This window comes from Bombus terrestris, unplaced genomic scaffold (assembly GCF_910591885.1).
Source record: "Bombus terrestris unplaced genomic scaffold, iyBomTerr1.2, whole genome shotgun sequence".
Taxonomy (NCBI): domain Eukaryota; kingdom Metazoa; phylum Arthropoda; class Insecta; order Hymenoptera; family Apidae; genus Bombus; species Bombus terrestris.
This window is the reverse complement of record NW_025963548.1, coordinates 350,597-464,917: the sequence shown is the minus strand read 5'-3', so window position 1 is coordinate 464,917 and position 114,321 is coordinate 350,597. Positions and strand designations below refer to the sequence as shown.

The window sequence follows — 114,321 nt, the reverse complement described above, 5'->3', positions numbered from 1 at the left end:
TTATTAACTGCAGCCGTGAGTTGAAAGATAGAGAGAAAGAGAAAGAAAGAAAAAGAGAAAGGAAGAGATTGTCCAGAAGTATTTTACCCGTTTTAAATTGTAATTTCCATTCACGTTGCTAGATTGAACAACAGGCTTTTAGTAACAGCTGTCATGGACGCAAGTAAATTGATTAAACGAACGTTTTCTTCACGCATTCCCGTACCTTCGTATTCCTGGAGTTTCATCTCGTTATTTTTAATGCGAATACTTACAGCTCGCCAGATTGTCGAATACTTAACCATCGAATAACGATCGTAATTTATTTTTCCACGTAAAAGTGGCTTGGAAAAAATATTCTTTGTCCTCGTTATTGTTGTTTTCTACTATATTACATTCTTAAAGTTTTGAAATTCCACTCAAAACGTACACGAAACTTTTTTCGAAATTAGCAGGTTCTGTTCTTTATGCAATCATATTTCGTCAGTGTTTACGATGTACTTTTGCCAAAATTACGAGACGCTAAGTGGTCTCTCCGCTTTATTATGTATTAATTCATGAAAAATGTGGACACGCGTTATACACAAGCTTTAGATAGTCAGGCCACTGTATATATCCTGTTTAATCCTATCACGGCCGCTATCGCACTTAGCCTCATTTAATGATCCTAAATGTCTTGGGCTTCGATTTACGAGGTGCTAGCTCTGTCTTGTCGCGTATGGATCATCCGGTCGTCGTAACGGGTCATCATCGGGAATAAATACCATTGTAACGTGATATCCAACCTGACCAGCTTGTGATTGAAACCGTGTTATAAAAGGGTTTATAGTCAACCGGCTTTTATTAAATTATTTTTCCTTTTCCAGACGCGTCTCGTCAAATTCGTTTGGCCAAACTGTATCTCGCTTCAAGGTTCACGCGTATACGTACACCACGAATAAAAATATAGAGCGATCATAAAATGAGCGAGAGCTGAGATTTACACGTTTCGATTGCACGTTTCCTTGCAGATGTAAGGATTTTGGTAAGTGTTTTTTTAGAATGCGAGCAATATGAATTCGCGAAGAATGATATCACGATGAATTGGAAAAATACTAGAAACATACAAGAATGTTAGGTGTATTTTGAAAAACAGTTGACGAGTTCCAGGTGGGAATTTTCGTGAGTCTATCTATTAAATTGTTTTCTAATGAAGAACGAATTTCATTCGAGACAAATTTTTATATTGTCTGTGCGTAACACATTATCGTAAATTGTGACTATACCGATAAGAGTCACTTTCGAAAGCTTTGATTTAGCATTCCGTTGATACACTGTTTGACTGCTGTTCCACACGGTTGAAGGTTCTTCCATCTTCGAATGAGATTTCGCGTCAACCGGGAAAGATAGCGGCGTTCGAGCGAATCCCAGCGTGAAATTGTTGGATGATTAAAGTGGCCGAAGATCGGTTTACCGGCTCTCTGTCGAATTAAACGAGACACTTCGAGTTTAAGGGATGATTCAAAGTTTGAACAGTTTCATTACACCTTGTGTTCATCCGTTCTGAATATCTCGAGTGGGTAAAATAGTAGATAAGTGAATTCAATCGACAAAAGTTCAGTTAGTCGGATATTAAATAAAACTTCCTTCCAACAAATAGAGTCCAAGTGAATGAAATCCTGCTTCTACTTCTGCAGTTCTACTTCTTTTCCCAAAATTCTATTTCCAAAAAGTTTATTTATTTAAAAACAGAATAATATTTTCGAGTAATTTCTTTATTGAAAACTCCAACTTTATGACACGTCGTTGAACCACTGGCGATGATATAAATTTTTAAAATCTGGGGCAGACTCTTACGTACGGCCTTAATCGTAGTTAGATCAATTAGTGACCTTGCTTAACGCTTTACGACCCTACTGAATTGTATTTCACCTACTACACTTATCGTAAATTGTCTCAAAGCTGAATGACGTCAGATTAATTGGCCCCCAACGACATGTTTTTTTGGAAAAAGGTGCATTATTGCCAACGTACACATTGCTAAGGCGATAAAATCGGGAGAGAAATTTCGAGAATGTAACGAGTCAACAATGGCTACCTTGGAACGATATCAATTGCGCTCGAGAGGCGATGAATCGTAAATTCGCGTGAACTATCCTTTACAGGCATAAATTTGCTTAAATTCCTTTGCCAAAGAATTGTGTACATGTTCGTGTGTAAACACGAGTTTGCATTGTCTTTCGTGGATCGAGGGACGCCAATAATCAAGTATGCTTTTACTATTATGCAGCTCACAAAAGACCCTTGCCTATAGTGCCTGAAATACTCGAGTGTATTCCTTTTTCCACGACATTCGCGAGAATGCGCTCGCCTGGATTTATGTCGGCGCCTACTTGATTAAATTAACCGCATAAAATGCTCGCACAATTCCTTTGAATATCCTTCAATTGTGTTACATCCTTTAGGACATTTTCGTTCCAACCATTATTTTTATTGCTATGAAATTGGTTAAATATCTTAAGGTGAAATTGTCTCGTGTAACAACAACAAGAGTAGTAATTATTATGAATTTTCTTTTTAGTCTAACTATCGGTTACGCGTTAAATACTAGACCTTTTTAAGATATAAATAGATAGTTTTGAAGTACAGATGTAATTTGTTTGCTTTATTTTTAATTTAATGATAATTATTTTTCGGGTCATTATTATTTCCTTCCTCTACGTTAAGGCTGTCTCTATATAGTCGTCTTTGTCCGGATAATCCTCTCTAAATTCCTATAATCTTAGTGCTTTTGCAACACTAAACTCAAAGGAAACATAGCGACACATCTACTATCGATGCCATTAACAACCAAAGTTTCACTCAAGCTCCTCCTACTCATATTTTCTACGATACTGTACCTATTCGCGTAGGAATTTAGTAACGCACAATTGATACTGTTTTCTACGGAATTAAGAAATTTCAAGGTTCTCTTCTCTGATGAAATTTCCACATTGACTTTGTTAAGGATTATGATGGAATGAAACATTTGGTCAAAGCGAAGAGAAGTATCGTTAGCTGGAAACTCTGCTATCGGAAGCGATACCGGTGGAATTATAAGCATCAAAGCCACTCATTACGGTGGAATTATGCAGGCACGATAGAAAAAGGTATTACCACGAAAATCCACGTGTTCGTTTAACGAGGTCACCCAGCACCGCCGTTAACGTTTTTCACACGGCAGAAATGCACTCCTTTATATTCTCTTTCTTTCCGTGAATCGTGAATTTTTATTGATGGCGGTTTTATATAGCGTACGTGAAGGTATAAGCAGCGAAAATCTCATTAGATCGCTGTTGGTCCATAGTATCCAAGTCGTTTCAAGTTGCTTGTTAAAGTGCGCGCAAGAATGTCGTCATCTCTTTGTTATCCTCTTATACATATACCGTTAGCTCAGCTTGAAAATAGATAAAAATCCATAATTGTTATAAAACTCCGTAAGTGCAATAATTAAAGTTCCGATAATTCTAATTAAATTTTGCCTATTCTCGCCTATTATCGAAAGTGAGAGAGGAATTATTATCAATAAGCGAGACTCTACTACGTGCGCACGTAGTGTACTCTTGATTTTGAATTATTACCGAATAATGTCGTACCTTTGAGAAGCAAATAATAATCAGTTAGAAGATTTCTAACGAACGTCATTAGAATTTTACAGACGATTCGACGAAATAGTATCTTGTGTTGACAGAAATTTTGTCTCGAGGTTTCAATTTTATCTCGGATAATGTATTTTTGAAAAACAAATAATAACCAATCAGAAAATTTCTACTATTAACGTCAATCGAATTTTATAAATCAATTCGACGGGATAGTATTCCGTGTTATCAGAAATTTACAGGAAATTTTTCAATTGTGACTCGACGTACGTAAGTCCGTAGCCAATGGAAACGTTTAGACGCTGAACAACGAGCCGCGATACGCCTCGTGAAATCGCTTACGCGTGTTTAGATTTCGTTGTTTGTGCAATCGGTACACGTAACAGACTTATTGAAGTCAGGCGCTAGAATTTCCTCCATTAGAAGAGCTGATGTGCCTGCCTTATGAAATCCATAATGTTCAATGGGAATGTCTGTCTTTTATGATGATCTTATTGCACTGTTTGAAAGCGGTATGATTAAATCGATAATATGGAAATTCTCATGAAATAGGAAATTCTTATGGCTTTCGAAACAATTTCGATTTAGGATCGCCAGGAGTTCCGCGGCTCGGGTAATTAGAAATTGAGTAACGTGTGCTAGAATTAAGTAATCAGCCAGCGTCTCGGACACAATGCGAGCCTGGTGCAATTAAACACGCCGTAATGAAGAATAAGTCGCGAACGCTATGCTACAGCTAAATTAAATCATCAAGCTGGATATTTCTCCGTATTCCTGCTAACGTCGTTGTGTTTAATCGAGCTGATTTTGCGCAAGAGAGCGTGTAACACATTACAGAAGAAAAATAAATATTTGATGTCGGCGAGATATCGTGGACAATAAAAAAAAAAATACTATCGAGAGAGCGGAAGGCGTTAATAGTAAAAACGTGGAGGAGATATTGCGTGAAAAGGCTTGGAGCTTTTCATAGGATGTTCTTCGTTGCTCAAACACTACCAAACAACTTCTTTATACACTGTGAAACTATCATCTTCCATATTCATCTGATTGTTCAAAGGAAAAATATGAAATAGCTAAACAAATGACGAAATTTATCGAGTACTATTTTTCATGTATATACAAATATCGTTCTAGTTTTTGGAATTAATAAAGGAATAGTAGCGATCAAGAAAGTGTTATTTCTATGAAGAACGAGAAAATCGGAATGTCAATTCCGATTCGGCCATTTTAAAAGGACTTACGTATGTACGACGTCCAGCAGGGAAAGTGCCGCGACTCTTCGCCAGGAATGGCGAGGTCGAGAAAGGCGAAAGGAGAGAAGAAGAGGAACTGTGAGACTCTCTGTGGAATTTTGTAAGAGCCGTACATAATCCATAAACGCGCCTGCCAGGCAGAAGCCGTGCGAAAGGAGGAAAAACGCTCACGCAATGAGGTCCATCCGTGCTCCAGTTCTGGATGAAATTGCAAAGTGGGATTCCATGGCTCAAAGAGGATTCTTTTAAGGGGTATTCTAGTCTACAAATTTGAAAAAATCGAAAATTTATTCTTCATATTTCCAAAGAATAGACATTCAAGAATATGCCCTTAAAAGGATTTTTCAAAATTTCAATTATTTTATAAGTTACAGCCATTTTTGTGACGCGGCATCTGCTCCGGTCCGACTGGAACAAATGAAAAATAGACGGTAGACCCTGCCTGAGTAACTACGTATGAATACTTAATGAATTGTATTTTATCCCTTTTTAATGTATCTTTAATTCTCTAATTCAATTGGAACGATGTTTAGGTTCTGAAACCCAAAATAACAACGAATCGTTAAATTCGTTAAAATGGACTTTTGCTCCGAAGCACACCCAGGCAGGAACGCAGACAATTCAAATTTCCACTTTCCTCGCAGTATATATTTTAAAGCCAATCGCACGGAGATTTTCATCCAATAAACCAATATCTGATCTCTTTTACATGTACTTTTCTAAAAGAAATGAATACTTTAACGCGAGCATAAAAAGCTCTTCGTCTTCGCATTGAAATGATAAAAATATTCCAAGTAATTTAATATTGAAAATTTATATGTTAATTCTAAATAATGTAAGATTAGGATTTAATACGATAATAATTCCCGATCATTTTAATACAACAATTTTAAACAACGTAGAATTCGAATTTCTTTCTCAACTTTTTCACTCTCGAAGCTCATAACGAACTTTTGTCCACGAGAAACACGTAATTGGACGATCTATCAGATCCGGAGAAGTCGCAGCCTGTGAAAGGAGAGAAAAACGCGGGCACGATGATGCACAATGCGGTCTGCTCGGCCAATTATGGGAAGAAGATTTGTCGAGCAGCCGGCTCGCGGTAAAATGTGCGCGTTTACAATGGCCCTGTCTGTTTTACTTTCGCTAATCCCGTTTCTGCGCCACAAGCTTTTGAGCCTAATACAGATTGCTCAACATATGGCTGATGTCTTCATTAACGCGACAACGGATGCGTTTTTTAACGAGCTTCTTATAGCAAGATACGTCGCCTTCTATAATTATGGGACCTGGTAACAATACTGCTACCGACAATTGTATCGACACTTTCCGTTGGTTTCATCCGTTGCGTGTAACTCGATTTTTCTTGTGATATTTTTTAAAATACTGCCATTTTTCTTATACAGAGACGTTGATTAATGTTAATGCGTTAATTAAATTTTTACACCGATCAAAAGACTGAAAAAATAACCGTGTATTACAAACGATGAAAATCATAAAATATAACAGAATTACTTTGCAATCATTCTTTTGAAAGAATGATAAACAAGTTAAATAGACGACTGATCTAAGGATAACAAACCAGTGAAGTTCGGTGACGATGCTATCGCAGAGCAAAAACTATTGCTGAGTGTTGGTCGCCTAGTGAGGTCGCTTGTGGGTGGAAAGGAACGTTGAACGTGAAAAAAAACCCGACCTTCCCATTTTTACCTTGTGCAGTAATAATCATAAGGAACGTCTCGACTTGCATATATTTTATAACAATTAAGGGCCCTAATGGTAAAATATAAATGTTTAGTTTTATAACAGTTCCTTAGGATTATTGTGGTCCAGCTAATTATATTTGCATAGCTAATGGCCGCCTCGACCGGGGAATGGATTCTGAGTCACTGGACGTAACAATAGATAAATATAGAAAATACCTAAAATACAGTAATCATAATATAGTATTTGATGAGCGAAGAAAATCTCTACATTTTTATTCAAGTCTATTTATTCAATTACGTCGATAAACATGTTGATGAGTTGCATAAACAACTATGATCGATAGATAACAAACTTGCACAACATTCTCTCACAGGTTTTGAAAAGAAAAACAAAGAAGAACGGAAGAAATCAAGAAAGTTCCAGGAATATCTCTTTCCTCTTCCTCTTTTCTTCAAATTATATCTTTAGCGGTTCTAATGGTTTCTGGTATCTTGTGAACACACATATACATTCCACGTTGTTCAGCACGCAGGTGCGCATACAAGTCGGAAAGGTTACGCAACAAGTTTGTATTCTACGAAAAATGGAATAGGCACTGCCGTGTATCAGCGCAGCTAATCGAGCAGCTTCAGCCATTCGCAAGAAAAAATTAAAAAAAGAAGGAAAGGGAGATTCTCTGATGAGGGTCGGTTATGTAACTTGGACAAGCATTATACGAAAGAGTCCAGGGAATGCAGGTCGTACTTGCAACTGTGGAACTTGCACGAGAGAAAAAAGCGGTGCAATTTTGATGGGCCCATACGTGCTCAGAAATTGTGTAAATGGCGGGGATTCGATTGCACGAACGTGTTTATCACTTCTATGACTATTACGGTGAAGGAGATCAGCCAGAAGTGATCCAGTCGTTATATCGCCTCACGATTTCCGCTCCAATCGACCGCGAAGGCGTCCAAGATTAATGGACACTATAAATTAAATCTAACGGAGGAAATTGAAATAGTTAAACCATTCTATTTATCGTTTTGAATATATGATTAAGCGGACGTAAACAAATGTGCGTTTCAGTGGCGATTTTCCGTGTTTAGTGAATCTATTTTAGACGTGAGACATGTATCTATATTTCAAGGTATAACTCGAGGAAAATAAATTGATCCTTTAAAGATAGATATAAGATTTTAAAGTTGGCAATAAGAAGTTAAGAAATTAGGAAATTTGTTGCACGTTGCTGAAATGTGACAAAAATTGAGTTGTTGGTAGCTAATGACAGAATGCAAAGTCAACATGACACTTGTTTATTGATTGCACGGAGATGTGTATGTATATATGTTACTTCCACCCCGAGAAAGCGAAGAAGGGGAGAAAGTTACGAGAAAATCATTGGCTTCCCGCGTGCGCCATCGCGTCGTCTATGAAGATACGAAGACAAACAGACATGAGCATCCTGTCCAACTACTTACACCTCACACCAAGTCGAACATAATTTACAGTACGTTCGTCTGTTGATTTATGATTTAAATTACCCGTGAGAGAGTACATTCGAAGACACTTAACGGAAAGAGACGTCCTGTAGCGGAAGTTCGCCATATCTCTTCACCATGAATTTCCCCGTACTTTCAAGAATAAAATGTAAATGACTAATTGAGAAAATGAAACAAGTTCCGAGCACGTGTCTTGAGTAAATAGAATTTCGAAAAAAAATAAAAGTAAAAAGATATTCAAATCTTTGACGATTCTCCTAACGAAGTATGAGATTTTCAATTGTTGGCGTCGATAAAAAAAAAATGGAACTAAATTGCAACTTACAGTTACATGTTGATGTCGCATGACAAACTTCCTTTTATAGAGTTGATGTTGCAATATGAATTTCGACGATTGTTTCAAGTTTATTTGTAGACATTGGCAAAATGAAGTAAGTAGATGCTGTTTAGTGTAGGAAAAAGCAGATATTTAGTGCAGATGGAACAGGAACTGCTAGATAACGTGGAAAGAAATATTCTAAAAAGTTCGAAATGATGAATGATATTTTAGATAAATATTTAAGTATATATGGAAATATATGTATTTTGATATGATAAAAGGTTTGTTGTGTATTACTGCATTATCGTATGAAGAATTTTTTGTCTTCACTACGATGATTAGAAAAATATGTAAAACGTATCCAACATAATTAAACAATTGGAAGCTTATAAAATAATATAAAAATAAATAAGAAGTGATATAGATAGAAACAACATATATAAATACTGCTATCTTTTAAAATACTTGCAGTACAAAATTATGCTGAAACACGATATAATAAAAAATACTTTACTCTTCGATACAAAGGTAAAAATAAAAGAATGTAATTTTGCGTTTATGTACATCACTTTTCACAGCGCATTGTCCTTTTATTTACACCATCAATCGTTTCTTTCACCCAAGCACCAATTATTCACAATTATTGTAACGATATTTAGGAATATCAATGGAACTGCAACAAACAACATATTTGTGTTATATTTAAATTAATTATCAAACGAATTAAAATAATTTGTTTGTAATTACTTCGTGCCACCGTTCGTATGGACCTAATAAGGTTCAAAATTTGTGACTTTACTGTAGGAGGTTCTCCGAAGCCTTGAACATTTTGCCACGACGCCCAACCAACTGTAACAATGTTTAAACAAAAATTAAGTAATATATTCCAATATACAAGTAAAAACATATACATATGATTTATATATTTATCATACTACGCGATATATGTAAATACAATATGTATAAAATCGAGCTATCGCGGGGAGACGCGGTCGTTAGAATACGCGTCAACGGGAGTCGTAAATTCCCGTTACGATTAGAATAATCGACACCACGAATAGTTCGATCCCCGTATTTCGGTTAGGATAATCGGGGTGGTTAATGCGGTATAACACTGGGAGTCAGAGTTATAATAATGTATATTTCCAACACTTTATACAATCACACAAAGTAGTAACGCCGTTGATTAAGATAGAGATAACGAGAGAAGAGTTAGTCTTGGATGAGAGAAGGAGAGCTTTAGGCGCTCTGGGCCCTTGAGAGTTATGGGAACTGTCGGAGTCCTGGATAAGTGAGAGCCGTAGAAGACTCTAGGCCGTGTAGGCACCTTGATGAATGATGAAGGAACTCAGAAAGATACAGGAACGGTGAGAGTTGTAGGAAATGCAGGAACTCTAGGCACCGTGAGAGACGATCAAACTCTAAAGCTTATTCTAATGTGAATACGGAGGAAAGCTTGGTATGGGTGTGCCCTTTGAACGAAGAACGCGGATTCGTTGCTTACATTTTTAGTTAGTAAAGTGAGGGCAATAATCCGCGATGTCGATTGGTTGGGACCAATGTTAGGAAGGAAGAGAGGAGGAAGAAACCTCCTACCAACTTGGGTCCTAGGCGACATTGTTTACAGGGAAACTCAGATTTTTCGTTAGGTATATCTCCGCTTTCTTCGTAATTCTTAAGAGCACATAACAAACCCAAGGACCCTTCTAAAAAACCAGCTGAAAACACTTCTGGAATTAGAAAGTCCTTTCTGGCAAACAGATTGACGTAAACCATGTGTGCGAACAATGCAGTTAGAATTTCGACTTTATGGTGGGTCCTTAGGCCTGTGGAGGGTTCGAAGGACGGCACGTAGACCGTTGGCTGTCACGCCGCGCGGGATGGAATGCAGATGTGTTGCGCGGCGTAACATCCCCCCCCCCCGTTGAGGGGGCACCGATCAAAAATCTGTCGAGATAAAATGAATTAAATCTTCCATCCGCCTCCTTGTTGATTGTTGCTGTCCTGTGAACTGTGGCCGTCCAGAGAATGTAGTGGTCGCCAGGAGGAATTTGATGATACGGCCGAAAGGCCGCTGCGCTGAGGATATTTGTCTGTCCTGGAGTCTGCTTCGCCGCTGCGTCGAAGGACCGTTGACTGCCTTGTAGTCTGGACCGCCGTGGTTCTTGGCATTGCCAAGAAAGTTGCCGCTGAAGTCTACGGACCAAGAAATGTTGTGAAGAGCTCGGCTCGTGCAGTATCGTAGATCACCTCATCCCTGGAGGTGTCGTTATACATCTCGCCGATTTCCCGAAGGTAGATAATATCTGTATGGAGATGCGTTTTTCATTCGCCTTCTTCGATGTTCGTAGTTGTCCTGACGAGGCCGTCGTCGCCAGGGTGAACTCGATGATACGACCGAAAGGCCGTTGCGTAGAGGACACCCGTCTGTCCTGGTGTCTGGTTCGCCGTTGCGTTAAGGGGCCGTTGAAGTTCACGATCCAGGATGTATCGTGAAACAGTTCGGCCCATGCAGTATCGTGGAACACCTCGGCCCATGAGGTGTCCTTGAATAGTTTGCACCAGGAGGTGTCGTTGAATGAAACTCCGGTGATGCATGGTATAGGTTCAAACACGTCGCAGAGTTGTGTGTATGATTGGAGGACTGAGCTCCCCCCGATGATCTGCCCCAATTGTGCTATCTTGTCCCACATGTCGTGGATTGTATCATGGTAAGACCTGGAGTAGGGTTCGCCTTTCTTGTATGGTATCTCTGCAACATCAGACTCGTGAAAGTATTGCATGTCATTTGGACATCCTCGTTGCTGTTTCGGCTGAGGAAGCGTGAAGGAGGTCATGATTGATTGAGGGAAGAGGCTCCCCCCGTTGACCCATCCGGATCGCGCCTTCTCGCTGATGGCTGGTAGTTGTACCGGCGTGGTCCAACAATCCGCAAGAGACAAAATCAGAGATTTGTCCGACGTAGTGATCTGTGGGCTTAGTGGACAAATGTTGAGATCAGCTGGCGCGTTCTGAAAACTACCGACAATTAAATGATTAGTCATAGTGGTAATAACGTGGAGATTATCCCGATTTGGGTTACTCGCAGGCGTGGCTCCTCGCCACCGTGGCGATGGAGAATTCTTCACGTTAGGTTGCGGAGACCGACTCTCCGATATGATGTCCATGTCAGGTGTAACATGTAAAGTGGTGTTCCCCGGCGGAGTATAACTGTTTTTGTCCGGGACGTGATTCAGTTCCTTCTGGTCTTGCAGATCTGGAGCATTCGGCTGATTCGAGACATTTTGTGTAGTTGAACCAGATGGTTGCGATGCTGACGCTGTAAGCGTGGTTGTCCGATCTCGGGTAGTTGACACGTTGCGAGTGTCATGCGGTGAGCTCCGCGTGGTATACGCCGGAATCGGCAATTGAGTTGAAACGGGCCTTCCGTCGGCGGAGTACGACCGTTGTCGTCTTGGATGGAATTGAGTTCCTTTCGGTCCAGAAGATCTCGAATTGATTGATTCAAGGAGTTTTGTGGCGTTGAATCAGATGGTTGCGATGCTGACGCTGCGAACGTGGTTGTCAGATCGCGGGTAGTTGATATGTTGTGAATGTCACGCGGTGAGCTCCGCGTGGTATGCGACGGGATCGACGCTGGAGTTGAAGCGGTGCCTTCCGTCGGATGAGTACGACCGTTGTCGTCTTGGGAGAGAATCAGCTCCTTTTGGTCCAGAGGATCTTGAGTGATTGATTGATTCAAGACGTTGTATAACGTCGAATCAGATGATTGCGATGCTGACGCTGCGAACGTGGTCGTCAGATCGCGGACAGTTGACATGTTGTGAGTATCACGCGCTGAGCTCCGCGTGAAGTGCGACGGGATCGCCATTCGAGTTACTGCGATGGTTTCCGTCGGCGGAGGTTGATCCTTGTCCTGGATGGGATTCACTTCCTTCCGGTCCAGTGGATCGTGAGAGGTTGGCTGATTCAAAGCATTTCGCGGCAATTTGATACCAGTGGCTGATCCATTGTGGGCCGGTCTCGATGACCGGAGTTGTCGTGCTATACGTTGGTTACGTCTTAGCCGATCGCATATATCGTTATACTGTTCTCTGATCTCGAGACCGCGCGTTTGTTCTTCCGGGAGTTTAAGCGACGCGGACTCGCGGCCGACGGCTGATTCGCCGCTTGTCGATTGTGACGGCGTACTTCGTCGTGTATTGATTAATTGTTTGGCTACTCGGCGTTGCAGTCTTTCGTATTCTTCCGCTAGCTCACTGCCGCGCGCGATCTCTCCCTCGTCTAAAGTTACGATCTGGTGTTGTAATGCACGGAGTTCCTCCTCGAAGGTTTCTAGACGTTCTTTAATTTGAAGCAAGTCGATCTCTTCCGGACAGCCTGATTGTTCAATGTCGTCGAGTTTTTTTTTGCGAGGCGTGTAAACTGGGCGATATAGTAGCTCCGGCATCGACGCAAGGCGGCAAGTTCGTTTCCGGTTGCCATTATTTTTTATGTAATTGATAATGAAATCGTTTGAACTTACTTCTGTTGGCGATTGTCCACTTTGTGGCAGGAGGCTGTGTGGTTGCGTTTCAACCACCGAATTATGCCTCTTCAAAGGTGACGACCCTTTACGTTACTGACCTCGCTGGGGTGGTAACGCTTCCGCTGCTGGTTGTGTTGGATTCACGTGGCACTGTATGATAGTGGGTGTCACTGGCGTGCACTTTTCACTTGACACAGTATCCGGCTCGAAGGACCATGTATAAAATCGAGCTATCGCGGGGAGACGCGGTCGTTAGAATACGCGTCAACGGGAGTCGTAAATTCCCGTTACGATTAGAATAATCGACACCACGAATAGTTCGATCCCCGTATTTCGGTTAGGATAATCGGGGTGGTTAATGCGGTATAACACTGGGAGTCAGAGTTATAATAATGTATATTTCCAACACTTTATACAATCACACAAAGTAGTAACGCCGTTGATTAAGATAGAGATAACGAGAGAAGAGTTAGTCTTGGATGAGAGAAGGAGAGCTTTAGGCGCTCTAGGCCCTTGAGAGTTATGGGAACTGTCGGAGTTCTGGATAAGTGAGAGCCGTAGAAGACTCTAGGCCGTGTAGGCACCTTGATGAATGATGAAGGAACTCAGAAAGATACAGGAACGGTGAGAGTTGTAGGAAATGCAGGAACTCTAGGCACCGTGAGAGACGATCAAACTCTAAAGCTTATTCTAATGTGAATACGGAGGAAAGCTTGGTATGGGTGTGCCCTTTGAACGAAGAACGCGGATTCGTTGCTTACATTTTTAGTTAGTAAAGTGGGGGCAATAATCCGCGATGTCGATTGGTTGGGACCAATGTTAGGAAGGAAGAGAGGAGGAAGAAACCTCCTACCAACTTGGGTCCTAGGCGACATTGTTTACAGGGAAACTCAGATTTTTCGTTAGGTATATCTCCGCTTTCTTCGTAATTCTTAAGAGCGCATAACAAACCCATGGACCCTTCTAAAAAAACCAGCTGAAAACACTTCTGGAATTAGAAAGTCCTTTCTAGCAAACAGATTGACGTAAACCATGTGTGCGAACAATGCAGTTAGAATTTCGACTTCATGGTGGGTCCTTAGGCCTGTGGAGGGTTCGAAGGACGGCACGTAGACCGTTGGCTGTCACGCCGCGCGGGATGGAATGCAGATGTGTTGCGCGGCGTAACATCCACCCCCCCCCGTTGAGGGGGCACCGATCAAAAATCTGTCGAGATAAAATGAATTAAATCTTCCATCCGCCTCCTTGTTGATTGTTGCTGTCCTGTGAACTGTGGCCGTCCAGAGAATGTAGTGGTCGCCAGGAGGAATTTGATGATACGATCGAAAGGCCGCTGCGCTGAGGATATTTGTCTGTCCTGGAGTCTGCTTCGCCGCTGCGTCGAAGGACCGTTGACTGCCTTGTAGTCTGGACCGCCGTGGTTCTTGGCATTGCCAAGAAAGTTGCCGCTGAAGTCTACGGACCAAGAAATGTCGTGAAGAGCTCGGCTCGTGCAGTATCGTAGAACACCTCAGCCCTGGAGGTGTCGTTATACATCTCGCCGATTTCCCAAAGGTAGATAATATCTGTATGGAGATGCGTTTTTCATCCGCCTTCTTCGATGTTCGTAGTTGTCCTGACGAGGCCGTCGTCGCCAGGGTGAACTCGATGATACGACCGAAAGGCCGTTGCGTAGAGGACACCCATCTGTCCTGGTGTCTGGTTCGCCGTTGCGTTATGGGGCCGTTGAAGTTCACGATCCAGGATGTATCGTGGAACAGTTCGGCCCATGCAGTATCGTGGAACACCTCGGCCCATGAGGTGTCCTTGAATAGTTTGCCCCAGGAGGTGTCGTTGAATGAAACTCCGGTGATGCATGGTATAGGTTCAAACACGTCGCAGAGTTGTGTGTTTGATTGGAGGACTGAGCTCCCCCCGATGATCTGCCCCAATTGTGCTATCTTGTCCCACATGTCGTGGATTGTATCATGGTAAGACCTGGAGCAGGGTTCGCCTTTCTTGTATGGTATCTCTGCAACATCAGACTCGTGAAAGTATTGCATGTCATTTGGACATCCTCGTTGCTGTTTCGGCTGAGGAAGCGTGGAGGAGGTCATGATTGATTGAGGGACGAGGCTCCCCCCGTTGACCCATCCGGATCGCGCCTTCTCGCTGATGGCTGGTAGTTGTACCGGCGTGGTCCAACAATCCGCAAGAGACAAAATCAGAGATTTGTCCGACGTAGTGATCTGTGGGCTTAGTGGACAAATGTTGAGATCAGCTGGCGCGTTCTGAAAACTACCGATAATTAAATGATTAGTCATAGTGGTAATAACGTGGAGATTATCCCGATTTGGGTTACTCGCAGGCGTGGCTCCTCGCCGCCGTGGCGATGGAGAATTCTTCACGTTAGGTCGCGGAGACCGACTCTCCGATATGATGTCCATGTCAGGTGTAACATGTAAAGTGGTGTTCCCCGGCGGAGTATAACTGTTTTTGTCCGGGACGTGATTCAGTTCCTTCTGGTCTTGCAGATCTGGAGCATTCGGCTGATTCGAGACATTTTGTGTAGTTGAACCAGATGGTTGCGATGCTGACGCTGTGAGCGTGGTTGTCCGATCTCGGGTAGTTGACACGTTGCGAGTGTCATGCGGTGAGCTCCGCGTGGTATACGCCGGAATCGGCAATTGAGTTGAAGCGGTGCCTTCCGTCGGCGGAGTACGACCGTTGTCGTCTTGGATGGAATTCAGTTCCTTTCGGTCCAGAAGATCTCGAATTGATTGATTCAAGGAGTTTTGTGGCGTTGAATCAGATGGTTGCGATGCTGACGCTGCGAACGTGGTTGTCAGATCGCGGGTAGTTGATATGTTGTGAATGTCACGCGGTGAGCTCCGCGTGGTATGCGACGGGATCGACGCTGGAGTTGAAGCGGTGCCTTCCGTCGGATGAGTACGACCGTTGTCGTCTTGGGTGAGAATCAGCTCCTTTTGGTCCAGAGGATCTTGAGTGATTGATTGATTCAAGACGTTGTATAACGTCGAATCAGATGATTGCGATGCTGACGCTGCGAACGTGGTCGTCAGATCGCGGACAGTTGACATGTTGTGAGTATCACGCGCTGAGCTCCGCGTGGTGTGCGACGGGATCGCCATTCGAGTTACTGCGATGGTTTCCGTCGGCGGAGGTTGATCCTTGTCCTGGATGGAATTCACTTCCTTCCGGTCCAGTGGATCGTGAGAGGTTGGCTGATTCAATGCATTTCGCGGCAATTTGATACCAGTGGCTGATCCATTGTGGGCCGGTCTCGATGACCGGGGTTGTCGTGCTATACGTTGGTTACGTCTTAGCCGATCGCATATATCGTTATACTGTTCTCTGATCTCGAGACCGCGCGTTTGTTCTTCCGGGAGTTTAAGCGACGCGGACTCGCGGCCGACGGCTGATTCGCCGCTTGTCGATTGTGACGGCGTACTTCGTCGTGTATTGATTAATTGTTTGGCTACTCGGCGTTGCAGTCTTTCGTATTCTTCCGCTAGCTCACTGCCGCGCGCGATCTCTCCCTCGTCTAAAGTTACGATCTGGTGTTGTAATGCACGGAGTTCCTTCTCGAAGGTTTCTAGACGTTCTTTAATTTGAAGCAAGTCGATCTCTTCCGGACAGCCTGATTGTTCAATGTCGTCGAGTTTTTTTTTGCGAGGCGTGTAAACTGGGCGATATAGTAGGTCCGGCATCGACGCAAGGCGGCAAGTTCGTTTCCGGTTGCCATTATTTTTTATGTAATTGATAATGAAATCGTTTGAACTTACTTCTGTTGGCGATTGTCCACTTTGTGGCAGGAGGCTGTGTGGTTGCGTTTCAACCACCGAATTATGCCTCTTCAAAGGTGACGACCCTTTACGTTACTGACCTCGCTGGGGTGGTAACGCTTCCGCTGCTGGTTGTGTTGGATTCACGTGGCACTGTATGATAGTGGGTGTCACTGGCGTGCACTCTTCACTTGACACAGTATCCGGCTCGAAGGACCATGTATAAAATCGAGCTATCGCGGGGAGACGCGGTCGTTAGAATACGCGTCAACGGGAGTCGTAAATTCCCGTTACGATTAGAATAATCGACACCACGAATAGTTCGATCCCCGTATTTCGGTTAGGATAATCGGGGTGGTTAATGCGGTATAACACTGGGAGTCAGAGTTATAATAATGTATATTTCCAACACTTTATACAATCACACAAAGTAGCAACGCCGTTGATTAAGATAGAGATAACGAGAGAAGAGTTAGTCTTGGATGAGAGAAGGAGAGCTTTAGGCGCTCTAGGCCCTTGAGAGTTATGGGAACTGTCGGAGTTCTGGATAAGTGAGAGCCGTAGAAGACTCTAGGCCGTGTAGGCACCTTGATGAATGATGAAGGAACTCAGAAAGATACAGGAACGGTGAGAGTTGTAGGAAATGCAGGAACTCTAGGCACCGTGAGAGACGATCAAACTCTAAAGCTTATTCTAATGTGAATACGGAGGAAAGCTTGGTATGGGTGTGCCCTTTGAACGAAGAACGCGGATTCGTTGCTTACATTTTTAGTTAGTAAAGTGGGGGCAATAATCCGCGATGTCGATTGGTTGGGACCAATGTTAGGAAGGAAGAGAGGAGAAAGAAACCTCCTACCAACTTGGGTCCTAGGCGACATTGTTTACAGGGAAACTCAGATTTTTCGTTAGGTATATCTCCGCTTTCTTCGTAATTCTTAAGAGCGCATAACAAACCCATGGACCCTTCTAAAAAAACCAGCTGAAAACACTTCTGGAATTAGAAAGTCCTTTCTAGCAAACAGATTGACGTAAACCATGTGTGCGAACAATGCAGTTAGAATTTCGACTTCATGGTGGGTCCTTAGGCCTGTGGAGGGTTCGAAGGACGGCACGTAGACCGTTGGCTGTCACGCCGCGCGGGATGGAATGCAGATGTGTTGCGCGGCGTAACATCCCCCCCCCCCCCCCCCGTTGAGGGGGCACCGATCAAAAATCTGTCGAGATAAAATGAATTAAATCTTCCATCCGCCTCCTTGTTGATTGTTGCTGTCCTGTGAACTGTGGCCGTCCAGAGAATGTAGTGGTCGCCAGGAGGAATTTGATGATACGGCCGAAAGGCCGGTGCGCTGAGGATATTTGTCTGTCCTGGAGTCTGCTTCGCCGCTGCGTCGAAGGACCGTTGACTGCCTTGTAGTCTGGACCGCCGTGGTTCTTGGCATTGCCAAGAAAGTTGCCGCTGAAGTCTACGGACCAAGAAATGTCGTGAAGAGCTCGGCTCGTGCAGTATCGTAGATCACCTCAGCCCTGGAGGTGTCGTTATACATCTCGCCGATTTCCCAAAGGTAGATAATATCTGTATGGAGATGCGTTTTTCATCCGCCTTCTTCGATGTTCGTAGTTGTCCTGACGAGGCCGTCGTCGCCAGGGTGAACTCGATGATACGACCGAAAGGCCGTTGCGTAGAGGACACCCATCTGTCCTGGTGTCTGGTTCGCCGTTGCGTTATGGGGCCGTTGAAGTTCACGATCCAGGATGTATCGTGAAACAGTTCGGCCCATGCAGTATCGTGGAACACCTCGGCCCATGAGGTGTCCTTGAATAGTTTGCCCCAGGAGGTGTCGTTGAATGAAACTCCGGTGATGCATGGTATAGGTTCAAACACGTCGCAGAGTTGTGTGTATGATTGGAGGACTGAGCTCCCCCCGATGATCTGCCCCAATTGTGCTATCTTGTCCCACATGTCGTGGATTGTATCATGGTAAGACCTGGAGTAGGGTTCGCCTTTCTTGTATGGTATCTCTGCAACATCAGACTCGTGAAAGTATTGCATGTCATTTGGACACCCTCGTTGCTGTTTCGGCTGAGGAAGCGTGAAGGAGGTCATGATTGATTGAGGGAAGAGGCTCCCCCCGTTGACCCATCCGGATCGCGCCTTCTCGCTGATGGCTGGTAGTTGTACCGGCGTGGTCCAACAATCCGCAAGAGACAAAATCAGAGATTTGTCCGACGTAGTGATCTGTGGGCTTAGTGGACAAATGTTGAGATCAGCTGGCGCGTTCTGAAAACTACCGACAATTAAATGATTAGTCATAGTGGTAATAACGTGGAGATTATCCCGATTTGGGTTACTCGCAGGCGTGGCTCCTCGCCGCCGTGGCGATGGAGAATTCTTCACGTTAGGTCGCGGAGACCGACTCTCCGATATGATGTCCATGTCAGGTGTAACATGTAAAGTGGTGTTCCCCGGCGGAGTATAACTGTTTTTGTCCGGGACGTGATTCAGTTCCTTCTGGTCTTGCAGATCTGGAGCATTCGGCTGATTCGAGACATTTTGTGTAGTTGAACCAGATGGTTGCGATGCTGACGCTGTAAGCGTGGTTGTCCGATCTCGGGTAGTTGACACGTTGCGAGTGTCATGCGGTGAGCTCCGCGTGGTATACGCCGGAATCGGCAATTGAGTTGAAACGGGCCTTCCGTCGGCGGAGTACGACCGTTGTCGTCTTGGATGGAATTCAGTTCCTTTCGGTCCAGAAGATCTCGAATTGATTGATTCAAGGAGTTTTGTGGCGTTGAATCAGATGGTTGCGATGCTGACGCTGCGAACGTGGTTGTCAGATCGCGGGTAGTTGATATGTTGTGAATGTCACGCGGTGAGCTCCGCGTGGTATGCGACGGGATCGACGCTGGAGTTGAAGCGGTACCTTCCGTCGGATGAGTACGACCGTTGTCGTCTTGGGAGAGAATCAGCTCCTTTTGGTCCAGAGGATCTTGAGTGATTGATTGATTCAAGACGTTGTGTAACGTCGAATCAGATGATTGCGATGCTGACGCTGCGAACGTGGTCGTCAGATCGCGGACAGTTGACATGTTGTGAGTATCACGCGCTGAGCTCCGCGTGAAGTGCGACGGGATCGCCATTCGAGTTACTGCGATGGTTTCCGTCGGCGGAGGTTGATCCTTGTCCTGGATGGGATTCACTTCCTTCCGGTCCAGTGGATCGTGAGAGGTTGGCTGATTCAAAGCATTTCGCGGCAATTTGATACCAGTGGCTGATCCATTGTGGGCCGGTCTCGATGACCGGAGTTGTCGTGCTATACGTTGGTTACGTCTTAGCCGATCGCATATATCGTTATACTGTTCTCTGATCTCGAGACCGCGCGTTTGTTCTTCCGGGAGTTTAAGCGACGCGGACTCGCGGCCGACGGCTGATTCGCCGCTTGTCGATTGTGACGGCGTACTTCGTCGTGTATTGATTAATTGTTTGGCTACTCGGCGTTGCAGTCTTTCGTATTCTTCCGCTAGCTCACTGCCGCGCGCGATCTCTCCCTCGTCTAAAGTTACGATCTGGTGTTGTAATGCACGGAGTTCCTCCTCGAAGGTTTCTAGACGTTCTTTAATTTGAAGCAAGTCGATCTCTTCCGGACAGCCTGATTGTTCAATGTCGTCGAGTTTTTTTTTGCGAGGCGTGTAAACTGGGCGATATAGTAGGTCCGGCATCGACGCAAGGCGGCAAGTTCGTTTCCGGTTGCCATTATTTTTTATGTAATTGATAATGAAATCGTTTGAACTTACTTCTGTTGGCGATTGTCCACTTTGTGGCAGGAGGCTGTGTGGTTGCGTTTCAACCACCGAATGATGCCTCTTCAAAGGTGACGACCCTTTACGTTACTGACCTCGCTGGGGTGGTAACGCTTCCGCTGCTGGTTGTGTTGGATTCACGTGGCACTGTATGATAGTGGGTGTCACTGGCGTGCACTTTTCACTTGACACAGTATCCGGCTCGAAGGACCATGTATAAAATCGAGCTATCGCGGGGAGACGCGGTCGTTAGAATACGCGTCAACGGGAGTCGTAAATTCCCGTTACGATTAGAATAATCGACACCACGAATAGTTCGATCCCCGTATTTCGGTTAGGATAATCGGGGTGGTTAATGCGGTATAACACTGGGAGTCAGAGTTATAATAATGTATATTTCCAACACTTTATACAATCACACAAAGTAGCAACGCCGTTGATTAAGATAGAGATAACGAGAGAAGAGTTAGTCTTGGATGAGAGAAGGAGAGCTTTAGGCGCTCTAGGCCCTTGAGAGTTATGGGAACTGTCGGAGTTCTGGATAAGTGAGAGCCGTAGAAGACTCTAGGCCGTGTAGGCATCTTGATGAATGATGAAGGAACTCAGAAAGATACAGGAACGGTGAGAGTTGTAGGAAATGCAGGAACTCTAGGCACCGTGAGAGACGATCAAACTCTAAAGCTTATTCTAATGTGAATACGGAGGAAAGCTTGGTATGGGTGTGCCCTTTGAACGAAGAACGCGGATTCGTTGCTTACATTTTTAGTTAGTAAAGTGGGGGCAATAATCCGCGATGTCGATTGGTTGGGACCAATGTTAGGAAGGAAGAGAGGAGAAAGAAACCTCCTACCAACTTGGGTCCTAGGCGACATTGTTTACAGGGAAACTCAGATTTTTCGTTAGGTATATCTCCGCTTTCTTCGTAATTCTTAAGAGCGCATAACAAACCCATGGACCCTTCTAAAAAAACCAGCTGAAAACACTTCTGGAATTAGAAAGTCCTTTCTAGCAAACAGATTGACGTAAACCATGTGTGCGAACAATGCAGTTAGAATTTCGACTTCATGGTGGGTCCTTAGGCCTGTGGAGGGTTCGAAGGACGGCACGTAGACCGTTGGCTGTCACGCCGCGCGGGATGGAATGCAGATGTGTTGCGCGGCGTAACATCCCCCCCCCCCCGTTGAGGGGGCACCGATCAAAAATCTGTCGAGATAAAATGAATTAAATCTTCCATCCGCCTCCTTGTTGATTGTTGCTGTCCTGTGAACTGTGGCCGTCCAGAGAATGTAGTGGTCGCCAGGAGGAATTTGATGATACGATCGAAAGGCCGCTGCGCTGAGGATATTTGTCTGTCCTGGAGTCTGCTTCGCCGCTGCGTCGAAGGACCGTTGACTGCCTTGTAGTCTGGACCGCCGTGGTTCTTGGCATTGCCAAGAAAGTTGCCGCTGAAGTCTACGGACCAAGAAATGTCGTGAAGAGCTCGGCTCGTGCAGTATCGTAGATCACCTCAGCCCTGGAGGTGTCGTTATACATCTCGCCGATTTCCCAAAGGTAGATAATATCTGTATGGAGATGCGTTTTTCATCCGCCTTCTTCGATGTTCGTAGTTGTCCTGACGAGGCCGTCGTCGCCAGGGTGAACTCGATGATACGACCGAAAGGCCGTTGCGTAGAGGACACCCGTCTGTCCTGGTGTCTGGTTCGCCGTTGCGTTATGGGGCCGTTGAAGTTCACGATCCAGGATGTATCGTGAAACAGTTCGGCCCATGCAGTATCGTGGAACACCTCGGCCCATGATGTGTCCTTGAATAGTTTGCCCCAGGAGGTGTCGTTGAATGAAACTCCGGTGATGCATGGTATAGGTTCAATCACGTCGCAGAGTTGTGTGTTTGATTGGAGGACTGAGCTCCCCCCGATGATCTGCCCCAATTGTGCTATCTTGTCCCACATGTCGTGGATTGTATCATGGTAAGACCTGGAGCAGGGTTCGTCTTTCTTGTATGGTATCTCTGCAACATCAGACTCGTGAAAGTATTGCATGTCATTTGGACATCCTCGTTGCTGTTTCGGCTGAGGAAGCGTGGAGGAGGTCATGATTGATTGAGGGACGAGGCTCCCCCCGTTGACCCATCCGGATCGCGCCTTCTCGCTGATGGCTGGTAGTTGTACCGGCGTGGTCCAACAATCCGCAAGAGACAAAATCAGAGATTTGTCCGACGTAGTGATCTGTGGGCTTAGTGGACAAATGTTGAGATCAGCTGGCGCGTTCTGAAAACTACCGATAATTAAATGATTAGTCATAGTGGTAATAACGTGGAGATTATCCCGATTTGGGTTACTCGCAGGCGTGGCTCCTCGCCGCCGTGGCGATGGAGAATTCTTCACGTTAGGTCGCGGAGACCGACTCTCCGATATGATGTCCATGTCAGGTGTAACATGTAAAGTGGTGTTCCCCGGCGGAGTATAACTGTTTTTGTCCGGGACGTGATTCAGTTCCTTCTGGTCTTGCAGATCTGGAGCATTCGGCTGATTCGAGACATTTTGTGTAGTTGAACCAGATGGTTGCGATGCTGACGCTGTGAGCGTGGTTGTCCGATCTCGGGTAGTTGACACGTTGCGAGTGTCATGCGGTGAGCTCCGCGTGGTATACGCCGGAATCGGCAATTGAGTTGAAACGGGCCTTCCGTCGGCGGAGTACGACCGTTGTCGTCTTGGATGGAATTCAGTTCCTTTCGGTCCAGGAGATCTCGAATTGATTGATTCAAGGAGTTTTGTGGCGTTGAATCAGATGGTTGCGATGCTGACGCTGCGAACGTGGTTGTCAGATCGCGGGTAGTTGATATGTTGTGAATGTCACGCGGTGAGCTCCGCGTGGTATGCGACGGGATCGACGCTGGAGTTGAAGCGGTGCCTTCCGTCGGATGAGTACGACCGTTGTCGTCTTGGGAGAGAATCAGCTCCTTTTGGTCCAGAGGATCTTGAGTGATTGATTGATTCAAGACGTTGTGTAACGTCGAATCAGATGATTGCGATGCTGACGCTGCGAACGTGGTCGTCAGATCGCGGACAGTTGACATGTTGTGAGTATCACGCGCTGAGCTCCGCGTGAAGTGCGACGGGATCGCCATTCGAGTTACTGCGATGGTTTCCGTCGGCGGAGGTTGATCCTTGTCCTGGATGGGATTCACTTCCTTCCGGTCCAGTGGATCGTGAGAGGTTGGCTGATTCAAAGCATTTCGCGGCAATTTGATACCAGTGGCTGATCCATTGTGGGCCGGTCTCGATGACCGGAGTTGTCGTGCTATACGTTGGTTACGTCTTAGCCGATCGCATATATCGTTATACTGTTCTCTGATCTCGAGATCGCGCGTTTGTTCTTCCGGGAGTTTAAGCGACGCGGACTCGCGGCCGACGGCTGATTCGCCGCTTGTCGATTGTGACGGCGTACTTCGTCGTGTATTGATTAATTGTTTGGCTACTCGGCGTTGCAGTCTTTCGTATTCTTCCGCTAGCTCACTGCCGCGCGCGATCTCTCCCTCGTCTAAAGTTACGATCTGGTGTTGTAATGCACGGAGTTCCTTCTCGAAGGTTTCTAGACGTTCTTTAATTTGAAGCAAGTCGATCTCTTCCGGACAGCCTGATTGTTCAATGTCGTCGAGTTTTTTTTTGCGAGGCGTGTAAACTGGGCGATATAGTAGGTCCGGCATCGACGCAAGGCGGCAAGTTCGTTTCCGGTTGCCATTATTTTTTATGTAATTGATAATGAAATCGTTTGAACTTACTTCTGTTGGCGATTGTCCACTTTGTGGCAGGAGGCTGTGTGGTTGCGTTTCAACCACCGAATGATGCCTCTTCAAAGGTGACGACCCTTTACGTTACTGACCTCGCTGGGGTGGTAACGCTTCCGCTGCTGGTTGTGTTGGATTCACGTGGCACTGTATGATAGTGTGTGTCACTGGCGTGCACTCTTCACTTGACACAGTATCCGGCTCGAAGGACCATGTATAAAATCGAGCTATCGCGGGGAGACGCGGTCGTTAGAATACGCGTCAACGGGAGTCGTAAATTCCCGTTACGATTAGAATAATCGACACCACGAATAGTTCGATCCCCGTATTTCGGTTAGGATAATCGGGGTGGTTAATGCGGTATAACACTGGGAGTCAGAGTTATAATAATGTATATTTCCAACACTTTATACAATCACACAAAGTAGCAACGCCGTTGATTAAGATAGAGATAACGAGAGAAGAGTTAGTCTTGGATGAGAGAAGGAGAGCTTTAGGCGCTCTAGGCCCTTGAGAGTTATGGGAACTGTCGGAGTTCTGGATAAGTGAGAGCCGTAGAAGACTCTAGGCCGTGTAGGCATCTTGATGAATGATGAAGGAACTCGGAAAGATACAGGAACGGTGAGAGTTGTAGGAAATGCAGGAACTCTAGGCACCGTGAGAGACGATCAAACTCTAAAGCTTATTCTAATGTGAATACGGAGGAAAGCTTGGTATGGGTGTGCCCTTTGAACGAAGAACGCGGATTCGTTGCTTACATTTTTAGTTAGTAAAGTGGGGGCAATAATCCGCGATGTCGATTGGTTGGGACCAATGTTAGGAAGGAAGAGAGGAGAAAGAAACCTCCTACCAACTTGGGTCCTAGGCGACATTGTTTACAGGGAAACTCAGATTTTTCGTTAGGTATATCTCCGCTTTCTTCGTAATTCTTAAGAGCGCATAACAAACCCATGGACCCTTCTAAAAAAACCAGCTGAAAACACTTCTGGAATTAGAAAGTCCTTTCTAGCAAACAGATTGACGTAAACCATGTGTGCGAACAATGCAGTTAGAATTTCGACTTCATGGTGGGTCCTTAGGCCTGTGGAGGGTTCGAAGGACGGCACGTAGACCGTTGGCTGTCACGCCGCGCGGGATGGAATGCAGATGTGTTGCGCGGCGTAACATCCACCCCCCCCCCCGTTGAGGGGGCACCGATCAAAAATCTGTCGAGATAAAATGAATTAAATCTTCCATCCGCCTCCTTGTTGATTGTTGCTGTCCTGTGAACTGTGGCCGTCCAGAGAATGTAGTGGTCGCCAGGAGGAATTTGATGATACGGTCGAAAGGCCGCTGCGCTGAGGATATTTGTCTGTCCTGGAGTCTGCTTCGCCGCTGCGTCGAAGGACCGTTGACTGCCTTGTAGTCTGGACCGCCGTGGTTCTTGGCATTGCCAAGAAAGTTGCCGCTGAAGTCTACGGACCAAGAAATGTCGTGAAGAGCTCGGCTCGTGCAGTATCGTAGATCACCTCAGCCCTGGAGGTGTCGTTATACATCTCGCCGATTTCCCAAAGGTAGATAATATCTGTATGGAGATGCGTTTTTCATCCGCCTTCTTCGATGTTCGTAGTTGTCCTGACGAGGCCGTCGTCGCCAGGGTGAACTCGACGATACGACCGAAAGGCCGTTGCGTAGAGGACACCCATCTGTCCTGGTGTCTGGTTCGCCGTTGCGTTATGGGGCCGTTGAAGTTCACGATCCAGGATGTATCGTGAAACAGTTCGGCCCATGCAGTATCGTGGAACACCTCGGCCCATGAGGTGTCCTTGAATAGTTTGCCCCAGGAGGTGTCGTTGAATGAAACTCCGGTGATGCATGGTATAGGTTCAAACACGTCGCAGAGTTGTGTGTATGATTGGAGGACTGAGCTCCCCCCGATGATCTGCCCCAATTGTGCTATCTTGTCCCACATGTCGTGGATTGTATCATGGTAAGACCTGGAGTAGGGTTCGCCTTTCTTGTATGGTATCTCTGCAACATCAGACTCGTGAAAGTATTGCATGTCATTTGGACATCCTCGTTGCTGTTTCGGCTGAGGAAGCGTGAAGGAGGTCATGATTGATTGAGGGAAGAGGCTCCCCCCGTTGACCCATCCGGATCGCGCCTTCTCGCTGATGGCTGGTAGTTGTACCGGCGTGGTCCAACAATCCGCAAGAGACAAAATCAGAGATTTGTCCGACGTAGTGATCTGTGGGCTTAGTGGACAAATGTTGAGATCAGCTGGCGCGTTCTGAAAACTACCGATAATTAAATGATTAGTCATAGTGGTAATAACGTGGAGATTATCCCGATTTGGGTTACTCGCAGGCGTGGCTCCTCGCCGCCGTGGCGATGGAGAATTCTTCACGTTAGGTCGCGGAGACCGACTCTCCGATATGATGTCCATGTCAGGGGTAACATGTGAAGTGGTGTTCCCCGGCGGAGTATAACTGTTTTTGTCCGGGACGTGATTCAGTTCCTTCTGGTCTTGCAGATCTGGAGCATTCGGCTGATTCGAGACATTTTGTGTAGTTGAACCAGATGGTTGCGATGCTGACGCTGTGAGCGTGGTTGTCCGATCTCGGGTAGTTGACACGTTGCGAGTGTCATGCGGTGAGCTCCGCGTGGTATACGCCGGAATCGGCAATTGAGTTGAAACGGGCCTTCCGTCGGCGGAGTACGACCGTTGTCGTCTTGGATGGAATTCAGTTCCTTTCGGTCCAGAAGATCTCGAATTGATTGATTCAAGGAGTTTTGTGGCGTTGAATCAGATGGTTGCGATGCTGACGCTGCGAACGTGGTTGTCAGATCGCGGGTAGTTGATATGTTGTGAATGTCACGCGGTGAGCTCCGCGTGGTATGCGACGGGATCGACGCTGGAGTTGAAGCGGTGCCTTCCGTCGGATGAGTACGACCGTTGTCGTCTTGGGTGAGAATCAGCTCCTTTTGGTCCAGAGGATCTTGAGTGATTGATTGATTCAAGACGTTGTATAACGTCGAATCAGATGATTGCGATGCTGACGCTGCGAACGTGGTCGTCAGATCGCGGACAGTTGACATGTTGTGAGTATCACGCGCTGAGCTCCGCGTGGTGTGCGACGGGATCGCCATTCGAGTTACTGCGATGGTTTCCGTCGGCGGAGGTTGATCCTTGTCCTGGATGGAATTCACTTCCTTCCGGTCCAGTGGATCGTGAGAGGTTGGCTGATTCAAAGCATTTCGCGGCAATTTGATACCAGTGGCTGATCCATTGTGGGCCGGTCTCGATGACCGGAGTTGTCGTGCTATACGTTGGTTACGTCTTAGCCGATCGCATATATCGTTATACTGTTCTCTGATCTCGAGACCGCGCGTTTGTTCTTCCGGGAGTTTAAGCGACGCGGACTCGCGGCCGACGGCTGATTCGCCGCTTGTCGATTGTGACGGCGTACTTCGTCGTGTATTGATTAATTGTTTGGCTACTCGGCGTTGCAGTCTTTCGTATTCTTCCGCTAGCTCACTGCCGCGCGCGATCTCTCCCTCGTCTAATGTTACGATCTGGTGTTGTAATGCACGGAGTTCCTTCTCGAAGGTTTCTAGACGTTCTTTAATTTGAAGCAAGTCGATCTCTTCCGGACAGCCTGATTGTTCAATGTCGTCGAGTTTTTTTTGCGAGGCGTGTAAACTGGGCGATATAGTAGCTCCGGCATCGACGCAAGGCGGCAAGTTCGTTTCCGGTTGCCATTATTTTTTATGTAATTGATAATGAAATCGTTTGAACTTACTTCTGTTGGCGATTGTCCACTTTGTGGCAGGAGGCTGTGTGGTTGCGTTTCAACCACCGAATGATGCCTCTTCAAAGGTGACGACCCTTTACGTTACTGACCTCGCTGGGGTGGTAACGCTTCCGCTGCTGGTTGTGTTGGATTCACGTGGCACTGTATGATAGTGTGTGTCACTGGCGTGCACTTTTCACTTGACACAGTATCCGGCTCGAAGGACCATGTATAAAATCGAGCTATCGCGGGGAGACGCGGTCGTTAGAATACGCGTCAACGGGAGTCGTAAATTCCCGTTACGATTAGAATAATCGACACCACGAATAGTTCGATCCCCGTATTTCGGTTAGGATAATCGGGGTGGTTAATGCGGTATAACACTGGGAGTCAGAGTTATAATAATGTATATTTCCAACACTTTATACAATCACACAAAGTAGTAACGCCGTTGATTAAGATAGAGATAACGAGAGAAGAGTTAGTCTTGGATGAGAGAAGGAGAGCTTTAGGCGCTCTGGGCCCTTGAGAGTTATGGGAACTGTCGGAGTCCTGGATAAGTGAGAGCCGTAGAAGACTCTAGGCCGTGTAGGCACCTTGATGAATGATGAAGGAACTCAGAAAGATACAGGAACGGTGAGAGTTGTAGGAAATGCAGGAACTCTAGGCACCGTGAGAGACGATCAAACTCTAAAGCTTATTCTAATGTGAATACGGAGGAAAGCTTGGTATGGGTGTGCCCTTTGAACGAAGAACGCGGATTCGTTGCTTACATTTTTAGTTAGTAAAGTGAGGGCAATAATCCGCGATGTCGATTGGTTGGGACCAATGTTAGGAAGGAAGAGAGGAGAAAGAAACCTCCTACCAACTTGGGTCCTAGGCGACATTGTTTACAGGGAAACTCAGATTTTTCGTTAGGTATATCTCCGCTTTCTTCGTAATTCTTAAGAGCACATAACAAACCCAAGGACCCTTCTAAAAAACCAGCTGAAAACACTTCTGGAATTAGAAAGTCCTTTCTGGCAAACGGATTGACGTAAACCATGTGTGCGAACAATGCAGTTAGAATTTCGACTTTATGGTGGGTCCTTAGGCCTGTGGAGGGTTCGAAGGACGGCACGTAGACCGTTGGCTGTCACGCCGCGCGGGATGGAATGCAGATGTGTTGCGCGGCGTAACATCCCCCCCCCCCGTTGAGGGGGCACCGATCAAAAATCTGTCGAGATAAAATGAATTAAATCTTCCATCCGCCTCCTTGTTGATTGTTGCTGTCCTGTGAACTGTGGCCGTCCAGAGAATGTAGTGGTCGCCAGGAGGAATTTGATGATACGGCCGAAAGGCCGGTGCGCTGAGGATATTTGTCTGTCCTGGAGTCTGCTTCGCCGCTGCGTCGAAGGACCGTTGACTGCCTTGTAGTCTGGACCGCCGTGGTTCTTGGCATTGCCAAGAAAGTTGCCGCTGAAGTCTACGGACCAAGAAATGTTGTGAAGAGCTCGGCTCGTGCAGTATCGTAGATCACCTCATCCCTGGAGGTGTCGTTATACATCTCGCCGATTTCCCAAAGGTAGATAATATCTGTATGGAGATGCGTTTTTCATCCGCCTTCTTCGATGTTCGTAGTTGTCCTGACGAGGCCGTCGTCGCCAGGGTGAACTCGATGATACGACCGAAAGGCCGTTGCGTAGAGGACACCCGTCTGTCCTGGTGTCTGGTTCGCCGTTGCGTTAAGGGGCCGTTGAAGTTCACGATCCAGGATGTATCGTGAAACAGTTCGGCCCATGCAGTATCGTGGAACACCTCGGCCCATGAGGTGTCCTTGAATAGTTTGCCCCAGGAGGTGTCGTTGAATGAAACTCCGGTGATGCATGGTATAGGTTCAAACACGTCGCAGAGTTGTGTGTTTGATTGGAGGACTGAGCTCCCCCCGATGATCTGCCCCAATTGTGCTATCTTGTCCCACATGTCGTGGATTGTATCATGGTAAGACCTGGAGCAGGGTTCGCCTTTCTTGTATGGTATCTCTGCAACATCAGACTCGTGAAAGTATTGCATGTCATTTGGACACCCTCGTTGCTGTTTCGGCTGAGGAAGCGTGAAGGAGGTCATGATTGATTGAGGGAAGAGGCTCCCCCCGTTGACCCATCCGGATCGCGCCTTCTCGCTGATGGCTGGTAGTTGTACCGGCGTGGTCCAACAATCCGCAAGAGACAAAATCAGAGATTTGTCCGACGTAGTGATCTGTGGGCTTAGTGGACAAATGTTGAGATCAGCTGGCGCGTTCTGAAAACTACCGACAATTAAATGATTAGTCATAGTGGTAATAACGTGGAGATTATCCCGATTTGGGTTACTCGCAGGCGTGGCTCCTCGCCGCCGTGGCGATGGAGAATTCTTCACGTTAGGTTGCGGAGACCGACTCTCCGATATGATGTCCATGTCAGGTGTAACATGTAAAGTGGTGTTCCCCGGCGGAGTATAACTGTTTTTGTCAGGGACGTGATTCAGTTCCTTCTGGTCTTGCAGATCTGGAGCATTCGGCTGATTCGAGACATTTTGTGTAGTTGAACCAGATGGTTGCGATGCTGACGCTGTGAGCGTGGTTGTCCGATCTCGGGTAGTTGACACGTTGCGAGTGTCATGCGGTGAGCTCCGCGTGGTATACGCCGGAATCGGCAATTGAGTTGAAACGGGCCTTCCGTCGGCGGAGTACGACCGTAGTCGTCTTGGATGGAATTCAGTTCCTTTCGGTCCAGAAGATCTCGAATTGATTGATTCAAGGAGTTTTGTGGCGTTGAATCAGATGGTTGCGATGCTGACGCTGCGAACGTGGTTGTCAGATCGCGGGTAGTTGATATGTTGTGAATGTCACGCGGTGAGCTCCGCGTGGTATGCGACGGGATCGACGCTGGAGTTGAAGCGGTGCCTTCCGTCGGATGAGTACGACCGTTGTCGTCTTGGGTGAGAATCAGCTCCTTTTGGTCCAGAGGATCTTGAGTGATTGATTGATTCAAGACGTTGTGTAACGTCGAATCAGATGATTGCGATGCTGACGCTGCGAACGTGGTCGTCAGATCGCGGACAGTTGACATGTTGTGAGTATCACGCGCTGAGCTCCGCGTGAAGTGCGACGGGATCGCCATTCGAGTTACTGCGATGGTTTCCGTCGGCGGAGGTTGATCCTTGTCCTGGATGGAATTCACTTCCTTCCGGTCCAGTGGATCGTGAGAGGTTGGCTGATTCAAAGCATTTCGCGGCAATTTGATACCAGTGGCTGATCCATTGTGGGCCGGTCTCGATGACCGGGGTTGTCGTGCTATACGTTGGTTACGTCTTAGCCGATCGCATATATCGTTATACTGTTCTCTGATCTCGAGACCGCGCGTTTGTTCTTCCGGGAGTTTAAGCGACGCGGACTCGCGGCCGACGGCTGATTCGCCGCTTGTCGATTGTGACGGCGTACTTCGTCGTGTATTGATTAATTGTTTGGCTACTCGGCGTTGCAGTCTTTCGTATTCTTCCGCTAGCTCACTGCCGCGCGCGATCTCTCCCTCGTCTAAAGTTACGATCTGGTGTTGTAATGCACGGAGTTCCTCCTCGAAGGTTTCTAGACGTTCTTTAATTTGAAGCAAGTCGATCTCTTCCGGACAGCCTGATTGTTCAATGTCGTCGAGTTTTTTTTGCGAGGCGTGTAAACTGGGCGATATAGTAGCTCCGGCATCGACGCAAGGCGGCAAGTTCGTTTCCGGTTGCCATTATTTTTTATGTAATTGATAATGAAATCGTTTGAACTTACTTCTGTTGGCGATTGTCCACTTTGTGGCAGGAGGCTGTGTGGTTGCGTTTCAACCACCGAATGATGCCTCTTCAAAGGTGACGACCCTTTACGTTACTGACCTCGCTGGGGTGGTAACGCTTCCGCTGCTGGTTGTGTTGGATTCACGTGGCACTGTATGATAGTGGGTGTCACTGGCGTGCACTTTTCACTTGACACAGTATCCGGCTCGAAGGACCATGTATAAAATCGAGCTATCGCGGGGAGACGCGGTCGTTAGAATACGCGTCAACGGGAGTCGTAAATTCCCGTTACGATTAGAATAATCGACACCACGAATAGTTCGATCCCCGTATTTCGGTTAGGATAATCGGGGTGGTTAATGCGGTATAACACTGGGAGTCAGAGTTATAATAATGTATATTTCCAACACTTTATACAATCACACAAAGTAGCAACGCCGTTGATTAAGATAGAGATAACGAGAGAAGAGTTAGTCTTGGATGAGAGAAGGAGAGCTTTAGGCGCTCTAGGCCCTTGAGAGTTATGGGAACTGTCGGAGTTCTGGATAAGTGAGAGCCGTAGAAGACTCTAGGCCGTGTAGGCACCTTGATGAATGATGAAGGAACTCAGAAAGATACAGGAACGGTGAGAGTTGTAGGAAATGCAGGAACTCTAGGCACCGTGAGAGACGATCAAACTCTAAAGCTTATTCTAATGTGAATACGGAGGAAAGCTTGGTATGGGTGTGCCCTTTGAACGAAGAACGCGGATTCGTTGCTTACATTTTTAGTTAGTAAAGTGAGGGCAATAATCCGCGATGTCGATTGGTTGGGACCAATGTTAGGAAGGAAGAGAGGAGAAAGAAACCTCCTACCAACTTGGGTCCTAGGCGACATTGTTTACAGGGAAACTCAGATTTTTCGTTAGGTATATCTCCGCTTTCTTCGTAATTCTTAAGAGCACATAACAAACTCAAGGACCCTTCTAAAAAACCAGCTGAAAACACTTCTGGAATTAGAAAGTCCTTTCTGGCAAACAGATTGACGTAAACCATGTGTGCGAACAATGCAGTTAGAATTTCGACTTTATGGTGGGTCCTTAGGCCTGTGGAGGGTTCGAAGGACGGCACGTAGACCGTTGGCTGTCACGCCGCGCGGGATGCAATGCAGATGTGTTGCGCGGCGTAACATCCCCCCCCCCGTTGAGGGGGCACCGATCAAAAATCTGTCGAGATAAAATGAATTAAATCTTCCATCCGCCTCCTTGTTGATTGTTGCTGTCCTGTGAACTGTGGCCGTCCAGAGAATGTAGTGGTCGCCAGGAGGAATTTGATGATACGGTCGAAAGGCCGCTGCGCTGAGGATATTTGTCTGTCCTGGAGTCTGCTTCGCCGCTGCGTCGAAGGACCGTTGACTGCCTTGTAGTCTGGACCGCCGTGGTTCTTGGCATTGCCAAGAAAGTTGCCGCTGAAGTCTACGGACCAAGAAATGTTGTGAAGAGCTCGGCTCGTGCAGTATCGTAGATCACCTCATCCCTGGAGGTGTCGTTATACATCTCGCCGATTTCCCAAAGGTAGATAATATCTGTATGGAGATGCGTTTTTCATCCGCCTTCTTCGATGTTCGTAGTTGTCCTGACGAGGCCGTCGTCGCCAGGGTGAACTCGATGATACGACCGAAAGGCCGTTGCGTAGAGGACACCCGTCTGTCCTGGTGTCTGGTTCGCCGTTGCGTTAAGGGGCCGTTGAAGTTCACGATCCAGGATGTATCGTGAAACAGTTCGGCCCATGCAGTATCGTGGAACACCTCGGCCCATGAGGTGTCCTTGAATAGTTTGCCCCAGGAGGTGTCGTTGAATGAAACTCCGGTGATGCATGGTATAGGTTCAAACACGTCGCAGAGTTGTGTGTATGATTGGAGGACTGAGCTCCCCCCGATGATCTGCCCCAATTGTGCTATCTTGTCCCACATGTCGTGGATTGTATCATGGTAAGACCTGGAGTAGGGTTCGCCTTTCTTGTATGGTATCTCTGCAACATCAGACTCGTGAAAGTATTGCATGTCATTTGGACACCCTCGTTGCTGTTTCGGCTGAGGAAGCGTGAAGGAGGTCATGATTGATTGAGGGAAGAGGCTCCCCCCGTTGACCCATCCGGATCGCGCCTTCTCGCTGATGGCTGGTAGTTGTACCGGCGTGGTCCAACAATCCGCAAGAGACAAAATCAGAGATTTGTCCGACGTAGTGATCTGTGGGCTTAGTGGACAAATGTTGAGATCAGCTGGCGCGTTCTGAAAACTACCGACAATTAAATGATTAGTCATAGTGGTAATAACGTGGAGATTATCCCGATTTGGGTTACTCGCAGGCGTGGCTCCTCGCCGCCGTGGCGATGGAGAATTCTTCACGTTAGGTTGCGGAGACCGACTCTCTGATATGATGTCCATGTCAGGTGTAACATGTAAAGTGGTGTTCCCCGGCGGAGTATAACTGTTTTTGTCCGGGACGTGATTCAGTTCCTTCTGGTCTTGCAGATCTGGAGCATTCGGCTGATTCGAGACATTTTGTGTAGTTGAACCAGATGGTTGCGATGCTGACGCTGTAAGCGTGGTTGTCCGATCTCGGGTAGTTGACACGTTGCGAGTGTCATGCGGTGAGCTCCGCGTGGTATACGCCGGAATCGGCAATTGAGTTGAAACGGGCCTTCCGTCGGCGGAGTACGACCGTTGTCGTCTTGGATGGAATTCAGTTCCTTTCGGTCCAGAAGATCTCGAATTGATTGATTCAAGGAGTTTTGTGGCGTTGAATCAGATGGTTGCGATGCTGACGCTGCGAACGTGGTTGTCAGATCGCGGGTAGTTGATATGTTGTGAATGTCACGCGGTGAGCTCCGCGTGGTATGCGACGGGATCGACGCTGGAGTTGAAGCGGTGCCTTCCGTCGGATGAGTACGACCGTTGTCGTCTTGGGAGAGAATCAGCTCCTTTTGGTCCAGAGGATCTTGAGTGATTGATTGATTCAAGACGTTGTATAACGTCGAATCAGATGATTGCGATGCTGACGCTGCGAACGTGGTCGTCAGATCGCGGACAGTTGACATGTTGTGAGTATCACGCGCTGAGCTCCGCGTGGTGTGCGACGGGATCGCCATTCGAGTTACTGCGATGGTTTCCGTCGGCGGAGGTTGATCCTTGTCCTGGATGGGATTCACTTCCTTCCGGTCCAGTGGATCGTGAGAGGTTGGCTGATTCAAAGCATTTCGCGGCAATTTGATACCAGTGGCTGATCCATTGTGGGCCGGTCTCGATGACCGGAGTTGTCGTGCTATACGTTGGTTACGTCTTAGCCGATCGCATATATCGTTATACTGTTCTCTGATCTCGAGACCGCGCGTTTGTTCTTCCGGGAGTTTAAGCGACGCGGACTCGCGGCCGACGGCTGATTCGCCGCTTGTCGATTGTGACGGCGTACTTCGTCGTGTATTGATTAATTGTTTGGCTACTCGGCGTTGCAGTCTTTCGTATTCTTCCGCTAGCTCACTGCCGCGCGCGATCTCTCCCTCGTCTAAAGTTACGATCTGGTGTTGTAATGCACGGAGTTCCTCCTCGAAGGTTTCTAGACGTTCTTTAATTTGAAGCAAGTCGATCTCTTCCGGACAGCCTGATTGTTCAATGTCGTCGAGTTTTTTTTGCGAGGCGTGTAAACTGGGCGATATAGTAGCTCCGGCATCGACGCAAGGCGGCAAGTTCGTTTCCGGTTGCCATTATTTTTTATGTAATTGATAATGAAATCGTTTGAACTTACTTCTGTTGGCGATTGTCCACTTTGTGGCAGGAGGCTGTGTGGTTGCGTTTCAACCACCGAATGATGCCTCTTCAAAGGTGACGACCCTTTACGTTACTGACCTCGCTGGGGTGGTAACGCTTCCGCTGCTGGTTGTGTTGGATTCACGTGGCACTGTATGATAGTGTGTGTCACTGGCGTGCACTTTTCACTTGACACAGTATCCGGCTCGAAGGACCATGTATAAAATCGAGCTATCGCGGGGTGACGCGGTCGTTAGAATACGCGTCAACGGGAGTCGTAAATTCCCGTTACGATTAGAATAATCGACACCACGAATAGTTCGATCCCCGTATTTCGGTTAGGATAATCGGGGTGGTTAATGCGGTATAACACTGGGAGTCAGAGTTATAATAATGTATATTTCCAACACTTTATACAATCACACAAAGTAGTAACGCCGTTGATTAAGATAGAGATAACGAGAGAAGAGTTAGTCTTGGTTGAGAGAAGGAGAGCTTTAGGCGCTCTAGGCCCTTGAGAGTTATGGGAACTGTCGGAGTTCTGGATAAGTGAGAGCCGTAGAAGACTCTAGGCCGTGTAGGCATCTTGATGAATGATGAAGGAACTCAGAAAGATACAGGAACGGTGAGAGTTGTAGGAAATGCAGGAACTCTAGGCACCGTGAGAGACGATCAAACTCTAAAGCTTATTCTAATGTGAATACGGAGGAAAGCTTGGTATGGGTGTGCCCTTTGAACGAAGAACGCGGATTCGTTGCTTACATTTTTAGTTAGTAAAGTGGGGGCAATAATCCGCGATGTCGATTGGTTGGGACCAATGTTAGGAAGGAAGAGAGGAGAAAGAAACCTCCTACCAACTTGGGTCCTAGGCGACATTGTTTACAGGGAAACTCAGATTTTTCGTTAGGTATATCTCCGCTTTCTTCGTAATTCTTAAGAGCGCATAACAAACCCATGGACCCTTCTAAAAAAACCAGCTGAAAACACTTCTGGAATTAGAAAGTCCTTTCTAGCAAACAGATTGACGTAAACCATGTGTGCGAACAATGCAGTTAGAATTTCGACTTCATGGTGGGTCCTTAGGCCTGTGGGGGGTTCGAAGGACGGCACGTAGACCGTTGGCTGTCACGCCGCGCGGGATGGAATGCAGATGTGTTGCGCGGCGTAACATCCCCCCCCCCCCCCCCCGTTGAGGGGGCACCGATCAAAAATCTGTCGAGATAAAATGAATTAAATCTTCCATCCGCCTCCTTGTTGATTGTTGCTGTCCTGTGAACTGTGGCCGTCCAGAGAATGTAGTGGTCGCCAGGAGGAATTTGATGATACGGTCGAAAGGCCGCTGCGCTGAGGATATTTGTCTGTCCTGGAGTCTGCTTCGCCGCTGCGTCGAAGGACCGTTGACTGCCTTGTAGTCTGGACCGCCGTGGTTCTTGGCATTGCCAAGAAAGTTGCCGCTGAAGTCTACGGACCAAGAAATGTCGTGAAGAGCTCGGCTCGTGCAGTATCGTAGATCACCTCAGCTCTGGAGGTGTCGTTATACATCTCGCCGATTTCCCAAAGGTAGATAATATCTGTATGGAGATGCGTTTTTCATCCGCCTTCTTCGATGTTCGTAGTTGTCCTGACGAGGCCGTCGTCGCCAGGTTGAACTCGATGATACGACCGAAAGGCCGTTGCGTAGAGGACACCCATCTGTCCTGGTGTCTGGTTCGCCGTTGCGTTATGGGGCCGTTGAAGTTCACGATCCAGGATGTATCGTGAAACAGTTCGGCCCATGCAGTATCGTGGAACACCTCGGCCCATGAGGTGTCCTTGAATAGTTTGCCCCAGGAGGTGTCGTTGAATGAAACTCCGGTGATGCATGGTATAGGTTCAAACACGTCGCAGAGTTGTGTGTATGATTGGAGGACTGAGCTCCCCCCGATGATCTGCCCCAATTGTGCTATCTTGTCCCACATGTCGTGGATTGTATCATGGTAAGACCTGGAGCAGGGTTCGCCTTTCTTGTATGGTATCTCTGCAACATCAGACTCGTGAAAGTATTGCATGTCATTTGGACATCCTCGTTGCTGTTTCGGCTGAGGAAGCGTGAAGGAGGTCATGATTGATTGAGGGACGAGGCTCCCCCCGTTGACCCATCCGGATCGCGCCTTCTCGCTGATGGCTGGTAGTTGTACCGGCGTGGTCCAACAATCCGCAAGAGACAAAATCAGAGATTTGTCCGACGTAGTGATCTGTGGGCTTAGTGGACAAATGTTGAGATCAGCTGGCGCGTTCTGAAAACTACCGACAATTAAATGATTAGTCATAGTGGTAATAACGTGGAGATTATCCCGATTTGGGTTACTCGCAGGCGTGGCTCCTCGCCGCCGTGGCGATGGAGAATTCTTCACGTTAGGTCGCGGAGACCGACTCTCCGATATGATGTCCATGTCAGGTGTAACATGTAAAGTGGTGTTCCCCGGCGGAGTATAACTGTTTTTGTCCGGGACGTGATTCAGTTCCTTCTGGTCTTGCAGATCTGGAGCATTCGGCTGATTCGAGACATTTTGTGTAGTTGAACCAGATGGTTGCGATGCTGACGCTGTGAGCGTGGTTGTCCGATCTCGGGTAGTTGACACGTTGCGAGTGTCATGCGGTGAGCTCCGCGTGGTATACGCCGGAATCGGCAATTGAGTTGAAACGGGCCTTCCGTCGGCGGAGTACGACCGTTGTCGTCTTGGATGGAATTCAGTTCCTTTCGGTCCAGAAGATCTCGAATTGATTGATTCAAGGAGTTTTGTGGCGTTGAATCAGATGGTTGCGATGCTGACGCTGCGAACGTGGTTGTCAGATCGCGGGTAGTTGATATGTTGTGAATGTCACGCGGTGAGCTCCGCGTGGTATGCGACGGGATCGACGCTGGAGTTGAAGCGGTGCCTTCCGTCGGATGAGTACGACCGTTGTCGTCTTGGGTGAGAATCAGCTCCTTTTGGTCCAGAGGATCTTGAGTGATTGATTGATTCAAGACGTTGTGTAACGTCGAATCAGATGATTGCGATGCTGACGCTGCGAACGTGGTCGTCAGATCGCGGACAGTTGACATGTTGTGAGTATCACGCGCTGAGCTCCGCGTGAAGTGCGACGGGATCGCCATTCGAGTTACTGCGATGGTTTCCGTCGGCGGAGGTTTATCCTTGTCCTGGATGGAATTCACTTCCTTCCGGTCCAGTGGATCGTGAGAGGTTGGCTGATTCAATGCATTTCGCGGCAATTTGATACCAGTGGCTGATCCATTGTGGGCCGGTCTCGATGACCGGGGTTGTCGTGCTATACGTTGGTTACGTCTTAGCCGATCGCATATATCGTTATACTGTTCTCTGATCTCGAGACCGCGCGTTTGTTCTTCCGGGAGTTTAAGCGACGCGGACTCGCGGCCGACGGCTGATTCGCCGCTTGTCGATTGTGACGGCGTACTTCGTCGTGTATTGATTAATTGTTTGGCTACTCGGCGTTGCAGTCTTTCGTATTCTTCCGCTAGCTCACTGCCGCGCGCGATCTCTCCCTCGTCTAAAGTTACGATCTGGTGTTGTAATGCACGGAGTTCCTCCTCGAAGGTTTCTAGACGTTCTTTAATTTGAAGCAAGTCGATCTCTTCCGGACAGCCTGATTGTTCAATGTCGTCGAGTTTTTTTTGCGAGGCGTGTAAACTGGGCGATATAGTAGCTCCGGCATCGACGCAAGGCGGCAAGTTCGTTTCCGGTTGCCATTACTTTTTATGTAATTGATAATGAAATCGTTTGAACTTACTTCTGTTGGCGATTGTCCACTTTGTGGCAGGAGGCTGTGTGGTTGCGTTTCAACCACCGAATGATGCCTCTTCAAAGGTGACGACCCTTTACGTTACTGACCTCGCTGGGGTGGTAACGCTTCCGCTGCTGGTTGTGTTGGATTCACGTGGCACTGTATGATAGTGTGTGTCACTGGCGTGCACTTTTCACTTGACACAGTATCCGGCTCGAAGGACCATGTATAAAATCGAGCTATCGCGGGGAGACGCGGTCGTTAGAATACGCGTCAACGGGAGTCGTAAATTCCCGTTACGATTAGAATAATCGACACCACGAATAGTTCGATCCCCGTATTTCGGTTAGGATAATCGGGGTGGTTAATGCGGTATAACACTGGGAGTCAGAGTTATAATAATGTATATTTCCAACACTTTATACAATCACACAAAGTAGTAACGCCGTTGATTAAGATAGAGATAACGAGAGAAGAGTTAGTCTTGGATGAGAGAAGGAGAGCTTTAGGCGCTCTAGGCCCTTGAGAGTTATGGGAACTGTCAGAGTTCTGGATAAGTGAGAGCCGTAGAAGACTCTAGGCCGTGTAGGCATCTTGATGAATGATGAAGGAACTCAGAAAGATACAGGAACGGTGAGAGTTGTAGGAAATGCAGGAACTCTAGGCACCGTGAGAGACGATCAAACTCTAAAGCTTATTCTAATGTGAATACGGAGGAAAGCTTGGTATGGGTGTGCCCTTTGAACGAAGAACGCGGATTCGTTGCTTACATTTTTAGTTAGTAAAGTGGGGGCAATAATCCGCGATGTCGATTGGTTGGGACCAATGTTAGGAAGGAAGAGAGGAGAAAGAAACCTCCTACCAACTTGGGTCCTAGGCGACATTGTTTACAGGGAAACTCAGATTTTTCGTTAGGTATATCTCCGCTTTCTTCGTAATTCTTAAGAGCGCATAACAAACCCATGGACCCTTCTAAAAAAACCAGCTGAAAACACTTCTGGAATTAGAAAGTCCTTTCTAGCAAACAGATTGACGTAAACCATGTGTGCGAACAATGCAGTTAGAATTTCGACTTCATGGTGGGTCCTTAGGCCTGTGGAGGGTTCGAAGGACGGCACGTAGACCGTTGGCTGTCACGCCGCGCGGGATGGAATGCAGATGTGTTGCGCGGCGTAACATCCACCCCCCCCCGTTGAGGGGGCACCGATCAAAAATCTGTCGAGATAAAATGAATTAAATCTTCCATCCGCCTCCTTGTTGATTGTTGCTGTCCTGTGAACTGTGGCCGTCCAGAGAATGTAGTGGTCGCCAGGAGGAATTTGATGATACGGTCGAAAGGCCGCTGCGCTGAGGATATTTGTCTGTCCTGGAGTCTGCTTCGCCGCTGCGTCGAAGGACCGTTGACTGCCTTGTAGTCTGGACCGCCGTGGTTCTTGGCATTGCCAAGAAAGTTGCCGCTGAAGTCTACGGACCAAGAAATGTCGTGAAGAGCTCGGCTCGTGCAGTATCGTAGATCACCTCAGCTCTGGAGGTGTCGTTATACATCTCGCCGATTTCCCAAAGGTAGATAATATCTGTATGGAGATGCGTTTTTCATCCGCCTTCTTCGATGTTCGTAGTTGTCCTGACGAGGCCGTCGTCGCCAGGTTGAACTCGATGATACGACCGAAAGGCCGTTGCGTAGAGGACACCCATCTGTCCTGGTGTCTGGTTCGCCGTTGCGTTATGGGGCCGTTGAAGTTCACGATCCAGGATGTATCGTGAAACAGTTCGGCCCATGCAGTATCGTGGAACACCTCGGCCCATGAGGTGTCCTTGAATAGTTTGCCCCAGGAGGTGTCGTTGAATGAAACTCCGGTGATGCATGGTATAGGTTCAAACACGTCGCAGAGTTGTGTGTATGATTGGAGGACTGAGCTCCCCCCGATGATCTGCCCCAATTGTGCTATCTTGTCCCACATGTCGTGGATTGTATCATGGTAAGACCTGGAGCAGGGTTCGCCTTTCTTGTATGGTATCTCTGCAACATCAGACTCGTGAAAGTATTGCATGTCATTTGGACATCCTCGTTGCTGTTTCGGCTGAGGAAGCGTGAAGGAGGTCATGATTGATTGAGGGAAGAGGCTCCCCCCGTTGACCCATCCGGATCGCGCCTTCTCGCTGATGGCTGGTAGTTGTACCGGCGTGGTCCAACAATCCGCAAGAGACAAAATCAGAGATTTGTCCGACGTAGTGATCTGTGGGCTTAGTGGACAAATGTTGAGATCAGCTGGCGCGTTCTGAAAACTACCGACAATTAAATGATTAGTCATAGTGGTAATAACGTGGAGATTATCCCGATTTGGGTTACTCGCAGGCGTGGCTCCTCGCCGCCGTGGCGATGGAGAATTCTTCACGTTAGGTCGCGGAGACCGACTCTCCGATATGATGTCCATGTCAGGTGTAACATGTAAAGTGGTGTTCCCCGGCGGAGTATAACTGTTTTTGTCCGGGACGTGATTCAGTTCCTTCTGGTCTTGCAGATCTGGAGCATTCGGCTGATTCGAGACATTTTGTGTAGTTGAACCAGATGGTTGCGATGCTGACGCTGTGAGCGTGGTTGTCCGATCTCGGGTAGTTGACACGTTGCGAGTGTCATGCGGTGAGCTCCGCGTGGTATACGCCGGAATCGGCAATTGAGTTGAAACGGGCCTTCCGTCGGCGGAGTACGACCGTTGTCGTCTTGGATGGAATTCAGTTCCTTTCGGTCCAGAAGATCTCGAATTGATTGATTCAAGGAGTTTTGTGGCGTTGAATCAGATGGTTGCGATGCTGACGCTGCGAACGTGGTTGTCAGATCGCGGGTAGTTGATATGTTGTGAATGTCACGCGGTGAGCTCCGCGTGGTATGCGACGGGATCGACGCTGGAGTTGAAGCGGTGCCTTCCGTCGGATGAGTACGACCGTTGTCGTCTTGGGTGAGAATCAGCTCCTTTTGGTCCAGAGGATCTTGAGTGATTGATTGATTCAAGACGTTGTGTAACGTCGAATCAGATGATTGCGATGCTGACGCTGCGAACGTGGTCGTCAGATCGCGGACAGTTGACATGTTGTGAGTATCACGCGCTGAGCTCCGCGTGAAGTGCGACGGGATCGCCATTCGAGTTACTGCGATGGTTTCCGTCGGCGGAGGTTGATCCTTGTCCTGGATGGAATTCACTTCCTTCCGGTCCAGTGGATCGTGAGAGGTTGGCTGATTCAAAGCATTTCGCGGCAATTTGATACCAGTGGCTGATCCATTGTGGGCCGGTCTCGATGACCGGGGTTGTCGTGCTATACGTTGGTTACGTCTTAGCCGATCGCATATATCGTTATACTGTTCTCTGATCTCGAGACCGCGCGTTTGTTCTTCCGGGAGTTTAAGCGACGCGGACTCGCGGCCGACGGCTGATTCGCCGCTTGTCGATTGTGACGGCGTACTTCGTCGTGTATTGATTAATTGTTTGGCTACTCGGCGTTGCAGTCTTTCGTATTCTTCCGCTAGCTCACTGCCGCGCGCGATCTCTCCCTCGTCTAAAGTTACGATCTGGTGTTGTAATGCACGGAGTTCCTCCTCGAAGGTTTCTAGACGTTCTTTAATTTGAAGCAAGTCGATCTCTTCCGGACAGCCTGATTGTTCAATGTCGTCGAGTTTTTTTTGCGAGGCGTGTAAACTGGGCGATATAGTAGCTCCGGCATCGACGCAAGGCGGCAAGTTCGTTTCCGGTTGCCATTACTTTTTATGTAATTGATAATGAAATCGTTTGAACTTACTTCTGTTGGCGATTGTCCACTTTGTGGCAGGAGGCTGTGTGGTTGCGTTTCAACCACCGAATGATGCCTCTTCAAAGGTGACGACCCTTTACGTTACTGACCTCGCTGGGGTGGTAACGCTTCCGCTGCTGGTTGTGTTGGATTCACGTGGCACTGTATGATAGTGTGTGTCACTGGCGTGCACTTTTCACTTGACACAGTATCCGGCTCGAAGGACCATGTATAAAATCGAGCTATCGCGGGGTGACGCGGTCGTTAGAATACGCGTCAACGGGAGTCGTAAATTCCCGTTACGATTAGAATAATCGACACCACGAATAGTTCGATCCCCGTATTTCGGTTAGGATAATCGGGGTGGTTAATGCGGTATAACACTGGGAGTCAGAGTTATAATAATGTATATTTCCAACACTTTATACAATCACACAAAGTAGTAACGCCGTTGATTAAGATAGAGATAACGAGAGAAGAGTTAGTCTTGGATGAGAGAAGGAGAGCTTTAGGCGCTCTAGGCCCTTGAGAGTTATGGGAACTGTCGGAGTTCTGGATAAGTGAGAGCCGTAGAAGACTCTAGGCCGTGTAGGCATCTTGATGAATGATGAAGGAACTCAGAAAGATACAGGAACGGCGAGAGTTGTAGGAAATGCAGGAACTCTAGGCACCGTGAGAGACGATCAAACTCTAAAGCTTATTCTAATGTGAATACGGAGGAAAGCTTGGTATGGGTGTGCCCTTTGAACGAAGATCGCGGATTCGTTGCTTACATTTTTAGTTAGTAAAGTGGGGGCAATAATCCGCGATGTCGATTGGTTGGGACCAATGTTAGGAAGGAAGAGAGGAGAAAGAAACCTCCTACCAACTTGGGTCCTAGGCGACATTGTTTACAGGGAAACTCAGATTTTTCGTTAGGTATATCTCCGCTTTCTTCGTAATTCTTAAGAGCGCATAACAAACCCATGGACCCTTCTAAAAAAACCAGCTGAAAACACTTCTGGAATTAGAAAGTCCTTTCTAGCAAACAGATTGACGTAAACCATGTGTGCGAACAATGCAGTTAGAATTTCGACTTCATGGTGGGTCCTTAGGCCTGTGGAGGGTTCGAAGGACGGCACGTAGACCGTTGGCTGTCACGCCGCGCGGGATGGAATGCAGATGTGTTGCGCGGCGTAACACCCCCCCCCCCCCGTTGAGGGGGCACCGATCAAAAATCTGTCGAGATAAAATGAATTAAATCTTCCATCCGCCTCCTTGTTGATTGTTGCTGTCCTGTGAACTGTGGCCGTCCAGAGAATGTAGTGGTCGCCAGGAGGAATTTGATGATACGGTCGAAAGGCCGCTGCGCTGAGGATATTTGTCTGTCCTGGAGTCTGCTTCGCCGCTGCGTCGAAGGACCGTTGACTGCCTTGTAGTCTGGACCGCCGTGGTTCTTGGCATTGCCAAGAAAGTTGCCGCTGAAGTCTACGGACCAAGAAATGTCGTGAAGAGCTCGGCTCGTGCAGTATCGTAGATCACCTCAGCTCTGGAGGTGTCGTTATACATCTCGCCGATTTCCCAAAGGTAGATAATATCTGTATGGAGATGCGTTTTTCATCCGCCTTCTTCGATGTTCGTAGTTGTCCTGACGAGGCCGTCGTCGCCAGGTTGAACTCGATGATACGACCGAAAGGCCGTTGCGTAGAGGACACCCATCTGTCCTGGTGTCTGGTTCGCCGTTGCGTTATGGGGCCGTTGAAGTTCACGATCCAGGATGTATCGTGAAACAGTTCGGCCCATGCAGTATCGTGGAACACCTCGGCCCATGAGGTGTCCTTGAATAGTTTGCCCCAGGAGGTGTCGTTGAATGAAACTCCGGTGATGCATGGTATAGGTTCAAACACGTCGCAGAGTTGTGTGTTTGATTGGAGGACTGAGCTCCCCCCGATGATCTGCCCCAATTGTGCTATCTTGTCCCACATGTCGTGGATTGTATCATGGTAAGACCTGGAGCAGGGTTCGCCTTTCTTGTATGGTATCTCTGCAACATCAGACTCGTGAAAGTATTGCATGTCATTTGGACATCCTCGTTGCTGTTTCGGCTGAGGAAGCGTGAAGGAGGTCATGATTGATTGAGGGAAGAGGCTCCCCCCGTTGACCCATCCGGATCGCGCCTTCTCGCTGATGGCTGGTAGTTGTACCGGCGTGGTCCAACAATCCGCAAGAGACAAAATCAGAGATTTGTCCGACGTAGTGATCTGTGGGCTTAGTGGACAAATGTTGAGATCAGCTGGCGCGTTCTGAAAACTACCGACAATTAAATGATTAGTCATAGTGGTAATAACGTGGAGATTATCCCGATTTGGGTTACTCGCAGGCGTGGCTCCTCGCCGCCGTGGCGATGGAGAATTCTTCACGTTAGGTCGCGGAGACCGACTCTCCGATATGATGTCCATGTCAGGTGTAACATGTAAAGTGGTGTTCCCCGGCGGAGTATAACTGTTTTTGTCCGGGACGTGATTCAGTTCCTTCTGGTCTTGCAGATCTGGAGCATTCGGCTGATTCGAGACATTTTGTGTAGTTGAACCAGATGGTTGCGATGCTGACGCTGTGAGCGTGGTTGTCCGATCTCGGGTAGTTGACACGTTGCGAGTGTCCTGCGGTGAGCTCCGCGTGGTATACGCCGGAATCGGCAATTGAGTTGAAACGGGCCTTCCGTCGGCGGAGTACGACCGTTGTCGTCTTGGATGGAATTCAGTTCCTTTCGGTCCAGAAGATCTCGAATTGATTGATTCAAGGAGTTTTGTGGCGTTGAATCAGATGGTTGCGATGCTGACGCTGCGAACGTGGTTGTCAGATCGCGGGTAGTTGACATGTTGTGAATGTCACGCGGTGAGCTCCGCGTGGTATGCGACGGGATCGACGCTGGAGTTGAAGCGGTGCCTTCCGTCGGATGAGTACGACCGTTGTCGTCTTGGGAGAGAATCAGCTCCTTTTGGTCCAGAGGATCTTGAGTGATTGATTGATTCAAGACGTTGTGTAACGTCGAATCAGATGATTGCGATGCTGACGCTGCGAACGTGGTCGTCAGATCGCGGACAGTTGACATGTTGTGAGTATCACGCGCTGAGCTCCGCGTGAAGTGCGACGGGATCGCCATTCGAGTTACTGCGATGGTTTCCGTCGGCGGAGGTTGATCCTTGTCCTGGATGGGATTCACTTCCTTCCGGTCCAGTGGATCGTGAGAGGTTGGCTGATTCAAAGCATTTCGCGGCAATTTGATACCAGTGGCTGATCCATTGTGGGCCGGTCTCGATGACCGGAGTTGTCGTGCTATACGTTGGTTACGTCTTAGCCGATCGCATATATCGTTATACTGTTCTCTGATCTCGAGACCGCGCGTTTGTTCTTCCGGGAGTTTAAGCGACGCGGACTCGCGGCCGACGGCTGATTCGCCGCTTGTCGATTGTGACGGCGTACTTCGTCGTGTATTGATTAATTGTTTGGCTACTCGGCGTTGCAGTCTTTCGTATTCTTCCGCTAGCTCACTGCCGCGCGCGATCTCTCCCTCGTCTAAAGTTACGATCTGGTGTTGTAATGCACGGAGTTCCTCCTCGAAGGTTTCTAGACGTTCTTTAATTTGAAGCAAGTCGATCTCTTCCGGACAGCCTGATTGTTCAATGTCGTCGAGTTTTTTTTGCGAGGCGTGTAAACTGGGCGATATAGTAGCTCCGGCATCGACGCAAGGCGGCAAGTTCGTTTCCGGTTGCCATTACTTTTTATGTAATTGATAATGAAATCGTTTGAACTTACTTCTGTTGGCGATTGTCCACTTTGTGGCAGGAGGCTGTGTGGTTGCGTTTCAACCACCGAATGATGCCTCTTCAAAGGTGACGACCCTTTACGTTACTGACCTCGCTGGGGTGGTAACGCTTCCGCTGCTGGTTGTGTTGGATTCACGTGGCACTGTATGATAGTGTGTGTCACTGGCGTGCACTTTTCACTTGACACAGTATCCGGCTCGAAGGACCATGTATAAAATCGAGCTATCGCGGGGTGACGCGGTCGTTAGAATACGCGTCAACGGGAGTCGTAAATTCCCGTTACGATTAGAATAATCGACACCACGAATAGTTCGATCCCCGTATTTCGGTTAGGATAATCGGGGTGGTTAATGCGGTATAACACTGGGAGTCAGAGTTATAATAATGTATATTTCCAACACTTTATACAATCACACAAAGTAGTAACGCCGTTGATTAAGATAGAGATAACGAGAGAAGAGTTAGTCTTGGATGAGAGAAGGAGAGCTTTAGGCGCTCTAGGCCCTTGAGAGTTATGGGAACTGTCGGAGTTCTGGATAAGTGAGAGCCGTAGAAGACTCTAGGCCGTGTAGGCATCTTGATGAATGATGAAGGAACTCAGAAAGATACAGGAACGGCGAGAGTTGTAGGAAATGCAGGAACTCTAGGCACCGTGAGAGACGATCAAACTCTAAAGCTTATTCTAATGTGAATACGGAGGAAAGCTTGGTATGGGTGTGCCCTTTGAACGAAGAACGCGGATTCGTTGCTTACATTTTTAGTTAGTAAAGTGGGGGCAATAATCCGCGATGTCGATTGGTTGGGACCAATGTTAGGAAGGAAGAGAGGAGAAAGAAACCTCCTACCAACTTGGGTCCTAGGCGACATTGTTTACAGGGAAACTCAGATTTTTCGTTAGGTATATCTCCGCTTTCTTCGTAATTCTTAAGAGCGCATAACAAACCCATGGACCCTTCTAAAAAAACCAGCTGAAAACACTTCTGGAATTAGAAAGTCCTTTCTAGCAAACAGATTGACGTAAACCATGTGTGCGAACAATGCAGTTAGAATTTCGACTTCATGGTGGGTCCTTAGGCCTGTGGAGGGTTCGAAGGACGGCACGTAGACCGTTGGCTGTCACGCCGCGCGGGATGGAATGCAGATGTGTTGCGCGGCGTAACATCCACCCCCCCCCGTTGAGGGGGCACCGATCAAAAATCTGTCGAGATAAAATGAATTAAATCTTCCATCCGCCTCCTTGTTGATTGTTGCTGTCCTGTGAACTGTGGCCGTCCAGAGAATGTAGTGGTCGCCAGGAGGAATTTGATGATACGGTCGAAAGGCCGCTGCGCTGAGGATATTTGTCTGTCCTGGAGTCTGCTTCGCCGCTGCGTCGAAGGACCGTTGACTGCCTTGTAGTCTGGACCGCCGTGGTTCTTGGCATTGCCAAGAAAGTTGCCGCTGAAGTCTACGGACCAAGAAATGTCGTGAAGAGCTCGGCTCGTGCAGTATCGTAGATCACCTCAGCTCTGGAGGTGTCGTTATACATCTCGCCGATTTCCCAAAGGTAGATAATATCTGTATGGAGATGCGTTTTTCATCCGCCTTCTTCGATGTTCGTAGTTGTCCTGACGAGGCCGTCGTCGCCAGGTTGAACTCGATGATACGACCGAAAGGCCGTTGCGTAGAGGACACCCATCTGTCCTGGTGTCTGGTTCGCCGTTGCGTTATGGGGCCGTTGAAGTTCACGATCCAGGATGTATCGTGAAACAGTTCGGCCCATGCAGTATCGTGGAACACCTCGGCCCATGAGGTGTCCTTGAATAGTTTGCCCCAGGAGGTGTCGTTGAATGAAACTCCGGTGATGCATGGTATAGGTTCAAACACGTCGCAGAGTTGTGTGTATGATTGGAGGACTGAGCTCCCCCCGATGATCTGCCCCAATTGTGCTATCTTGTCCCACATGTCGTGGATTGTATCATGGTAAGACCTGGAGTAGGGTTCGCCTTTCTTGTATGGTATCTCTGCAACATCAGACTCGTGAAAGTATTGCATGTCATTTGGACATCCTCGTTGCTGTTTCGGCTGAGGAAGCGTGAAGGAGGTCATGATTGATTGAGGGAAGAGGCTCCCCCCGTTGACCCATCCGGATCGCGCCTTCTCGCTGATGGCTGGTAGTTGTACCGGCGTGGTCCAACAATCCGCAAGAGACAAAATCAGAGATTTGTCCGACGTAGTGATCTGTGGGCTTAGTGGACAAATGTTGAGATCAGCTGGCGCGTTCTGAAAACTACCGACAATTAAATGATTAGTCATAGTGGTAATAACGTGGAGATTATCCCGATTTGGGTTACTCGCAGGCGTGGCTCCTCGCCGCCGTGGCGATGGAGAATTCTTCACGTTAGGTCGCGGAGACCGACTCTCCGATATGATGTCCATGTCAGGTGTAACATGTAAAGTGGTGTTCCCCGGCGGAGTATAACTGTTTTTGTCCGGGACGTGATTCAGTTCCTTCTGGTCTTGCAGATCTGGAGCATTCGGCTGATTCGAGACATTTTGTGTAGTTGAACCAGATGGTTGCGATGCTGACGCTGTGAGCGTGGTTGTCCGATCTCGGGTAGTTGACACGTTGCGAGTGTCATGCGGTGAGCTCCGCGTGGTATACGCCGGAATCGGCAATTGAGTTGAAACGGGCCTTCCGTCGGCGGAGTACGACCGTTGTCGTCTTGGATGGAATTCAGTTCCTTTCGGTCCAGAAGATCTCGAATTGATTGATTCAAGGAGTTTTGTGGCGTTGAATCAGATGGTTGCGATGCTGACGCTGCGAACGTGGTTGTCAGATCGCGGGTAGTTGATATGTTGTGAATGTCACGCGGTGAGCTCCGCGTGGTATGCGACGGGATCGACGCTGGAGTTGAAGCGGTGCCTTCCGTCGGATGAGTACGACCGTTGTCGTCTTGGGTGAGAATCAGCTCCTTTTGGTCCAGAGGATCTTGAGTGATTGATTGATTCAAGACGTTGTGTAACGTCGAATCAGATGATTGCGATGCTGACGCTGCGAACGTGGTCGTCAGATCGCGGACAGTTGACATGTTGTGAGTATCACGCGCTGAGCTCCGCGTGAAGTGCGACGGGATCGCCATTCGAGTTACTGCGATGGTTTCCGTCGGCGGAGGTTGATCCTTGTCCTGGATGGAATTCACTTCCTTCCGGTCCAGTGGATCGTGAGAGGTTGGCTGATTCAAAGCATTTCGCGGCAATTTGATACCAGTGGCTGATCCATTGTGGGCCGGTCTCGATGAACGTGCTATACGTTGGTTACGTCTTAGCCGATCGCATATATCGTTATACTGTTCTCTGATCTCGAGACCGCGCGTTTGTTCTTCCGGGAGTTTAAGCGACGCGGACTCGCGGCCGACGGCTGATTCGCCGCTTGTCGATTGTGACGGCGTACTTCGTCGTGTATTGATTAATTGTTTGGCTACTCGGCGTTGCAGTCTTTCGTATTCTTCCGCTAGCTCACTGCCGCGCGCGATCTCTCCCTCGTCTAAAGTTACGATCTGGTGTTGTAATGCACGGAGTTCCTCCTCGAAGGTTTCTAGACGTTCTTTAATTTGAAGCAAGTCGATCTCTTCCGGACAGCCTGATTGTTCAATGTCGTCGAGTTTTTTTTGCGAGGCGTGTAAACTGGGCGATATAGTAGCTCCGGCATCGACGCAAGGCGGCAAGTTCGTTTCCGGTTGCCATTATTTTTTATGTAATTGATAATGAAATCGTTTGAACTTACTTCTGTTGGCGATTGTCCACTTTGTGGCAGGAGGCTGTGTGGTTGCGTTTCAACCACCGAATGATGCCTCTTCAAAGGTGACGACCCTTTACGTTACTGACCTCGCTGGGGTGGTAACGCTTCCGCTGCTGGTTGTGTTGGATTCACGTGGCACTGTATGATAGTGTGTGTCACTGGCGTGCACTCTTCACTTGACACAGTATCCGGCTCGAAGGACCATGTATAAAATCGAGCTATCGCGGGGAGACGCGGTCGTTAGAATACGCGTCAACGGGAGTCGTAAATTCCCGTTACGATTAGAATAATCGACACCACGAATAGTTCGATCCCCGTATTTCGGTTAGGATAATCGGGGTGGTTAATGCGGTATAACACTGGGAGTCAGAGTTATAATAATGTATATTTCCAACACTTTATACAATCACACAAAGTAGCAACGCCGTTGATTAAGATAGAGATAACGAGAGAAGAGTTAGTCTTGGATGAGAGAAGGAGAGCTTTAGGCGCTCTAGGCCCTTGAGAGTTATGGGAACTGTCGGAGTTCTGGATAAGTGAGAGCCGTAGAAGACTCTAGGCCGTGTAGGCATCTTGATGAATGATGAAGGAACTCGGAAAGATACAGGAACGGTGAGAGTTGTAGGAAATGCAGGAACTCTAGGCACCGTGAGAGACGATCAAACTCTAAAGCTTATTCTAATGTGAATACGGAGGAAAGCTTGGTATGGGTGTGCCCTTTGAACGAAGAACGCGGATTCGTTGCTTACATTTTTAGTTAGTAAAGTGGGGGCAATAATCCGCGATGTCGATTGGTTGGGACCAATGTTAGGAAGGAAGAGAGGAGAAAGAAACCTCCTACCAACTTGGGTCCTAGGCGACATTGTTTACAGGGAAACTCAGATTTTTCGTTAGGTATATCTCCGCTTTCTTCGTAATTCTTAAGAGCGCATAACAAACCCATGGACCCTTCTAAAAAAACCAGCTGAAAACACTTCTGGAATTAGAAAGTCCTTTCTAGCAAACAGATTGACGTAAACCATGTGTGCGAACAATGCAGTTAGAATTTCGACTTCATGGTGGGTCCTTAGGCCTGTGGAGGGTTCGAAGGACGGCACGTAGACCGTTGGCTGTCACGCCGCGCGGGATGGAATGCAGATGTGTTGCGCGGCGTAACACCCCCCCCCCCCCGTTGAGGGGGCACCGATCAAAAATCTGTCGAGATAAAATGAATTAAATCTTCCATCCGCCTCCTTGTTGATTGTTGCTGTCCTGTGAACTGTGGCCGTCCAGAGAATGTAGTGGTCGCCAGGAGGAATTTGATGATACGGTCGAAAGGCCGCTGCGCTGAGGATATTTGTCTGTCCTGGAGTCTGCTTCGCCGCTGCGTCGAAGGACCGTTGACTGCCTTGTAGTCTGGACCGCCGTGGTTCTTGGCATTGCCAAGAAAGTTGCCGCTGAAGTCTACGGACCAAGAAATGTCGTGAAGAGCTCGGCTCGTGCAGTATCGTAGATCACCTCAGCTCTGGAGGTGTCGTTATACATCTCGCCGATTTCCCAAAGGTAGATAATATCTGTATGGAGATGCGTTTTTCATCCGCCTTCTTCGATGTTCGTAGTTGTCCTGACGAGGCCGTCGTCGCCAGGTTGAACTCGATGATACGACCGAAAGGCCGTTGCGTAGAGGACACCCATCTGTCCTGGTGTCTGGTTCGCCGTTGCGTTATGGGGCCGTTGAAGTTCACGATCCAGGATGTATCGTGAAACAGTTCGGCCCATGCAGTATCGTGGAACACCTCGGCCCATGAGGTGTCCTTGAATAGTTTGCCCCAGGAGGTGTCGTTGAATGAAACTCCGGTGATGCATGGTATAGGTTCAAACACGTCGCAGAGTTGTGTGTATGATTGGAGGACTGAGCTCCCCCCGATGATCTGCCCCAATTGTGCTATCTTGTCCCACATGTCGTGGATTGTATCATGGTAAGACCTGGAGTAGGGTTCGCCTTTCTTGTATGGTATCTCTGCAACATCAGACTCGTGAAAGTATTGCATGTCATTTGGACATCCTCGTTGCTGTTTCGGCTGAGGAAGCGTGAAGGAGGTCATGATTGATTGAGGGAAGAGGCTCCCCCCGTTGACCCATCCGGATCGCGCCTTCTCGCTGATGGCTGGTAGTTGTACCGGCGTGGTCCAACAATCCGCAAGAGACAAAATCAGAGATTTGTCCGACGTAGTGATCTGTGGGCTTAGTGGACAAATGTTGAGATCAGCTGGCGCGTTCTGAAAACTACCGACAATTAAATGATTAGTCATAGTGGTAATAACGTGGAGATTATCCCGATTTGGGTTACTCGCAGGCGTGGCTCCTCGCCGCCGTGGCGATGGAGAATTCTTCACGTTAGGTCGCGGAGACCGACTCTCCGATATGATGTCCATGTCAGGTGTAACATGTAAAGTGGTGTTCCCCGGCGGAGTATAACTGTTTTTGTCCGGGACGTGATTCAGTTCCTTCTGGTCTTGCAGATCTGGAGCATTCGGCTGATTCGAGACATTTTGTGTAGTTGAACCAGATGGTTGCGATGCTGACGCTGTGAGCGTGGTTGTCCGATCTCGGGTAGTTGACACGTTGCGAGTGTCATGCGGTGAGCTCCGCGTGGTATACGCCGGAATCGGCAATTGAGTTGAAACGGGCCTTCCGTCGGCGGAGTACGACCGTTGTCGTCTTGGATGGAATTCAGTTCCTTTCGGTCCAGAAGATCTCGAATTGATTGATTCAAGGAGTTTTGTGGCGTTGAATCAGATGGTTGCGATGCTGACGCTGCGAACGTGGTTGTCAGATCGCGGGTAGTTGATATGTTGTGAATGTCACGCGGTGAGCTCCGCGTGGTATGCGACGGGATCGACGCTGGAGTTGAAGCGGTGCCTTCCGTCGGATGAGTACGACCGTTGTCGTCTTGGGTGAGAATCAGCTCCTTTTGGTCCAGAGGATCTTGAGTGATTGATTGATTCAAGACGTTGTGTAACGTCGAATCAGATGATTGCGATGCTGACGCTGCGAACGTGGTCGTCAGATCGCGGACAGTTGACATGTTGTGAGTATCACGCGCTGAGCTCCGCGTGAAGTGCGACGGGATCGCCATTCGAGTTACTGCGATGGTTTCCGTCGGCGGAGGTTGATCCTTGTCCTGGATGGAATTCACTTCCTTCCGGTCCAGTGGATCGTGAGAGGTTGGCTGATTCAAAGCATTTCGCGGCAATTTGATACCAGTGGCTGATCCATTGTGGGCCGGTCTCGATGACCGGGGTTGTCGTGCTATACGTTGGTTACGTCTTAGCCGATCGCATATATCGTTATACTGTTCTCTGATCTCGAGACCGCGCGTTTGTTCTTCCGGGAGTTTAAGCGACGCGGACTCGCGGCCGACGGCTGATTCGCCGCTTGTCGATTGTGACGGCGTACTTCGTCGTGTATTGATTAATTGTTTGGCTACTCGGCGTTGCAGTCTTTCGTATTCTTCCGCTAGCTCACTGCCGCGCGCGATCTCTCCCTCGTCTAAAGTTACGATCTGGTGTTGTAATGCACGGAGTTCCTCCTCGAAGGTTTCTAGACGTTCTTTAATTTGAAGCAAGTCGATCTCTTCCGGACAGCCTGATTGTTCAATGTCGTCGAGTTTTTTTTTGCGAGGCGTGTAAACTGGGCGATATAGTAGGTCCGGCATCGACGCAAGGCGGCAAGTTCGTTTCCGGTTGCCATTATTTTTTATGTAATTGATAATGAAATCGTTTGAACTTACTTCTGTTGGCGATTGTCCACTTTGTGGCAGGAGGCTGTGTGGTTGCGTTTCAACCACCGAATGATGCCTCTTCAAAGGTGACGACCCTTTACGTTACTGACCTCGCTGGGGTGGTAACGCTTCCGCTGCTGGTTGTGTTGGATTCACGTGGCACTGTATGATAGTGGGTGTCACTGGCGTGCACTTTTCACTTGACACAGTATCCGGCTCGAAGGACCATGTATAAAATCGAGCTATCGCGGGGAGACGCGGTCGTTAGAATACGCGTCAACGGGAGTCGTAAATTCCCGTTACGATTAGAATAATCGACACCACGAATAGTTCGATCCCCGTATTTCGGTTAGGATAATCGGGGTGGTTAATGCGGTATAACACTGGGAGTCAGAGTTATAATAATGTATATTTCCAACACTTTATACAATCACACAAAGTAGTAACGCCGTTGATTAAGATAGAGATAACGAGAGAAGAGTTAGTCTTGGATGAGAGAAGGAGAGCTTTAGGCGCTCTAGGCCCTTGAGAGTTATGGGAACTGTCGGAGTTCTGGATAAGTGAGAGCCGTAGAAGACTCTAGGCCGTGTAGGCACCTTGATGAATGATGAAGGAACTCAGAAAGATACAGGAACGGTGAGAGTTGTAGGAAATGCAGGAACTCTAGGCACCGTGAGAGACGATCAAACTCTAAAGCTTATTCTAATGTGAATACGGAGGAAAGCTTGGTATGGGTGTGCCCTTTGAACGAAGAACGCGGATTCGTTGCTTACATTTTTAGTTAGTAAAGTGAGGGCAATAATCCGCGATGTCGATTGGTTGGGACCAATGTTAGGAAGGAAGAGAGGAGAAAGAAACCTCCTACCAACTTGGGTCCTAGGCGACATTGTTTACAGGGAAACTCAGATTTTTCGTTAGGTATATCTCCGCTTTCTTCGTAATTCTTAAGAGCGCATAACAAACCCATGGACCCTTCTAAAAAAACCAGCTGAAAACACTTCTGGAATTAGAAAGTCCTTTCTAGCAAACAGATTGACGTAAACCATGTGTGCGAACAATGCAGTTAGAATTTCGACTTTATGGTGGGTCCTTAGGCCTGTGGAGGGTTCGAAGGACGGCACGTAGACCGTTGGCTGTCACGCCGCGCGGGATGGAATGCAGATGTGTTGCGCGGCGTAACATCCACCCCCCCCCGTTGAGGGGGCACCGATCAAAAATCTGTCGAGATAAAATGAATTAAATCTTCCATCCGCCTCCTTGTTGATTGTTGCTGTCCTGTGAACTGTGGCCGTCCAGAGAATGTAGTGGTCGCCAGGAGGAATTTGATGATACGGTCGAAAGGCCGCTGCGCTGAGGATATTTGTCTGTCCTGGAGTCTGCTTCGCCGCTGCGTCGAAGGACCGTTGACTGCCTTGTAGTCTGGACCGCCGTGGTTCTTGGCATTGCCAAGAAAGTTGCCGCTGAAGTCTACGGACCAAGAAATGTCGTGAAGAGCTCGGCTCGTGCAGTATCGTAGATCACCTCAGCCCTGGAGGTGTCGTTATACATCTCGCCGATTTCCCAAAGGTAGATAATATCTGTATGGAGATGCGTTTTTCATCCGCCTTCTTCGATGTTCGTAGTTGTCCTGACGAGGCCGTCGTCGCCAGGGTGAACTCGATGATACGACCGAAAGGCCGTTGCGTAGAGGACACCCGTCTGTCCTGGTGTCTGGTTCGCCGTTGCGTTATGGGGCCGTTGAAGTTCACGATCCAGGATGTATCGTGAAACAGTTCGGCCCATGCAGTATCGTGGAACACCTCGGCCCATGATGTGTCCTTGAATAGTTTGCCCCAGGAGGTGTCGTTGAATGAAACTCCGGTGATGCATGGTATAGGTTCAAACACGTCGCAGAGTTGTGTGTATGATTGGAGGACTGAGCTCCCCCCGATGATCTGCCCCAATTGTGCTATCTTGTCCCACATGTCGTGGATTGTATCATGGTAAGACCTGGAGTAGGGTTCGCCTTTCTTGTATGGTATCTCTGCAACATCAGACTCGTGAAAGTATTGCATGTCATTTGGACATCCTCGTTGCTGTTTCGGCTGAGGAAGCGTGAAGGAGGTCATGATTGATTGAGGGAAGAGGCTCCCCCCGTTGACCCATCCGGATCGCGCCTTCTCGCTGATGGCTGGTAGTTGTACCGGCGTGGTCCAACAATCCGCAAGAGACAAAATCAGAGATTTGTCCGACGTAGTGATCTGTGGGCTTAGTGGACAAATGTTGAGATCAGCTGGCGCGTTCTGAAAACTACCGACAATTAAATGATTAGTCATAGTGGTAATAACGTGGAGATTATCCCGATTTGGGTTACTCGCAGGCGTGGCTCCTCGCCGCCGTGGCGATGGAGAATTCTTCACGTTAGGTCGCGGAGACCGACTCTCCGATATGATGTCCATGTCAGGTGTAACATGTAAAGTGGTGTTCCCCGGCGGAGTATAACTGTTTTTGTCAGGGACGTGATTCAGTTCCTTCTGGTCTTGCAGATCTGGAGCATTCGGCTGATTCGAGACATTTTGTGTAGTTGAACCAGATGGTTGCGATGCTGACGCTGTGAGCGTGGTTGTCCGATCTCGGGTAGTTGACACGTTGCGAGTGTCATGCGGTGAGCTCCGCGTGGTATACGCCGGAATCGGCAATTGAGTTGAAACGGGCCTTCCGTCGGCGGAGTACGACCGTTGTCGTCTTGGATGGAATTCAGTTCCTTTCGGTCCAGAAGATCTCGAATTGATTGATTCAAGGAGTTTTGTGGCGTTGAATCAGATGGTTGCGATGCTGACGCTGCGAACGTGGTTGTCAGATCGCGGGTAGTTGATATGTTGTGAATGTCACGCGGTGAGCTCCGCGTGGTATGCGACGGGATCGACGCTGGAGTTGAAGCGGTGCCTTCCGTCGGATGAGTACGACCGTTGTCGTCTTGGGTGAGAATCAGCTCCTTTTGGTCCAGAGGATCTTGAGTGATTGATTGATTCAAGACGTTGTGTAACGTCGAATCAGATGATTGCGATGCTGACGCTGCGAACGTGGTCGTCAGATCGCGGACAGTTGACATGTTGTGAGTATCACGCGCTGAGCTCCGCGTGAAGTGCGACGGGATCGCCATTCGAGTTACTGCGATGGTTTCCGTCGGCGGAGGTTGATCCTTGTCCTGGATGGGATTCACTTCCTTCCGGTCCAGTGGATCGTGAGAGGTTGGCTGATTCAATGCATTTCGCGGCAATTTGATACCAGTGGCTGATCCATTGTGGGCCGGTCTCGATGAACGTGCTATACGTTGGTTACGTCTTAGCCGATCGCATATATCGTTATACTGTTCTCTGATCTCGAGACCGCGCGTTTGTTCTTCCGGGAGTTTAAGCGACGCGGACTCGCGGCCGACGGCTGATTCGCCGCTTGTCGATTGTGACGGCGTACTTCGTCGTGTATTGATTAATTGTTTGGCTACTCGGCGTTGCAGTCTTTCGTATTCTTCCGCTAGCTCACTGCCGCGCGCGATCTCTCCCTCGTCTAAAGTTACGATCTGGTGTTGTAATGCACGGAGTTCCTTCTCGAAGGTTTCTAGACGTTCTTTAATTTGAAGCAAGTCGATCTCTTCCGGACAGCCTGATTGTTCAATGTCGTCGAGTTTTTTTTTGCGAGGCGCGTAAACTGGGCGATATAGTAGGTCCGGCATCGACGCAAGGCGGCAAGTTCGTTTCCGGTTGCCATTATTTTTTATGTAATTGATAATGAAATCGTTTGAACTTACTTCTGTTGGCGATTGTCCACTTTGTGGCAGGAGGCTGTGTGGTTGCGTTTCAACCACCGAATGATGCCTCTTCAAAGGTGACGACCCTTTACGTTACTGACCTCGCTGGGGTGGTAACGCTTCCGCTGCTGGTTGTGTTGGATTCACGTGGCACTGTATGATAGTGTGTGTCACTGGCGTGCACTTTTCACTTGACACAGTATCCGGCTCGAAGGACCATGTATAAAATCGAGCTATCGCGGGGAGACGCGGTCGTTAGAATACGCGTCAACGGGAGTCGTAAATTCCCGTTACGATTAGAATAATCGACACCACGAATAGTTCGATCCCCGTATTTCGGTTAGGATAATCGGGGTGGTTAATGCGGTATAACACTGGGAGTCAGAGTTATAATAATGTATATTTCCAACACTTTATACAATCACACAAAGTAGTAACGCCGTTGATTAAGATAGAGATAACGAGAGAAGAGTTAGTCTTGGATGAGAGAAGGAGAGCTTTAGGCGCTCTAGGCCCTTGAGAGTTATGGGAACTGTCGGAGTTCTGGATAAGTGAGAGCCGTAGAAGACTCTAGGCCGTGTAGGCATCTTGATGAATGATGAAGGAACTCGGAAAGATACAGGAACGGTGAGAGTTGTAGGAAATGCAGGAACTCTAGGCACCGTGAGAGACGATCAAACTCTAAAGCTTATTCTAATGTGAATACGGAGGAAAGCTTGGTATGGGTGTGCCCTTTGAACGAAGAACGCGGATTCGTTGCTTACATTTTTAGTTAGTAAAGTGGGGGCAATAATCCGCGATGTCGATTGGTTGGGACCAATGTTAGGAAGGAAGAGAGGAGAAAGAAACCTCCTACCAACTTGGGTCCTAGGCGACATTGTTTACAGGGAAACTCAGATTTTTCGTTAGGTATATCTCCGCTTTCTTCGTAATTCTTAAGAGCGCATAACAAACCCATGGACCCTTCTAAAAAAACCAGCTGAAAACACTTCTGGAATTAGAAAGTCCTTTCTAGCAAACAGATTGACGTAAACCATGTGTGCGAACAATGCAGTTAGAATTTCGACTTCATGGTGGGTCCTTAGGCCTGTGGAGGGTTCGAAGGACGGCACGTAGACCGTTGGCTGTCCCGCCGCGCGGGATGGAATGCAGATGTGTTGCGCGGCGTAACACCCCCCCCCCCCCCGTTGAGGGGGCACCGATCAAAAATCTGTCGAGATAAAATGAATTAAATCTTCCATCCGCCTCCTTGTTGATTGTTGCTGTCCTGTGAACTGTGGCCGTCCAGAGAATGTAGTGGTCGCCAGGAGGAATTTGATGATACGGCCGAAAGGCCGGTGCGCTGAGGATATTTGTCTGTCCTGGAGTCTGCTTCGCCGCTGCGTCGAAGGACCGTTGACTGCCTTGTAGTCTGGACCGCCGTGGTTCTTGCCATTGCCAAGAAAGTTGCCGCTGAAGTCTACGGACCAAGAAATGTCGTGAAGAGCTCGGCTCGTGCAGTATCGTAGAACACCTCAGCCCTGGAGGTGTCGTTATACATCTCGCCGATTTCCCAAAGGTAGATAATATCTGTATGGAGATGCGTTTTTCATCCGCCTTCTTCGATGTTCGTAGTTGTCCTGACGAGGCCGTCGTCGCCAGGGTGAACTCGATGATACGACCGAAAGGCCGTTGCGTAGAGGACACCCGTCTGTCCTGGTGTCTGGTTCGCCGTTGCGTTATGGGGCCGTTGAAGTTCACGATCCAGGATGTATCGTGAAACAGTTCGGCCCATGCAGTATCGTGGAACACCTCGGCCCATGATGTGTCCTTGAATAGTTTGCCCCAGGAGGTGTCGTTGAATGAAACTCCGGTGATGCATGGTATAGGTTCAAACACGTCGCAGAGTTGTGTGTATGATTGGAGGACTGAGCTCCCCCCGATGATCTGCCCCAATTGTGCTATCTTGTCCCACATGTCGTGGATTGTATCATGGTAAGACCTGGAGCAGGGTTCGCCTTTCTTGTATGGTATCTCTGCAACATCAGACTCGTGAAAGTATTGCATGTCATTTGGACATCCTCGTTGCTGTTTCGGCTGAGGAAGCGTGAAGGAGGTCATGATTGATTGAGGGAAGAGGCTCCCCCCGTTGACCCATCCGGATCGCGCCTTCTCGCTGATGGCTGGTAGTTGTACCGGCGTGGTCCAACAATCCGCAAGAGACAAAATCAGAGATTTGTCCGACGTAGTGATCTGTGGGCTTAGTGGACAAATGTTGAGATCAGCTGGCGCGTTCTGAAAACTACCGACAATTAAATGATTAGTCATAGTGGTAATAACGTGGAGATTATCCCGATTTGGGTTACTCGCAGGCGTGGCTCCTCGCCGCCGTGGCGATGGAGAATTCTTCACGTTAGGTCGCGGAGACCGACTCTCCGATATGATGTCCATGTCAGGTGTAACATGTAAAGTGGTGTTCCCCGGCGGAGTATAACTGTTTTTGTCCGGGACGTGATTCAGTTCCTTCTGGTCTTGCAGATCTGGAGCATTCGGCTGATTCGAGACATTTTGTGTAGTTGAACCAGATGGTTGCGATGCTGACGCTGTGAGCGTGGTTGTCCGATCTCGGGTAGTTGACACGTTGCGAGTGTCCTGCGGTGAGCTCCGCGTGGTATACGCCGGAATCGGCAATTGAGTTGAAACGGGCCTTCCGTCGGCGGAGTACGACCGTTGTCGTCTTGGATGGAATTCAGTTCCTTTCGGTCCAGAAGATCTCGAATTGATTGATTCAAGGAGTTTTGTGGCGTTGAATCAGATGGTTGCGATGCTGACGCTGCGAACGTGGTTGTCAGATCGCGGGTAGTTGATATGTTGTGAATGTCACGCGGTGAGCTCCGCGTGGTATGCGACGGGATCGACGCTGGAGTTGAAGCGGTGCCTTCCGTCGGATGAGTACGACCGTTGTCGTCTTGGGTGAGAATCAGCTCCTTTTGGTCCAGAGGATCTTGAGTGATTGATTGATTCAAGACGTTGTGTAACGTCGAATCAGATGATTGCGATGCTGACGCTGCGAACGTGGTCGTCAGATCGCGGACAGTTGACATGTTGTGAGTATCACGCGCTGAGCTCCGCGTGAAGTGCGACGGGATCGCCATTCGAGTTACTGCGATGGTTTCCGTCGGCGGAGGTTGATCCTTGTCCTGGATGGGATTCACTTCCTTCCGGTCCAGTGGATCGTGAGAGGTTGGCTGATTCAAAGCATTTCGCGGCAATTTGATACCAGTGGCTGATCCATTGTGGGCCGGTCTCGATGACCGGAGTTGTCGTGCTATACGTTGGTTACGTCTTAGCCGATCGCATATATCGTTATACTGTTCTCTGATCTCGAGACCGCGCGTTTGTTCTTCCGGGAGTTTAAGCGACGCGGACTCGCGGCCGACGGCTGATTCGCCGCTTGTCGATTGTGACGGCGTACTTCGTCGTGTATTGATTAATTGTTTGGCTACTCGGCGTTGCAGTCTTTCGTATTCTTCCGCTAGCTCACTGCCGCGCGCGATCTCTCCCTCGTCTAAAGTTACGATCTGGTGTTGTAATGCACGGAGTTCCTCCTCGAAGGTTTCTAGACGTTCTTTAATTTGAAGCAAGTCGATCTCTTCCGGACAGCCTGATTGTTCAATGTCGTCGAGTTTTTTTTTGCGAGGCGTGTAAACTGGGCGATATAGTAGCTCCGGCATCGACGCAAGGCGGCAAGTTCGTTTCCGGTTGCCATTATTTTTTATGTAATTGATAATGAAATCGTTTGAACTTACTTCTGTTGGCGATTGTCCACTTTGTGGCAGGAGGCTGTGTGGTTGCGTTTCAACCACCGAATTATGCCTCTTCAAAGGTGACGACCCTTTACGTTACTGACCTCGCTGGGGTGGTAACGCTTCCGCTGCTGGTTGTGTTGGATTCACGTGGCACTGTATGATAGTGGGTGTCACTGGCGTGCACTTTTCACTTGACACAGTATCCGGCTCGAAGGACCATGTATAAAATCGAGCTATCGCGGGGAGACGCGGTCGTTAGAATACGCGTCAACGGGAGTCGTAAATTCCCGTTACGATTAGAATAATCGACACCACGAATAGTTCGATCCCCGTATTTCGGTTAGGATAATCGGGGTGGTTAATGCGGTATAACACTGGGAGTCAGAGTTATAATAATGTATATTTCCAACACTTTATACAATCACACAAAGTAGCAACGCCGTTGATTAAGATAGAGATAACGAGAGAAGAGTTAGTCTTGGATGAGAGAAGGAGAGCTTTAGGCGCTCTAGGCCCTTGAGAGTTATGGGAACTGTCGGAGTTCTGGATAAGTGAGAGCCGTAGAAGACTCTAGGCCGTGTAGGCATCTTGATGAATGATGAAGGAACTCGGAAAGATACAGGAACGGTGAGAGTTGTAGGAAATGCAGGAACTCTAGGCACCGTGAGAGACGATCAAACTCTAAAGCTTATTCTAATGTGAATACGGAGGAAAGCTTGGTATGGGTGTGCCCTTTGAACGAAGAACGCGGATTCGTTGCTTACATTTTTAGTTAGTAAAGTGGGGGCAATAATCCGCGATGTCGATTGGTTGGGACCAATGTTAGGAAGGAAGAGAGGAGAAAGAAACCTCCTACCAACTTGGGTCCTAGGCGACATTGTTTACAGGGAAACTCAGATTTTTCGTTAGGTATATCTCCGCTTTCTTCGTAATTCTTAAGAGCGCATAACAAACCCATGGACCCTTCTAAAAAAACCAGCTGAAAACACTTCTGGAATTAGAAAGTCCTTTCTAGCAAACAGATTGACGTAAACCATGTGTGCGAACAATGCAGTTAGAATTTCGACTTCATGGTGGGTCCTTAGGCCTGTGGAGGGTTCGAAGGACGGCACGTAGACCGTTGGCTGTCACGCCGCGCGGGATGGAATGCAGATGTGTTGCGCGGCGTAACATCCCCCCCCCCCCCGTTGAGGGGGCACCGATCAAAAATCTGTCGAGATAAAATGAATTAAATCTTCCATCCGCCTCCTTGTTGATTGTTGCTGTCCTGTGAACTGTGGCCGTCCAGAGGATGTAGTGGTCGCCAGGAGGAATTTGATGATACGGCCGAAAGGCCGGTGCGCTGAGGATATTTGTCTGTCCTGGAGTCTGCTTCGCCGCTGCGTCGAAGGACCGTTGACTGCCTTGTAGTCTGGACCGCCGTGGTTCTTGGCATTGCCAAGAAAGTTGCCGCTGAAGTCTACGGACCAAGAAATGTCGTGAAGAGCTCGGCTCGTGCAGTATCGTAGATCACCTCAGCCCTGGAGGTGTCGTTATACATCTCGCCGATTTCCCAAAGGTAGATAATATCTGTATGGAGATGCGTTTTTCATCCGCCTTCTTCGATGTTCGTAGTTGTCCTGACGAGGCCGTCGTCGCCAGGGTGAACTCGATGATACGACCGAAAGGCCGTTGCGTAGAGGACACCCGTCTGTCCTGGTGTCTGGTTCGCCGTTGCGTTATGGGGCCGTTGAAGTTCACGATCCAGGATGTATCGTGAAACAGTTCGGCCCATGCAGTATCGTGGAACACCTCGGCCCATGATGTGTCCTTGAATAGTTTGCCCCAGGAGGTGTCGTTGAATGAAACTCCGGTGATGCATGGTATAGGTTCAAACACGTCGCAGAGTTGTGTGTATGATTGGAGGACTGAGCTCCCCCCGATGATCTGCCCCAATTGTGCTATCTTGTCCCACATGTCGTGGATTGTATCATGGTAAGACCTGGAGTAGGGTTCGCCTTTCTTGTATGGTATCTCTGCAACATCAGACTCGTGAAAGTATTGCATGTCATTTGGACATCCTCGTTGCTGTTTCGGCTGAGGAAGCGTGAAGGAGGTCATGATTGATTGAGGGAAGAGGCTCCCCCCGTTGACCCATCCGGATCGCGCCTTCTCGCTGATGGCTGGTAGTTGTACCGGCGTGGTCCAACAATCCGCAAGAGACAAAATCAGAGATTTGTCCGACGTAGTGATCTGTGGGCTTAGTGGACAAATGTTGAGATCAGCTGGCGCGTTCTGAAAACTACCGACAATTAAATGATTAGTCATAGTGGTAATAACGTGGAGATTATCCCGATTTGGGTTACTCGCAGGCGTGGCTCCTCGCCGCCGTGGCGATGGAGAATTCTTCACGTTAGGTTGCGGAGACCGACTCTCCGATATGATGTCCATGTCAGGTGTAACATGTAAAGTGGTGTTCCCCGGCGGAGTATAACTGTTTTTGTCCGGGACGTGATTCAGTTCCTTCTGGTCTTGCAGATCTGGAGCATTCGGCTGATTCGAGACATTTTGTGTAGTTGAACCAGATGGTTGCGATGCTGACGGTGTAAGCGTGGTTGTCCGATCTCGGGTAGTTGACACGTTGCGAGTGTCATGCGGTGAGCTCCGCGTGGTATACGCCGGAATCGGCAATTGAGTTGAAACGGGCCTTCCGTCGGCGGAGTACGACCGTTGTCGTCTTGGATGGAATTCAGTTCCTTTCGGTCCAGAAGATCTCGAATTGATTGATTCAAGGAGTTTTGTGGCGTTGAATCAGATGGTTGCGATGCTGACGCTGCGAACGTGGTTGTCAGATCGCGGGTAGTTGATATGTTGTGAATGTCACGCGGTGAGCTCCGCGTGGTATGCGACGGGATCGACGCTGGAGTTGAAGCGGTGCCTTCCGTCGGATGAGTACGACCGTTGTCGTCTTGGGAGAGAATCAGCTCCTTTTGGTCCAGAGGATCTTGAGTGATTGATTGATTCAAGACGTTGTGTAACGTCGAATCAGATGATTGCGATGCTGACGCTGCGAACGTGGTCGTCAGATCGCGGACAGTTGACATGTTGTGAGTATCACGCGCTGAGCTCCGCGTGAAGTGCGACGGGATCGCCATTCGAGTTACTGCGATGGTTTCCGTCGGCGGAGGTTGATCCTTGTCCTGGATGGGATTCACTTCCTTCCGGTCCAGTGGATCGTGAGACGTTGTCTGATTCAAAGCATTTCGCGGCAATTTGATACCAGTGGCTGATCCATTGTGGGCCGGTCTCGATGACCGGAGTTGTCGTGCTATACGTTGGTTACGTCTTAGCCGATCGCATATATCGTTATACTGTTCTCTGATCTCGAGACCGCGCGTTTGTTCTTCCGGGAGTTTAAGCGACGCGGACTCGCGGCCGACGGCTGATTCGCCGCTTGTCGATTGTGACGGCGTACTTCGTCGTGTATTGATTAATTGTTTGGCTACTCGGCGTTGCAGTCTTTCGTATTCTTCCGCTAGCTCACTGCCGCGCGCGATCTCTCCCTCGTCTAAAGTTACGATCTGGTGTTGTAATGCACGGAGTTCCTTCTCGAAGGTTTCTAGACGTTCTTTAATTTGAAGCAAGTCGATCTCTTCCGGACAGCCTGATTGTTCAATGTCGTCGAGTTTTTTTTTGCGAGGCGTGTAAACTGGGCGATATAGTAGCTCCGGCATCGACGCAAGGCGGCAAGTTCGTTTCCGGTTGCCATTATTTTTTATGTAATTGATAATGAAATCGTTTGAACTTACTTCTGTTGGCGATTGTCCACTTTGTGGCAGGAGGCTGTGTGGTTGCGTTTCAACCACCGAATTATGCCTCTTCAAAGGTGACGACCCTTTACGTTACTGACCTCGCTGGGGTGGTAACGCTTCCGCTGCTGGTTGTGTTGGATTCACGTGGCACTGTATGATAGTGTGTGTCACTGGCGTGCACTTTTCACTTGACACAGTATCCGGCTCGAAGGACCATGTATAAAATCGAGCTATCGCGGGGAGACGCGGTCGTTAGAATACGCGTCAACGGGAGTCGTAAATTCCCGTTACGATTAGAATAATCGACACCACGAATAGTTCGATCCCCGTATTTCGGTTAGGATAATCGGGGTGGTTAATGCGGTATAACACTGGGAGTCAGAGTTATAATAATGTATATTTCCAACACTTTATACAATCACACAAAGTAGCAACGCCGTTGATTAAGATAGAGATAACGAGAGAAGAGTTAGTCTTGGATGAGAGAAGGAGAGCTTTAGGCGCTCTAGGCCCTTGAGAGTTATGGGAACTGTCGGAGTTCTGGATAAGTGAGAGCCGTAGAAGACTCTAGGCCGTGTAGGCATCTTGATGAATGATGAAGGAACTCGGAAAGATACAGGAACGGTGAGAGTTGTAGGAAATGCAGGAACTCTAGGCACCGTGAGAGACGATCAAACTCTAAAGCTTATTCTAATGTGAATACGGAGGAAAGCTTGGTATGGGTGTGCCCTTTGAACGAAGAACGCGGATTCGTTGCTTACATTTTTAGTTAGTAAAGTGGGGGCAATAATCCGCGATGTCGATTGGTTGGGACCAATGTTAGGAAGGAAGAGAGGAGAAAGAAACCTCCTACCAACTTGGGTCCTAGGCGACATTGTTTACAGGGAAACTCAGATTTTTCGTTAGGTATATCTCCGCTTTCTTCGTAATTCTTAAGAGCGCATAACAAACCCATGGACCCTTCTAAAAAAACCAGCTGAAAACACTTCTGGAATTAGAAAGTCCTTTCTAGCAAACAGATTGACGTAAACCATGTGTGCGAACAATGCAGTTAGAATTTCGACTTCATGGTGGGTCCTTAGGCCTGTGGAGGGTTCGAAGGACGGCACGTAGACCGTTGGCTGTCACGCCGCGCGGGATGGAATGCAGATGTGTTGCGCGGCGTAACATCCACCCCCCCCCCGTTGAGGGGGCACCGATCAAAAATCTGTCGAGATAAAATGAATTAAATCTTCCATCCGCCTCCTTGTTGATTGTTGCTGTCCTGTGAACTGTGGCCGTCCAGAGAATGTAGTGGTCGCCAGGAGGAATTTGATGATACGGTCGAAAGGCCGCTGCGCTGAGGATATTTGTCTGTCCTGGAGTCTGCTTCGCCGCTGCGTCGAAGGACCGTTGACTGCCTTGTAGTCTGGACCGCCGTGGTTCTTGGCATTGCCAAGAAAGTTGCCGCTGAAGTCTACGGACCAAGAAATGTCGTGAAGAGCTCGGCTCGTGCAGTATCGTAGATCACCTCAGCCCTGGAGGTGTCGTTATACATCTCGCCGATTTCCCAAAGGTAGATAATATCTGTATGGAGATGCGTTTTTCATCCGCCTTCTTCGATGTTCGTAGTTGTCCTGACGAGGCCGTCGTCGCCAGGGTGAACTCGATGATACGACCGAAAGGCCGTTGCGTAGAGGACACCCATCTGTCCTGGTGTCTGGTTCGCCGTTGCGTTATGGGGCCGTTGAAGTTCACGATCCAGGATGTATCGTGAAACAGTTCGGCCCGTGCAGTATCGTGGAACACCTCGGCCCATGAGGTGTCCTTGAATAGTTTGCCCCAGGAGGTGTCGTTGAATGAAACTCCGGTGATGCATGGTATAGGTTCAAACACGTCGCAGAGTTGTGTGTATGATTGGAGGACTGAGCTCCCCCCGATGATCTGCCCCAATTGTGCTATCTTGTCCCACATGTCGTGGATTGTATCATGGTAAGACCTGGAGTAGGGTTCGCCTTTCTTGTATGGTATCTCTGCAACATCAGACTCGTGAAAGTATTGCATGTCATTTGGACATCCTCGTTGCTGTTTCGGCTGAGGAAGCGTGAAGGAGGTCATGATTGATTGAGGGAAGAGGCTCCCCCCGTTGACCCATCCGGATCGCGCCTTCTCGCTGATGGCTGGTAGTTGTACCGGCGTGGTCCAACAATCCGCAAGAGACAAAATCAGAGATTTGTCCGACGTAGTGATCTGTGGGCTTAGTGGACAAATGTTGAGATCAGCTGGCGCGTTCTGAAAACTACCGACAATTAAATGATTAGTCATAGTGGTAATAACGTGGAGATTATCCCGATTTGGGTTACTCGCAGGCGTGGCTCCTCGCCGCCGTGGCGATGGAGAATTCTTCACGTTAGGTCGCGGAGACCGACTCTCCGATATGATGTCCATGTCAGGTGTAACATGTAAAGTGGTGTTCCCCGGCGGAGTATAACTGTTTTTGTCAGGGACGTGATTCAGTTCCTTCTGGTCTTGCAGATCTGGAGCATTCGGCTGATTCGAGACATTTTGTGTAGTTGAACCAGATGGTTGCGATGCTGACGCTGTAAGCGTGGTTGTCCGATCTCGGGTAGTTGACACGTTGCGAGTGTCATGCGGTGAGCTCCGCGTGGTATACGCCGGAATCGGCAATTGAGTTGAAACGGGCCTTCCGTCGGCGGAGTACGACCGTTGTCGTCTTGGATGGAATTCAGTTCCTTTCGGTCCAGAAGATCTCGAATTGATTGATTCAAGGAGTTTTGTGGCGTTGAATCAGATGGTTGCGATGCTGACGCTGCGAACGTGGTTGTCAGATCGCGGGTAGTTGATATGTTGTGAATGTCACGCGGTGAGCTCCGCGTGGTATGCGACGGGATCGACGCTGGAGTTGAAGCGGTGCCTTCCGTCGGATGAGTACGACCGTTGTCGTCTTGGGTGAGAATCAGCTCCTTTTGGTCCAGAGGATCTTGAGTGATTGATTGATTCAAGACGTTGTGTAACGTCGAATCAGATGATTGCGATGCTGACGCTGCGAACGTGGTCGTCAGATCGCGGACAGTTGACATGTTGTGAGTATCACGCGCTGAGCTCCGCGTGAAGTGCGACGGGATCGCCATTCGAGTTACTGCGATGGTTTCCGTCGGCGGAGGTTGATCCTTGTCCTGGATGGGATTCACTTCCTTCCGGTCCAGTGGATCGTGAGAGGTTGGCTGATTCAAAGCATTTCGCGGCAATTTGATACCAGTGGCTGATCCATTGTGGGCCGGTCTCGATGACCGGGGTTGTCGTGCTATACGTTGGTTACGTCTTAGCCGATCGCATATATCGTTATACTGTTCTCTGATCTCGAGACCGCGCGTTTGTTCTTCCGGGAGTTTAAGCGACGCGGACTCGCGGCCGACGGCTGATTCGCCGCTTGTCGATTGTGACGGCGTACTTCGTCGTGTATTGATTAATTGTTTGGCTACTCGGCGTTGCAGTCTTTCGTATTCTTCCGCTAGCTCACTGCCGCGCGCGATCTCTCCCGCGTCTAAAGTTACGATCTGGTGTTGTAATGCACGGAGTTCCTCCTCGAAGGTTTCTAGACGTTCTTTAATTTGAAGCAAGTCGATCTCTTCCGGACAGCCTGATTGTTCAATGTCGTCGAGTTTTTTTTTGCGAGGCGTGTAAACTGGGCGATATAGTAGGTCCGGCATCGACGCAAGGCGGCAAGTTCGTTTCCGGTTGCCATTATTTTTTATGTAATTGATAATGAAATCGTTTGAACTTACTTCTGTTGGCGATTGTCCACTTTGTGGCAGGAGGCTGTGTGGTTGCGTTTCAACCACCGAATGATGCCTCTTCAAAGGTGACGACCCTTTACGTTACTGACCTCGCTGGGGTGGTAACGCTTCCGCTGCTGGTTGTGTTGGATTCACGTGGCACTGTATGATAGTGGGTGTCACTGGCGTGCACTTTTCACTTGACACAGTATCCGGCTCGAAGGACCATGTATAAAATCGAGCTATCGCGGGGAGACGCGGTCGTTAGAATACGCGTCAACGGGAGTCGTAAATTCCCGTTACGATTAGAATAATCGACACCACGAATAGTTCGATCCCCGTATTTCGGTTAGGATAATCGGGGTGGTTAATGCGGTATAACACTGGGAGTCAGAGTTATAATAATGTATATTTCCAACACTTTATACAATCACACAAAGTAGTAACGCCGTTGATTAAGATAGAGATAACGAGAGAAGAGTTAGTCTTGGATGAGAGAAGGAGAGCTTTAGGCGCTCTAGGCCCTTGAGAGTTATGGGAACTGTCGGAGTTCTGGATAAGTGAGAGCCGTAGAAGACTCTAGGCCGTGTAGGCATCTTGATGAATGATGAAGGAACTCGGAAAGATACAGGAACGGTGAGAGTTGTAGGTAATGCAGGAACTCTAGGCACCGTGAGAGACGATCAAACTCTAAAGCTTATTCTAATGTGAATACGGAGGAAAGCTTGGTATGGGTGTGCCCTTTGAACGAAGAACGCGGATTCGTTGCTTACATTTTTAGTTAGTAAAGTGGGGGCAATAATCCGCGATGTCGATTGGTTGGGACCAATGTTAGGAAGGAAGAGAGGAGAAAGAAACCTCCTACCAACTTGGGTCCTAGGCGACATTGTTTACAGGGAAACTCAGATTTTTCGTTAGGTATATCTCCGCTTTCTTCGTAATTCTTAAGAGCGCATAACAAACCCATGGACCCTTCTAAAAAAACCAGCTGAAAACACTTCTGGAATTAGAAAGTCCTTTCTAGCAAACAGATTGACGTAAACCATGTGTGCGAACAATGCAGTTAGAATTTCGACTTCATGGTGGGTCCTTAGGCCTGTGGAGGGTTCGAAGGACGGCACGTAGACCGTTGGCTGTCACGCCGCGCGGGATGGAATGCAGATGTGTTGCGCGGCGTAACATCCACCCCCCCCCCGTTGAGGGGGCACCGATCAAAAATCTGTCGAGATAAAATGAATTAAATCTTCCATCCGCCTCCTTGTTGATTGTTGCTGTCCTGTGAACTGTGGCCGTCCAGAGAATGTAGTGGTCGCCAGGAGGAATTTGATGATACGGTCGAAAGGCCGCTGCGCTGAGGATATTTGTCTGTCCTGGAGTCTGCTTCGCCGCTGCGTCGAAGGACCGTTGACTGCCTTGTAGTCTGGACCGCCGTGGTTCTTGGCATTGCCAAGAAAGTTGCCGCTGAAGTCTACGGACCAAGAAATGTCGTGAAGAGCTCGGCTCGTGCAGTATCGTAGATCACCTCAGCCCTGGAGGTGTCGTTATACATCTCGCCGATTTCCCAAAGGTAGATAATATCTGTATGGAGATGCGTTTTTCATCCGCCTTCTTCGATGTTCGTAGTTGTCCTGACGAGGCCGTCGTCGCCAGGGTGAACTCGATGATACGACCGAAAGGCCGTTGCGTAGAGGACACCCATCTGTCCTGGTGTCTGGTTCGCCGTTGCGTTATGGGGCCGTTGAAGTTCACGATCCAGGATGTATCGTGAAACAGTTCGGCCCATGCAGTATCGTGGAACACCTCGGCCCATGAGGTGTCCTTGAATAGTTTGCCCCAGGAGGTGTCGTTGAATGAAACTCCGGTGATGCATGGTATAGGTTCAAACACGTCGCAGAGTTGTGTGTATGATTGGAGGACTGAGCTCCCCCCGATGATCTGCCCCAATTGTGCTATCTTGTCCCACATGTCGTGGATTGTATCATGGTAAGACCTGGAGTAGGGTTCGCCTTTCTTGTATGGTATCTCTGCAACATCAGACTCGTGAAAGTATTGCATGTCATTTGGACATCCTCGTTGCTGTTTCGGCTGAGGAAGCGTGAAGGAGGTCATGATTGATTGAGGGAAGAGGCTCCCCCCGTTGACCCATCCGGATCGCGCCTTCTCGCTGATGGCTGGTAGTTGTACCGGCGTGGTCCAACAATCCGCAAGAGACAAAATCAGAGATTTGTCCGACGTCGTGATCTGTGGGCTTAGTGGACAAATGTTGAGATCAGCTGGCGCGTTCTGAAAACTACCGACAATTAAATGATTAGTCATAGTGGTAATAACGTGGAGATTATCCCGATTTGGGTTACTCGCAGGCGTGGCTCCTCGCCGCCGTGGCGATGGAGAATTCTTCACGTTAGGTTGCGGAGACCGACTCTCCGATATGATGTCCATGTCAGGTGTAACATGTAAAGTGGTGTTCCCCGGCGGAGTATAACTGTTTTTGTCCGGGACGTGATTCAGTTCCTTCTGGTCTTGCAGATCTGGAGCATTCGGCTGATTCGAGACATTTTGTGTAGTTGAACCAGATGGTTGCGATGCTGACGCTGTAAGCGTGGTTGTCCGATCTCGGGTAGTTGACACGTTGCGAGTGTCATGCGGTGAGCTCCGCGTGGTATACGCCGGAATCGGCAATTGAGTTGAAACGGGCCTTCCGTCGGCGGAGTACGACCGTTGTCGTCTTGGATGGAATTCAGTTCCTTTCGGTCCAGAAGATCTCGAATTGATTGATTCAAGGAGTTTTGTGGCGTTGAATCAGATGGTTGCGATGCTGACGCTGCGAACGTGGTTGTCAGATCGCGGGTAGTTGATATGTTGTGAATGTCACGCGGTGAGCTCCGCGTGGTATGCGACGGGATCGACGCTGGAGTTGAAGCGGTGCCTTCCGTCGGATGAGTACGACCGTTGTCGTCTTGGGTGAGAATCAGCTCCTTTTGGTCCAGAGGATCTTGAGTGATTGATTGATTCAAGACGTTGTGTAACGTCGAATCAGATGATTGCGATGCTGACGCTGCGAACGTGGTCGTCAGATCGCGGACAGTTGACATGTTGTGAGTATCACGCGCTGAGCTCCGCGTGAAGTGCGACGGGATCGCCATTCGAGTTACTGCGATGGTTTCCGTCGGCGGAGGTTGATCCTTGTCCTGGATGGGATTCACTTCCTTCCGGTCCAGTGGATCGTGAGAGGTTGGCTGATTCAAAGCATTTCGCGGCAATTTGATACCAGTGGCTGATCCATTGTGGGCCGGTCTCGATGACCGGAGTTGTCGTGCTATACGTTGGTTACGTCTTAGCCGATCGCATATATCGTTATACTGTTCTCTGATCTCGAGACCGCGCGTTTGTTCTTCCGGGAGTTTAAGCGACGCGGACTCGCGGCCGACGGCTGATTCGCCGCTTGTCGATTGTGACGGCGTACTTCGTCGTGTATTGATTAATTGTTTGGCTACTCGGCGTTGCAGTCTTTCGTATTCTTCCGCTAGCTCACTGCCGCGCGCGATCTCTCCCTCGTCTAAAGTTACGATCTGGTGTTGTAATGCACGGAGTTCCTTCTCGAAGGTTTCTAGACGTTCTTTAATTTGAAGCAAGTCGATCTCTTCCGGACAGCCTGATTGTTCAATGTCGTCGAGTTTTTTTTTGCGAGGCGTGTAAACTGGGCGATATAGTAGGTCCGGCTTCGACGCAAGGCGGCAAGTTCGTTTCCGGTTGCCATTATTTTTTATGTAATTGATAATGAAATCGTTTGAACTTACTTCTGTTGGCGATTGTCCACTTTGTGGCAGGAGGCTGTGTGGTTGCGTTTCAACCACCGAATGATGCCTCTTCAAAGGTGACGACCCTTTACGTTACTGACCTCGCTGGGGTGGTAACGCTTCCGCTGCTGGTTGTGTTGGATTCACGTGGCACTGTATGATAGTGTGTGTCACTGGCGTGCACTTTTCACTTGACACAGTATCCGGCTCGAAGGACCATGTATAAAATCGAGCTATCGCGGGGAGACGCGGTCGTTAGAATACGCGTCAACGGGAGTCGTAAATTCCCGTTACGATTAGAATAATCGACACCACGAATAGTTCGATCCCCGTATTTCGGTTAGGATAATCGGGGTGGTTAATGCGGTATAACACTGGGAGTCAGAGTTATAATAATGTATATTTCCAACACTTTATACAATCACACAAAGTAGTAACGCCGTTGATTAAGATAGAGATAACGAGAGAAGAGTTAGTCTTGGATGAGAGAAGGAGAGCTTTAGGCGCTCTAGGCCCTTGAGAGTTATGGGAACTGTCGGAGTTCTGGATAAGTGAGAGCCGTAGAAGACTCTAGGCCGTGTAGGCACCTTGATGAATGATGAAGGAACTCGGAAAGATACAGGAACGGTGAGAGTTGTAGGAAATGCAGGAACTCTAGGCACCGTGAGAGACGATCAAACTCTAAAGCTTATTCTAATGTGAATACGGAGGAAAGCTTGGTATGGGTGTGCCCTTTGAACGAAGAACGCGGATTCGTTGCTTACATTTTTAGTTAGTAAAGTGGGGGCAATAATCCGCGATGTCGATTGGTTGGGACCAATGTTAGGAAGGAAGAGAGGAGAAAGAAACCTCCTACCAACTTGGGTCCTAGGCGACATTGTTTACAGGGAAACTCAGATTTTTCGTTAGGTATATCTCCGCTTTCTTCGTAATTCTTAAGAGCGCATAACAAACCCATGGACCCTTCTAAAAAAACCAGCTGAAAACACTTCTGGAATTAGAAAGTCCTTTCTAGCAAACAGATTGACGTAAACCATGTGTGCGAACAATGCAGTTAGAATTTCGACTTCATGGTGGGTCCTTAGGCCTGTGGAGGGTTCGAAGGACGGCACGTAGACCGTTGGCTGTCACGCCGCGCGGGATGGAATGCAGATGTGTTGCGCGGCGTAACATCCACCCCCCCCCGTTGAGGGGGCACCGATCAAAAATCTGTCGAGATAAAATGAATTAAATCTTCCATCCGCCTCCTTGTTGATTGTTGCTGTCCTGTGAACTGTGGCCGTCCAGAGAATGTAGTGGTCGCCAGGAGGAATTTGATGATACGGTCGAAAGGCCGCTGCGCTGAGGATATTTGTCTGTCCTGGAGTCTGCTTCGCCGCTGCGTCGAAGGACCGTTGACTGCCTTGTAGTCTGGACCGCCGTGGTTCTTGGCATTGCCAAGAAAGTTGCCGCTGAAGTCTACGGACCAAGAAATGTCGTGAAGAGCTCGGCTCGTGCAGTATCGTAGATCACCTCAGCCCTGGAGGTGTCGTTATACATCTCGCCGATTTCCCAAAGGTAGATAATATCTGTATGGAGATGCGTTTTTCATCCGCCTTCTTCGATGTTCGTAGTTGTCCTGACGAGGCCGTCGTCGCCAGGGTGAACTCGATGATACGACCGAAAGGCCGTTGCGTAGAGGACACCCGTCTGTCCTGGTGTCTGGTTCGCCGTTGCGTTATGGGGCCGTTGAAGTTCACGATCCAGGATGTATCGTGAAACAGTTCGGCCCATGCAGTATCGTGGAACACCTCGGCCCATGATGTGTCCTTGAATAGTTTGCCCCAGGAGGTGTCGTTGAATGAAACTCCGGTGATGCATGGTATAGGTTCAAACACGTCGCAGAGTTGTGTGTATGATTGGAGGACTGAGCTCCCCCCGATGATCTGCCCCAATTGTGCTATCTTGTCCCACATGTCGTGGATTGTATCATGGTAAGACCTGGAGCAGGGTTCGCCTTTCTTGTATGGTATCTCTGCAACATCAGACTCGTGAAAGTATTGCATGTCATTTGGACATCCTCGTTGCTGTTTCGGCTGAGGAAGCGTGAAGGAGGTCATGATTGATTGAGGGACGAGGCTCCCCCCGTTGACCCATCCGGATCGCGCCTTCTCGCTGATGGCTGGTAGTTGTACCGGCGTGGTCCAACAATCCGCAAGAGACAAAATCAGAGATTTGTCCGACGTAGTGATCTGTGGGCTTAGTGGACAAATGTTGAGATCAGCTGGCGCGTTCTGAAAACTACCGACAATTAAATGATTAGTCATAGTGGTAATAACGTGGAGATTATCCCGATTTGGGTTACTCGCAGGCGTGGCTCCTCGCCGCCGTGGCGATGGAGAATTCTTCACGTTAGGTTGCGGAGACCGACTCTCCGATATGATGTCCATGTCAGGTGTAACATGTAAAGTGGTGTTCCCCGGCGGAGTATAACTGTTTTTGTCCGGGACGTGATTCAGTTCCTTCTGGTCTTGCAGATCTGGAGCATTCGGCTGATTCGAGACATTTTGTGTAGTTGAACCAGATGGTTGCGATGCTGACGCTGTGAGCGTGGTTGTCCGATCTCGGGTAGTTGACACGTTGCGAGTGTCATGCGGTGAGCTCCGCGTGGTATACGCCGGAATCGGCAATTGAGTTGAAACGGGCCTTCCGTCGGCGGAGTACGACCGTTGTCGTCTTGGATGGAATTCAGTTCCTTTCGGTCCAGAAGATCTCGAATTGATTGATTCAAGGAGTTTTGTGGCGTTGAATCAGATGGTTGCGATGCTGACGCTGCGAACGTGGTTGTCAGATCGCGGGTAGTTGATATGTTGTGAATGTCACGCGGTGAGCTCCGCGTGGTATGCGACGGGATCGACGCTGGAGTTGAAGCGGTGCCTTCCGTCGGATGAGTACGACCGTTGTCGTCTTGGGTGAGAATCAGCTCCTTTTGGTCCAGAGGATCTTGAGTGATTGATTGATTCAAGACGTTGTGTAACGTCGAATCAGATGATTGCGATGCTGACGCTGCGAACGTGGTCGTCAGATCGCGGACAGTTGACATGTTGTGAGTATCACGCGCTGAGCTCCGCGTGAAGTGCGACGGGATCGCCATTCGAGTTACTGCGATGGTTTCCGTCGGCGGAGGTTGATCCTTGTCCTGGATGGAATTCACTTCCTTCCGGTCCAGTGGATCGTGAGAGGTTGGCTGATTCAAAGCATTTCGCGGCAATTTGATACCAGTGGCTGATCCATTGTGGGCCGGTCTCGATGACCGGGGTTGTCGTGCTATACGTTGGTTACGTCTTAGCCGATCGCATATATCGTTATACTGTTCTCTGATCTCGAGACCGCGCGTTTGTTCTTCCGGGAGTTTAAGCGACGCGGACTCGCGGCCGACGGCTGATTCGCCGCTTGTCGATTGTGACGGCGTACTTCGTCGTGTATTGATTAATTGTTTGGCTACTCGGCGTTGCAGTCTTTCGTATTCTTCCGCTAGCTCACTGCCGCGCGCGATCTCTCCCTCGTCTAAAGTTACGATCTGGTGTTGTAATGCACGGAGTTCCTCCTCGAAGGTTTCTAGACGTTCTTTAATTTGAAGCAAGTCGATCTCTTCCGGACAGCCTGATTGTTCAATGTCGTCGAGTTTTTTTTGCGAGGCGTGTAAACTGGGCGATATAGTAGCTCCGGCATCGACGCAAGGCGGCAAGTTCGTTTCCGGTTGCCATTATTTTTTATGTAATTGATAATGAAATCGTTTGAACTTACTTCTGTTGGCGATTGTCCACTTTGTGGCAGGAGGCTGTGTGGTTGCGTTTCAACCACCGAATTATGCCTCTTCAAAGGTGACGACCCTTTACGTTACTGACCTCGCTGGGGTGGTAACGCTTCCGCTGCTGGTTGTGTTGGATTCACGTGGCACTGTATGATAGTGGGTGTCACTGGCGTGCACTCTTCACTTGACACAGTATCCGGCTCGAAGGACCATGTATAAAATCGAGCTATCGCGGGGAGACGCGGTCGTTAGAATACGCGTCAACGGGAGTCGTAAATTCCCGTTACGATTAGAATAATCGACACCACGAATAGTTCGATCCCCGTATTTCGGTTAGGATAATCGGGGTGGTTAATGCGGTATAACACTGGGAGTCAGAGTTATAATAATGTATATTTCCAACACTTTATACAATCACACAAAGTAGTAACGCCGTTGATTAAGATAGAGATAACGAGAGAAGAGTTAGTCTTGGATGAGAGAAGGAGAGCTTTAGGCGCTCTAGGCCCTTGAGAGTTATGGGAACTGTCGGAGTTCTGGATAAGTGAGAGCCGTAGAAGACTCTAGGCCGTGTAGGCACCTTGATGAATGATGAAGGAACTCGGAAAGATACAGGAACGGTGAGAGTTGTAGGAAATGCAGGAACTCTAGGCACCGTGAGAGACGATCAAACTCTAAGGCTTATTCTAATGTGAATACGGAGGAAAGCTTGGTATGGGTGTGCCCTTTGAACGAAGAACGCGGATTCGTTGCTTACATTTTTAGTTAGTAAAGTGGGGGCAATAATCCGCGATGTCGATTGGTTGGGACCAATGTTAGGAAGGAAGAGAGGAGAAAGAAACCTCCTACCAACTTGGGTCCTAGGCGACATTGTTTACAGGGAAACTCAGATTTTTCGTTAGGTATATCTCCGCTTTCTTCGTAATTCTTAAGAGCGCATAACAAACCCATGGACCCTTCTAAAAAAACCAGCTGAAAACACTTCTGGAATTAGAAAGTCCTTTCTAGCAAACAGATTGACGTAAACCATGTGTGCGAACAATGCAGTTAGAATTTCGACTTCATGGTGGGTCCTTAGGCCTGTGGAGGGTTCGAAGGACGGCACGTAGACCGTTGGCTGTCACGCCGCGCGGGATGGAATGCAGATGTGTTGCGCGGCGTAACATCCACCCCCCCCCGTTGAGGGGGCACCGATCAAAAATCTGTCGAGATAAAATGAATTAAATCTTCCATCCGCCTCCTTGTTGATTGTTGCTGTCCTGTGAACTGTGGCCGTCCAGAGAATGTAGTGGTCGCCAGGAGGAATTTGATGATACGATCGAAAGGCCGCTGCGCTGAGGATATTTGTCTGTCCTGGAGTCTGCTTCGCCGCTGCGTCGAAGGACCGTTGACTGCCTTGTAGTCTGGACCGCCGTGGTTCTTGGCATTGCCAAGAAAGTTGCCGCTGAAGTCTACGAACCAAGAAATGTCGTGAAGAGCTCGGCTCGTGCAGTATCGTAGATCACCTCAGCCCTGGAGGTGTCGTTATACATCTCGCCGATTTCCCAAAGGTAGATAATATCTGTATGGAGATGCGTTTTTCATCCGCCTTCTTCGATGTTCGTAGTTGTCCTGACGAGGCCGTCGTCGCCAGGGTGAACTCGATGATACGACCGAAAGGCCGTTGCGTAGAGGACACCCATCTGTCCTGGTGTCTGGTTCGCCGTTGCGTTATGGGGCCGTTGAAGTTCACGATCCAGGATGTATCGTGAAACAGTTCGGCCCATGCAGTATCGTGGAACACCTCGGCCCATGATGTGTCCTTGAATAGTTTGCCCCAGGAGGTGTCGTTGAATGAAACTCCGGTGATGCATGGTATAGGTTCAAACACGTCGCAGAGTTGTGTGTATGATTGGAGGACTGAGCTCCCCCCGATGATCTGCCCCAATTGTGCTATCTTGTCCCACATGTCGTGGATTGTATCATGGTAAGACCTGGAGCAGGGTTCGCCTTTCTTGTATGGTATCTCTGCAACATCAGACTCGTGAAAGTATTGCATGTCATTTGGACATCCTCGTTGCTGTTTCGGCTGAGGAAGCGTGAAGGAGGTCATGATTGATTGAGGGAAGAGGCTCCCCCCGTTGACCCATCCGGATCGCGCCTTCTCGCTGATGGCTGGTAGTTGTACCGGCGTGGTCCAACAATCCGCAAGAGACAAAATCAGAGATTTGTCCGACGTAGTGATCTGTGGGCTTAGTGGACAAATGTTGAGATCAGCTGGCGCGTTCTGAAAACTACCGACAATTAAATGATTAGTCATAGTGGTAATAACGTGGAGATTATCCCGATTTGGGTTACTCGCAGGCGTGGCTCCTCGCCGCCGTGGCGATGGAGAATTCTTCACGTTAGGTCGCGGAGACCGACTCTCCGATATGATGTCCATGTCAGGTGTAACATGTAAAGTGGTGTTCCCCGGCGGAGTATAACTGTTTTTGTCCGGGACGTGATTCAGTTCCTTCTGGTCTTGCAGATCTGGAGCATTCGGCTGATTCGAGACATTTTGTGTAGTTGAACCAGATGGTTGCGATGCTGACGCTGTGAGCGTGGTTGTCCGATCTCGGGTAGTTGACACGTTGCGAGTGTCATGCGGTGAGCTCCGCGTGGTATACGCCGGAATCGGCAATTGAGTTGAAACGGGCCTTCCGTCGGCGGAGTACGACCGTTGTCGTCTTGGATGGAATTCAGTTCCTTTCGGTCCAGGAGATCTCGAATTGATTGATTCAAGGAGTTTTGTGGCGTTGAATCAGATGGTTGCGATGCTGACGCTGCGAACGTGGTTGTCAGATCGCGGGTAGTTGATATGTTGTGAATGTCACGCGGTGAGCTCCGCGTGGTATGCGACGGGATCGACGCTGGAGTTGAAGCGGTGCCTTCCGTCGGATGAGTACGACCGTTGTCGTCTTGGGTGAGAATCAGCTCCTTTTGGTCCAGAGGATCTTGAGTGATTGATTGATTCAAGACGTTGTGTAACGTCGAATCAGATGATTGCGATGCTGACGCTGCGAACGTGGTCGTCAGATCGCGGACAGTTGACATGTTGTGAGTATCACGCGCTGAGCTCCGCGTGAAGTGCGACGGGATCGCCATTCGAGTTACTGCGATGGTTTCCGTCGGCGGAGGTTGATCCTTGTCCTGGATGGAATTCACTTCCTTCCGGTCCAGTGGATCGTGAGAGGTTGGCTGATTCAAAGCATTTCGCGGCAATTTGATACCAGTGGCTGATCCATTGTGGGCCGGTCTCGATGACCGGAGTTGTCGTGCTATACGTTGGTTACGTCTTAGCCGATCGCATATATCGTTATACTGTTCTCTGATCTCGAGACCGCGCGTTTGTTCTTCCGGGAGTTTAAGCGACGCGGACTCGCGGCCGACGGCTGATTCGCCGCTTGTCGATTGTGACGGCGTACTTCGTCGTGTATTGATTAATTGTTTGGCTACTCGGCGTTGCAGTCTTTCGTATTCTTCCGCTAGCTCACTGCCGCGCGCGATCTCTCCCTCGTCTAAAGTTACGATCTGGTGTTGTAATGCACGGAGTTCCTCCTCGAAGGTTTCTAGACGTTCTTTAATTTGAAGCAAGTCGATCTCTTCCGGACAGCCTGATTGTTCAATGTCGTCGAGTTTTTTTTGCGAGGCGTGTAAACTGGGCGATATAGTAGCTCCGGCATCGACGCAAGGCGGCAAGTTCGTTTCCGGTTGCCATTATTTTTTATGTAATTGATAATGAAATCGTTTGAACTTACTTCTGTTGGCGATTGTCCACTTTGTGGCAGGAGGCTGTGTGGTTGCGTTTCAACCACCGAATTATGCCTCTTCAAAGGTGACGACCCTTTACGTTACTGACCTCGCTGGGGTGGTAACGCTTCCGCTGCTGGTTGTGTTGGATTCACGTGGCACTGTATGATAGTGGGTGTCACTGGCGTGCACTTTTCACTTGACACAGTATCCGGCTCGAAGGACCATGTATAAAATCGAGCTATCGCGGGGAGACGCGGTCGTTAGAATACGCGTCAACGGGAGTCGTAAATTCCCGTTACGATTAGAATAATCGACACCACGAATAGTTCGATCCCCGTATTTCGGTTAGGATAATCGGGGTGGTTAATGCGGTATAACACTGGGAGTCAGAGTTATAATAATGTATATTTCCAACACTTTATACAATCACACAAAGTAGCAACGCCGTTGATTAAGATAGAGATAACGAGAGAAGAGTTAGTCTTGGTTGAGAGAAGGAGAGCTTTAGGCGCTCTAGGCCCTTGAGAGTTATGGGAACTGTCGGAGTTCTGGATAAGTGAGAGCCGTAGAAGACTCTAGGCCGTGTAGGCATCTTGATGAATGATGAAGGAACTCAGAAAGATACAGGAACGGTGAGAGTTGTAGGAAATGCAGGAACTCTAGGCACCGTGAGAGACGATCAAACTCTAAAGCTTATTCTAATGTGAATACGGAGGAAAGCTTGGTATGGGTGTGCCCTTTGAACGAAGAACGCGGATTCGTTGCTTACATTTTTAGTTAGTAAAGTGAGGGCAATAATCCGCGATGTCGATTGGTTGGGACCAATGTTAGGAAGGAAGAGAGGAGAAAGAAACCTCCTACCAACTTGGGTCCTAGGCGACATTGTTTACAGGGAAACTCAGATTTTTCGTTAGGTATATCTCCGCTTTCTTCGTAATTCTTAAGAGCACATAACAAACTCAAGGACCCTTCTAAAAAACCAGCTGAAAACACTTCTGGAATTAGAAAGTCCTTTCTGGCAAACAGATTGACGTAAACCATGTGTGCGAACAATGCAGTTAGAATTTCGACTTTATGGTGGGTCCTTAGGCCTGTGGAGGGTTCGAAGGACGGCACGTAGACCGTTGGCTGTCACGCCGCGCGGGATGGAATGCAGATGTGTTGCGCGGCGTAACATCCCCCCCCCCCGTCGAGGGGGCACCGATCAAAAATCTGTCGAGATAAAATGAATTAAATCTTCCATCCGCCTCCTTGTTGATTGTTGCTGTCCTGTGAACTGTGGCCGTCCAGAGAATGTAGTGGTCGCCAGGAGGAATTTGATGATACGGTCGAAAGGCCGCTGCGCTGAGGATATTTGTCTGTCCTGGAGTCTGCTTCGCCGCTGCGTCGAAGGACCGTTGACTGCCTTGTAGTCTGGACCGCCGTGGTTCTTGGCATTGCCAAGAAAGTTGCCGCTGAAGTCTACGGACCAAGAAATGTTGTGAAGAGCTCGGCTCGTGCAGTATCGTAGATCACCTCATCCCTGGAGGTGTCGTTATACATCTCGCCGATTTCCCAAAGGTAGATAATATCTGTATGGAGATGCGTTTTTCATCCGCCTTCTTCGATGTTCGTAGTTGTCCTGACGAGGCCGTCGTCGCCAGGGTGAACTCGATGATACGACCGAAAGGCCGTTGCGTAGAGGACACCCGTCTGTCCTGGTGTCTGGTTCGCCGTTGCGTTAAGGGGCCGTTGAAGTTCACGATCCAGGATGTATCGTGAAACAGTTCGGCCCATGCAGTATCGTGGAACACCTCGGCCCATGAGGTGTCCTTGAATAGTTTGCCCCAGGAGGTGTCGTTGAATGAAACTCCGGTGATGCATGGTATAGGTTCAAACACGTCGCAGAGTTGTGTGTATGATTGGAGGACTGAGCTCCCCCCGATGATCTGCCCCAATTGTGCTATCTTGTCCCACATGTCGTGGATTGTATCATGGTAAGACCTGGAGTAGGGTTCGCCTTTCTTGTATGGTATCTCTGCAACATCAGACTCGTGAAAGTATTGCATGTCATTTGGACACCCTCGTTGCTGTTTCGGCTGAGGAAGCGTGAAGGAGGTCATGATTGATTGAGGGAAGAGGCTCCCCCCGTTGACCCATCCGGATCGCGCCTTCTCGCTGATGGCTGGTAGTTGTACCGGCGTGGTCCAACAATCCGCAAGAGACAAAATCAGAGATTTGTCCGACGTAGTGATCTGTGGGCTTAGTGGACAAATGTTGAGATCAGCTGGCGCGTTCTGAAAACTACCGACAATTAAATGATTAGTCATAGTGGTAATAACGTGGAGATTATCCCGATTTGGGTTACTCGCAGGCGTGGCTCCTCGCCGCCGTGGCGATGGAGAATTCTTCACGTTAGGTTGCGGAGACCGACTCTCCGATATGATGTCCATGTCAGGTGTAACATGTAAAGTGGTGTTCCCCGGCGGAGTATAACTGTTTTTGTCCGGGACGTGATTCAGTTTCTTCTGGTCTTGCAGATCTGGAGCATTCGGCTGATTCGAGACATTTTGTGTAGTTGAACCAGATGGTTGCGATGCTGACGCTGTAAGCGTGGTTGTCCGATCTCGGGTAGTTGACACGTTGCGAGTGTCATGCGGTGAGCTCCGCGTGGTATACGCCGGAATCGGCAATTGAGTTGAAACGGGCCTTCCGTCGGCGGAGTACGACCGTTGTCGTCTTGGATGGAATTCAGTTCCTTTCGGTCCAGAAGATCTCGAATTGATTGATTCAAGGAGTTTTGTGGCGTTGAATCAGATGGTTGCGATGCTGACGCTGCGAACGTGGTTGTCAGATCGCGGGTAGTTGATATGTTGTGAATGTCACGCGGTGAGCTCCGCGTGGTATGCGACGGGATCGACGCTGGAGTTGAAGCGGTGCCTTCCGTCGGATGAGTACGACCGTTGTCGTCTTGGGAGAGAATCAGCTCCTTTTGGTCCAGAGGATCTTGAGTGATTGATTGATTCAAGACGTTGTATAACGTCGAATCAGATGATTGCGATGCTGACGCTGCGAACGTGGTCGTCAGATCGCGGACAGTTGACATGTTGTGAGTATCCCGCGCTGAGCTCCGCGTGATGTGCGACGGGATCGCCATTCGAGTTACTGCGATGGTTTCCGTCGGCGGAGGTTGATCCTTGTCCTGGATGGGATTCACTTCCTTCCGGTCCAGTGGATCGTGAGAGGTTGGCTGATTCAAAGCATTTCGCGGCAATTTGATACCAGTGGCTGATCCATTGTGGGCCGGTCTCGATGACCGGGGTTGTCGTGCTATACGTTGGTTACGTCTTAGCCGATCGCATATATCGTTATACTGTTCTCTGATCTCGAGACCGCGCGTTTGTTCTTCCGGGAGTTTAAGCGACGCGGACTCGCGGCCGACGGCTGATTCGCCGCTTGTCGATTGTGACGGCGTACTTCGTCGTGTATTGATTAATTGTTTGGCTACTCGGCGTTGCAGTCTTTCGTATTCTTCCGCTAGCTCACTGCCGCGCGCGATCTCTCCCTCGTCTAAAGTTACGATCTGGTGTTGTAATGCACGGAGTTCCTCCTCGAAGGTTTCTAGACGTTCTTTAATTTGAAGCAAGTCGATCTCTTCCGGACAGCCTGATTGTTCAATGTCGTCGAGTTTTTTTTGCGAGGCGTGTAAACTGGGCGATATAGTAGCTCCGGCATCGACGCAAGGCGGCAAGTTCGTTTCCGGTTGCCATTACTTTTTATGTAATTGATAATGAAATCGTTTGAACTTACTTCTGTTGGCGATTGTCCACTTTGTGGCAGGAGGCTGTGTGGTTGCGTTTCAACCACCGAATTATGCCTCTTCAAAGGTGACGACCCTTTACGTTACTGACCTCGCTGGGGTGGTAACGCTTCCGCTGCTGGTTGTGTTGGATTCACGTGGCACTGTATGATAGTGGGTGTCACTGGCGTGCACTTTTCACTTGACACAGTATCCGGCTCGAAGGACCATGTATAAAATCGAGCTATCGCGGGGAGACGCGGTCGTTAGAATACGCGTCAACGGGAGTCGTAAATTCCCGTTACGATTAGAATAATCGACACCACGAATAGTTCGATCCCCGTATTTCGGTTAGGATAATCGGGGTGGTTAATGCGGTATAACACTGGGAGTCAGAGTTATAATAATGTATATTTCCAACACTTTATACAATCACACAAAGTAGCAACGCCGTTGATTAAGATAGAGATAACGAGAGAAGAGTTAGTCTTGGTTGAGAGAAGGAGAGCTTTAGGCGCTCTAGGCCCTTGAGAGTTATGGGAACTGTCGGAGTTCTGGATAAGTGAGAGCCGTAGAAGACTCTAGGCCGTGTAGGCATCTTGATGAATGATGAAGGAACTCGGAAAGATACAGGAACGGTGAGAGTTGTAGGAAATGCAGGAACTCTAGGCACCGTGAGAGACGATCAAACTCTAAAGCTTATTCTAATGTGAATACGGAGGAAAGCTTGGTATGGGTGTGCCCTTTGAACGAAGAACGCGGATTCGTTGCTTACATTTTTAGTTAGTAAAGTGAGGGCAATAATCCGCGATGTCGATTGGTTGGGACCAATGTTAGGAAGGAAGAGAGGAGAAAGAAACCTCCTACCAACTTGGGTCCTAGGCGACATTGTTTACAGGGAAACTCAGATTTTTCGTTAGGTATATCTCCGCTTTCTTCGTAATTCTTAAGAGCACATAACAAACTCAAGGACCCTTCTAAAAAACCAGCTGAAAACACTTCTGGAATTAGAAAGTCCTTTCTGGCAAACAGATTGACGTAAACCATGTGTGCGAACAATGCAGTTAGAATTTCGACTTTATGGTGGGTCCTTAGGCCTGTGGAGGGTTCGAAGGACGGCACGTAGACCGTTGGCTGTCACGCCGCGCGGGATGGAATGCAGATGTGTTGCGCGGCGTAACATCCCCCCCCCCTTTGAGGGGGCACCGATCAAAAATCTGTCGAGATAAAATGAATTAAATCTTCCATCCGCCTCCTTGTTGATTGTTGCTGTCCTGTGAACTGTGGCCGTCCAGAGAATGTAGTGGTCGCCAGGAGGAATTTGATGATACGGTCGAAAGGCCGCTGCGCTGAGGATATTTGTCTGTCCTGGAGTCTGCTTCGCCGCTGCGTCGAAGGACCGTTGACTGCCTTGTAGTCTGGACCGCCGTGGTTCTTGGCATTGCCAAGAAAGTTGCCGCTGAAGTCTACGGACCAAGAAATGTTGTGAAGAGCTCGGCTCGTGCAGTATCGTAGATCACCTCATCCCTGGAGGTGTCGTTATACATCTCGCCGATTTCCCAAAGGTAGATAATATCTGTATGGAGATGCGTTTTTCATCCGCCTTCTTCGATGTTCGTAGTTGTCCTGACGAGGCCGTCGTCGCCAGGGTGAACTCGATGATACGACCGAAAGGCCGTTGCGTAGAGGACACCCGTCTGTCCTGGTGTCTGGTTCGCCGTTGCGTTAAGGGGCCGTTGAAGTTCACGATCCAGGATGTATCGTGAAACAGTTCGGCCCATGCAGTATCGTGGAACACCTCGGCCCATGAGGTGTCCTTGAATAGTTTGCCCCAGGAGGTGTCGTTGAATGAAACTCCGGTGATGCATGGTATAGGTTCAAACACGTCGCAGAGTTGTGTGTATGATTGGAGGACTGAGCTCCCCCCGATGATCTGCCCCAATTGTGCTATCTTGTCCCACATGTCGTGGATTGTATCATGGTAAGACCTGGAGTAGGGTTCGCCTTTCTTGTATGGTATCTCTGCAACATCAGACTCGTGAAAGTATTGCATGTCATTTGGACACCCTCGTTGCTGTTTCGGCTGAGGAAGCGTGAAGGAGGTCATGATTGATTGAGGGAAGAGGCTCCCCCCGTTGACCCATCCGGATCGCGCCTTCTCGCTGATGGCTGGTAGTTGTACCGGCGTGGTCCAACAATCCGCAAGAGACAAAATCAGAGATTTGTCCGACCTAGTGATCTGTGGGCTTAGTGGACAAATGTTGAGATCAGCTGGCGCGTTCTGAAAACTACCGACAATTAAATGATTAGTCATAGTGGTAATAACGTGGAGATTATCCCGATTTGGGTTACTCGCAGGCGTGGCTCCTCGCCGCCGTGGCGATGGAGAATTCTTCACGTTAGGTTGCGGAGACCGACTCTCCGATATGATGTCCATGTCAGGTGTAACATGTAAAGTGGTGTTCCCCGGCGGAGTATAACTGTTTTTGTCCGGGACGTGATTCAGTTCCTTCTGGTCTTGCAGATCTGGAGCATTCGGCTGATTCGAGACATTTTGTGTAGTTGAACCAGATGGTTGCGATGCTGACGCTGTGAGCGTGGTTGTCCGATCTCGGGTAGTTGACACGTTGCGAGTGTCATGCGGTGAGCTCCGCGTGGTATACGCCGGAATCGGCAATTGAGTTGAAACGGGCCTTCCGTCGGCGGAGTACGACCGTTGTCGTCTTGGATGGAATTCAGTTCCTTTCGGTCCAGAAGATCTCGAATTGATTGATTCAAGGAGTTTTGTGGCGTTGAATCAGATGGTTGCGATGCTGACGCTGCGAACGTGGTTGTCAGATCGCGGGTAGTTGATATGTTGTGAATGTCACGCGGTGAGCTCCGCGTGGTATGCGACGGGATCGACGCTGGAGTTGAAGCGGTGCCTTCCGTCGGATGAGTACGACCGTTGTCGTCTTGGGTGAGAATCAGCTCCTTTTGGTCCAGAGGATCTTGAGTGATTGATTGATTCAAGACGTTGTATAACGTCGAATCAGATGATTGCGATGCTGACGCTGCGAACGTGGTCGTCAGATCGCGGACAGTTGACATGTTGTGAGTATCCCGCGCTGAGCTCCGCGTGATGTGCGACGGGATCGCCATTCGAGTTACTGCGATGGTTTCCGTCGGCGGAGGTTGATCCTTGTCCTGGATGGAATTCACTTCCTTCCGGTCCAGTGGATCGTGAGAGGTTGGCTGATTCAAAGCATTTCGCGGCAATTTGATACCAGTGGCTGATCCATTGTGGGCCGGTCTCGATGAACGTGCTATACGTTGGTTACGTCTTAGCCGATCGCATATATCGTTATACTGTTCTCTGATCTCGAGACCGCGCGTTTGTTCTTCCGGGAGTTTAAGCGACGCGGACTCGCGGCCGACGGCTGATTCGCCGCTTGTCGATTGTGACGGCGTACTTCGTCGTGTATTGATTAATTGTTTGGCTACTCGGCGTTGCAGTCTTTCGTATTCTTCCGCTAGCTCACTGCCGCGCGCGATCTCTCCCTCGTCTAAAGTTACGATCTGGTGTTGTAATGCACGGAGTTCCTCCTCGAAGGTTTCTAGACGTTCTTTAATTTGAAGCAAGTCGATCTCTTCCGGACAGCCTGATTGTTCAATGTCGTCGAGTTTTTTTTGCGAGGCGTGTAAACTGGGCGATATAGTAGCTCCGGCATCGACGCAAGGCGGCAAGTTCGTTTCCGGTTGCCATTACTTTTTATGTAATTGATAATGAAATCGTTTGAACTTACTTCTGTTGGCGATTGTCCACTTTGTGGCAGGAGGCTGTGTGGTTGCGTTTCAACCACCGAATTATGCCTCTTCAAAGGTGACGACCCTTTACGTTACTGACCTCGCTGGGGTGGTAACGCTTCCGCTGCTGGTTGTGTTGGATTCACGTGGCACTGTATGATAGTGGGTGTCACTGGCGTGCACTCTTCACTTGACACAGTATCCGGCTCGAAGGACCATGTATAAAATCGAGCTATCGCGGGGAGACGCGGTCGTTAGAATACGCGTCAACGGGAGTCGTAAATTCCCGTTACGATTAGAATAATCGACACCACGAATAGTTCGATCCCCGTATTTCGGTTAGGATAATCGGGGTGGTTAATGCGGTATAACACTGGGAGTCAGAGTTATAATAATGTATATTTCCAACACTTTATACAATCACACAAAGTAGCAACGCCGTTGATTAAGATAGAGATAACGAGAGAAGAGTTAGTCTTGGATGAGAGAAGGAGAGCTTTAGGCGCTCTAGGCCCTTGAGAGTTATGGGAACTGTCGGAGTTCTGGATAAGTGAGAGCCGTAGAAGACTCTAGGCCGTGTAGGCATCTTGATGAATGATGAAGGAACTCGGAAAGATACAGGAACGGTGAGAGTTGTAGGAAATGCAGGAACTCTAGGCACCGTGAGAGACGATCAAACTCTAAGGCTTATTCTAATGTGAATACGGAGGAAAGCTTGGTATGGGTGTGCCCTTTGAACGAAGAACGCGGATTCGTTGCTTACATTTTTAGTTAGTAAAGTGGGGGCAATAATCCGCGATGTCGATTGGTTGGGACCAATGTTAGGAAGGAAGAGAGGAGAAAGAAACCTCCTACCAACTTGGGTCCTAGGCGACATTGTTTACAGGGAAACTCAGATTTTTCGTTAGGTATATCTCCGCTTTCTTCGTAATTCTTAAGAGCGCATAACAAACCCATGGACCCTTCTAAAAAAACCAGCTGAAAACACTTCTGGAATTAGAAAGTCCTTTCTAGCAAACAGATTGACGTAAACCATGTGTGCGAACAATGCAGTTAGAATTTCGACTTCATGGTGGGTCCTTAGGCCTGTGGAGGGTTCGAAGGACGGCACGTAGACCGTTGGCTGTCACGCCGCGCGGGATGGAATGCAGATGTGTTGCGCGGCGTAACATCCACCCCCCCCCCGTTGAGGGGGCACCGATCAAAAATCTGTCGAGATAAAATGAATTAAATCTTCCATCCGCCTCCTTGTTGATTGTTGCTGTCCTGTGAACTGTGGCCGTCCAGAGAATGTAGTGGTCGCCAGGAGGAATTTGATGATACGGTCGAAAGGCCGCTGCGCTGAGGATATTTGTCTGTCCTGGAGTCTGCTTCGCCGCTGCGTCGAAGGACCGTTGACTGCCTTGTAGTCTGGACCGCCGTGGTTCTTGGCATTGCCAAGAAAGTTGCCGCTAAAGTCTACGGACCAAGAAATGTCGTGAAGAGCTCGGCTCGTGCAGTATCGTAGATCACCTCAGCCCTGGAGGTGTCGTTATACATCTCGCCGATTTCCCAAAGGTAGATAATATCTGTATGGAGATGCGTTTTTCATCCGCCTTCTTCGATGTTCGTAGTTGTCCTGACGAGGCCGTCGTCGCCAGGGTGAACTCGATGATACGACCGAAAGGCCGTTGCGTAGAGGACACCCATCTGTCCTGGTGTCTGGTTCGCCGTTGCGTTATGGGGCCGTTGAAGTTCACGATCCAGGATGTATCGTGAAACAGTTCGGCCCATGCAGTATCGTGGAACACCTCGGCCCATGAGGTGTCCTTGAATAGTTTGCCCCAGGAGGTGTCGTTGAATGAAACTCCGGTGATGCATGGTATAGGTTCAAACACGTCGCAGAGTTGTGTGTATGATTGGAGGACTGAGCTCCCCCCGATGATCTGCCCCAATTGTGCTATCTTGTCCCACATGTCGTGGATTGTATCATGGTAAGACCTGGAGTAGGGTTCGCCTTTCTTGTATGGTATCTCTGCAACATCAGACTCGTGAAAGTATTGCATGTCATTTGGACATCCTCGTTGCTGTTTCGGCTGAGGAAGCGTGAAGGAGGTCATGATTGATTGAGGGAAGAGGCTCCCCCCGTTGACCCATCCGGATCGCGCCTTCTCGCTGATGGCTGGTAGTTGTACCGGCGTGGTCCAACAATCCGCAAGAGACAAAATCAGAGATTTGTCCGACCTAGTGATCTGTGGGCTTAGTGGACAAATGTTGAGATCAGCTGGCGCGTTCTGAAAACTACCGACAATTAAATGATTAGTCATAGTGGTAATAACGTGGAGATTATCCCGATTTGGGTTACTCGCAGGCGTGGCTCCTCGCCGCCGTGGCGATGGAGAATTCTTCACGTTAGGTTGCGGAGACCGACTCTCCGATATGATGTCCATGTCAGGTGTAACATGTAAAGTGGTGTTCCCCGGCGGAGTATAACTGTTTTTGTCCGGGACGTGATTCAGTTCCTTCTGGTCTTGCAGATCTGGAGCATTCGGCTGATTCGAGACATTTTGTGTAGTTGAACCAGATGGTTGCGATGCTGACGCTGTAAGCGTGGTTGTCCGATCTCGGGTAGTTGACACGTTGCGAGTGTCATGCGGTGAGCTCCGCGTGGTATACGCCGGAATCGGCAATTGAGTTGAAACGGGCCTTCCGTCGGCGGAGTACGACCGTTGTCGTCTTGGATGGAATTCAGTTCCTTTCGGTCCAGAAGATCTCGAATTGATTGATTCAAGGAGATTTGTGGCGTTGAATCAGATGGTTGCGATGCTGACGCTGCGAACGTGGTTGTCAGATCGCGGGTAGTTGATATGTTGTGAATGTCACGCGGTGAGCTCCGCGTGGTATGCGACGGGATCGACGCTGGAGTTGAAGCGGTGCCTTCCGTCGGATGAGTACGACCGTTGTCGTCTTGGGAGAGAATCAGCTCCTTTTGGTCCAGAGGATCTTGAGTGATTGATTGATTCAAGACGTTGTGTAACGTCGAATCAGATGATTGCGATGCTGACGCTGCGAACGTGGTCGTCAGATCGCAGACAGTTGACATGTTGTGAGTATCACGCGCTGAGCTCCGCGTGAAGTGCGACGGGATCGCCATTCGAGTTACTGCGATGGTTTCCGTCGGCGGAGGTTGATCCTTGTCCTGGATGGGATTCACTTCCTTCCGGTCCAGTGGATCGTGAGAGGTTGGCTGATTCAAAGCATTTCGCGGCAATTTGATACCAGTGGCTGATCCATTGTGGGCCGGTCTCGATGACCGGAGTTGTCGTGCTATACGTTGGTTACGTCTTAGCCGATCGCATATATCGTTATACTGTTCTCTGATCTCGAGACCGCGCGTTTGTTCTTCCGGGAGTTTAAGCGACGCGGACTCGCGGCCGACGGCTGATTCGCCGCTTGTCGATTGTGACGGCGTACTTCGTCGTGTATTGATTAATTGTTTGGCTACTCGGCGTTGCAGTCTTTCGTATTCTTCCGCTAGCTCACTGCCGCGCGCGATCTCTCCCTCGTCTAAAGTTACGATCTGGTGTTGTAATGCACGGAGTTCCTCCTCGAAGGTTTCTAGACGTTCTTTAATTTGAAGCAAGTCGATCTCTTCCGGACAGCCTGATTGTTCAATGTCGTCGAGTTTTTTTTGCGAGGCGTGTAAACTGGGCGATATAGTAGCTCCGGCATCGACGCAAGGCGGCAAGTTCGTTTCCGGTTGCCATTACTTTTTATGTAATTGATAATGAAATCGTTTGAACTTACTTCTGTTGGCGATTGTCCACTTTGTGGCAGGAGGCTGTGTGGTTGCGTTTCAACCACCGAATTATGCCTCTTCAAAGGTGACGACCCTTTACGTTACTGACCTCGCTGGGGTGGTAACGCTTCCGCTGCTGGTTGTGTTGGATTCACGTGGCACTGTATGATAGTGGGTGTCACTGGCGTGCACTTTTCACTTGACACAGTATCCGGCTCGAAGGACCATGTATAAAATCGAGCTATCGCGGGGAGACGCGGTCGTTAGAATACGCGTCAACGGGAGTCGTAAATTCCCGTTACGATTAGAATAATCGACACCACGAATAGTTCGATCCCCGTATTTCGGTTAGGATAATCGGGGTGGTTAATGCGGTATAACACTGGGAGTCAGAGTTATAATAATGTATATTTCCAACACTTTATACAATCACACAAAGTAGTAACGCCGTTGATTAAGATAGAGATAACGAGAGAAGAGTTAGTCTTGGATGAGAGAAGGAGAGCTTTAGGCGCTCTAGGCCCTTGAGAGTTATGGGAACTGTCGGAGTTCTGGATAAGTGAGAGCCGTAGAAGACTCTAGGCCGTGTAGGCATCTTGATGAATGATGAAGGAACTCAGAAAGATACAGGAACGGTGAGAGTTGTAGGAAATGCAGGAACTCTAGGCACCGTGAGAGACGATCAAACTCTAAAGCTTATTCTAATGTGAATACGGAGGAAAGCTTGGTATGGGTGTGCCCTTTGAACGAAGAACGCGGATTCGTTGCTTACATTTTTAGTTAGTAAAGTGGGGGCAATAATCCGCGATGTCGATTGGTTGGGACCAATGTTAGGAAGGAAGAGAGGAGAAAGAAACCTCCTACCAACTTGGGTCCTAGGCGACATTGTTTACAGGGAAACTCAGATTTTTCGTTAGGTATATCTCCGCTTTCTTCGTAATTCTTAAGAGCGCATAACAAACCCATGGACCCTTCTAAAAAAAACCAGCTGAAAACACTTCTGGAATTAGAAAGTCCTTTCTAGCAAACAGATTGACGTAAACCATGTGTGCGAACAATGCAGTTAGAATTTCGACTTCATGGTGGGTCCTTAGGCCTGTGGAGGGTTCGAAGGACGGCACGTAGACCGTTGGCTGTCACGCCGCGCGGGATGGAATGCAGATGTGTTGCGCGGCGTAACATCCACCCCCCCCCCCCCGTTGAGGGGGCACCGATCAAAAATCTGTCGAGATAAAATGAATTAAATCTTCCATCCGCCTCCTTGTTGATTGTTGCTGTCCTGTGAACTGTGGCCGTCCAGAGAATGTAGTGGTCGCCAGGAGGAATTTGATGATACGGTCGAAAGGCCGCTGCGCTGAGGATATTTGTCTGTCCTGGAGTCTGCTTCGCCGCTGCGTCGAAGGACCGTTGACTGCCTTGTAGTCTGGACCGCCGTGGTTCTTGGCATTGCCAAGAAAGTTGCCGCTGAAGTCTACGGACCAAGAAATGTCGTGAAGAGCTCGGCTCGTGCAGTATCGTAGATCACCTCAGCCCTGGAGGTGTCGTTATACATCTCGCCGATTTCCCAAAGGTAGATAATATCTGTATGGAGATGCGTTTTTCATCCGCCTTCTTCGATGTTCGTAGTTGTCCTGACGAGGCCGTCGTCGCCAGGGTGAACTCGATGATACGACCGAAAGGCCGTTGCGTAGAGGACACCCATCTGTCCTGGTGTCTGGTTCGCCGTTGCGTTAAGGGGCCGTTGAAGTTCACGATCCAGGATGTATCGTGAAACAGTTCGGCCCATGCAGTATCGTGGAACACCTCGGCCCATGAGGTGTCCTTGAATAGTTTGCCCCAGGAGGTGTCGTTGAATGAAACTCCGGTGATGCATGGTATAGGTTCAAACACGTCGCAGAGTTGTGTGTATGATTGGAGGACTGAGCTCCCCCCGATGATCTGCCCCAATTGTGCTATCTTGTCCCACATGTCGTGGATTGTATCATGGTAAGACCTGGAGTAGGGTTCGCCTTTCTTGTATGGTATCTCTGCAACATCAGACTCGTGAAAGTATTGCATGTCATTTGGACATCCTCGTTGCTGTTTCGGCTGAGGAAGCGTGAAGGAGGTCATGATTGATTGAGGGAAGAGGCTCCCCCCGTTGACCCATCCGGATCGCGCCTTCTCGCTGATGGCTGGTAGTTGTACCGGCGTGGTCCAACAATCCGCAAGAGACAAAATCAGAGATTTGTCCGACGTAGTGATCTGTGGGCTTAGTGGACAAATGTTGAGATCAGCTGGCGCGTTCTGAAAACTACCGACAATTAAATGATTAGTCATAGTGGTAATAACGTGGAGATTATCCCGATTTGGGTTACTCGCAGGCGTGGCTCCTCGCCGCCGTGGCGATGGAGAATTCTTCACGTTAGGTTGCGGAGACCGACTCTCCGATATGATGTCCATGTCAGGTGTAACATGTAAAGTGGTGTTCCCCGGCGGAGTATAACTGTTTTTGTCCGGGACGTGATTCAGTTCCTTCTGGTCTTGCAGATCTGGAGCATTCGGCTGATTCGAGACATTTTGTGTAGTTGAACCAGATGGTTGCGATGCTGACGCTGTGAGCGTGGTTGTCCGATCTCGGGTAGTTGACACGTTGCGAGTGTCATGCGGTGAGCTCCGCGTGGTATACGCCGGAATCGGCAATTGAGTTGAAACGGGCCTTCCGTCGGCGGAGTACGACCGTTGTCGTCTTGGATGGAATTCAGTTCCTTTCGGTCCAGAAGATCTCGAATTGATTGATTCAAGGAGTTTTGTGGCGTTGAATCAGATGGTTGCGATGCTGACGCTGCGAACGTGGTTGTCAGATCGCGGGTAGTTGATATGTTGTGAATGTCACGCGGTGAGCTCCGCGTGGTATGCGACGGGATCGACGCTGGAGTTGAAGCGGTGCCTTCCGTCGGATGAGTACGACCGTTGTCGTCTTGGGTGAGAATCAGCTCCTTTTGGTCCAGAGGATCTTGAGTGATTGATTGATTCAAGACGTTGTGTAACGTCGAATCAGATGATTGCGATGCTGACGCTGCGAACGTGGTCGTCAGATCGCGGACAGTTGACATGTTGTGAGTATCACGCGCTGAGCTCCGCGTGAAGTGCGACGGGATCGCCATTCGAGTTACTGCGATGGTTTCCGTCGGCGGAGGTTGATCCTTGTCCTGGATGGGATTCACTTCCTTCCGGTCCAGTGGATCGTGAGAGGTTGGCTGATTCAAAGCATTTCGCGGCAATTTGATACCAGTGGCTGATCCATTGTGGGCCGGTCTCGATGACCGGGGTCGTCGTGCTATACGTTGGTTACGTCTTAGCCGATCGCATATATCGTTATACTGTTCTCTGATCTCGAGACCGCGCGTTTGTTCTTCCGGGAGTTTAAGCGACGCGGACTCGCGGCCGACGGCTGATTCGCCGCTTGTCGATTGTGACGGCGTACTTCGTCGTGTATTGATTAATTGTTTGGCTACTCGGCGTTGCAGTCTTTCGTATTCTTCCGCTAGCTCACTGCCGCGCGCGATCTCTCCCTCGTCTAAAGTTACGATCTGGTGTTGTAATGCACGGAGTTCCTCCTCGAAGGTTTCTAGACGTTCTTTAATTTGAAGCAAGTCGATCTCTTCCGGACAGCCTGATTGTTCAATGTCGTCGAGTTTTTTTTTGCGAGGCGTGTAAACTGGGCGATATAGTAGGTCCGGCATCGACGCAAGGCGGCAAGTTCGTTTCCGGTTGCCATTATTTTTTATGTAATTGATAATGAAATCGTTTGAACTTACTTCTGTTGGCGATTGTCCACTTTGTGGCAGGAGGCTGTGTGGTTGCGTTTCAACCACCGAATGATGCCTCTTCAAAGGTGACGACCCTTTACGTTACTGACCTCGCTGGGGTGGTAACGCTTCCGCTGCTGGTTGTGTTGGATTCACGTGGCACTGTATGATAGTGTGTGTCACTGGCGTGCACTTTTCACTTGACACAGTATCCGGCTCGAAGGACCATGTATAAAATCGAGCTATCGCGGGGAGACGCGGTCGTTAGAATACGCGTCAACGGGAGTCGTAAATTCCCGTTACGATTAGAATAATCGACACCACGAATAGTTCGATCCCCGTATTTCGGTTAGGATAATCGGGGTGGTTAATGCGGTATAACACTGGGAGTCAGAGTTATAATAATGTATATTTCCAACACTTTATACAATCACACAAAGTAGTAACGCCGTTGATTAAGATAGAGATAACGAGAGAAGAGTTAGTCTTGGATGAGAGAAGGAGAGCTTTAGGCGCTCTAGGCCCTTGAGAGTTATGGGAACTGTCGGAGTTATGGATAAGTGAGAGCCGTAGAAGACTCTAGGCCGTGTAGGCATCTTGATGAATGATGAAGGAACTCAGAAAGATACAGGAACGGTGAGAGTTGTAGGAAATGCAGGAACTCTAGGCACCGTGAGAGACGATCAAACTCTAAAGCTTATTCTAATGTGAATACGGAGGAAAGCTTGGTATGGGTGTGCCCTTTGAACGAAGAACGCGGATTCGTTGCTTACATTTTTAGTTAGTAAAGTGGGGGCAATAATCCGCGATGTCGATTGGTTGGGACCAATGTTAGGAAGGAAGAGAGGAGAAAGAAACCTCCTACCAACTTGGGTCCTAGGCGACATTGTTTACAGGGAAACTCAGATTTTTCGTTAGGTATATCTCCGCTTTCTTCGTAATTCTTAAGAGCGCATAACAAACCCATGGACCCTTCTAAAAAAACCAGCTGAAAACACTTCTGGAATTAGAAAGTCCTTTCTAGCAAACAGATTGACGTAAACCATGTGTGCGAACAATGCAGTTAGAATTTCGACTTCATGGTGGGTCCTTAGGCCTGTGGAGGGTTCGAAGGACGGCACGTAGACCGTTGGCTGTCACGCCGCGCGGGATGGAATGCAGATGTGTTGCGCGGCGTAACATCCCCCCCCCCCCCCCGTTGAGGGGGCACCGATCAAAAATCTGTCGAGATAAAATGAATTAAATCTTCCATCCGCCTCCTTGTTGATTGTTGCTGTCCTGTGAACTGTGGCCGTCCAGAGAATGTAGTGGTCGCCAGGAGGAATTTGATGATACGGTCGAAAGGCCGCTGCGCTGAGGATATTTGTCTGTCCTGGAGTCTGCTTCGCCGCTGCGTCGAAGGACCGTTGACTGCCTTGTAGTCTGGACCGCCGTGGTTCTTGGCATTGCCAAGAAAGTTGCCGCTGAAGTCTACGGACCAAGAAATGTCGTGAAGAGCTCGGCTCGTGCAGTATCGTAGATCACCTCAGCCCTGGAGGTGTCGTTATACATCTCGCCGATTTCCCAAAGGTAGATAATATCTGTATGGAGATGCGTTTTTCATCCGCCTTCTTCGATGTTCGTAGTTGTCCTGACGAGGCCGTCGTCGCCAGGGTGAACTCGATGATACGACCGAAAGGCCGTTGCGTAGAGGACACCCGTCTGTCCTGGTGTCTGGTTCGCCGTTGCGTTATGGGGCCGTTGAAGTTCACGATCCAGGATGTATCGTGAAACAGTTCGGCCCATGCAGTATCGTGGAACACCTCGGCCCATGATGTGTCCTTGAATAGTTTGCCCCAGGAGGTGTCGTTGAATGAAACTCCGGTGATGCATGGTATAGGTTCAAACACGTCGCAGAGTTGTGTGTATGATTGGAGGACTGAGCTCCCCCCGATGATCTGCCCCAATTGTGCTATCTTGTCCCACATGTCGTGGATTGTATCATGGTAAGACCTGGAGCAGGGTTCGCCTTTCTTGTATGGTATCTCTGCAACATCAGACTCGTGAAAGTATTGCATGTCATTTGGACATCCTCGTTGCTGTTTCGGCTGAGGAAGCGTGAAGGAGGTCATGATTGATTGAGGGAAGAGGCTCCCCCCGTTGACCCATCCGGATCGCGCCTTCTCACTGATGGCTGGTAGTTGTACCGGCGTGGTCCAACAATCCGCAAGAGACAAAATCAGAGATTTGTCCGACGTAGTGATCTGTGGGCTTAGTGGACAAATCTTGAGATCAGCTGGCGCGTTCTGAAAACTACCGACAATTAAATGATTAGTCATAGTGGTAATAACGTGGAGATTATCCCGATTTGGGTTACTCGCAGGCGTGGCTCCTCGCCGCCGTGGCGATGGAGAATTCTTCACGTTAGGTCGCGGAGACCGACTCTCCGATATGATGTCCATGTCAGGTGTAACATGTAAAGTGGTGTTCCCCGGCGGAGTATAACTGTTTTTGTCCGGGACGTGATTCAGTTCCTTCTGGTCTTGCAGATCTGGAGCATTCGGCTGATTCGAGACATTTTGTGTAGTTGAACCAGATGGTTGCGATGCTGACGCTGTGAGCGTGGTTGTCCGATCTCGGGTAGTTGACACGTTGCGAGTGTCATGCGGTGAGCTCCGCGTGGTATACGCCGGAATCGGCAATTGAGTTGAAGCGGGCCTTCCGTCGGCGGAGTACGACCGTTGTCGTCTTGGATGGAATTCAGTTCCTTTCGGTCCAGAAGATCTCGAATTGATTGATTCAAGGAGTTTTGTGGCGTTGAATCAGATGGTTGCGATGCTGACGCTGCGAACGTGGTTGTCAGATCGCGGGTAGTTGATATGTTGTGAATGTCACGCGGTGAGCTCCGCGTGGTATGCGACGGGATCGACGCTGGAGTTGAAGCGGTGCCTTCCGTCGGATGAGTACGACCGTTGTCGTCTTGGGTGAGAATCAGCTCCTTTTGGTCCAGAGGATCTTGAGTGATTGATTGATTCAAGACGTTGTGTAACGTCGAATCAGATGATTGCGATGCTGACGCTGCGAACGTGGTCGTCAGATCGCGGACAGTTGACATGTTGTGAGTATCACGCGCTGAGCTCCGCGTGAAGTGCGACGGGATCGCCATTCGAGTTACTGCGATGGTTTCCGTCGGCGGAGGTTGATCCTTGTCCTGGATGGAATTCACTTCCTTCCGGTCCAGTGGATCGTGAGAGGTTGGCTGATTCAATGCATTTCGCGGCAATTTGATACCAGTGGCTGATCCATTGTGGGCCGGTCTCGATGAACGTGCTATACGTTGGTTACGTCTTAGCCGATCGCATATATCGTTATACTGTTCTCTGATCTCGAGACCGCGCGTTTGTTCTTCCGGGAGTTTAAGCGACGCGGACTCGCGGCCGACGGCTGATTCGCCGCTTGTCGATTGTGACGGCGTACTTCGTCGTGTATTGATTAATTGTTTGGCTACTCGGCGTTGCAGTCTTTCGTATTCTTCCGCTAGCTCACTGCCGCGCGCGATCTCTCCCTCGTCTAAAGTTACGATCTGGTGTTGTAATGCACGGAGTTCCTCCTCGAAGGTTTCTAGACGTTCTTTAATTTGAAGCAAGTCGATCTCTTCCGGACAGCCTGATTGTTCAATGTCGTCGAGTTTTTTTTTGCGAGGCGTGTAAACTGGGCGATATAGTAGCTCCGGCATCGACGCAAGGCGGCAAGTTCGTTTCCGGTTGCCATTATTTTTTATGTAATTGATAATGAAATCGTTTGAACTTACTTCTGTTGGCGATTGTCCACTTTGTGGCAGGAGGCTGTGTGGTTGCGTTTCAACCACCGAATGATGCCTCTTCAAAGGTGACGACCCTTTACGTTACTGACCTCGCTGGGGTGGTAACGCTTCCGCTGCTGGTTGTGTTGGATTCACGTGGCACTGTATGATAGTGTGTGTCACTGGCGTGCACTCTTCACTTGACACAGTATCCGGCTCGAAGGACCATGTATAAAATCGAGCTATCGCGGGGAGACGCGGTCGTTAGAATACGCGTCAACGGGAGTCGTAAATTCCCGTTACGATTAGAATAATCGACACCACGAATAGTTCGATCCCCGTATTTCGGTTAGGATAATCGGGGTGGTTAATGCGGTATAACACTGGGAGTCAGAGTTATAATAATGTATATTTCCAACACTTTATACAATCACACAAAGTAGCAACGCCGTTGATTAAGATAGAGATAACGAGAGAAGAGTTAGTCTTGGATGAGAGAAGGAGAGCTTTAGGCGCTCTAGGCCCTTGAGAGTTATGGGAACTGTCGGAGTTCTGGATAAGTGAGAGCCGTAGAAGACTCTAGGCCGTGTAGGCATCTTGATGAATGATGAAGGAACTCAGAAAGATACAGGAACGGTGAGAGTTGTAGGAAATGCAGGAACTCTAGGCACCGTGAGAGACGATCAAACTCTAAGGCTTATTCTAATGTGAATACGGAGGAAAGCTTGGTATGGGTGTGCCCTTTGAACGAAGAACGCGGATTCGTTGCTTACATTTTTAGTTAGTAAAGTGAGGGCAATAATCCGCGATGTCGATTGGTTGGGACCAATGTTAGGAAGGAAGAGAGGAGAAAGAAACCTCCTACCAACTTGGGTCCTAGGCGACATTGTTTACAGGGAAACTCAGATTTTTCGTTAGGTATATCTCCGCTTTCTTCGTAATTCTTAAGAGCGCATAACAAACCCATGGACCCTTCTAAAAAAACCAGCTGAAAACACTTCTGGAATTAGAAAGTCCTTTCTAGCAAACAGATTGACGTAAACCATGTGTGCGAACAATGCAGTTAGAATTTCGACTTCATGGTGGGTCCTTAGGCCTGTGGAGGGTTCGAAGGACGGCACGTAGACCGTTGGCTGTCACGCCGCGCGGGATGGAATGCAGATGTGTTGCGCGGCGTAACATCCCCCCCCCCCCCCCGTTGAGGGGGCACCGATCAAAAATCTGTCGAGATAAAATGAATTAAATCTTCCATCCGCCTCCTTGTTGATTGTTGCTGTCCTGTGAACTGTGGCCGTCCAGAGAATGTAGTGGTCGCCAGGAGGAATTTGATGATACGGCCGAAAGGCCGCTGCGCTGAGGATATTTGTCTGTCCTGGAGTCTGCTTCGCCGCTGCGTCGAAGGACCGTTGACTGCCTTGTAGTCTGGACCGCCGTGGTTCTTGGCATTGCCAAGAAAGTTGCCGCTGAAGTCTACGGACCAAGAAATGTCGTGAAGAGCTCGGCTCGTGCAGTATCGTAGAACACCTCAGCCCTGGAGGTGTCGTTATACATCTCGCCGATTTCCCAAAGGTAGATAATATCTGTATGGAGATGCGTTTTTCATCCGCCTTCTTCGATGTTCGTAGTTGTCCTGACGAGGCCGTCGTCGCCAGGGTGAACTCGATGATACGACCGAAAGGCCGTTGCGTAGAGGACACCCGTCTGTCCTGGTGTCTGGTTCGCCGTTGCGTTATGGGGCCGTTGAAGTTCACGATCCAGGATGTATCGTGAAACAGTTCGGCCCATGCAGTATCGTGGAACACCTCGGCCCATGATGTGTCCTTGAATAGTTTGCCCCAGGAGGTGTCGTTGAATGAAACTCCGGTGATGCATGGTATAGGTTCAAACACGTCGCAGAGTTGTGTGTATGATTGGAGGACTGAGCTCCCCCCGATGATCTGCCCCAATTGTGCTATCTTGTCCCACATGTCGTGGATTGTATCATGGTAAGACCTAGAGTAGGGTTCGCCTTTCTTGTATGGTATCTCTGCAACATCAGACTCGTGAAAGTATTGCATGTCATTTGGACATCCTCGTTGCTGTTTCGGCTGAGGAAGCGTGAAGGAGGTCATGATTGATTGAGGGAAGAGGCTCCCCCCGTTGACCCATCCGGATCGCGCCTTCTCGCTGATGGCTGGTAGTTGTACCGGCGTGGTCCAACAATCCGCAAGAGACAAAATCAGAGATTTGTCCGACGTAGTGATCTGTGGGCTTAGTGGACAAATGTTGAGATCAGCTGGCGCGTTCTGAAAACTACCGACAATTAAATGATTAGTCATAGTGGTAATAACGTGGAGATTATCCCGATTTGGGTTACTCGCAGGCGTGGCTCCTCGCCGCCGTGGCGATGGAGAATTCTTCACGTTAGGTTGCGGAGACCGACTCTCCGATATGATGTCCATGTCAGGTGTAACATGTAAAGTGGTGTTCCCCGGCGGAGTATAACTGTTTTTGTCCGGGACGTGATTCAGTTCCTTCTGGTCTTGCAGATCTGGAGCATTCGGCTGATTCGAGACATTTTGTGTAGTTGAACCAGATGGTTGCGATGCTGACGCTGTAAGCGTGGTTGTCCGATCTCGGGTAGTTGACACGTTGCGAGTGACATGCGGTGAGCTCCGCGTGGTATACGCCGGAATCGGCAATTGAGTTGAAACGGGCCTTCCGTCGGCGGAGTACGACCGTTGTCGTCTTGGATGGAATTCAGTTCCTTTCGGTCCAGAAGATCTCGAATTGATTGATTCAAGGAGTTTTGTGGCGTTGAATCAGATGGTTGCGATGCTGACGCTGCGAACGTGGTTGTCAGATCGCGGGTAGTTGATATGTTGTGAATGTCACGCGGTGAGCTCCGCGTGGTATGCGACGGGATCGACGCTGGAGTTGAAGCGGTGCCTTCCGTCGGATGAGTACGACCGTTGTCGTCTTGGGAGAGAATCAGCTCCTTTTGGTCCAGAGGATCTTGAGTGATTGATTGATTCAAGACGTTGTGTAACGTCGAATCAGATGATTGCGATGCTGACGCTGCGAACGTGGTCGTCAGATCGCGGACAGTTGACATGTTGTGAGTATCACGCGCTGAGCTCCGCGTGAAGTGCGACGGGATCGCCATTCGAGTTACTGCGATGGTTTCCGTCGGCGGAGGTTGATCCTTGTCCTGGATGGGATTCACTTCCTTCCGGTCCAGTGGATCGTGAGAGGTTGGCTGATTCAAAGCATTTCGCGGCAATTTGATACCAGTGGCTGATCCATTGTGGGCCGGTCTCGATGACCGGGGTTGTCGTGCTATACGTTGGTTACGTCTTAGCCGATCGCATATATCGTTATACTGTTCTCTGATCTCGAGACCGCGCGTTTGTTCTTCCGGGAGTTTAAGCGACGCGGACTCGCGGCCGACGGCTGATTCGCCGCTTGTCGATTGTGACGGCGTACTTCGTCGTGTATTGATTAATTGTTTGGCTACTCGGCGTTGCAGTCTTTCGTATTCTTCCGCTAGCTCACTGCCGCGCGCGATCTCTCCCTCGTCTAAAGTTACGATCTGGTGTTGTAATGCACGGAGTTCCTTCTCGAAGGTTTCTAGACGTTCTTTAATTTGAAGCAAGTCGATCTCTTCCGGACAGCCTGATTGTTCAATGTCGTCGAGTTTTTTTTTGCGAGGCGTGTAAACTGGGCGATATAGTAGGTCCGGCATCGACGCAAGGCGGCAAGTTCGTTTCCGGTTGCCATTATTTTTTATGTAATTGGTAATGAAATCGTTTGAACTTACTTCTGTTGGCGATTGTCCACTTTGTGGCAGGAGGCTGTGTGGTTGCGTTTCAACCACCGAATGATGCCTCTTCAAAGGTGACGACCCTTTACGTTACTGACCTCGCTGGGGTGGTAACGCTTCCGCTGCTGGTTGTGTTGGATTCACGTGGCACTGTATGATAGTGTGTGTCACTGGCGTGCACTTTTCACTTGACACAGTATCCGGCTCGAAGGACCATGTATAAAATCGAGCTATCGCGGGGAGACGCGGTCGTTAGAATACGCGTCAACGGGAGTCGTAAATTCCCGTTACGATTAGAATAATCGACACCACGAATAGTTCGATCCCCGTATTTCGGTTAGGATAATCGGGGTGGTTAATGCGGTATAACACTGGGAGTCAGAGTTATAATAATGTATATTTCCAACACTTTATACAATCACACAAAGTAGTAACGCCGTTGATTAAGATAGAGATAACGAGAGAAGAGTTAGTCTTGGATGAGAGAAGGAGAGCTTTAGGCGCTCTAGGCCCTTGAGAGTTATGGGAACTGTCGGAGTTCTGGATAAGTGAGAGCCGTAGAAGACTCTAGGCCGTGTAGGCACCTTGATGAATGATGAAGGAACTCAGAAAGATACAGGAACGGTGAGAGTTGTAGGAAATGCAGGAACTCTAGGCACCGTGAGAGACGATCAAACTCTAAAGCTTATTCTAATGTGAATACGGAGGAAAGCTTGGTATGGGTGTGCCCTTTGAACGAAGAACGCGGATTCGTTGCTTACATTTTTAGTTAGTAAAGTGGGGGCAATAATCCGCGATGTCGATTGGTTGGGACCAATGTTAGGAAGGAAGAGAGGAGAAAGAAACCTCCTACCAACTTGGGTCCTAGGCGACATTGTTTACAGGGAAACTCAGATTTTTCGTTAGGTATATCTCCGCTTTCTTCGTAATTCTTAAGAGCGCATAACAAACCCATGGACCCTTCTAAAAAAACCAGCTGAAAACACTTCTGGAATTAGAAAGTCCTTTCTAGCAAACAGATTGACGTAAACCATGTGTGCGAACAATGCAGTTAGAATTTCGACTTCATGGTGGGTCCTTAGGCCTGTGGAGGGTTCGAAGGACGGCACGTAGACCGTTGGCTGTCACGCCGCGCGGGATGGAATGCAGATGTGTTGCGCGGCGTAACATCCACCCCCCCCCCCGTTGAGGGGGCACCGATCAAAAATCTGTCGAGATAAAATGAATTAAATCTTCCATCCGCCTCCTTGTTGATTGTTGCTGTCCTGTGAACTGTGGCCGTCCAGAGAATGTAGTGGTCGCCAGGAGGAATTTGATGATACGGTCGAAAGGCCGCTGCGCTGAGGATATTTGTCTGTCCTGGAGTCTGCTTCGCCGCTGCGTCGAAGGACCGTTGACTGCCTTGTAGTCTGGACCGCCGTGGTTCTTGGCATTGCCAAGAAAGTTGCCGCTGAAGTCTACGGACCAAGAAATGTCGTGAAGAGCTCGGCTCGTGCAGTATCGTAGATCACCTCAGCCCTGGAGGTGTCGTTATACATCTCGCCGATTTCCCAAAGGTAGATAATATCTGTATGGAGATGCGTTTTTCATCCGCCTTCTTCGATGTTCGTAGTTGTCCTGACGAGGCCGTCGTCGCCAGGGTGAACTCGATGATACGACCGAAAGGCCGTTGCGTAGAGGACACCCGTCTGTCCTGGTGTCTGGTTCGCCGTTGCGTTATGGGGCCGTTGAAGTTCACGATCCAGGATGTATCGTGAAACAGTTCGGCCCATGCAGTATCGTGGAACACCTCGGCCCATGATGTGTCCTTGAATAGTTTGCCCCAGGAGGTGTCGTTGAATGAAACTCCGGTGATGCATGGTATAGGTTCAAACACGTCGCAGAGTTGTGTGTATGATTGGAGGACTGAGCTCCCCCCGATGATCTGCCCCAATTGTGCTATCTTGTCCCACATGTCGTGGATTGTATCATGGTAAGACCTGGAGTAGGGTTCGCCTTTCTTGTATGGTATCTCTGCAACATCAGACTCGTGAAAGTATTGCATGTCATTTGGACATCCTCGTTGCTGTTTCGGCTGAGGAAGCGTGAAGGAGGTCATGATTGATTGAGGGAAGAGGCTCCCCCCGTTGACCCATCCGGATCGCGCCTTCTCGCTGATGGCTGGTAGTTGTACCGGCGTGGTCCAACAATCCGCAAGAGACAAAATCAGAGATTTGTCCGACGTAGTGATCTGTGGGCTTAGTGGACAAATGTTGAGATCAGCTGGCGCGTTCTGAAAACTACCGACAATTAAATGATTAGTCATAGTGGTAATAACGTGGAGATTATCCCGATTTGGGTTACTCGCAGGCGTGGCTCCTCGCCGCCGTGGCGATGGAGAATTCTTCACGTTAGGTCGCGGAGACCGACTCTCCGATATGATGTCCATGTCAGGTGTAACATGTAAAGTGGTGTTCCCCGGCGGAGTATAACTGTTTTTGTCCGGGACGTGATTCAGTTCCTTCTGGTCTTGCAGATCTGGAGCATTCGGCTGATTCGAGACATTTTGTGTAGTTGAACCAGATGGTTGCGATGCTGACGCTGTGAGCGTGGTTGTCCGATCTCGGGTAGTTGACACGTTGCGAGTGTCATGCGGTGAGCTCCGCGTGGTATACGCCGGAATCGGCAATTGAGTTGAAACGGGCCTTCCGTCGGCGGAGTACGACCGTTGTCGTCTTGGATGGAATTCAGTTCCTTTCGGTCCAGAAGATCTCGAATTGATTGATTCAAGGAGTTTTGTGGCGTTGAATCAGATGGTTGCGATGCTGACGCTGCGAACGTGGTTGTCAGATCGCGGGTAGTTGATATGTTGTGAATGTCACGCGGTGAGCTCCGCGTGGTATGCGACGGGATCGACGCTGGAGTTGAAGCGGTGCCTTCCGTCGGATGAGTACGACCGTTGTCGTCTTGGGTGAGAATCAGCTCCTTTTGGTCCAGAGGATCTTGAGTGATTGATTGATTCAAGACGTTGTGTAACGTCGAATCAGATGATTGCGATGCTGACGCTGCGAACGTGGTCGTCAGATCGCGGACAGTTGACATGTTGTGAGTATCACGCGCTGAGCTCCGCGTGAAGTGCGACGGGATCGCCATTCGAGTTACTGCGATGGTTTCCGTCGGCGGAGGTTGATCCTTGTCCTGGATGGGATTCACTTCCTTCCGGTCCAGTGGATCGTGAGAGGTTGGCTGATTCAAAGCATTTCGCGGCAATTTGATACCAGTGGCTGATCCATTGTGGGCCGGTCTCGATGACCGGGGTTGTCGTGCTATACGTTGGTTACGTCTTAGCCGATCGCATATATCGTTATACTGTTCTCTGATCTCGAGACCGCGCGTTTGTTCTTCCGGGAGTTTAAGCGACGCGGACTCGCGGCCGACGGCTGATTCGCCGCTTGTCGATTGTGACGGCGTACTTCGTCGTGTATTGATTAATTGTTTGGCTACTCGGCGTTGCAGTCTTTCGTATTCTTCCGCTAGCTCACTGCCGCGCGCGATCTCTCCCTCGTCTAAAGTTACGATCTGGTGTTGTAATGCACGGAGTTCCTTCTCGAAGGTTTCTAGACGTTCTTTAATTTGAAGCAAGTCGATCTCTTCCGGACAGCCTGATTGTTCAATGTCGTCGAGTTTTTTTTTGCGAGGCGTGTAAACTGGGCGATATAGTAGGTCCGGCATCGACGCAAGGCGGCAAGTTCGTTTCCGGTTGCCATTATTTTTTATGTAATTGATAATGAAATCGTTTGAACTTACTTCTGTTGGCGATTGTCCACTTTGTGGCAGGAGGCTGTGTGGTTGCGTTTCAACCACCGAATGATGCCTCTTCAAAGGTGACGACCCTTTACGTTACTGACCTCGCTGGGGTGGTAACGCTTCCGCTGCTGGTTGTGTTGGATTCACGTGGCACTGTATGATAGTGTGTGTCACTGGCGTGCACTTTTCACTTGACACAGTATCCGGCTCGAAGGACCATGTATAAAATCGAGCTATCGCGGGGAGACGCGGTCGTTAGAATACGCGTCAACGGGAGTCGTAAATTCCCGTTACGATTAGAATAATCGACACCACGAATAGTTCGATCCCCGTATTTCGGTTAGGATAATCGGGGTGGTTAATGCGGTATAACACTGGGAGTCAGAGTTATAATAATGTATATTTCCAACACTTTATACAATCACACAAAGTAGCAACGCCGTTGATTAAGATAGAGATAACGAGAGAAGAGTTAGTCTTGGATGAGAGAAGGAGAGCTTTAGGCGCTCTAGGCCCTTGAGAGTTATGGGAACTGTCGGAGTTCTGGATAAGTGAGAGCCGTAGAAGACTCTAGGCCGTGTAGGCATCTTGATGAATGATGAAGGAACTCAGAAAGATACAGGAACGGTGAGAGTTGTAGGAAATGCAGGAACTCTAGGCACCGTGAGAGACGATCAAACTCTAAAGCTTATTCTAATGTGAATACGGAGGAAAGCTTGGTATGGGTGTGCCCTTTGAACGAAGAACGCGGATTCGTTGCTTACATTTTTAGTTAGTAAAGTGGGGGCAATAATCCGCGATGTCGATTGGTTGGGACCAATGTTAGGAAGGAAGAGAGGAGAAAGAAACCTCCTACCAACTTGGGTCCTAGGCGACATTGTTTACAGGGAAACTCAGATTTTTCGTTAGGTATATCTCCGCTTTCTTCGTAATTCTTAAGAGCGCATAACAAACCCATGGACCCTTCTAAAAAAACCAGCTGAAAACACTTCTGGAATTAGAAAGTCCTTTCTAGCAAACAGATTGACGTAAACCATGTGTGCGAACAATGCAGTTAGAATTTCGACTTCATGGTGGGTCCTTAGGCCTGTGGAGGGTTCGAAGGACGGCACGTAGACCGTTGGCTGTCACGCCGCGCGGGATGGAATGCAGATGTGTTGCGCGGCGTAACATCCACCCCCCCCCCCGTTGAGGGGGCACCGATCAAAAATCTGTCGAGATAAAATGAATTAAATCTTCCATCCGCCTCCTTGTTGATTGTTGCTGTCCTGTGAACTGTGGCCGTCCAGAGAATGTAGTGGTCGCCAGGAGGAATTTGATGATACGGCCGAAAGGCCGCTGCGCTGAGGATATTTGTCTGTCCTGGAGTCTGCTTCGCCGCTGCGTCGAAGGACCGTTGACTGCCTTGTAGTCTGGACCGCCGTGGTTCTTGGCATTGCCAAGAAAGTTGCCGCTGAAGTCTACGGACCAAGAAATGTCGTGAAGAGCTCGGCTCGTGCAGTATCGTAGATCACCTCAGCCCTGGAGGTGTCGTTATACATCTCGCCGATTTCCCAAAGGTAGATAATATCTGTATGGAGATGCGTTTTTCATCCGCCTTCTTCGATGTTCGTAGTTGTCCTGACGAGGCCGTCGTCGCCAGGGTGAACTCGATGATACGACCGAAAGGCCGTTGCGTAGAGGACACCCGTCTGTCCTGGTGTCTGGTTCGCCGTTGCGTTATGGGGCCGTTGAAGTTCACGATCCAGGATGTATCGTGAAACAGTTCGGCCCATGCAGTATCGTGGAACACCTCGGCCCATGATGTGTCCTTGAATAGTTTGCCCCAGGAGGTGTCGTTGAATGAAACTCCGGTGATGCATGGTATAGGTTCAAACACGTCGCAGAGTTGTGTGTATGATTGGAGGACTGAGCTCCCCCCGATGATCTGCCCCAATTGTGCTATCTTGTCCCACATGTCGTGGATTGTATCATGGTAAGACCTAGAGTAGGGTTCGCCTTTCTTGTATGGTATCTCTGCAACATCAGACTCGTGAAAGTATTGCATGTCATTTGGACATCCTCGTTGCTGTTTCGGCTGAGGAAGCGTGAAGGAGGTCATGATTGATTGAGGGACGAGGCTCCCCCCGTTGACCCATCCGGATCGCGCCTTCTCGCTGATGGCTGGTAGTTGTACCGGCGTGGTCCAACAATCCGCAAGAGACAAAATCAGAGATTTGTCCGACGTAGTGATCTGTGGGCTTAGTGGACAAATGTTGAGATCAGCTGGCGCGTTCTGAAAACTACCGACAATTAAATGATTAGTCATAGTGGTAATAACGTGGAGATTATCCCGATTTGGGTTACTCGCAGGCGTGGCTCCTCGCCGCCGTGGCGATGGAGAATTCTTCACGTTAGGTCGCGGAGACCGACTCTCCGATATGATGTCCATGTCAGGTGTAACATGTAAAGTGGTGTTCCCCGGCGGAGTATAACTGTTTTTGTCCGGGACGTGATTCAGTTCCTTCTGGTCTTGCAGATCTGGAGCATTCGGCTGATTCGAGACATTTTGTGTAGTTGAACCAGATGGTTGCGATGCTGACGCTGTGAGCGTGGTTGTCCGATCTCGGGTAGTTGACACGTTGCGAGTGTCCTGCGGTGAGCTCCGCGTGGTATACGCCGGAATCGGCAATTGAGTTGAAACGGGCCTTCCGTCGGCGGAGTACGACCGTTGTCGTCTTGGATGGAATTCAGTTCCTTTCGGTCCAGAAGATCTCGAATTGATTGATTCAAGGAGTTTTGTGGCGTTGAATCAGATGGTTGCGATGCTGACGCTGCGAACGTGGTTGTCAGATCGCGGGTAGTTGATATGTTGTGAATGTCACGCGGTGAGCTCCGCGTGGTATGCGACGGGATCGACGCTGGAGTTGAAGCGGTGCCTTCCGTCGGATGAGTACGACCGTTGTCGTCTTGGGTGAGAATCAGCTCCTTTTGGTCCAGAGGATCTTGAGTGATTGATTGATTCAAGACGTTGTGTAACGTCGAATCAGATGATTGCGATGCTGACGCTGCGAACGTGGTCGTCAGATCGCGGACAGTTGACATGTTGTGAGTATCACGCGCTGAGCTCCGCGTGATGTGCGACGGGATCGCCATTCGAGTTACTGCGATGGTTTCCGTCGGCGGAGGTTGATCCTTGTCCTGGATGGAATTCACTTCCTTCCGGTCCAGTGGATCGTGAGAGGTTGGCTGATTCAAAGCATTTCGCGGCAATTTGATACCAGTGGCTGATCCATTGTGGGCCGGTCTCGATGAACGTGCTATACGTTGGTTACGTCTTAGCCGATCGCATATATCGTTATACTGTTCTCTGATCTCGAGACCGCGCGTTTGTTCTTCCGGGAGTTTAAGCGACGCGGACTCGCGGCCGACGGCTGATTCGCCGCTTGTCGATTGTGACGGCGTACTTCGTCGTGTATTGATTAATTGTTTGGCTACTCGGCGTTGCAGTCTTTCGTATTCTTCCGCTAGCTCACTGCCGCGCGCGATCTCTCCCTCGTCTAAAGTTACGATCTGGTGTTGTAATGCACGGAGTTCCTCCTCGAAGGTTTCTAGACGTTCTTTAATTTGAAGCAAGTCGATCTCTTCCGGACAGCCTGATTGTTCAATGTCGTCGAGTTTTTTTTTGCGAGGCGTGTAAACTGGGCGATATAGTAGGTCCGGCATCGACGCAAGGCGGCAAGTTCGTTTCCGGTTGCCATTACTTTTTATGTAATTGATAATGAAATCGTTTGAACTTACTTCTGTTGGCGATTGTCCACTTTGTGGCAGGAGGCTGTGTGGTTGCGTTTCAACCACCGAATTATGCCTCTTCAAAGGTGACGACCCTTTACGTTACTGACCTCGCTGGGGTGGTAACGCTTCCGCTGCTGGTTGTGTTGGATTCACGTGGCACTGTATGATAGTGGGTGTCACTGGCGTGCACTCTTCACTTGACACAGTATCCGGCTCGAAGGACCATGTATAAAATCGAGCTATCGCGGGGAGACGCGGTCGTTAGAATACGCGTCAACGGGAGTCGTAAATTCCCGTTACGATTAGAATAATCGACACCACGAATAGTTCGATCCCCGTATTTCGGTTAGGATAATCGGGGTGGTTAATGCGGTATAACACTGGGAGTCAGAGTTATAATAATGTATATTTCCAACACTTTATACAATCACACAAAGTAGCAACGCCGTTGATTAAGATAGAGATAACGAGAGAAGAGTTAGTCTTGGATGAGAGAAGGAGAGCTTTAGGCGCTCTAGGCCCTTGAGAGTTATGGGAACTGTCGGAGTTCTGGATAAGTGAGAGCCGTAGAAGACTCTAGGCCGTGTAGGCATCTTGATGAATGATGAAGGAACTCAGAAAGATACAGGAACGGTGAGAGTTGTAGGAAATGCAGGAACTCTAGGCACCGTGAGAGACGATCAAACTCTAAAGCTTATTCTAATGTGAATACGGAGGAAAGCTTGGTATGGGTGTGCCCTTTGAACGAAGAACGCGGATTCGTTGCTTACATTTTTAGTTAGTAAAGTGGGGGCAATAATCCGCGATGTCGATTGGTTGGGACCAATGTTAGGAAGGAAGAGAGGAGAAAGAAACCTCCTACCAACTTGGGTCCTAGGCGACATTGTTTACAGGGAAACTCAGATTTTTCGTTAGGTATATCTCCGCTTTCTTCGTAATTCTTAAGAGCGCATAACAAACCCATGGACCCTTCTAAAAAAACCAGCTGAAAACACTTCTGGAATTAGAAAGTCCTTTCTAGCAAACAGATTGACGTAAACCATGTGTGCGAACAATGCAGTTAGAATTTCGACTTTATGGTGGGTCCTTAGGCCTGTGGAGGGTTCGAAGGACGGCACGTAGACCGTTGGCTGTCACGCGGCGCGGGATGGAATGCAGATGTGTTGCGCGGCGTAACACAATAGATAACATAACCTGCAAATTCTTCATTTCTATGCAGGGGAAAAGTTCAGTATAAAAGAATAATACAAACAAAAATATAATGATATTGTGTACCTTTTGCAAGAAATCTTTCTTCGTTTAAAACGCAGATCGCATTCAAACATAACACAGTCGCTTCAAAAAGTGTCCAAAGTGTAAACGCCACATTATATCGATATGATGAATGATAACATTGAGAATATCACGCAGCGCCACTAGCGTAGGGAAAGGTAAAACAGCTTCAACGCATCAAACAATCAATTTGTATTGATTAGGAACCGTCCTGCCATCTTCCGTGTTCAGCTGGAAACTAGCAATTAAAAAAGTGGCGTTATGCGGGAAATTTGAATTAAAATTTATTTTTACTATGTCAAAATATATTTAGAGTAATCTCGAGCGATTTAAATATCGCTCGAGATTCCAAAAATAAGATAATCTTGGATTTAATCGATAACGTTTTACAAATGCTTGCAAAAATAGTACTATATGGAAACTAAGAGCCTTAAAACGATATTCGAAAGAATCGGTAGACTTTACAAGTAACTTAACAACGCGATAATACAACGGATGGTTGGGAGCATTATTCTATTTATAATAATTGAACGACAAAGCGCACCTTCTTGGCACTAACGCTTTCGGAACAGGAGTACGAGTGTTTCTAGACGATTCGACGCTCTCTTCTCAATTGAGTTACGTTAACGATTCATGTGTGCCGATTTAATTATAGAACTTAGAGTTCATTTCATGCTACCCTCGATCGTTCATGACCTCTATCATCATTTTATCACGCGCCGTTCGAGGCACACGTTTATCACGTGTAAGGAAATTCGTGGATTTTAATATTCTGATATCGTTTTGCGTATGCAAAGAAAAGTCGGAATCTTCCATATCGTGATGAAAGTCACGGACGTATTTGACGTGTGCAAAAATCTTTCTTGTTTGTAGACGATAAGTATTCAGCAAAAGCTATGCTAACTCACAGTCTCGAACAAGTGTTGTATTACTGCAAAAAATTGCAACACAGACTAAACTCGCGTCGGCGGAAAGTATGCGTGAATCACGTGTACCAAATGTCACGTTTATGCAACTGTAGAAAATATTGCATTATGCTAGGTTTAAAAAAAGTTTGAGACAAAACTATCATTAATTTCAGGAAAAATTTCCAACCTGTACAATGCACGTTTTATTTGGCAACAAGACAATATAGGAAAATTGTTCCAAAGCCAATGTTTCCTCGACTAATTTAGATCTTCCACGAATTCATTCAAATCATTCATCATCCCCTAACAGATAATAATATTTTTCATATACAACGATAACGACTGCCTTAATTTTAGCTATCTATATAAATCACAAGATACTCTGATTCATTTCTCCGATAATTACGCAAATCGTATGATTACAGATCTTCTGTCACATAAAAATGTGTACTTTTCAATAAACTAGACGCAGCAATAAACATACATTATAATCAAACTTATAGAATCAATTCTAAGAAATCGTATGATTCAAATCCACATCAGTGTGCGAACTATTTCCATAATTTATGCCGTATTAGACTGTACCTGCTGAAATTTCACAGGGTAATAACGCGTTACCATTCACCGACTGAATTAAATGACGCTGAATGTGAAGTACACGAGTCTGACCGCTCATGTTCGCTAAATATCATCGGAGAAATAGAAGAAACAAACGTGGACTTTGGTCGGTTAACGAACGAAGAAAAATGAGAAGGTCGATTTGTGAACGTTAGATACCGATCAAAGCAAATATTATTTCAATCGTCGCATAATTGCAAAAGAAATGATATTCAAAGCTTGC

General features: G+C 48.7%; 1 protein-coding gene and 1 long non-coding RNA gene across 2 annotated transcripts; one reads left to right on the top strand and one right to left on the bottom strand.

Annotated features, from left to right (window-relative positions):
- The first annotated feature begins 4,632 nt into the window (after positions 1 to 4,632).
- LOC125386941 lies at positions 4,633 to 5,967 on the top strand. Its single transcript, XR_007227546.1, has 3 exons — positions 4,633 to 5,101; positions 5,224 to 5,303; positions 5,383 to 5,967. It is a non-coding gene; the product is annotated as an uncharacterized LOC125386941 (long non-coding RNA).
- Positions 5,968 to 8,831: 2,864 nt separating this feature from the next.
- On the bottom strand, positions 8,832 to 112,702 carry LOC125386940 (immediate early response 3-interacting protein 1-like; the record flags this gene model as incomplete). Its single annotated transcript, XM_048414139.1, has 3 exons — positions 8,832 to 9,026; positions 9,101 to 9,202; positions 112,576 to 112,702. Coding segments are annotated over 3 exons (300 nt in total), but the record flags the coding sequence as incomplete, so codon positions are not given.
- Positions 112,703 to 114,321: the final 1,619 nt, after the last annotated feature.